The sequence below is a fragment of the Bactrocera dorsalis genome, chromosome 1, assembly GCF_023373825.1.
Source record: "Bactrocera dorsalis isolate Fly_Bdor chromosome 1, ASM2337382v1, whole genome shotgun sequence".
Classification (NCBI taxonomy): Eukaryota; Metazoa; Arthropoda; class Insecta; order Diptera; family Tephritidae; genus Bactrocera; species Bactrocera dorsalis.
The window spans coordinates 87,086,144-87,216,697 of NC_064303.1; the positions used below are offsets into that span (position 1 = coordinate 87,086,144).

The window sequence follows — 130,554 nt, forward strand, 5'->3', positions numbered from 1 at the left end:
AAAAATTCGACGAACTTGAAGTAAGGAGAAGTAAAGAAAGAAGAAGATAAAGCTCTTATCTACTAGTGATAAATTTGTGTCAGTGTGGAATATTATTTTATTTAAAAAATCAACACAGACCGCTCCAAATTATTTGTCTGCCATCCGTTTCAATTCCATTTCGTTATTTTGACTATTTTGACATTGAACTTCTTCCAATTCGTACATATGTACATATGTAGTACGTGCTTGATCGACAAACACACGTACCAAAAGTGATTTACAGCTATAAGCCTTATTGCTTAACTGATAAATTCTATATTTTTAATGACGTAATGTGAGAGTGCTCATTTCAAACATTGTCAACCGTCAACCAAACAAATTGATGAACCGTTTGTCAAAAGCAATAAAATGCACACGATCAGAAATTGGAATGATTAGTTTCAAACTACACACATGCTTGTGTATAAAAACAATTTAAATACATTTGTATGTATGTATGAATGTACAAAATAGAGTACACTCCTGCATGAAATAGAACATACGTAGTGTCATGTTATCTGAAGTGGCTAATAAGCACCATCCCCTCCTCCATGCAATTATTTTCGTGAAATGGTAATCTCCGGCGATTTTATTATAAACTTGCTGACATTCACCGCTACTAGTTTAGTAGAACGCTGGACGTGCGGTGGCTAAGTTAGCTGGGAACGTAGTTGGATTGAAAATATTAATAAATTTTGAGCAAATAACAAACAAATCGGTGAGTACGAAAGTGTTAAAGCAAGAGCATACAGTGTGACAGTGTGACGGTGCTTCCCCTTTAGTTTGCTGAATTAATTTTACATAAAATTGGAGAAAAAAACATAATAACACTAATTAGAAGCGATTTCACAATTATTGTTCGGAAATAATTAATTTAAACTTCTGAACCATGTTGCTACGGGATATAATAGTTTTTTTCACCTAAATTGTATCACCTAAAAGAATTGAGTTATATATCGGGTTATATACATAAATATAAAAGATCAAAATGACGAGACGAGTTAAAATTCAAATTCGAGTGAATGTCTGTCTGTCTTTCCGTCCTTCTATCAATTTGTTGAGTCTGTAACTTGAGTAAAAATTGAGACATCTTGATGAAACTTGGTATGCGCGTTCTGTGGCAAAAGAGGACGAGTTCGTAGCTGGACGTAATCAGACCACAGCCACGCCCACACAGGGCATTAATCAAAAACCTATAAAACGATCTAACTAAGCACTAAAACTGTTATTTGGCACTGGGGATCGAGTAGCATCGGCACCTGTGGACTAAAAATGCAGAAAAATTGAGCGTGTGCACGTCCTCTAATAGGTTTAAAGTACATACCTCCTAAACCACTAAAGCTACAATAATTAAGTTTGTTTGGGACAAATCCTTCAAAAACCCTTACCGACAATGCGAAAATGGAAATCGGATTGCCACCTCGTCCCCTCCTCAAATAGCAGTTTTGTTAAAGGCGCGATCAATCAATAACAAAGTACTTCAGAGCCATAGAATTTTAAACCCAATATGGTACTAAAGAGATTTATAGGAGTCGGTATCAAATTTAGACGGTGGGCGTGTCCCCATCCAGATTTAGTTAAAATCACCTACCTCCGAGCCCACTCGAACGATTTCAACCAAATTCCTTAGGTAAAACTGGATTTTGATCAAAAAGTTTGTGTGACAGCTATAGGCTATAGTGGTCCGACATCAGCGGTTTCGACAAATTAGCAGCTTTCTGATGATCCCTGCTCCTTTCAAAACGATCTCAAAAGCTGAGAGACTAGTTCGCGCCCGACGGTACAACGGATATGGCTAAATCCACTCATACTCGTCTCGTTGTCCATTTATAGTATATATTATATATTTTTAGGACCTCCGACATTTCCTTTTAGCTGTTACAAACTTCGTGGCAAACTTAATATACTCTCTTCAGGGTAAAGAAATACCGACAAATAAATACAGTTTTCACTACCTATCGTTCTTTTTAATGTTTTTATGGCCGGTTTGATACCAACGTGTATGGTATTTGGGAATATGGAGTCATATCTCGAAGTTCTGCTAAATAAACTTCTGCCTCCGAACCACTCATTAATAAAAACTCGTGCACTCGACATTTAAAATGAAAACAAAACTTCATTTTTTGTACTTTTAAGACATTCGGATGTAAACAGCAAACTGATTTACTGTCGTGTATTAACTGAACAGAGAGCAGAGTGCAAAAAGTTCGATAAGAAAGTGTGCTCTTGGAGCAGTGAAAACTTTCGAGTGATCAAGTGCTCGCGCGTACTCGCAGTTTCACACGCGCACACGGCGAGTTATGAGCTAAAGCTGTTAGTTTTCAAATTGCAACGAACGTCAACAGAGAGCAATGTTTGCCTCGCAGCAGAGCCGCTTACTGGGCGCTAAAATTATGCGCTGTATCTCGCACGGCGCGAGAACAGCATTCGCGAAAGAGCAAAGAGCCATTTGTAAGTGATTGATGTGTGGACTTATTTGCAAGCCGGTTTTAGAAGCTAGTGTTTGAAAGTTTTGTGAACTGGTTTTAGTTCACTACTAGAAGCAGGAACACAAAGAACTTTTGTGTTTTGCTAGCGCTAAGAATTCTTGGAAAACAACTTTTCTTTTTTCCTTTTTTAATCAACATTGACTTTTATAAACGCAAAATGCTGACACGACAATTTTCTATTTTTCAACTTTTACTGCTCGTCGTCGCCATCTCCTCAACAACCACGGCTGACAACTCAATTGCTAAAAACGCAGGCAAAATGTCCGGCGAAGATGAAAAATTCCGTATTCTTGTCACTCATCCCCAAGTGCCACAAGAGGCTATCGAATTGTTGCAGCGCGACTGTGAGGTAACCGTCGTCCAGAGCTTACCACCGAATCGTTCGGAAATTTTGGAGAAAGCCAAGGGTGTTCACGCCTTCCTTTGGGGCGGTCATGAGAAGCTCAACGCAGAGGCATTGGATGCCGCCGGTCCACAATTGAAAGCGATCTCCACCATGTCTGCTGGCATTGACTATGTGGATGTACCTGAGCTTAAGCGACGCAATATACCGCTGGGCCACACCCCAACTGTGCTCAATGATGCTGTTGCTGATATAGCGGTTGGTCTGTTGTTGGCAGCAGCGCGTCGTTTCCACGAAGGACGTCAGAAGATCGAAACGTAAGTTTGAACTTAATAGAAACGTGTTTACCTAATTTTATGATTAATCTTATTACAGCAACAATTGGGAGACCTACACTCTAAACTGGATGTTGGGTCAGGATTTGCGCGATTCCGTAGTGGGTTTCTACGGCTTCGGTGGTATCGCTCAGACCATCGCCAAGCGTCTGTCCGGTTTTGACATTGATAGTATCCTATACACCACCCGTCGTCGCGTAGCTGAGGAAATCGAAAAGGAGTACAATGCCAAGAAAGTAGACTTCGACACTATGCTTGCTCAGAGTGATTTCGTTATCATTGCTGCACCCTTGACTAAGGAGACCGCTGGTGTTTTCAATGCCACCGCTTTTGGTAAAATGAAGAAAACCGCCGTGTTGGTGAATATTGGACGCGGAGGTAGGTCTAGATGTACTGCTTAGGCATTCGTGTGCTAATTCAATTAAATATTTTTAGGTGTTGTAAATCAGCCAGATTTGTATGAAGCCTTGAAAACTAATCAAATATTCTCTGCCGGTTTGGATGTGATGACACCAGAGCCACTGCCACCAAATGATCCCCTACTGACTCTGCCAAATGTTGGTGAGTAAAGGCATTCAATTAATGTAAAGAGCTTATAAATTTCCGGAAATGTCTATGTGTCTTGAATTCGTCAGTTCTAATACAAATTCAAGTGTTCAAACCTAAAAACGTTGATAAGATGCCTTTACCTGTAATTTTTTGTTTTAACAGATAACAGTGTTTTGGGAAAGACAAACTGCCTTAATTTTACTCTGCCACAATCTTATCAATTGCTTTCGCTTTTAGGTGCTCATTTCGGTATCTTCTCATTTAGCCTCATAGTTCTCGTTTTGATGTGTTAAATTTTTGATGATTTTGATCGACCAAGGTCAAAATGTCAACAAACACGCTCATAACATTCCTTTCCTCTAATTTCGTTTTAATTTCTTAATGACGCAGGCGTGTGCTTTGGTGGTAGATTGTTATCGAGTTTTTGTTTGAAATGATAATTTTGCATTATAATACATATTTATGTTTGTGTGTGAACCCATTTTTTTACTAACAGTTTGGCTCTCAATTTGATTTATTAACTTTCATTTTTTCTTTCAGTGCTCGTCCCGCATTTGGGTTCCGCCACCCGCCGCACCCGCACTGATATGGGCACGATAGCAGCGCATAATGTTTTGCGCGGACTCGCAGGGGAACCAATGTTCTCGCCTGCATACTAATTTCTTAACAGATCGCTTGGTAGGACAAAACACTCAAACATAATTATAAATTTATACAAATCAACTAACTGCAATAAAAGTAAACACAAGAAGAAGACTTATTAATTATATGATAAGATTAGAAAAATCATAATGGGTATATAACTATATTCGTGCGTTTTTCCAAGAGCTGACGTAAATTGATCATTATTCCATTGTTCCAATACTCCGGACATGCATTGGAAAGCTACTTCGCCTTAAAATTTGCTGGCTCGAAACCGGTTTTACGCCCATAGTCTCTTGAGCACAGGTGCTCAGCATGATCCATAGAACATTTCCTCATACGCTATTTTTTTGTTCTTTGGTCTCTCATAAATTTATCCGTTATAATGTATATATTATATATAAATGATTACCATGATAAGCAGAGTCAATTTAGCCATGTACGTCTATCCGTCCGTCTGTATATACGCAAAGTAGTCCCTCAAATTTTTAAGATGTCGATCTGAAACTCTTTTTCTCCCAGGAAAGCTGCTTATTTCTTGGATTCAAGTCCTTGTAATATACAATTTTATACTTGACAAGATACCCTTCCGGACTTTTGACACCCATCATAGCTATACAATGTTCGAGAAAATTGTTGAGATCGGACTACGAGTATTATAGTATATAGCAGCTAATCAACCGGAGCTACCGGAATCAAATTCCTGTAAGGCAGATTTTCTATTTATGAAGGGTATTATAGCTTCGGGGCAACCCAAGTTAACGTTTTTGCTTGTTTTTTATTGAAATATGTATGCCGATCTTTCTAGCTCAAAAATTGCTTCGCGGTGAGTTGATCTTCAATACTTATTATTTTGAAAAGGACCACAACTGAGAGTCGTCATATACTGTTGGCACTTGACGTTTGTAGGATTTAAAAATGGTGATTGATTTAGAATAAAAGGAACTGGAAGCATTATTTGATGAAGATTGTTGCCGAACACAGGAAGAGCTCGCAAATTCCTTCGAAGTTACTCAAACAGATGTTTCAGAACATTTAAAACCAGCCGGATATTTATGGTATTTTTAGTCAAAGAAATTGGGTGCCATATGACTTAAAAGCAACCATAATTGTTTGTCGGAAATCAGTAAGGATTTGAGGTTAAGACCAAGATCCGGACTAATTTCATTCGTATTCAGAGAAACTATTCACCTAATTTCATTAAAATAACACAGATAATATTCTTTTGGAAGATTTTAACCGTTATGTATGGAGTAAGCGTGGTTATCATTTGATTTAACCCATTTTTGCAGTTAGGAAAGAAATGTTCGAAAAGCTTCATTCCAACGAGTTTTGTTGGAAACAGCTTCAGTGGTCTTTGGTATCTAAGGAAAATTATGAAAAGCACTTTCTGACCCATCCTAATGTACAAACATACATATATAGTATATGTAATATTTGCCACATAATGTTAATACTCAATAGATAGCTAACAACCAGCAGTCATAAATATTTGTCACCTTTCTGTGGCCACCACTGTACCAAAAGTCTGTGCGTAACAGTATGTATGTATGCAGTTGCTTAGACAATATTAGAATATAACAACATAAAAGCTTATTGCCCTTGAGTGGGTTTAGTGTCGTCCGAACTATTTCCTACGGTGGACATATAAAAGTTGCAAAAACAATTATTCATAAAAATGGCCAGTCCAACGCGAAGTCTCCACAAAGTACTCGTCTCCCATCCGCATGTACCCAAAGTAGCCTTGGAGCTGCTCCAACAACGCGGATGTGAAACAATAGTGTGTGAGAGTGTTCCGCCGTCGCGTGCCGAAATAATAGGCAAATTGCCCGGAGTGGATGCTATTTTCTGGGCGCACTACCAACCGCTCAATGGCGAGATACTCGACGCCGCGGGCAAGCAATTGAAAGCGGTTTCCACCATGTCGTCGGGCATTGATTACGTCGATATTGCGGAATTCAAGCGTCGTCAAATGCCATTGGGGCACACTCCAGGCATAGTGAAGAACTCAGTGGCAGATTTGACCGTAGGATTGATGATATCTGCCGGCAGGCATTTCCAAGCCGGACGACAGGAGATTGAGAAGTGAGTACACACATATTTGAGGAGTTGTGGTTTTGATGAATATTTTTGTTACGAAAACTACGCACTTCGCCAGCTGCTTTAACAGCACTGTTAACATTTAACAGCGAGCGTAGCTTTCAAAGCTTATCAAACTAATGCTGGCATTGCCAACCCTAATTTTTTCATAAAAGAACCGTTACACGAGTAAAACTTTTTCTCATTCCTCTCTTTAAAGTTCTCTTTGGCGTACGGAGCGCATCAACCGGCTGATGGGTCAGGAGGTGCGCGGCTCTGTGGTGGGCTTTTTCGGCTTTGGCGGTATAGGTCAGGCTATTGCGAAGCGTTTGCAGGGTTGGGAGGCAGCCAAAATCATATACCACACACGTTCGACGCACGAAAATCCCTATGGCGCCATTCATGTGCCTTTCGAGCAGCTACTGCGCGAAAGTGATTTTCTTGTGGTCACTTGCCCATTGACGGCGGAGACGCGCGGAAAATTCAATGCTGACGCTTTTAAGCAAATGAAGTCGAATTGTGTTTTCGTGAATGTAGGCAGAGGAGGTGAGTAAGAGAAGGCATATTAAACTAATATTTGGAACAGTATTTATTATCTATAATTATTACATGCGGCCTTTAGGCATCGTTGTTCAATCAGCTCTCGTTGACGCTTTGAAAAATGGTGAAATTGCTGCTGCAGGCTTAGACGTAATGACACCAGAACCACTTCCTGCAGATGATCCTCTTATGAAGCTGCCAAATTGTGGTAAGATCATTAAACAAAGTCGCTATAAATTAAAATAATTGAAGGATTCAAATAAGTAATCTAGCGACATCCCAAATGCTTTCTAAAAGTCAGATACAGTCTCTACAGTTGGACTAAAGTGTTTTATAGCTTAATCGTTTATTTAAATATTTTTTATCTGCTTACCTCTTTACAGTCGTCATTCCACATTTGGGCACCCAGACAATGCAGACGACTTCTGAAATGGCACTGACAGCTGCGAATAACATACTAAATGCATTTGAGGGTAAACCGATGGTTTGTCCCGCCTACTAAATGCACTTAAATATTATTATGTACATATGTCTGTGTGTATATACTTGTTCGCATTTATTGTTGTTTCATATTTTAAATAAAAATTGAAGAAACTTATGTTAACAAGTAAGGAAATGCTTAGTTCGGGTGTAATCGCGCATTCTTTACTATTGAAACTTGCAAGGATCAAAGCCGGAGGGACATCCTTAATGAAGAAATTACGTGTTATGCTTTAGGGTCCTCGAAGTATAAAAAATGGAAAAAGCCATAACTGATATTTGGAGCCTATTAACTTAAAAGTTAATTAACAATATGATAAAACAAAAATTACTTATAACTAGGTGTTAATACTTGTATGTGTTTTATTGAAAAAAAAATAAATACTTTACGGCAAGCGAAATTTTCACGAACAGTTCGTAAAGTTCGATTTTTTTTAAAGTTGATTTAAAAACAATTTTTAAATTAAAATTACCTCAAATTGTCATTAAAAAAAATTCAAGCTAAAATTAAAATTCAGGCACCTAATCCACCTGACGTGATTTTGCTCAAATATATGTATGTATATGTACTTAGTATGCAAAGGAATACGTCAATTGTCATTGGGACACAGGCATTTTTGTTGATTTAGAAATCTGCCGGTAGAAGTGACAACCAAGATTTGCAGAAGTGGTAAAATTTATTCGCACTTATGCGTAGTTATCAGTATAGGTATTCATGTATATGTGTATGTATGTATGTAATCGTATTTTATCTTAAATGTGTCTGCCCTCTCCACAACGCACAATTAAATTGGTAGATTTGCTACTGTGACTTTAGTATTACGCTAGACGCGGTGGCACTTAGTTGGGTAAGAACACGGTTTTTACATAAAAAATAAATAAAAGTGAGTTTTCAGCAAAGTCTAGGGAATTGTTTAAGTTTGAGGTTGTTACGTTTTTACACACTATACTTCAGCTAATTGAGTTATGTTTAGATCACGATTGAAATATCGATATACTTGTATAAAAATAAATTCATCTATATGATTTCACAATACTCGTATCAGTATCGCGCTTGGTAATACATGTGATCTAAGAACGCTGAGTACAAAACATACGCTCGTTTTTTCTCTTTTTATTTTGCGAACAGAAAATACTCTCTGTTGGCGTTTGTCAATATTTAGCACTGCAATAAATACAGAATTAGTAGTAAAGCTTTTTGGTCGGTTATGCTAGGATTCTGAGGGTCGTTTTTGCAATATCTGGATAGCAGTCATCTGTGAGTTAAGTTTTGGTTAAGTTGTCTAGAACTCGTTCTTCATAAATACAGTGCGTTCAAAAAATAGCATCTTTGCTTTGGGCGATCAATTCACACAAAACCGTTTTCATTTCTTTTTTTATTGTAATTTTTTTTTCTGAAAATGAACAAATGTTTAATTGCTATCACTGGCGCATACAATTCAGTCAGTATTTCGATCTTCTTTAATCGTATCGTGTCAAGTCGTGTCGTCATACAATAAAGGTTTTTAAGCAGCCTTTCTAACTAAACAGCCTAAAGGTCTCAAATCGAATTTAAAAGACTGCATAGTATTTAAAGTTGTACATTTGTGAAGAGCTGGTCTGGTCTATAATGGGGAAACTGGAAACATATATTACAAGAAAGAAAGAGGAAGGAATCCCTTGGCATCTAAAAGTGAGCCCAAAGCTGTTGTTCTGCTTTTTGAGAAGAAATCATTATTCAGTGTAAGGTAAACTAAACTAATTTTGCTTAAAAAGATATTAGATATATCCCTTAATGCCATAAGAGACAGACTTCAAAGATCTGAAATCAAAGACTGCAGTACTGTAATCAAACCTTTACTTTCAAACACCAACCGTTGTTTATTTTTATACTCATGCGAGCAGTTGCTACAGAATATTGCAGTTTTGTTCACCTAGCGGTTGTACATATGTACGTAGCACCTAAAACAAAACGAGATAGATATAGGTTTATATATGTATATATAATTGATCAGGAACACGAGAAAATTTGAAATCCGGTTAGTCCGTCCGCCTGTCCGGGCAAGCTGCAACTTGTGTAAAAATTGAGATATCTTGATGAAACTTGGTGTACAGATTCCTTATTAAAAAAAATTTCAAGTTCGTAGATAGGCGTAATCGGTCCACTGCCACGCCTACAAAACGCGAAAAACCGAAAACATATAAAGTGCTACAACTAAGTACCAAATTCAGGTAGAAAGTAATTTGTAATGTAATTTGGTTCAGAGGATCCCAGTAGCAAGGGGCACCTGTGCGCAAAATTTTTGAAAAAGTGGGCGTGGGCCCGCCCTCTAATAAGTTTAATGTACATATTTCCTTAACCACTTAAGCTACAAAGACCAAATTTGCTGAGTACAAATCTTAAAAAACTTCTACCGACAGGGTGAAAATGAATGAAATCGGATGATATAACGGTACTGTTAAAAACTGATAAAAGCGCTATAAATCAATTTAATCAAAAAAGAAAGATGGTATGGAAATCATGTGGCATCTAAAAGTGGGGCCAAAGCTGTTGTTTTGTTTTTTGAGAAGAAACCACGGTTCAGTCTAAGAGAAATTAAACAAATTTTGCTTAAAAAAGGATTAGATAAATCTCTAAATAAGGCACAGACTTCAGAGATCTGCAATCAAACACAGCAGTTGCACCCGAACATAGCCCTTCTAACATATACATTTTGCCTTAATATATTCCCACAATTCCTTTTCACCCAAGACTAACCGAATCACAAACAGACCAAAAATCCGCTAACGACTACCAGAAATACGAGTTTGAAATGCCAGGACAAAGTGAGAAACTCAAAATTTTAGTCACTCACCCAGAAATTACAAAGGTTGTTATTAACTTATTATCGCGAGACTATGAAGTAATCATTTGCCAAAGTCTGCCGCCAACACGTTCGGAGATTCTGGAGAAGTGCAAAGGTGTACACGCTGTATTATGGGCCTCAAACCTTAAGCTCGATAAAGAAATAATTGATGCCATAGGTCCACAGCTGAAAGCGATCTCCACTAAATCAGCGGGCATAGACTTTGTAGACGTGGAAGAGTTTAGGCGACGCAAGATACCGCTGGGTCACGTACCTCATGTTCAAAACGATGCAGTAGCAAATATGGCAGTTGGCTTATTGTTGGCAGCAGCGCGTCGTTTCCATGAAGGACGTCTGAAGATCGAGAGGTAAGTTTGAACATAACATATTTACTTGTTTATCTAATTGTATACTTATTCTTATTACAGCAACAATTGGGAGACCTACACTCTAAACTGGTTGCTGGGTCAGGATTTGCGCGACTCGGTAGTGGGTTTCTATGGATTCGGTGGTATCGCACAGGCGATCGCCACGCGTCTGTCCGGTTTTGACATCGATAGTGTCCTATACACCACACGTAGCCGTGTTTCTGAAGAAATCGAAAAGAAGTATAATGCCAAGAAAGTAGACTTCGACACTATGCTTGCTCAGAGTGATTTCGTTATCATTGCTTCACCCTTAACGAAGGAGACCGCTGGTGTTTTCAATGCCACTGCTTTTGCCAAAATGAAGAAGACTGCCGTACTGGTGAATATTGCACGTGGAGGTAAGACGTGGTGTGGTGCTTAGACGTTCGTGTGCTGATTTAATGAAATATTTTTAGGTGTTGTAAATCAGCAAGATTTGTATGAGGCCTTGAAAGCAAAGCAGATATTCGCTGCCGGCCTGGATGTGATGACACCAGAACCCCTGCCATCGAATGATCCCCTCTTGAGTCTGCCAAATGTTGGTGAGTTCTTTAGACCTCGTATCAGACAGTTTTATATCAGTTTTATATCTACTTATTTAATCATTAACGTTCTTTAGTAATTCTTTCTAAGAAGCATTAGTCTCTTTCTAACTTAATTGTGACGAAATATGCTACCTAAATGTGAAACATGTTCTATGCTCTTGACATCAATCAGTTAAATGTGTTCCTCGCTTCTCTTCTTTCAGTGGTTATGCCTCATACAGGTTCGGCTATCAAGCGGACACGGGACGATATGTCAATTCTTGCGGCCCAAAATATTTTGCACGGACTTGCTGGTGAGCCCATGCCGGCACCCGCTTATTAAATATTGAAGTATTAAACTAAACTTGACATTTTAATAAAGACAAATTTGTATCACATAGTTGTACATGTTGTTCTAAGATGTTTTAGCTCAAAGGATTACTTTTGTCCGTACTTCATTTCACGTTAGAGGCAGATAATAGTAAGGTTAGTAGTATGTAGCGACGGTGTTGAATTTTATACAATTCTTGCTCTCCGAACTGAGATAGCTACGCAGAAACAATATTATCAATATATATGTCGATAGCCATGCAGCAATTAAAGTAATAATAACGCATCACATCACGTAAGAAAATATCCTCGGCGGTAGTGAGACAGTAGATAGAGTATACGGATTTCGGCGAAACAAAATAGCAAAAGTGCCATGCCACCGATATACAAAATTTCCATCAGCACTGAGAGATAGATATGTGCAATAGTCCTGTCGAAAAGAACACTTGCTTTATACTCACACAGTCTCGAAAGGATTGGAGGACAGTTGCTGGCCTAATGACAGGCCACAACCTATTGGCACCACATGCGAGCCGGATGGGCAGAAGTCACGACGATATCGACAAAAAATACAGAGACACAAATGTTTCAGAAGTTTTTGTTTTGATAAGCATTTATGTTTCGCCAGCTATGTACTTCGCCAGCTGATTTAATAGCACTTGAAACGTTTAACAGCGAGCAAAGCTTTCAAAGTTTGTCAAACTAATGCTGGCATTGCCAACCTTAGTTAATTTTTTATAAAAGAACTGTTAAATGTGTAAAGCGTTATCACACGTCTCTCTTTAAAGTTCTCTTTGGTGTATGGAGCGCAGCAAGTGGTTGACGGGTCACAGGTGCGCGGCTCTGTGGTGGGCTTCTTCGGCCTTTGGTGGTATAAGTTAAGCTAATGCAAAGCGTTTGCAGAGTTGGGAGGAGTCGTGTACCACATACGTTGCGAACGTAGGTTTGTTTATAAATTATCGCGAATTTTGAATTTCTCAAGAAATTTAAAAACTGCATCGAAGAAGGAGGTCAACAAGATCACAAAAAATTGCGGTTTTAATTACTTAGAGGATTGGAAAAACTGCTGTTAGTGATTACTTTGAATACCACAAATCAGATATTAATTTTATTTATTAATTATTATGTTTGGCTCCTCCTTCGATGAAGTTTTTACCTGCTCAGTCATAACGTAGCGACGTCTTTGAAACTGAAATTGGAAGCGAAACATCCAAGGGATCTTAGGAAAATGAGTTGGACCTATGGACTATGCTTTTATTTGAATTTGAACAATCTGCACCAACTAAAGTGGGATAAGCCTCCTCAACAAAAAATAAAAATGTGCGTAATGTGTGAAAGATAAAAGCCCATCGACAACAAGCTGATTGGACCTTATCAGTGTGGCTTTAGACGTGGAAAATCAACAACTGACTAGATATTCACCACGCGGAAAAGACGCGTAAAAAGAGGATAGACACCCACCACCTCTTCGTCGATGTCAAAGCTGCTTTTGACAACATGAAAAGGAGCTGTCTTTATACCGCTATTATAAATTTAGTTTAGATCTCAAGAAGTAAAGTCCTCTCTCGACGAACAAAGACAATTTCTACAAGTCACTCATCATCTCTGTCTTGCTTTATGGTACAGAAGCATGGACGATGACAACATATAATGAGCAGGCGTTGCGAGTTTTCGAGATTGACAACGGCGAATATCGCAGTCGGTGGAGCGATGAGCTGTACAAAATACACGACGCCATTGACATAGTTCAGCGAATTAGGAGACAGTGGCTACACTTGCTAGGTAGAAAAGAAAAATTTTATAACACTTTACTACAGAACATTTTTTCGAAAATATCATTAAGTTTTCGAATCTAGCGAAATGATTTTTTAAGGTAGTCTTTCTAAACATAAACCAAGAAAATTACTGATTTTTGAATTTCTTTTTTGCAGTGCAAATACCATGAAAACCCTAAACTCAAAGTTAAATGAATGGCATATAAAGTGTTAGAATTATATGAATAAGATTGACAGGCCTCTTCACCACAAGTGCATGCACCTAAGTTGTCACTACTTATGATATAACACACTCAAAGTAGAAATAGTATTGTTCTTTCATAACTGTGTGATTGGAACAAAAATGAAATATCTTTTTGTCCAAAAAATGTATAGGGTTTCCACTACAAAGTAGACCGTTAGGGACAGCAAACGACGCCATATTTTTCCCGCTTATTCAACATTTGCCTTCAGTAAACTTTGCCATTATATCATGGAAAGATATACAATTCAACAACGAGTCGAAATAATAGAAATTTCCCACCGAAATTCTGAGTCAGTGGCCTCAAATTTAAGAGCTAGACAGGCAGTACATAATTATTCCAATAAATAAGAATTCTATACATACAATAAAAGAAAAATAAACACGGAAGCAGATTAAGAATCGTTTTATAATTGGTAGTATTGGAGTATCTTTGGGATACCTCAGTTTTGAAGTTTAATCTCCTAGTTTTCCACTACTACTTTATATTTTCGTGATAGCAAAGGCAAAATTATGTTTTTGTTTGTCTAACGATTATTTGCAGTATAACAACCACGAGATTAGAATACATTATGTCAAATAAAAGAAGGGCGAGAAGAAGTGAACAATTTGCCGCGTTCAGGACGGCCTCCGACCTCTTCAACTGAAGAAAACGTCGATAAAATACAAGAAATGGTGCTCAAAAATCGTCATTATAGTTTGCGAGGGATAGCCCAAATAATGGACATGTCTCATGAGACCGTTTTTGGCGTTTTGAAGCATTTGAGAGAGAAGGTTCGTCGCATGAGACCAGATTTGCGGCGGAACAACAGTTGGATTTTGCACCACGATAATGCACCAGCGCACAAAGCGATCATTGTGAACGAAAAAAATTTAACAAATATCATCGAACAACTAGTGTACTCTCCAGATTTGGCCCCGTGTGAGTTTTTCCTATTTCCAAAACTCAAATAACGATTTCGTGGAACCTCTCAAAACGAGCATTGAAGACATCAAAACTAATTCGCAACGAGAATTGAAGGTCATCCCGGAATATAGCTTCAAAAAGTGTTTCGCTGATTGGATTGTTCGCTAGAAGAAGTGTATTGCCTCAGAAGGGGCCTATTTTGAAGGAGATATAATAAATTTAGATGATGGATAAGTTGTTTGCGTTTTAGTTCAAATTTCCGGGTACTTCTTTGACACAATTTATACTCGTATAAGTGCTCCAATAGATTTCCGTCAACAACACATAAAAGCACTGGGTGACAACTGTCATATCTTCGAACAGTTGTGGAAAACGTTTATATAAACACTCCAACGGTCATTTCTAGTTTTAGAACTGATAACCAAATCACCTGTGCCAGACTAATAAAGTTTTTTGCCGAGTAAATGTATATAAGGAGACAAACACATTATTGCTGATTGCGCGATCAACCGGTAGAAGTGATAACCAATCTGTAGATGCTTCCGGGCAGACGAGCTAAAATTTATTCGCACTTATGCGTACTAGTTATCAGCATAGGTACTTACCATATGTACGAGTATATATTTAATAATTTTTTTTATCCTAAATGTGCCTGGCCTTTCCTTATCGCACAATTAAATTAGTGGATTTGCTACTGTGACTTTAGTATTACACTGGATGCGGTGTTACTCGGTTGGGTTGGGAACGTTTTTTACTTAAAAAAAAAATTAATGTGAGTTTTCACCAAAGCCTAGGGAAGTGTTTTGGTTTGAAATTACAACGTTTTTACATAATATATTTATATATTTCCGCTAATTGAGTTATATGCTAAAACAGGGATGAAGTAAAGAGAACTAAAAATGATATCAAGTTTAAGATTTCATAACATCAGAAGCGTGCTTTGTAACTCATGTGATCTAATAGAACTTATAGTACAAAACATACTTCACCTTTTATTTTCCTAACAGATAACTCTCTCCCTTGGTGGTCGGTTGGGTTACCCTCTAAGGTATCTGAGATATAAAAATAATAATAGCATAAAGTGAAGCGCGAACTTCATAAATCTTTTAACATTACTTTTTTTCTTCATACATTCCTACAGTTCCTTATTACCGAACACTACCCGAATCACAAACGACTACTAGAAGTATGCGTTGGCAATGTCAGAACAAAGTGAAAAGCTCAAAATTTTAGTCACACATCCAGCAACTCCACAAGCTGCTATTGACTTATTGTCGCATGACTATGAGGTAATCTTTTGCCAAAGTGTGCCGCCGATACGTTCGGAGATTCTGGAGAAGTGCAAAGGTGTAGATGCTGTATTATGGGCCTCGCATCTTCCCCTCGATAAAGGAATACTTGATGCCATAGGTCCACAACTGAAAGTGGTTTCCACTAGATTTGGGGGCACCGATTTTGTAGACGTGGAAGAGTTTAAGCGACGCAAGATACCCTTGGGTTATACACCTTGCGTTCAAAACGATGCAGTGGCAAATATGGCAGTTGGTTTGTTGTTGGCAGCAGCGCGTCGTTTCCACGAAGGACGTCTGAAGATCGAGACGTAAGTTTGAACATAGCATAAACGTTTTTATCTAATTGTATACTTATTCTTAATACAGCAACAATTGGGAGACCTACACTCAAAACTGGATGTTGGGTCAGGATTTTCGCAACTCGGTGGTGGGTTTCTATGGATTTGGTGGTATCGCTCAGACGATCGCCAAGCGTCTATCCGGTTTTGACATTGATAGTGTCCTATACACCACCCGTAGTCGTGTTTCTGAGGAAATCGAAAAGGAGTACAATGCCAAGAAAGTAGACTTCGACACTATGCTTGCTCAGAGTGATTTCATTATCATTGCTGCTCCATTGACTAAGGAGACCGCTGGTGTTTTCAATGCCACTGCTTTTGGCAAAATGAAGAAGACTGCCGTGTTGGTGAATATTGCACGTGGAGGTAGGATGTGATATGGTGGTTAGACGTTCGTGTGCTGATTTAATGAAATATTTTTAGGTGTTGTAAATCAGCAAGATTTGTATGAAGCTTTGAAAACAAATCAGATATTCGCTGCCGGCCTGGATGTGATGACCCCAGAACCACTGCCTCCGAATGATCCTCTCCTGAGTCTGCCAAATATTGGTGAGTTCTCTAGACTTCGTATAAAAAAATTGCATATCTATTTATTAATTATTAAAGTAGTTCAAGAATACCTTTTATTGAACCATTACTTATTTTCCAAAATATTTTTGAGAATCATAATCGCTTTTGAAATATTCTATCTAAATGCGAAACATGTTTTACCATATTAACATCAATCAATTCAATGTTTTCCTCGCTTTTCTTCCTTTAGTGCTTATGCCTCATTTAGGTTCGGCTACCAAACGTACCCGAGAGGACCTCGCAGTTCTTGCCGCCAAAAATATTTTGCACGGACTTACTGGTAAACCAATGCCGGCACCGGCATATTAAATATCCGCGCAACTTACATATATAATTACTAAATTAGAATTGAGAATTTAATTGTGCCAAATCTGTATCACATAGTTGAATATGTTGTTGGAATGATAACACAATAAAAAAAATTCTTTCTGCCTAATTTGTTTCGGACTATTTCTATACTTATGAAATGTATTCATATATGAACCAGTCCGAAATAGTTCATCTTAGCCAGAAGGTGGTTTTGTTAGTGGTATCAAGCAGTACGATCAGTATTATGGGGTCAAGAGCAGAGTTGAATTTTTCGCAATGCTTTGCCTTTTAATGTTTCGGGAGAATTTCTTGGGACAGAAGTCTAATGCATCGTAGATCCAGAGTAACACCTACAGTGGTACAGAGTAGGAGATGATTGCCAGAATCAAGCTAGTTCACTTCTACTGAGTGTCAGATCATAAAGTCATCGAGGGCAATGAGGACTATTTTGCCAAGTGTGGTGTACTTCCGTCACTCTGGACAGAAGCTTGGCAAGGAAAATGCAAAACTGAAAACGTCGTGTATATAGCGATAAATCGGAAATATACAAAGTTCCTACTGGACAGAAGATGCTGTACGATTATGATTGGTATACTATGGTCACAGTCTGGTAGCGGCACATGCCTGCAGGATAAAGAGTCTGCCAAATGTTGGTGAGTTCTTTAGACCTCATTTCAAGAAATTTCATATCTAGTAGTTCAGGAATACGTTTTGTGAGGCATTCTTCCTTTCTAACTTATTTTATGTGTCTATCCACATACATATGTATGTATGTATATGTATGTGAAATATGTTCTACGCTTTTAACACCAATCAATTAAGTGTGTTTCTCGCTTCTCTCCTTTCAGTGGTTATGCCTCATTTGGGTTCGGCTATCAAGCGCATACGGGACGGCATGCCAATTCTTGCGGCCCAAAATATTTTGCACGGACTTGCTGGTGAGCCCATGCCGGCGCCCGCTTACTAAATATCTAGGCAACTTGTGGAAGTATTAAATTAAGCTTGACATTTTAATATAGCCAAATCTGTGTCATATAGCTGTTGTGTTGTTGTAATGAGATAGAATAAAAACATACTTCCTGACTGTAATGTTATGGGTTGAAAATAGTAAGGTCAGTAGTTCTGCTATAAGTAGTGATGGCGTTGAGTTGTTATATATATAAACGTCGATATAAAAAAGACAATTAAAATAATAATACCGCAACACATCAAGCCAGAGAATGTCCTTAGTGGTAGGGAGGCAGCAGGTGCAGGAACTACCGAAAGCCGGTTATAAATATATGAGTATACTGGCATCCCGGCTACAATGGAATTTCGCGAAATAAAATCGCTGATGATATTGCAAAAAGTGCCATGCCACCGATATACAATGAAATTTCCATAAGGACTGACAGATAAATATGCGCAATAGCCTTGTAAAAGAGCCCACTTGCTTTCTACTCATACAGTCTCGAAAGGATTGACAGAATAGATGCAGAAAGTGCAGGGAGAAATGAGTATATAAATATTCGAGAAGTTGTTGTTTTGATAAGCATTTATGTTTCGCTAGCTATGTACACCGCCAGCTGATTTAACAGCTGATAACATCTAACAGCGAGCAAAGCTTTCGAAGTTTATCAAACTAATGCTGACATTGCCAACCTAAATTGTTTTTTTATAAAAAAACCGGTTGCAAACCGTTTTCACATGCCTCTCTTTAAAGTTCTCATTGGCGCACGTGGCTCAGCAAGTGGCAAGAGGTATAGGTCAGGCTATTGCGAAGCGTTTGCAGGGTTGGGAGGAATTGTATACCACATATGTTACGAACGTAGGTTTGTTCAAAAAGTATCGCGAATTTTGAATTTCTCAAGAAAGGTAAAAACTGCATCGAAGGAGGAGCTAAACGAGATCACAAAAAATTGCGGTTTTAAGTGCTTAGAGGATTGGAAAAACTGCTGCTAGTGATTACTTTGAATAGGACAAAATAGATATTTATTCAATGGCTTTTACCTGCTCAGTCATAACGTGGCGTCGTTTCATAGGCTTCTTCAGTTTTGGGAACAACAAAAAGTCACAAAGTGCCACTATGGGAAATATGGCTGCGACACCACTAATGTGTTGTTTTTGGCCAAATATTCGCGCACAAACAATGATGCGTGAGCAAGGGTGTTATCAAGGGACAAAAGCCAGTTTTGGGTTGTCCACAAATCCGGGCGTTTCTGGCAAATTTCTTCATTCGGGAAAAAATTCAGGAAGCGCGACGCTCTTGCAATCTAAGAAGCTGTTAGTGAAACTTTCACATTCGACCTAACTTGACGCGCTTTTTTCGATCTTGGGTCATTCGGCAGCTTTTACTGGGATGATTGCGCTTTGGTCTCTACGTCATAACCATAACCTCTTAATTTGTCGCCAGCTATAACACTCTGGGCAAAATATGGGTGGTCACAGACTGAGTCCAAAATCTTCGCTGTGCTGTTTCTGGTCGAAAATGAGCTCTTTTGGCCCCAAACTATTATTCATAATGGTGATTCGACGATTGTTCAATATTATTTTTTCACTTCATTAATGTTTTCGACTTTTCTTGATGTAAAGTCTACTCTGGGTAGCTTAAGAACATCCGTTTGAAGGCGAGCTAAAGTGAGACGGCGAAACATCCCCTCTGCAGGGTTGGGCGCTGGGTTTGGGACCCGCCACGTAAAAAATCATACCAATGAAAAGGAACAACAAGCTTCGGATAAGTGACCCCCCTTTTGACGACTACCATGGCAAACGAAATAAGAACTACGAATTGAGGTCATGCACCTGGAATGTCCGGTCCATTAATTGGAAGGTGCCGCTGCCCAGCTGGTTGATGTCCTCGTGAAAATAAAGGCTGAAATCACCGCCGTCCAAGAAATGCGATGGACGGGACAAGGCCAAAAATTAGTAGGTCCTTCTGGCATTTACTACGGTGGCCATATAAAGAAGCGCTAGTTTGATGTGGAATTCGTGATGGGAAAGAGATTCCATCGTCGAGTACTATCATTCACTCCGGTGAATGAACGTCTAACCACAATCCGCATCAAAGAGAGATTCTTCAACATAACGCTGATTTGCGCCCACGCCCCCACGGAAGAGAAGGACGATGTGACCAAAGATGCCTTTTATCAGTGCTTGGAGCGCACTTATGAGAGCTGCCCCCACCGCGATGTCAAAATCGTGTTTGGCAACTTTAACGCCAAGGTGGGCAAAGACGTGTTTGGCACTACTGTCGGTAAATTCAGCCTCCACGACGACACATCCCCAAATGGGTTGAGGCTGATCGACTTCGCCGGGGCTAGATTCCAGCACAAGAAAATTCATCAAGCAACCTGGCTGTCTCTGGATCGAACAGCCACCAACCAGATTGATCATGTTGTGATAGACGGAAGACACGCCTCCAGTGTTCTAGACGTGCGTACGCTCCGAGGTCCTAACATCGACTTGACCACTATCTTGTTGCAGCCAAGATTTGCACCCGCCTCTGTGCAGCAAAAATGCACGTCAACAAACACAAGGGAGGTTCGACGTCGAGAAGCTGCAATCGCAACAGACAGCCGAACGATTTTCTACTTTCTGAGAGCACTCGTCGGTAACTCGATATAAGGGAACTGTGGGACGGCATTTCAAACTCCTTACGTACAGCTGTAACCGAAACCATTGGTTTTCGGAAACTGCAAGAGAACAGCTGGTACGACGAGGAGTCCCGTGTCGCAGCGGAGAGGAAACAGGCTGCCTACCTCGCAACGTTACGATGGACCACAACACTTGCGGGATGGGATAGATACCCAGATAGAAAGAGGCCGAAATGCGTGAGTACGAAGAGCTTGAAAAGCTGGCCGACAGGGGTAATGCTCGAAAATTCTACGAAAAAATGCGGAACACTTTTAGCCTGCTGAAAAGGTTTCAACGACCAGGAAAAGGCGAATCCGATTCCCCAATCGATGACCAAGGTGATTTGCACCGAAGTTCGAATAGCAATTACCCGCCTGAAGAACAACAAAGCGGAGGGGGCCGATGAGTTGCCAGCTGAGCTATTCAAACACGGCGGCGAAGGACTGATAAGAGCATGCATCAGCTTCTTTGTAAAATATGGTTGGACGAAAGCATGCCCAACGATTGGAATTTAAATCTGCTATGCCCAATCCATAAAAAGGGAGACCCCACAATCTGCGCCAACTACCGTGGGAAAAGCCTCCTCAACATCGCGTATAAGGTTGTATCAAGCATAATATGAGAAAGATTAAAGCCCACCGTCAATAAACTGATTGGACCTTATCAGTGTGGCTTAGACCTAGAAAATCAACAACTGATCAGATATTCACTAAGCGCTAAATTTTTGAAAAGATTCGTAAAAGGAGGATAGACACCCACCACCTCTTCGTGGATATCAAAGCTGCTTTTGACAGCATACCGCTTTGTGTAAATTTAGTTTGAACCTCAAGAAGTAAAGTCATCTCTCGACGAACAAAGACAATTTCTACAAGTCACTCATCTTCTCTGTCTTGCTTTATGGTGCAGAGACATGGCAACGGCGAATACCTCAGTCGGAAGCTGAGCTGTACAAAATATACGACGCCATTAACATAGTTCAGCGAATTAAGAGACAGCTGCTAAGCTAGCTAGGTAGAAAAAGAAAAATTTTATAACATTTTACTACAGAACATCTTTTCGAAAATGTCATTCAGTTTTCGAATCTAGTGAAATGATTTTTTGAAGGTAGTCTTTCTAAACATAAACCAAGAAAATTACTGATTTTTGAAATTCTTTTTTGCAATGCAAATTCCATGAAGAACCTAAACTCAAAGTTAAATGAATGGCATATAAAGTGTTAGAATTATATGAATAAGATTGACAGGCCTCTTTACCACAAGTAAGTGCACCTAAGTTGTCACTACGAGTACTTATGATATAACACACTCAAAGTAGAAACATTGTATATTGATAGCTGTATGATTAGAAAAAAATTAAATATTTTTTTGTCCAAAAAATGTGAAAAAGTATAAGTTTTTTTTTATCGTAAATCATATGAATACTTATAAAAAATTAAGTTCAAATCAATATTAACTTCTTAGAGTTGAATAAATTCAATAAGTTGTAGCAAAAAAATTTCATTTCACTTAGTTACATAGTAATAGTGGGTTTTTCAATAGGGACGCTACAAGAGCAGACCGATAGGAACAGCAAACGACGCCATATTTTTCCGCTCTTTTGACATTTCTCTTCAGTAAGGTTTGTCATTTTATCATGGAAAGATATACGATCTAACAACGAGTCGAAATTATTAAAATTTCCTATCAAAATTCGGAGTAAGTGGCCTCAGCTCTAAGGACTAAGCAGGCAATTGGACAATTACTACAATAAGTAAGAATTGTAGCCATAAAAATGTATTTTTTTTGTCTAATGGTACTTTGTATTATAATGACTATCGAGATTCCAAGACGAGCTTATATGCGTGCTCCAATAGGTTCTATGAGCTAAGTGTTTTAGCCTTTAATGCCGTTGTATCATATATGAAGTGTGTTCTACATACATGTATGGTATAGCCACTAAAACACTCCTTCTTTCCAACAGGGCAATGCTTCTATTACATCAGTTTATACTCTCACTGATATCAGAGTTGCCTAAGACTTTGTTGACGACATTAATCTAATTGGCTCTCTTATCTCACTAATGTTCAAAAGTTAAGGTTAACTGATAAACCTAAAAAAATAACGAAAAACGTTAACAAAACACAAAAGTATTGGCTGAGAACTATGATATCTTTGAATAGTTGAGGGCAACGTTTACATAAACACTCCAAGGGTGATTTCTATTTTTAAAACTGATAAGCAAATCACTAGTGCCAGATGTTAGCCAACTAATAAAATTTTTTTGCCGAGTACAAATGTAAATGTATAGAGATATGGCACTTGTTATTGCGACAAACTCATTATTGGTGATTGAGCGACCAACCGGTAGAAGTGATAACCAATCTGTAGATGCTTCCAATTTGCAGAAGGGTAAAATTTATTCGCACTTATGCGTAGTTATCAGTGATAGGTACTTATGCAAATATCTAATCGTTATTTTATCTCAAATGTACTCGGCCTCTCCACAGCGCACAATTAAATTAACGGATTTGCTACTGTGACTTTAGTATTACGCTGGACGCGGTGTCACCCGGTTGGGTTGGGAACGTTTTTTACTTAAAAAAAATTAAATGTAAGTTTTCAGCAAAGTCTAGGGAAGTGTTTTGGTTTGAGGTTATTACGTTTTTACATAATATACTTTCGCTAATTGAGTTATGTTTAGATCACGATTGAAGTATCGAGAACTAAAAATGCTATCAAGTTTAAGATTTCATAACGCCAGTATCGTGCTTTGTAATTCATGTGATCTAATAGAACGTAGAGTACAAAACATACTCCACCTTTTATTTTGCTAACAGATAATTCAATGCCTTGGTGGTTTTTGGTCGGTTGGGTTAGCCTCTAAGATATCTGATATATTATATACAAATCTTTTAACATTATCCTTCTCCCTCATACATTCCTACAGTTCCTCATTACTTAACACTACCCGAATCACAAACGACTACAAGCAGTACGCGTTGGAAATGCCAGAACAAAGTGAAAAGCTCAAAATTTTAGTCACACATCCAGCAACTCCACAGGCTGCTATTGACTTATTGTCGCGTGACTATGAGGTAATCTTTTGCCAAAGTGTGCCGCCGATACGTTCGGAGATACTGGAGAAGTGCAACGGTATGCATGCTGTATTATGGGCCACGCATCTTCCCCTAGATAAAGGAATACTTGATGCCATAGGTCCACAACTGAAAGTGGTCTCCACCAGATCTGGTGGCACTGATTTTGTAGACGTGGAAGAGTTTAAGCGACGCAAGATACTGCTCGGTCATACACCTTCCGTTCAAAACGATGCTGTAGCAAATATGGCGGTTGGTTTGTTATTGGCAGCAGCGCGTCGTTTCCATGAAGGACGTCTGAAGATCGAGACGTAAGTTTGAACTTCATATGAGCGTGTTTACCTAATTTTATAATTATTCTTATTACAGCAACAATTGGGAGACCTACACTCTAAACTGGTTGCTGGGTCAGGATTTGCGCGACTCGGTAGTGGGTTTCTATGGATTTGGTGGTATCGCCCAGACGATTGCTAAGCGGCTGTCCGGTTTTGACATTGATAGTGTCCTATACACCACCCGTAGTCGTGTTTCTGAAGAAATCGAAAAGCAGTACAATGCCAAAAAAGTAGATTTCGACACCATGCTTGCTCAGAGTGATTTCGTTATCATTGCTTCACCATTGACGAAGGAGACCGCTGGTGTTTTCAATGCCACTGCTTTTGGTAAAATGAAGAAAACTGCCGTGTTGGTAAATATTGCACGTGGAGGTAGGATGTGATGAGGTGCTTGAGCGTTCGTGTGCTGATTTAATGAAATATTTTTAGGTGTTGTAAATCAGCAAGATTTATATGAGGCCCTAAAAACAAAACAGATATTCGCCGCCGGCCTGGATGTGATGACACCAGAACCATTGCCTCCGAATGATCCTCTCCTGAGTCTGCCAAATGTTGGTGAGTTTTCTAGACTTCGTATCAAACAGTTTTATATCTGTTGTTCATATTATTTGTGCCTTTCATATTTATATTTGAAATATTCTATCCAAATGCGAAACATATTCTAAGCTCTTAACGTCAATTAATTAAAAATTTTTGTCGCTTTTCTTCCTTTAGTGCTTATGCCTCATATAGGTTCGGCTACCAAGCGTACCCGGGACGACATCGCAGTTCTTGCCGCCAAAAATATTTTGCACGGACTTACTGGCAAACCAATGCCGGCACCCGTATATTAAATATCCATGCAACTTATACTTGTATAATTAGTAAATTAGACTTGAGAGTTTGTAGGAGTTATATCTGTAGCACATAGTTTTATATGTTGTTGGAATGAGACCAGAATAAAAAAAAATTCTTTCTAACCTAATTTGTTTTGGACTATTTCTCCACTTATATATTTGAACCAGTTCTAAGTGGTTTTAGCCTCGAGGGCTCTTTTGTTCGTATCTTGTTTTATCTTAGTCCGAAGATAGTTTTGTTAGAGGTACTAAGCAGTACGATCAGAAGTATGGGGTCGTGAGCAGTATTGAATTTTTCACAATTCTTCGTCTACCAACTGAGAATTTAGTAGAATTTTTTGGGACAGCAGACTAATGGTTCAGTAAATCCAGAACATCTACGTGGACAGCAAACTACCGTCATGGACGTATTCTCCTTACATATATCGGTCAGCAGTATGTTGGAAAGCAGTTCAGCGTAGGCGACGGTTGTCTGAACTAAGCGAGTTCACTTCTACTGGGTGTCAGGTTACAAAGTCATCGAAGGCAATGAGGTATTGGACAAGATTGCCAATATAATGCACGACTGTCACACGAAAACGTTATCAATATTAGAAACTCCATATATTGGCGTTGCTCTGGACAGAAGCGTAGCAAGAAAATTCAAAATGTGATGGAACGATTTACCTAGGTACAAAACTGAAACATCGTGTCTAAAACGGTAATTTGGAAATATGTATACAAAGTTCCTACTGGCACTGGACAGAAGGGGCTGTAATAACATCATTGGAATACTCACTGCTTACAGTCTGGTAGAGGCAAGCCGCTGCAGAATAAAGTAAATCGAGAAGGCAGTCGGCAAGACTAAAGCAAAGGAATTAGTGAAGCATTTCTTGTCCCTCGTTGGCAAGACAACGCTGTAAGCATTTGCGGATTCACAATATGCGACATGAGGAAAAGACATCGTAAGTGAGGTCACAGAATTTTTGAAGTTTGCGTCAAACGCAGGCATATAATAGGATGACTACTCCTCTTGGGTTAGAGGATGGAGTCATGTGTAGAAGTTCACGCAAGTGAGGAAAGTTCTCTGTTTGCCATTCACTTGGAAGTGGCCAGAAACGATTCTTTTATATATGGTTCAAGCGGCTCACGACTTCCGGTATTAGACAAAGTATCCTCTGGTTGCAAGGTAAAGTGAGAAGGCGAGCCATCACGTTACAATTTTTCGAGAGAAAGGTTCTGCGGAAGATTTTTGGTCTTTTGCGCATTGGCCACGGTGAAGACCTCATTCGAGGGAGCGATGAGCTGTGTGAGATATAGTTCAGCGAATTGTGAGACAGGCTACGCTGACTAGGTCATGTCGTCCGAATGGACGAAAACAGTCCAGCTCTGAAAGTATTCAACGCTGTACCCGCCGGAGCAAACAGAGGAATGGAAAACCCTTGCCTTAAGAAGAGTCTAAAAGCTATTGAAGTAACCAGTAACATCGCACTTCACAGAAGTAATTTATTAATACTAAAACTTTATTCACTTGTGTCATTCTCCTTCAATTGGAATGGTAAAAATACTGCGTCCCATTCATCACGTTGCAAAGCTTTTAAATACCGGCGTCGCTGCTCGAGCACCTTATCCAACAATTCCGGTTCGTTCTTCTGCGCCACCTCCAGAGCCCGATGCCAATTGTGCATGCGTAAGCAGAGCGCAACAGCTTCAGAGAATTTCTTGTTATGCAATAAAATAGTCTCCGCTTCGATCAGACGTCCGAGCATCAGCGAGTTCTCCGCCATTTGTTCCGGGCTTGCAGACGGTAGCTCCTAAAAGGCAATGTCGGTAATTTTGAGCCTCAGCAATCAAAATCATTTAACTGTACCTTTATATACTGCAGATAGCTGACTTTGTCGATTTGTAGTGCGGCCGAGTATGCCTCCTCGCTGATCTGCAGTTGATTCTTGCGCGTTGCGATGGCCGCCAGTGTCGCCCAGAGGTTGCCATTCTGTACCAGGCGGCAAATCTTTAATGCCTGTTGCCACTGTCCCTCCATCAGCGTGCGATGCAAAATTTCACAATAAATATTCACATTAATGGGCAGCAATGCGCCGGCGCAACGGAATGTTACGATGGCGTCCTCGAAAGACTCCAATGTGATGTTCTTACCAAATTCACTAAAATTGAAAATATTACTTGTCTTCTGCCGCTTAGTAACTAATCGCACTCACGTGGCATCTATGGTGACCGTTGTTAACGCGATCAACGTCGGATCGGCGGCACCCTCGCCCGGACAATACCAAATGCTGTAGCAGGTATCATGTACGCCTACCAAAATATTCGACTCGCTACCCCACATAACGGTCGTCACTTGTGTGCCGATTTTGTAAATTTCGCCGCTGTTATTTATGCGTCCATTTAAGCCGCGTTCGGAGTTGCCATTCACACCAGCCACAGCGCCTAAACCATTGCCGCCTCCTACGCCTCCGCTACCAGCTCCGCCACTGCTATTCAAATTTCGTGTCTCTGTGATGTACAATTCGCGATTATTATCGATTAGCACGACATATTGGTCATCAAGTGTGCCGGCGTGACAGGCGGAGATCTCGGAAATTTGAGTTTTAGCGCGTATCGAATGTGGTTCATATTGCCGGGAAGCGCCCGGCACAAGATCGAAGATGTGAATCACTTCATGCGAAAACGAAAGATTAGTAACTGGAGGATTTGCTAAATATATTTATAATACTCACCAGTATTATCAGAGTTATCGCGTATGGCTAAGACATCCAAACCGAGAGATATCACGCGCCATGTAAGTAGTGGTACTTGTGCTTGTAAACCGGGGTAACGTGGATTCAAGTGCAAGCGTCCTGTGTAAGTGTACACCCAAATCGATGTGGCGTCCAAGACCATGAAAAATCTGAAGGCAAGAAAGGTTTAATATTAATAATCGAGTTCGTGATACTCCAAAGTAGTTGAATCAACAAAAAAATTTAGAGTGCCGGAGAACCAAAGTGACAGAGTACCAGAGTGCCAAAAAAAAAGGATTGTTCTACAAATATACTCAGAGGAAGCAAGCGTACTCACTTCTTGCCTACTTCAATCACACGTACGTCTGTCCTGCCATCAATAATTATCGGCGTATTGATATATTTCTCATTATAAATATGTAATTGATTAGATGTGGCTACAATCAAGTGACCATAACCCAATCCAAAATTAATGACTCGTTCAGGAAAGTCTAAAACATCGCTGCTACTATTCGTGATATCTTGTAGAATAATGGTTTTGCGACCCGTGGTTGTCGCCTTCAGATTGCGTGAGATCAATTGGCGTTCAACGATATAGCCAACCACGAGATTGCCCGTCGAAGTGCCACAAGCCACTTGTGTGCCATCCGATGACCAAGACATCGCGTAGAAGGAACCGACAGCGGGCTCGCTGAAACGACTGCTGCTGTAAGACCACTGGTGAGTAGAAGAGATACCGAGAAAGTCCAATGAAATGAGATTACGAGAATGTAGGTTCTTATAAATATGAAGACGTGGTAGATCGGGATGGTTTCATCAATAGGCGGCCAGATTGTGAAGTGAAATGTATTGAGATACCACTCCAAAACAGCCGAATTTAACACGCCGATCGAATGGTACTACTTACCCCAGCGCTGGAGCACAGTTTTAGCATGTTAAAGGATCCCACCAGAAGCACATCCTTTTCAGAGTTGAAGCAAACTGAAGTTATAGCATATTCCTCTGTGGAGCTTGTGAACAAATTAGCACCTTGTGCATCCCAAATCTTGAAGCGAAAGTCTTCGCCTCCTGAAGCGATTATATTCGAATGCGTGGACCAGCTGAGGGATAAAACGAGGCCATCATGAGCACGCCACTATAAACATATTACTATGAGCACTTCTAAACAAATTTATCACAAGATTTTGATATATTCTTTACTAATCCCACCTACCCTTGTTAACTTGCTATTCGCTGCCAGCGGTTTGATGGACATATAGCAGCCCTGACTGAAAACGATCGAAGTAGAATTGGGCGCCCAACGTGCACAGCTAATAGCTTCATCGCTCTGTATTACAGTGGAGCGCAGCATGCCGGAGCGCGACCATATCTTGATAACGCCATCCTCGCCGGCTATATATTTGCATAAAGAACGAAGAATCGTTACAAAACGCTGAGGACTCAAGTGAAAAAGCGTACCTGTGAGTAACCCTGCGCCATCCGGACTCCAACGTCCAGTGCTAATCGCTGCGCTATGCGCCGAAATATTCCGCTCGACGCGCGCGCTTTTATTCAGTATGATAAAGCGGCCATCATTGCTGCAGATGAGTAGGGTATCGCTGCCTTTGCCACCACCGCTGCTGCGTCCGCCCAAGAGCAGCCAATGCAAATCAGTGGGTATGAAGTCATCAGGCAGTTTGGCGACCTCCACTGAATCGCGCGTGACGGCGCTCCATTTGTAGATCTGGTGATCATCACTGTTTCAAAGCAAGAAGACAAGCAGGAGAAAAATTATTCGTGCTAGAACTTGCTTTCAATTACTACCTAATCGCCTCTAACTATTTAGGAAATGTTTTACATTCAACTACTATAACCAATTTATAGCAATACCATGCCCTCCCTACCTTACAAAGTAGATTTCTTCATTGCTGCTCCAGTCCACACTGCTCAACGGTATAATATTCGGTTTTTCACTATTTTCCTTCTCTTTGTGTCCACTTGTGATTCTTTGCGTTGCCGAATTCCGTAATCGAAAATCCACATTATTACTAACAGAAGTTCGCTTGCAAATTTCAGTTTTTAAGCGCATTTTGGAAAATGTACAGTGAACTTCATAAAAACTTTTCACACACTAATTTTTTTCGAGCAGTTTGTTTGTTTGGTCAGTGACGTTGCCATAGTGACTCTATTACAACTTTAAGGGAAGCAACCCCTGTTAGGTAGTGCGAGTACCTGCCACCTGTTGCCTCTTTCAACTATGGTAAATGTTGTACAGCGATTTGTTAGTACAGTGTGTATATGTTTATGGTAAATATTTGTGAATTATAAATTTAAGGAAGTGATGACAATTTTAATAAGACCATATAGAGTTTAAATTATTGTTTAAGCTGTCCGCTGATCAGAGATCAAGTTTGAGGCAAGCCTTTGCAACTCAGCTCTATGATTGGAAAATAAAATTCGTTCGTCATGAAGAAGACTAACTGAGATCAAGAAAATATTTTAGTTAGTATAAAAATTGTTTAGCAAAGTTTCGTAGAAATCGGTGTAAAATTCAATGCGCGTTGCATTGAGTCCTTCAAGTTGAAATCCTGTCTGCCAAGAGCTAAAAATTATTTCGATATATTTTTGTTGAACCATGAACATGTCTGCTTCCCATATAACTGGCGATTCAAGTAGAGCTACTTTTTTCACAGATCATGCTTGAGTCGTGTAAAGCTGTCATATTATTAGTGTTCACTATTGTTTGTCATTGCATCATGGATAGACTTACGCCTGAAGAACGTTTACAAATCGTTCAAATTTTCTACGAAAATTCACATTCTGTAAAGAATGTGTTTCGCGTGCTTCGCCCAACTTATGGTCAACATAATCGGCCTACTGAACGTACTATTCGGAACACCATCACCCATCTTGAGACACAGCATTCATTATTGGATAATATTCGACCGAAAAAGCCACGTCCAATACGAAAAAAAGAAAACATAGCAGCTGCAGCAGAGAGTATACACGAGAGTCGATTCGGACTGTGGTTCGGAATATGGACCGATGATACATTTTTTCAAAAATGATGCCGGTGATAACGTAAACGCCAATGATGCCTGAAAATGAAGCTCGTGATCTCGACGAGATTTAATTTCAACAAGACGGTGCCAATTCCCACACATCGCATCAATCAATAGATTTATTGAGAAAACAATTTGGTGATTCCATTGGCCACCAAGATCGCGGGATGTCACACCGCTAGACTTTTCCCTTTGGGTATATGTAAAATTCTTAAGTCTATGCAGACAATCTCGCTTCGATTCAGGTCTTGGAGCAAAACATCACGCGTGTCATTCGCCAGTTACCAGTCGAAATGCTCGAACGAGTCATTGGAAATTGGATTCAACGGATGAACCATAGATAATCTTCAAAAAATAAATGCCTAAGAATGTTTTTTTGAATGTTAATAAACTTTATCCATTAAATTTAAAGTTTCTGAGTTTTTTCTTTGAAAAACTAGTGAATGTTGAACTGGATCACCCTTTATTTTTGTTGAACACCGACCATTTATGCTTCGCATATATTAAAATTTTTAGACCAATCTGATAATAATTTCACAGTATAAATCGGAGCACCTTTTTGCAAATATGGTGCCTACAAAGTAAGGACTTTTCAATAATAACACTGCAAAAGTTTTTTGTTTTATTAAAAAAAACTTTTGTTTTGCGGGGAAAAATATGGCGCCACTTGCTGTCCCTATCGGTCTATTTTTGTAGCGTTCCTTTTGAAAAACCCGTTAAATATGTTATCATATATCTAAAAATGGTCGAAATAGGATCTTTATTGTTCAAAACTCAGGATACCGAATGTGTGCATAAACGCATACTGATTTGGTAGTTACAAGGTGCATTCCAAAGTAAACAGGACTTAGAAAAAAACAGAGCAAAGGTTTTTTTGGGCAAAATCAATTTATTCTATTCAAAGTAGTTTCTCCTGCTTCAATACAGCATTTTGCACGGTCCAAAAGCTTGTCGAACGAGTGTTTTAGCTCGTTGGCTGGTATGGCCGCCAGTATGCCGATGGAAGCCTTTTGAGTGGCCTCTACGTCTGCATAACGATTTCCTTTCATGGGCAAATGCATTTTTCCGAAAAGGAAGAAGTCGCATAGTGCCATATCAGGGAAATACGGGGAGTGGTCAAAGGTTAAAATATGATTTTTAGTCAAATAATCGTCCTTCGAATATAGGATTCTGAGCAATTTTTGGTCGTCAGTCAATTTGTGCGGAATATACCGTGCACACACATTTCGTAAGCCCAAATATCAAAATGCGCCAAATCGATGTTTTGGAGATGTTCAATTCCATTTCCATGAATCGGTTGATTTTTGATGAATTCACGCACAGTTTCGATGGAATTTCCGGTGATCACGGATTTTGATTGGCCTACATGTTGATCGTCATTTATGTCCTCACGACGACTTTGAAAACGTTGAAACCACTGGTGCACTCTGCTACGGGATAGGCAATCATCGCCATAAACTTGTTTCATCAATTGAAACGTTTCGGTAAAAGTTTTACCAATTTTAAAATAAAATGTAATGTTGGTTCTTTGTTCAAAGCTCATTTTCGCACCGATAACACAAATATGCTGACACTTAAAACGCAATAACTTCACTTCCAATCGATGCAATGTCATAAAATTCTCACTGGACAATGGATAGCAAATTCTAACGCACCAGTCGACATATAGATGGCACCACCAGGGGGCGCTAGATTCAACAAGTCCTGTTTACTTTGGAACACACCTTATAGGTAAATAATATTGCTTGGATTGCAAACCTCAGGTTGACGTTTTACATCTTAAAGTATTTCCCTTGCTTTGATTCCTGAAAGTTGCAAGAGTATAAAATGTTTGGTTGCACCCGAACTTAGCCGTTCCTTACTCGTTTTTTTTTTTTTTTTTTATTTATAATAATAAATAAATAAACATATAAGTTGATTTCTCTTTGTCATTTTTCCGCTAGAGACATTATTTCATCAGTGTAAAACTTTCATCAGTGTAAATCGAAATTGCGAAATTTCCGAAACGGAAGCGAGCAAACCATTGCTGTGCTACTCGTCTCCGTAAACTTCACAAACTGATGGCTGCGTGGGATTCTCTTTTTATACAAAATTTCAAAATATTGCGAATCTTCATTATTTTCACTCATTTTTGAACAGCTGTAACTTTTTTTCAACTTCCCCGAACTTAATTTTGTGCTTGATTGATAGCACTGGAGATATGTGACTGCAACGACATCTATTGACAAAACACGAAAAGCCTTTTTCGACTACTATACATATAAAGATAATTAATTAACGATGTCTCAGTTAAGAAATTCAGCGAGGGTATTTTCTTGTAACAGTATGTCGTGATTTCGAAAATGATTAAAATCGGATCAATACTTCACTTAGTCCTTATATACCTAATTTAAGAATTGTCTAACGTCGGTCTATATGTGAGGTATCTTAGTGCAATTTAGAGAACATTTTTCCTGATAATAGTATCTCGTGATGCCAAAAATTGATAAAATCAGATCAATACTATCCGCAGTCCCTATATACCTAATATGAAAATAATAAACTTTCGATTGCCTTTGTATAGGTATAACATACAAGTAGATGATTGTAGATAGAAAAAATTAATGCCAAAATGAGATTGGGCTACGAAAAATAAAAATTTTCGTTGGTCTAGAAGACTTTATGCCGTACGTGGTATTATCAGTCAATGTACGAGTAAAGACTTTGTTTACAATTACTATGAAAGAATAACAATTTGTTTCGGTAATGACTTTACATGTCATAATCTTGTCTTTATCGTTCTTAGCTGTCATAAATTATACTTCGTATAAGAAAAATAATTAAACTAAACTAACTACCAAAAAGGATATTGCTGGGCAATGACAAAGGTAGTAGTATCAATAATCACTGTCATTTCAATTACAACCGTCTTAATTTTACATACAAAGAAATAAATTGTCCATTTGTCTAAATGAATACCGGCATAATTATATAATAAGTGTATGAGTATTTTCCTGCAAGTAAGACAGTGTACTGATTTCCATGCTATAAGAATTCAGTGAAAGTGCCAACGTGCCAAGTCCTTTGGAGATTTTATATCAAGATAGGCAATGTCCCATTTTGATTAGTGTCATTTAATCAATTTGGAAAATAGGTCAACGTTTTATGTAACAAGTACCAATTATATAAACCTAATTACTGCAATTTCAGTACTTATACAGTACTGCAGTCTTTTAGAAGTAGTATGAAAGAAGAAATAAAAAAGTTATAGTTTGCTGCTATGACCAAGAATTTGAATTTATTATAAATACTTATAAGGCTGTATGTCAACAATAATGAGCCGAACACCCTTTCGCAAGGCGTCAATGGTCTCCGGAATTTACAAGAGACTTCACATAACCCTGCATAAAATAGTCAAGTGTGTTAAATCAGGGATGATTTCTAAGAAAGCAACCCGGCAAAAACTGCTCAGAGAGGAGTTCATTATGCTCCTTAACTGGAATCATGCGGTTCTCATTGTGCGGTGGGGCACATCCAGATGGGCGATCGCATTTTTTACAGATTTTCTTGATAGCGAGTTTTGAGGAGGACAGGAAGTTCACTGTCTAGCGTGAGCCCTACACTTGTTACTCTGTACACAGCCTGGAGACAAGTTCCTTCTATCGATAGGAGAGCAGCCATCAAAATCTCATATTTCTTAAGGAGTAAACCAGTTTAGTCTTACTAGAATGGGAAGACCACAATCAGTCGCCCAGTTGGTTACAATGTTGAGGGGATCTTGAGTTAGTTCATACAGGGTATCTAGAAATATCCTCCAACCATAAAGGCTACGTGATAGGCAGAGGCAATTATTTGGCAGCCAGTTTTCTCAAGGTTTTCTAGTACATCATTGACTACCTTTTATAGAAAACATGAGAAGTGACACCGTGGGGGACTCCATAACAGGATACGTTATTCAAAAGACTTTGTTAATAATGGCCACTTGGCAATTTTTGGTCGGCTAAAAATCCGAATCCAGAGAAAGATATAAGATTGATCGTTAGATTGGATGTAAGGTTGGTATAGGCCAAAAAGTATGATTCTAAATACTTTTGGCTTAATATAAGTATGGCTATCAAAGAGGAAAATAAGCATAACATCATCCACACGAGAATGAACCCAACGACTGGAGGTAACATTTGTGATTTCTATAACGATTGGAAAATGAGTGAGAACATTAACAAGCCATAATTTATTTGTTCTCGATTGGAAAATTATATTAAGGCGCTGAGTAAGTACTTTTTGTTGATCTACATAGTTAGCTGCACTATAACAGCTTTCTAAGAGCGAAGTATTATCTGCATACAGTTGTACATACTCGTATATGGAAGTTCACTTATAATGGGCGTTGTCTTCGAACAATGTGCCCAAGCATATGTGTCTCCTAAAACATACGAAATTTGTAGTTTGGTACAATACATGTATATAATTATTTGCATAGTATATACTTGTATGCTTTGAATATTTCAGGTGCATTAGAATAATGGTTATGGAAATGACTACACAAGTCTGGACAGACATGCTTTCGCTTCCTAATATGCTTTCCATGTATGACCTAAAAACCATTAAAGGTGCAGTGCTTTTCCTTACCTTCCGCCAGTGGTAATATGTATTGAATGTATGAGGGTTGGGGTGGTCATTAAATACATGGCTAATTTGATGTGTTCGATTGTAAACGATTTAGTTGGGCTTACCAAGCCTCTAATACTTCCAAGTAGTGTTTTCTTTTCTTATCGTTTGCTGAGTCAATGAACTTTAATCGCCTCTGTTTAATTTGCTTTATTATTGACAAAATTAATAGTATGTAGGCAAATATTTATATTTACAGGGTGTTTCAAAGGCGTCAATGCATGTTGAAGCATACGCTTGCAAAGCAAATACTTACAATTTTCCAATTGCCTTCGGTCATTCGCCATCGAAGACTTGATATCGATCGACCAGTATATATAAGAGCTATGTCGTATACTAAAAGAACTGGAGTGTTTTCATCCATTCGGACGACATGATCTAGCCAGCGTAGCCGTTGTCTATTAATTCGCTGAACTATGTCAATGTCGTCGTATATCTCGTACGCTAATTGTTCCATCGACTGCGGTATTTACCGTAGCCAATGCGCAAAGGACCATAAATCTTCCGCAGACCCTTTCTCTTGGAAACTCAACGCCGACGAGATGTTGTCATCGTCTATGCCTCTGCACGATAAAGCAGGACGGAGATGATGAGTGACTTGTAGAAACTCTCTTCGTTCGTCGAAAGAGGACTTTACTTCTTAATTGCCTACTCAGTTCGAAATATCATATTTTGGCAAGTGTTATTCTGCGTTGGATGTCGATGCTGACGTTGTTGTTGCTGGTTCCAAGATAGACGAAATTTTCTACGACTCCAAAGTTAGGACCGTCAACAGTGAGGTGGGTGCCTAGCCACGAGTGCGACGATTGTTTGTTTTATGACAGGAGACATTTCATTTTGACCTCGTTCACTACTTGTCTGGAGAAAACAGAACTAATGGCGCGGTTGCTGAGGCCAATGATATCATAATTATAGGCTCGCGCCTGTAGCTGTAAACTCTTATGGAAGATTGTACCTTCACTATTCAGATCTGCAGCTTGAATTATTTCCTCCAGGAGTACAGTCGCCTTGTCTGAAACTTCGTTTGTTATTGAACGCGTCGGAGAGTTTTTTTCCGATTCTTTGTGTAGCTTTTTGTATTGTTCAACGCCAGTTTACACATCCTTCTTAATTTTCAGGGAATACCGAATTCAGACATAGTTGCATAATGAATTCGAATGGCAGGTCTTTTTCGTGCTATCAAAAGCAGCTAAGAAATCGACGAAGAGGTGGTATGTAAAGATCGCTTTTTCACGGGTAAGTTGTTGATTTTCCAGACTTCAAGCCACACTGAAAAGGTCCAATCAGTTTTTTGACGGTGGCGATGCTAAGAGGGTTTATCACACGGTAGTTGACGCACAATATGTGGTCTCCCTTTAAGCACACTTAAATTCCAATCGTCGGACATGTTTTCCCGGTATTCTACAAAGAAGTTGATGCAATCGGCCGGCAATCCATCGGCCCTGGCAACTTGTTGGTTTTCAAGGGGTAATTGCTCTTCTGCGAAAGTGAAATCATAAAAAAATGAATATTATAGGCATTGCATGTCTCAGCAACCCTGTATGTGGCGTTGAAATAAACTCCTTTTTGTTGATGTATCTGTAATGTAAATGCATAGCCATTTTTTATTAGCTCCTCAAAGATGGATGACACGTTCTTGTATTACCATTTGACAAATTCAGCACTTCGCATGTCAAAGTTGGTGGTAATTAAGGTGCACGGAAGGTGCAATTTAGCGTGTCCCACCTACTCACACCCTTCAGGAAATCTAATAATAACACAAAAAGTGCAGGAGAATTTGATTTTGTGTTGACCAAAGTGAAAGTGATTTGATTAATAGCAGTAAATAATGGCTTTCTGGGATTAAGTAAGAGAATTGAATTGCACTTAACTAGTGTTAAGGTAAAGAAACGCTAAGAAAGCAAAACGGTCAGCAGCCAGAAATAAAACTGTTTTGGGAATAAGAAACTCTTTTGGGAATTAAAAAATGCGTTGAAGTTTTAAAAGATATTTGATATTTGTGTCCAAAGGGGAATCCAAAGGAAAAATTTTAATGTACGAAGAAAAGTAAGTCTTTAACTACATCCTTCCCGATAATGAGTTTCCACAAGGTTTTCTGTTAGAATGAGTTCTAGAAATGTTATGCTGTCGGCAAGCTTCCTCCTATCGTTGACGGCGTTTCCAAGAAAGTAAAACCAGTTCTTACTATTTATAATGGCTCAATTTCAGCCGGCTGTAAAGTTGGGGGACCCTTGAGTTTGCTCATGCATGGTATCTAGAAAATTCCCTTTAACCATAAGTTGTATGTTATGCCTAACTCATTCGGCAGCCAGTTGTTCATGATTTTCTAGACCCTTCTGATCGAGAAAACCAGGAAAGTGGCAAGTGAACTCCTGCAATTTGTGTCGTTTAAATAAAAAATTTATTATTGAAGGCAGTCTTCAGACTTTTCAAAACCTGGTTTTGTAGTGCGATTAAGTTTTTCTTAAAAATCTTGGATACTTTAATGACTAGTCTCCTGAATCTGGGTATACAACATAATCATGTGAAGCCAGATTCGGCCAAGACTTTAGATACCAAAACAATCGGTTTCAAATTCATGGAAATTTTATACATACATACATACATATGTATGTATATAAAATTGAATCGCAAAATGTGTTGGTAAGCGCATAACTCAACAACGCCTGGACCAATTTGGCCAATTCTTTTTTTCTAAATGTTTGCTGAGGTTTAAAGGTGGTTTTTACGCCAAGAAAAATTCGAATAATTGCCGGAAACTCCCTAAAAACAGTCCTTTTCTTTTTCCCATACAAACAAATGTTTGTTTGTATGCTTTTCGAGAGGAAAAGTCAAATTTGTCGTTTGTTTCAAAATTTTTTGAAAATTATTCAGTGAAAATGTTATGTGTGTTGCACACAAAGTGATCAATTACAAATTGAAATTTGCTACGATGCCACAAGGAGGTCGCGTTAATATCGGTCGGCGATGTGACAGCAAGATATTTCAAGCAACAGCTTCGATGGACTTTATCTTGACGAGTGGCAAAAGAGAGGTTTGCCGCACGCACACACTGTTCTTTGGATGGTGGATGGTTGTTAATAATTTCTGCGGAAATTTCTGATGCAGAGAAAGATCCAGTATTATAGGAAGTGATGAAAACCAATATTGTTTATGGACCTTGCGGACACCATAATCCCACTTCGGTTTGTATGTCTGATAATAAATGCATGATATACCATCCAAGTGCTTTTCTTTCGGAAACACAAACTAGAAATGATGGAAATTCACTCTATTGGCGTTGCTCACCAGACGACAATGGCAGAACTTTCAGCATTCAATTTAGAAGAGTGAATATCGAAGTTGACAACACATGGATCGTACTATATTCACCATTATGGTCTAATTAACATTCAAAACTCAAGTCAATGTTTGATACTGTAGTTTGGTGAAATAGATAAAATACGTTTGTAAGTGCGTCACCAAAGGAAGCAACATGGCGGTTATTGGTCTTGAACGATACGGTCGATACGTGAACTACAATAAAACGCTTTATAGGATATTTACTTTTGCAATTCCTGGACGTTTTCCGATTGTTGTGCGTCTCGCAGTTAATTGGGAGAATGGAAAAAGAGTCTATTTCAACCCAGAGAATACAGTACAGCAGGTGGAAACACCACCAGCATTCGGAAATACTTTGATATTATACATGGAATACACCGTCGAAGAAATAGTTACGCAGAAAGCAAGGCCAACCAGTAGATGGATAACTAATGCATTAGGACGAATTCACACAATTAACCCTAAAAACGACGATTGCTTCTACTTTCGGTAGCTATTGATTAATGCACGCGGCTCAACTTCACTTGAGTCATTGCGTACTGTGAATGGTGCGGTGTATGCAAGTTTTGGAAAAGCAGCCAGCAATTACAATTGCTGGAACATGATAATCAATGAAATCAAACGATAGACGATTCGATAGCTACTTCGCATGCCACTTCGCATACTTTTCGCGAAGATAATTTCAAAATATCAGCCTTCAAATTCACGCCAATTATGGAATACGAACAAAAATTACATCGCCGAAGACATTTTACATCGTATTCGCTAAAAAATGGAATTGGGTCAATTCCGATTTATACTTCCGGTGGTTTGATATCAATTCCCGAAAAATTAACTCATCACGAATGTTCGGACATTGGCCAAATTATTTGCTGTCAGAAATACCGATGTTGTTGACTGGAAACTGGAAGATTCAAAGTCGAATTCCGGGAGACTTGCGTTCATACAAATCGATCAATCGTCTTGTCAATGAAAACGACGCCGCGTATTATCTAGTGGAATTTCTAAATTCTTTGGAGAGGCTTGGTGTGCCACCGCATCATTTGCGTCTCAAAGTTGGATCTGTCGTTATTATGTGTCGCAATCTTCATGCGCCGAAACCCGTAATCCGACTGATTGTGGCGCACCTATCGAATACAAGGGTGGCAGAATGCTTGATTCTACGAATTCCTTTAAGCTCGAACGATTTGCCATTTCAGTTCAAATATATATACATTCAAATGTGCATTTGAGATGACAATCAACAGGACACAGGGATAATCGCATAGTATGTGGCATAAATTTGGAAATGTTACGTTTTTCACACGGCCAGATATACGTGGCGTGCTCACGAGTTGGAAAACCATCTATTTTGCACATTTACGCACCGGAACAGAAATCAAAAAATGTGGTTTATCAAGCGTTACATTGAAAAAAAATTAAATGATAAATTCAACTTTCTTTTCATTTCAAAACACAGCTAGTTTAATATAAATTTTATTCTTTATACACGGTATTCTATTCCAAATGAAGAATTTTCTACAGTTTCCTTGAAAATAATGATTTTTATTAAGATACTACGATTATTGTGTCACAGATGAACAGGTATGAGATATTTTGTGCGATATTGGGTATGTAGTGGGATTATTCTGTATGAACAATATGTGAAGCATCCAATCAAAAGGCATTACCCGTAGAATTTCGTACGGGAGTATTTTGATAGTATTTTGGGCGAAGCTTAGTGCTTTTGGGTTATCAATTTTTCACTGTATATCCAAAAATTTCTGTGTGGTTTAGACATGATATGTTTTACGTCCTGATTAATTAATAAGGCTATGCCAAAGAAATTATATTTTTAAAGTTTTCCGGTTAAAACCAATGCCTTGTTGTACACTATGCCCGCTTCGTTGTGAAACTTCTGCCAATATGTGATCAAACAAACACGAATTAGTGTAAGTAAATGCTCCAGATTTTGCTGTATATACAAAATGTGAGTATGTCAGGTCGAAATTCGCTAAAATACTTTGACCTTTGCTATCTACAAAAGATACATACATATAATAATATCCTTGTACAACAGCTGCACTATTGACGAAATTGGTTGGGGTCAACTCGAGTTGGAGATTGAGATTGGGCTATACTCGCATATACGAGTGTGAAGAAAAAAACTTTCAAAATCGTGTGATGACATTGGTATATTTGTATATTACATACATTTAAATAAATGAAGTTGAAGGGTAAAATGAAAGCTCATATGCAGTAATCGCACTCGATTTTACTTCGACCTGCCATAAATTCTGTTACAAAGTTTACAATGCATGCTGCAATGACAAATTTGCTTTTATTATACTCTCGCAACAAAGTTGCTAAGGAGAGTATTATAGTTTTGTTCACATAGCGGTTGTTTGTAAGTCCTAAAACTAAAAGAGTCAGATATGGGGTTATATGTACCAAGGTGATCAGGGTGACGAGTAGAGTTGAAATCCGGATGTCTGTCTGTCCGTCTGTCCGTCCGTCCGTGCAAGCTGTAACTTTAATAAAAATTGAGATATCGTGATGAAACTTGGTACACGTATTTCTCGGCTCCATAAGAAGGTTAAGTTCGAAGATGGGCAAAATCGGCCCACTGCCACGCCCACAAAATTGCGGAAACCGAAAACCTATAAAGTGTCATAACTAAGCCATAAATAAAGATATTAAAGTGAAATTTGGCACAAAGGAGCGCATTAGGGAGGGGCATATTTGGACGTAATTTTTTTGGAAAAGCGGAAGTGGCCCCGCCCCCTACTAAGTTTTTTGTACATATCTCGGAAACTACTATAGCTATGTCAACCAAATTTTATAGAGTAGAGAGTTTCCTTCAGACATTTCCATATACAGTTTAAAAATGGAAGAAATCGGATAATAACCACGTCCACCTCCCATACAAAGGTTATGTTGAAAATCACTAAAAGTGCGTTAACCGACTAACAAAAAATGTCAGAAACACTAAATTTTATGGTGGAAATGGCAGAAAGAAGCTACACCCAGGCTTTTTTTAAATGTAAAATGGGCGTGGCGTCGCCCACTTATGGACCAAAAACCATATCTCAGGAACTACTCGACCGATTTCAATGAAATTCGGTATATAATATTTTCTTAACACCCTGATAACATGTACGAAATATGGGCGAAATCGGTTCACAACCACTCCTTCTTCCAATATAACGCTATTTTGAATTCCATCTAATGTGTTCTCTGTATAATGTATACATTAGGAACCAATGATGATAGCGGAATAAAACTTTACACAAATACGGTATTTGAGCTGAGGTATCCCTTGTGGAAAAATTGTCGTGATCGGACTATAACTTTTCAAGGTCCCTGATATCGAACACGAAGAACTCAGTGCCTAACCTAACCTAACCTAATTTTTCACCGAAATTATCGGTAAATCTTTAAGAATTTAATTCTAATTAATTTTACAGCAAAATAAAACAAATATGTAAATGACGGATAATGAAATCTCGATTATCGCTTTATCATGCGAGAGTATAAAATGTTCGATGACACCCGAACTTAGCCCTTCCTTACTTGTTTTTTATTATAATTTGTATGCCATGTCTTTTTATATATATTGTAGGGTTAGGAGTGGTCAGAATTTTCAAAAAAAAAACAAAAACGATTTTGTTTGTATTATTATTTAATTTTTATAACGGCCTGAACATGTAACAGAATTTATGGCAGGACTAACTAGGTGGCGTTACAGTAAAATAATAACAACGGTGGCATTTACTATTTTATACCAATTTAATTATAATTTGACAATCTATATGGTGAAACAGTATACTTTTTGGTGCAAAATAAAAAAAAAAGGTCAAAAATAAGGGCCTCCAATACGTTAATCAGTTTTATACTATTTAAAACATATTCTAAAGAGAATGCTTTCATCATAATAGAAATGCAAATTCTTTATAAAGGTCTCTCAAACAGTCAAAGACACGTTTTGAACACGTAAGCCCACAAGTATATTTATTGATATGGAAGATATAAGTTATAGGTATTAGATTTGCTTTATTTTCATCACCATTGTTAAGTATACCAATATTAGAGAAGCGATGTGATACAGTTGTTCAATCTGGCTGAGAAATAATCAATAGAATATTTAAATGCGCCTACGTATGTATTAAATTTCATTTGGATATGGAATATAGGAATGTCAAGAAATATGGTAAACATCGGTCCAGTACATCCTAAGATATGGCTTTTTACCGAAACGTGGGTGATGCCACGCTCATAGTCTATTTTTGGGCCCACAAAAAACCGTTATGTGAACAAAACTACTACTCGGCAGCAACATGTTGCAAGAGTATAAAAATCGACGCATTTTGAAAATGTTACTAAAATGAGCAAGTAAGACTTTCGGAACTCGGAGTTGCATACAAAAATACATGTATGAGTATGGCACACTCGTATGTAGAAGTGAATATATTACCTGCATGCGTGTGCAAGCCGATATGTCCCTGAATATTACAAACAATGATGTCGGAAAATGTCTGCTGACAATGACAATGACGAGGCAGCTGGGTCTCTATCAAATGTTTATACTTGTTTTTATGAAAATTTTATGTATGTATGTATGTAGAAAAATATTTACAAGCAGTCTATTCGTACAAGTTCCCCCGCCATCATCAATCACAAGACCAATAGCTCCACTAAGAGCTGAGGATGTTTGTAGGAAGAGTGCATCATTCAAGAACAATAACCATGAATTATTAATGTAGAATTCTGTTATAAAATATGACGATATAAAGAGTTTTGTAATGGCCTACACTAGTTTACAGTCATTTCGCGACTGTAATGTTAGAGGCTGCTTCTTGCTAATTTTGGGTTGCTACAACCGAAAATGATAGTCAAATTTTCTTAATACGTAGGATTGTTTGTGTTGCTGTCAAGGGGAGTAGGGGTCAAACCACCACCATATACCAAAATGACTAAGACGCCTGTACGTGGTGGAAAATTTTTGAACTCATGTACAATCTTCTGAAATAGCTTAAAAGATGAATGGAGAGGTAGATGACGGTTCGCTTGGATCCAGCTCCGATCATTAGATTTCGGCTCTCACTGCATTAGCTATACTTGATCCGTCTGTAAAGATGTTGAAAGTTCCGCTGTCGTGTCGCGTTCTCCTATGCCATCCTCCCACTATAGTTTAGGCGAATTGAAAATTGTATAATTTTCATGAAAGGTAACCACTGGACCGAAGTTTCAAAAGGGACGTGAATAAATTACACTGCAGTTGGCAAATTGGTTCGTGATCTAATATTTGAGTCGCGCAAGTTTCTATATTTTGAGAAAACATTGGATCCACATGTTTTACTCACGAGTCCAATCAACGGTCATCTGAGCGGACTGAGCATAATAAATTGCGCTAAAGTAAATGCTGACATCACTGCCGTCCAAGAAATGCGATGAACGCGACAAGGACTGAGGCGTTTTAAGACCGGAGCAGACTCTTGTAGAACCCCCAGAAGTGATCTAATGGCTGATGCCCAGAGCTTACTAAAATTGTGAAGGAAACTCCAGCCTTTTGAATGGCAGTGAAATACCAGGAGATGGTGAACCCGATTCCCCATTCGATGACGATGGAGCAGACATTCCATTGCTGGACAATGAAGAAGTTTGAATAGCAATTACACGATGGATTGCCAGCCGAGCTTTTCAAATACGAAGAACTGATAAGGAGCATACACCAGCTTCTTTGTAGAATATGGTCAGACGAAAGCATGCCCAACGATGGGAATTTAAGTGTGCTCTGCACAATCCACAAAAAGGGAGACCGCAAAATTCTGGCCAATTACAGTGGGCTAAGTCTACTAAACATCGCATATAAGGCTCTATCGAACGAGATTAAAGCCCACTGTAACTGAAATTATCCCGTGAAAAGAAGATCGACATACATCACCTATTCGTCGATTTCGCGACTAGGCTCCCACGTCCCTGTTGACAGTCATAATTTCGAAGTCGTAGATTATTTCGTCTATCTTGGAACCAGTATTAACATCATCAACAATGTCAGACTCGAAATCCAACGCAGAAAAACTCTTGCCAACAGGTGCAACCCCGGACTGAGTGAGCAATTGTGAAGTAAAGTCCTCTCTCGACGAATAACCAAACTCTATAAGTCACTCATTGTTCCTGTCCTGTATATGGTGCAGAGGCGTGGACGATGACAACATCTGACAAGTTCTGCGGAAGATTTATGGTTTTTTACGCATTGGCCACATCGAAGACCGCATTCGATGGACCGATGAGATGTATGAAATATACGACGACATTGACATAGTCCGCCGAATCAAGAGACAGCGGCTACGCTGGCTAGGTCATGTCGTCCGAATAGACGAAAACACTTCTGGAAGTTTTCGACGCAGTACCCGCCGGGGGAAACAAAGAAAGTCTTTACTTTCACTCCGTTGTAAAGACTAGGTGGAGATGGACCTGGTTTCGCTGGCATATCCAATTGGCGCCACATAGCAAAAAGGAGAAATGACTGGTGCGTTGTTGTTAACTCGGCTATAACCGCGTAAACGTCTATAACAATAAAGAATAAGAAGTAGTAAGGCTTAGGTAGTTTGCTTTTTAACTTATATAAGAGGAATCAAGAAAAACTGCGGAACTGTATTTACAATTTTCCATGACTCTATATCTAATTTTTGGCATTGCTCAATTGTGCCCTGACGCTTTCTGAAGCCAAACTGGTGATCCGAGATGAGTTTTTTTCTTCCAGCAGAGACGAAAGTTTTCGCAAAACTTTTCTTTCAAAATAATTATTACAAGAAAAATTCAAAATAAGTTCCATCGGAAGATATGAACTGATCAGATGCTGAGGTTTACTAGGCTTCGAAATCAAAATGATCGCAGCATATTTCCATTACGAAGGAAAATTGCTGATTACGTTTCCTGAGAGCGTTTTAAAGGGCAGCGGCTTAATTATCTCATAAACTGGTGATTTTTTATTTACCCTTAGACAAGCAACGTCTAAAAATTAATAACTTCTGCATTGCTAGAACCGTCACTAAACTTATTAGGAGTAAAGGTGTTTTGAAGATGCGTGACAATCTCATTGACTTTTACTGCATTAGTTCGGACACAAAGCTCATTGTTGATTATTAATAGACATCGGAATATCTGCTTTTTCTTTTGTCTAGTTTCATTTCAAAGAGTATTCTCAGGATCTCCTAATTTGGCAGCAACCAGATACGCCTCTAGAGACTTGTTGCGCAACTTCCAGAGAACCACGTTCAGCTCCGTTATACTCGTAGCACGGATCAGCAGTGTTTTGCGTGCGGATTTCTGTATCATGAAGAAAATGTTAAGTGAAAAGAAACTTGGCAACAATAAAAAATTATGAAAGAGAGTTTGTTTTGAATTAAAACTCTAGTCGTACTGCAAAAATAGTAGAGAAAAGTTCGAAGGTCGTCATAACCGATATGAAATTTATATTAAATAAATTTCTCGTGCTTTTTAGAATCTTAAACTTATGACAAAAAACTTATTTAAAAGTGCTAGAGTGCAATTACATGACAATACATCACGAGATTAGCGCCCACACCAAAAGGGTTCTGAGCATAATTTAAACAACTTCCTCGGGTAATGCAGTCATCACTCGAAATGTGTTGCGTAATTTTTGCAAAGCGGTAAAAAATTAATTATTTTAGAGCAATTTCGCACGCATCATCACGCACGCGAATATTTTGTGGTGATGAAAGTTTCGCCACGATTTCCCCCTCCTTGAAATGAGCAGCTTACAGAGCAATGACAGCACGTACCAAAAAAAGATTACATGCTGTCGAGTTTGGCGCAGAAGAATGCATTGAGCTTGACCCATGCGTGCCGCTAATCTCATTATACTCTCGCAACAAAGTTGCTAAAGAGAGTATTATAGTTTTGTTCACATAACGGTTGTTTGTAAGTCCTAAAACTAAAAGAGTCAGATATAGGGTTATATATACCAAAGTGATCAGGGTGACGAGTAGAGTTGAAATCCGGATGTCTGTCTGTCCGTCCGTCCGTCTGTCCGTCCGTCTGTCCGTCTGTCCGTCCGTCTGTCCGTCCGTCTGTCCGTCCGTCTGTGCAAGCTGTAACTTGAGTAAAAATTGAGATATCATGATGAAACTTGGTACACGTATTTCTTGGCTCCATAAGAAGGTCAAGTTCGAAGAAGGGCAAAATCGGTCCACTGCCACGCCCACAAAATGGCGGAAACCGAAAACCTATAAAGTGTCATAACTAAGCCATAAATGAAGATATTAAAGTGAAATTTGACACAAAGGATCGCATTAGGGAGGAGCATATTTGGAAGTAATTTTTTTGGAAAAGTGGGCGTGGCCCCGCCCCCTACTAAGTTTTTTGTACATATCTCGGAAACTACTGTAGCTATGTCAACCAAACTCTATAGAGCCGTTTCCTTCAGGCATTTTCATATACAGTTCAAAAATGGAAGAAATCGGATAATAACCACGCCCACCTCCCATACAAAGGTTATGTTGAAAATCACTAAAAGTGCGTTAACCGACTAACAAAAAACGTCAGAAACACAAAATTTTACAAAAAGAATGGCAGAAGGAAGCTGCACCCAGGCTTTTTTTAAAAATTACAAATGGGCGTGGCGTCGCCCACTTATGGACCAAAAACCATAACTCAGGAACTACTCGACCGATTTCAATGAAATTCGGTATATAATATTTTTTTAACACCCTAATGACATATACTAAATATGGGCGAAATCGGTTCTCAACCACGCCTTCTTCCAATATAACGCTATTTTGAATTCCATCTGATGCCTTCTCTGTATAATATATACATTAGAAACCAATGATCATAGCGGAATAAAACTTTACTCAAATACGGTATGTGAGCTGAGGTATCCCTTGTGGAAAAATTGTTGTAATCGGACTATAACTTTTCAAGGTCCCTGATATCGAACACGAAGAACTCAGTGCCTAACCTAACCTAACCTAATTTTTCACCGAAAATATCGGTAAATATCTCAGAATTTAATTCTAATTAATTTTACAGCAAAATAAAAAAATATGTAAATGACGGATAATGAAATCTCGATTATCACTTTATCGTGCGAGAGTATAAAATGTTCGGTGACACCCGAACTTATCCCTTCCTTACTTGTTTTTGACTTTAATTTCTAGCACAACAGCCAGCAACAACCGCAAGCGATCGAGTCACAACCCTTAACAAGGCAACACACTTGTTCCTGGAGCTACTGCGCTTTCAGGTGCTACTTGCCGCTGCGGTTAGTTATCCAGTACTTAGGGGCTACAGTTTGTATGTGTGCCGGCAACCACTTCCCATTCGACTGTCGGTATGAAAAGTTCTCAGCACACACACGCACACATATACACAGTGCAATAGATTTCAGTTCGATTGCAACGAGCAATGGCGAACACACACACATACGTTTATACTCGACGAGTTTTGCAGTCGCTTTAGGCGACGACGTCCGCCGTAGCACGACGACTTGCGACAGCCAACAACGCATTCAGCCAGCAGTCGAGCAACAGTCAGTCAGCAACATTGTCGTCGTCCGGTAGTGTTTAGTGGCCACCTGCGAGAAGCGCGCGACTTCGAAAATTCTATAGCAAAAATACTCAAGTAATAAATTCTCGTGGAAATCGGCTGAAAATCACAGCAAATACAAATATCGAAATATTCCCGCTCACAAATAATTCATGTGCACAATTCAAGTGTTATAGATATTCATGCACTTCGTGCAGTGTCAAAAATAACACAAGACAAGTGAGCTCTATATTAGTAAACGAGTGCTAATTGTTGAAAAATCGCATTGTGCAAATTTGTAATATTTTAAAATTTCCAAAAAAAAAAACGAGAGTTTTCATCCTCGTGTGTGGGTATCAATATATATACATATATTTTTTAGTTAGCAGCGCTAAGTGTAACCAGTTAAAAGTACTTGCTTTTCACTTTTAATTAAAATTAAAAAAAATAATATATTTTAAAAATTTACAAAAACAAAGGTTTACTAAATAAACAGAAGCAGAACAGCAAGCATGTCCACTTCAGCATATTTCCTGTCGATAGTGTTGGCGTTGGCTTTAGGCAGCACTGCAGGTGAGTAAGGGCTGGTTCTATGGATCTTATTTCAGCGCCCTTAAATAAATCAAAGTCGTTTGTGTTAGCCAAGCCTGCTTACCCTTAGTGAGGTTCGTCTAGCTGCAATCGTAGGAGTTCTTACTAGCATTCCTTCGATTAGACTCACCATTTTGTTGGATGATAGTTGCTAAAGTTGTATGGACCCGCAGAATAGGACTAACAGATCGAGAAGACTGCAGGAAATATCTAGAGCAAGTCACCAGGTAAACAATACAGCATCTCTTGTGAACTTGTCCTGAACTTGGCAAGACTGCGCTGTAAACACCTGAGGTCCTTAAGTTATAATACACTAGAGAAGGTATTGATAGTGAGACCACAAAGTCTGTTATAATTCGCGTCAAGTCTAGACATCCTAAACGATGACTACTCCTCGTGTCTCTAGTAAGCGAACTCCATTTGGTATCACAAAGGATAAAGACTGGTATATGCGTGGCTCATTGACCTACCAGATTAACCTAGCCAAAGCTAACCAGTAAGGAGGAGTGTGTTGTTGGAAGCGGCATTTTCTCCTCAATTGCCTAGCCTCTGCAAGACAGAGAATGAGATATCTCTGCAGTCTTGCCTCTGTTGAACCATAAGTCATAGCCAAAATTGTCTTTAAACGTCTCAAAGGGCTTCGTCAATTCATGAGGGATTTTATTTTCAATTTTATAATAGAACAATAGACCGGCGTGCGAAGCTGTCCACTTAAGATCCTGTTAAGAACGACTTCATAATCTAACTGAACCCAACCTAACCAAATTTCTTCGAAAGGTCTCTCTCTCTCTCTTGACATACAAGTAATTCAAAGTGAAATGCGTTTTTATCGTCCAGAAAGCTGTGTTTAATGGCCATAACAAAAACAAAAAAATGGAACGAAGGGTTCTTTCAACTAATATATGTATTTACTACAAATATATTTGTTGTTTCAACTCGTCACTGCCTGAATTTTACATCTTTTTACGCACTACATTTCAGTGTCTTGCATTTGAGCGCACACAACTTCTCAAACAACAATAATATACATATGTGCCGATTTTATTTGTGCTTTTGCTTTGTGACTCGCTTCCTTCCCATTCTCCTGCCTTGCAACACCCCCTACAATTGGGTACGTATGCTACTAATCAGTGCATTTCACTTCTTCAATTACTTGCCACCCGCACTAAGCGTTGCTTGACCTCTTCTCCCGTTCACCCTCATAACCAGCATATACAAGCGGTATATAGAAGGGTTGCATTTCGTTTTGCATTTTATTTGTCGGTTTTATACCCATGGTAACATTGTGCGCGCAATGGTATTATAGTTTAGTTCATACAACTCTGACTTGTGTTGGTCAAGTTGTTACGAAAAATATTATTCATTGTCCGGTTAGTGTTTACTGGGAATATTTGTATCCTAAATGTTTTCCTGGGTAAGCTAAAAACTCGATTTTAGAATTTCCTAGAGTAGGTTAGTGTTTCAAAATAGGTCTCAAACAGAACTATATATACCCAGCAACGTCTTCTGTTGCATTCTCAAATTTCTATCAAATATTTCGGTAGTGTGTCGGTTACTATTTTGCGTTTGCGGCCGGATCTAACCCACCCTTATTGGACCTTTCAGCTTGGTGCCCGCCGCTTTTGCACATAAAAGTCCGTTAATTGCGTTTGTACGAGTTGCGCCGCGTTATGTTTCAAATAAATTCTTAACTCTATGGCCCCTCTATGACCGGCTTTCCTTTCGCTGTTGCATTCGTACGAGTTCAGTGAACTATTTCCGCTTCCATTGTACGGTATCAGTTGGCACTGTGTCAAAAGAGCAACTAAATGTTTGCATGTTTCCATCTTGAAACTTTAGAAACAACTTTTATAATTTAAAAGTCAGAGAGCTTCCTTCTGTAAGTTATTAAGTGACTAACTAGTTCTTAAATGTTAAGCTGAAAAGAGTAGGCAAGTCAATAAGACATTTTTTAGTGTGTTATTTTCTCACATCACAAAATAATTTGTTAGTGCTGATGACAGAGTGACGTCTATGAGGTCAACAGTTTTTGAGAAAAAAGCCTATCTGAAGCTCTCGTTTTTGAGGAAGACTTTTATTTGAGACATTGAGAAAGAATATCTAAATAAAATTTCATCTAAAATCAGTGAGTTTGCAGAGCTTAAGCTTACCTTGATCCTGGTCACAGATGTCATATCTTCATTTGAAGCGATCAAGTGAAAGGTATTTCTCTGTACTATACTTAGTGAGCTCAGTAATTGTTGGTCAACTACTTGTAGCAATGTAGTTGCAAGATCTTTCTGACCGAGGGTAAACAGTAGGAAAGGTCTAGTGCAATCTTCGCTCTCAGCTAAGTCTACCTTTCCATTGCTGTAGAAGTTCAACTGGACATTGTCCGATCGGGATTCGTGCAGTATCAGCTGTTTGAAAGAATATGAGATGGAATAATCTCAACATTATCTCCTTTAATATCCCCCCTTTGCCAGATCAAGGATAAAGCCTCTAGGATCCGATACATTTAGGCATCTAGGTAAAATTTAGCACCTAAGCAGATTTCTGATAGGTTCAGGGCATTTTGTCGATTGCTGCTCTTTCCAACCACATGAGTCTCTAATCTGACTTCACAAAGGACTCTACATAAAAGTTTAAGTTTCAGCCATGTAACTTAACAATAAGAATTACAGTTACAAATGTCTTTTTGAAAATGAAAACTGGCACTGCCACTTCGCTGTTTGGTGGCAATTCCAAGTGTAGCCAGGTCCTTCTCCACCTGCTCTTTTCAATGGAGTGGAGGTGTTCCCCTGGCGGGTACTGCGTCGAATACTCTCAGAGCTGGAGTGTTTTTATTCATTCGGTCAACAAATTTGCTGAACTATGTCAATGCTTCCATACTATACTATATATCTCGTACAGCTCATCGTTCTATCGACTGCGGTATTCGCCGTTGCCGATCCGCGAAGGACCATAAATCTTTCGCAGAACCTTTCTCTCGAAAACTCGTAACGCAGACTCATCACATGTTGTCATCGTCTGTGCCTCTGTACCATAAAGCAAGACGGGGATGGTGAGGGACCTGTATAGTTTGGTCTCTGTTCGTCGAGAGAGGACTTTACTTTTCAATTGCCTACTCAGTCCGAAGTAGCACCTGTTGGCAAGAGTAATCCTGCGTTGGATGACGTGACTGACATTGATGTTGGTATTAATAATAGTTCCAAGATAGACGAAATTATTTACGAGTTCGAAATTATGACTGTCAGTTTGACGATGACTGAAGATATTTCGCCTTGCCCTCGTTCACTACCAGACCTATTTGCTTCGCTTATTCGGCACTACGTGGCAAACTTAATATACCCTTTAGAGTATCAATATATGTAAATTATATTTATTTTAAAATCCTTACTAATTGAAACTGACTAACCTGAATAACTAAATTATCCCACTCACCACCACATATTTGACCTGATTTCATTGCCGGATAAAAATAAAAGCAATGAGCATGAAAATCTATGCCTGCCAAGGCCTCCATAGCGCATGGCATTGTGGAGCGAATGCGGTGACCAACATAAATGAATCACTCGAGAAATCGCCAAACGGCAGGCAAGCTTCATATAATAGTCTTTCAATGTTTCCTAGGATTACATTAAATTGTGTAAAACGTTCTAGGCAGCTATTACGCCAACCGACACCACATTTACCAACAGGCATTGCAAATAGTGTCTAACCATGTGTCATACTACTCATGGATAGTTCGAGAGTGCCGTTGCGTGCTGCGCAGAACTTGGGTATGAGGCGGAAAGTCATGTGGCAACAATAAAAAACGTATGTAAGCCAACATTTACTTACAAGAACAACAGTGGCAAGAATGCAAAGATTTGGGCCTTGACGAGCCAACACAAACGACAGGCCTTAAGTGAAACACACAAATGGAAAATTGAAAACGCAAACAAGAAGTTAACGTCTTCTTCACACAATAGCGGCTAAAACGCGATGTTAGGCGCAAATCACGTACGAATACTGGTATTGACCTCATTCGGCTGATTTGCCCTTAAGCATAAATGAAGTTAAATTTTGAACTAAATGGAGAGTTTGAACATTTTTTGTCATCTGTTTAATGAATTAAGTATATGGTTACGTACACATGCTCAGAAATATAATTCAGCGAGCTTTTTAGGGATATTTATTTTTAGCGGTTGATCCAAATATATGTACTTTTTAGAAAAGTCCGAAGAAGATCCAAAGTTTTCAAGCAAAATTTTGTTCAGAGATGAAGCACATTTCTGGCTCATGGGTATGTAAACAATCAAAATGGTCACATTTGGGACGAAGAGCAACCTAAAGAGACTCAGGAACTTTTTTCTGTAGGGATATGTAAAGTCGAAAGTCTATGCGGACAATCCCGCTTCGATTCAGGCCTTGGAACAAAACATCAGGCATGTCATTCGCCAGTTACCAGTGTAAATGGTCAAACAAGTCATCGAAAATTGAACTCAATGGATGGATCATCTAAAACCTAGCCGCAGACGACATTTTAAAGAGATAATCTTCAAAAAATAAATGCCAAAGAATATTTTTTCCAATGATCATAAGCATTTCCCAAACAATGTCAAGTTTCTGTGTTTTTTTTTACTAGGCGTATAGCATCTGTGTAATAACCCACCTCGCTACGTTTCTTGATAGACCACTCTCTTATGTTCTTGCTTAACCGCGCCATTCATCTACCATGACAACGTTGCTCCCAACGAGTATCCCATCGTTCCAAGTTATGGTTCCCTTTTTTCTCTTTTGTGGTGGTTACATTTATTGCTTGTTCCCTCAGCGTCCACATTTTCTCTTTTCAAATGCTAGGAAGTCAATGGGTATGCTACCGCTACAATTTAGCTTGAAACCGTGCGGTTTGCATATACTACCTTCAGAGCTGTCCACTGCGCTTTTTATAGGACTTTATGTTGATTATTTTTCCTTAAGAAGTCTGCTTTGCACGATGGAGTCATGTGTAGACGTTCACGCAAGAAACGATTTTTTTATATATGGCTGAAGCAGCTCACGATTACCGGCCTTGACCGAGTGTACTCTGGGTAGCCTAAGAACATCCGTTTGAAGGCGAGATAAGGTGAGAAGTTGAACCGTCCCTCCCCAGGGTTGTGCGCTGGGTTTGGAACCCGGATTATTGAGATTTCTGGATTATCGCAAGCATATGAAAGGGAACTTGCATTACTAAAACATTTTCCATAGCCAATTCATATAGTAGAAATATGAACACATTGATGCAAAGAATTTGAGCCAAAACCCAAATTTTATCTTCACTTTTTGCCTGCTAATTAGTTTATCTATTATTATGTAATATTTGCCGCCTCAGTTTATGTCGTGCGACTGGCGTTTAAATAAAGCATTCGTGCTTGTCACGAAATCTCTATATTTTGCGACTTGACTTTGAAGTGGAAAATTATAGGTCCCAGTAGCATTCTCCAGAGATTACATGCATTTGCGACTGGTAAACTGTTTCAACCAGTCAATGACAAGCAATTAGCACACACTCACACAGCGAGGATAAAAGCATTTCCGTCCATTGTTTTCGAAAAAAAAAATTAAATGAAAAATTTAATTATATGTTACACATTAATTGAAAAATGAAATTGTCACGGCGATCTGTGGAAATGATATAATTTTCGCAGCCAGAAACTTAATTGGAACAAGAAAAAACGTTTACTTCGGCTACATCGAAGCTATCATACCCTACATAGGTTTTTATCTTATAGCATAAAAGGGTATAAGAAGATTTTTATTCAGACTTTGATCGGTCACTTGGTATATCAGCTATAAGCTATATGTAGTACCTTGTTGAGAAAATTTCGTGTCTAATGTTCAAATCGATATCTCAGAAACTCACGTATATACGGCCGGAAAGACAAGAGTACATGGCTGGACCCAGCTCGTCACGCTGATCATTTATATATTGATTTTATAGGACCTCCAACGTTTTCTGAATGTTACTTCGCCGCCAACTTACATACATATGTATACCATATTCAGAGTTTTAATCTTCAACTTAATAATTAAATTGCACACATATATATAATTAGCGCATATTTCGTGGCCCGAATGTCATTACTCTGATATGTATGTAACTGGCCGCTGCGTGCCTCATTCGAATGAGCACCGAATAACATGCGAAAAATCTGGATTTAAAAGTTGAAATATCGTGCGAATCTTTATGGTGCAGATGAGTGGGTGGACGTGATCACATACATATTCATATGTATATTTGTCGTTTGTGCATACATACCTACTTATTGCATGCGGAAGATTGCCTTAATTTGCATGAGAATGCTAAAATTGATGTGTGGCAAGATGGGCGAACCTAGAGTTGCGAAGATAAGGAGATCATGTAAGGAGGGGCTAAGTGCGCGTGTAACCGAATATTGTATACTTTCGCAATTTGGAAACAAACATAGTCCGGAAATATGGTTTTCCATGCTTCGTAACATTTCTGGAACGCTTCGACTGGGATGTCCGCGAGTACCCTCGTCACGGCCGCCTGGATGTCCGCAATCGACTCAAAATGGGTTCCTTTGACCACCGATTTTGTTTTAGGAAACAAAAAAATACATACAGGGTGACATGTCGGGCGAATAGGGCGTCTGTTGCAACACGGCGATTACTTTAGAGGCCAAATACTGGGACACGTTGAGGGCGGTGTAGCACGGCGCGTTGTCGTGATGAAGGATCCAGTTACGAGCGATGTCTGGGCGCACCCTTTTGACTCGTTTTCGCAATCTTTCGAGTACTTGGAAATAGTAGACTTGATTCACAGTTTTCCTCGGTGGAACGAATTCTTTGTGGTCGATTTCACGGCTATCTAAAAAGACAATAATCATCGTTTTCACCTTCGACTTGCTCATGCGAGCTTTTTTCGTATTACTGGAGCTAGGGAATGATCTGGACTGATATCATTAACTTCTGACAAAATAACTCATGCATTGACCGATATATTTTGTATAGAATCTGCTAAAATAGCAAACGAATCTTAATAACGGGTTTTTCAATAGAGGCGCTACAAAAGTAGACCGAGAGGAACAGCAAACGACGCCATACTTTTCCCTGTTTTTTGGATATTTCTCTTCAGTAAAGTTTGCCATTTCATCATGGAAAGATATACGTTTCAACAATGAGTCGAAATTATTAAAATTTACTTTTGAAATTTGGAGTCAGTGGCCCTAATTTTAAGAGCGCTACATATAATTCATGGTCCTCATAATCGTCCTGTCAGATCAATAACTGAGGGTACGAGTATAGTGGAAAAATTTTAATCCACTGGCACATTACAAAATGTTCCCGTGCCAGTGAGGCAAAGAAGTGCCCGCAGTATCGAGAATATTGCTGCAGCTGGCGCATCAATTGACGAAGACCCAACTCAGTCTCTCACACATCGTTTTCAAGCGTTAAGCGCCAAGATCTTTGCCTACATTCTTACAAGATCAAATTGATGCAAGTACTGAAGCCGACTGACCACCAGAATCATCGTATGTTCGTGAATTGGTCTGAGCAACAACTTGAAAATAATCAGGATTTTCATCAAAAAATCATCTTCAGCGATGAAGCTCATTTCTGGCTGAATGGCCAGGCAGCAATTCACACGTACTCAATTAGTCACCATTGTATTCCAAAAAAAATTACGGTTTGAGGAGGTTTATGGGCCGTTGGCGTCATTGGACCGCACTTCTTCCGTGATAATCAAGACCGGAACGTTACTGTGAATGGGAATCACTACCGCTCAATGATAACCGAATATTTTTGGCCCGAATTGAATGATATGGACTTGGACAATATGTGCTTCCAACAGGACGGCGCCACAAGCCGCACAACAAATGTCACAACTGATTTATTGAACATTAAGTTTAGTGAACGTGTTGTCTCATGAAATGGCCCAGTCAATTGACCGCCTCGATCGTGCGATTTGACGCTGTTAGACTATTTCCTGCGAGACTACATCAAGTCGATGGTCTATGCCAATAAGCCAGCGGCGATTAATGAACTTCGTACGAATATCGAACGTAAAGTTGCAGCAGTATCGACCGATTTATGCTTGAAAATCGAAAAAATTGGTTTCAGGGGTCTGGATTCTGCAATCGAGTTCATACATAATGACATCGAATGTTTTTTCACAAGAATAAAGAATTTCATAATAAGAGCGCTACAATTTTATTGAAAACTCTGTTACATGTTATGTTAGTTAAGGGTGATTTGGTGATAGATTTCGCGTATTTTCGGCATTAAATTAACGGAGGAGTACACATAGTATATTCAGTGTCTTATGTTCACTTAATGTTCCCAAGATACCTTTGCAGACTGACTGATATACATATACCGGAGCTTTGAAATTCTTTTATTAGGCATATGGAGGCTACGGGTAGTATTAACCGATTTTAACCACACACACATCAATTCCAAATAAAGATAATTTCTCAGTTTCATTAACCCTCTCATGCCCGATGTTGCGTATATGCAACATTGGATTTATGAGCTTCTAACTACCGTTATTTTAAATTTTTTGTTTTTGAACCTTTCGGAGAAATATAGCTGCACGTGTTGAGTGAGCTTACAGCTAATTGTTCGGTGGTCAGCTGCACACGCGTTCAGTTAGTAGCTCTTTTCCCGAGAGCGTAGTTGACAAATTCATTGTGCAAAAAAACGTGGTTTTAAAAAAGTGATAAAACACATTAAAATAATTACTTCATCCTAAAAACGAGTTCAACAACTAAATAAAGAAAGGTAAGTGACTATTTAAAAAAAAACCCCGCATGAAAATATTATTTAGTTTGTCTGTAATAATTTTGTAAATGTCGTGTTGCGTATATGCAACATTGGTCTATTGTGGTAATTTTCGAAAAATAAAACTTTTTTTGTATGCACATTCTAAAATGCGCCCAAAAGGTCTGACTCAAGCTGAGATTGAAAAATTTGCCAACTTTGATTGGGATGATTCGGCTGACGAGGAAAATGAAGAAGAAGAAGATCGAAATATGGAGGAAATTATAGAAGAAACTTTGAAAAATTTGGATAACAGAGCTGAAAATGTGGAAGTTGGTTTGATTGACCAATTTATTAGAAGCGAAAATGATGGAGATTTGAATGAAAATGAAAACGTTGTACAGGAGGTGATGGAAAAAATTGATTTGAAGAGTTTGAAGTGGAGAAGTGCAGAGTTTATGGAAAGCGAGACCACTTGGAAAAGTGAATTATGCAGCAATGAGGTAAAAACCCCCATAGAATATTTTAGTACTTTCTTTACGGATGAACTGTGGCAGAAAATATGCGAGGAAACGAATTTATATGCGATACAAACGAAGGGCATAGAATTGAAATGCACTGTGCCTGAAATGAAAAGGTTTGTTGGCATACTTCTTTATCTTGCAGTTGTGAAAATACCAACTTATAGAATGGCGTGGGCGGCCAATTTCAAACTAGCGGCCGTTGAAAATGCATTACCGAGAAACAGATTCGAAAAAATTAAACAGTTTTTCCATTTGAACGATAATTCTAAACAGCCTCAGAGGGGAACACCTGAATATGACAAGTTGTACAAGGTTCGGCCTCTGTTGGACGCCATAAAAAAAGAATTCAATGAAATTTCGCAGGAAGAATTCCAAAGTATAGATAAGCAAATGATTGCATATAAAGGTAACTTATTATTTGTGAGTACATTTCTGAATAACGCAATAGTACATTCTTTTCTTAGGTCAACATAATTTGAAACAATATCTTCCAATGAAGCCCCACAAGTGTGGTTTCAAAATGTTTACGAGAGCTGGTGTATCTGGAATTATATATGATTTTACTCTGTACATTGGAGAAGGAACGTGCAAGACTTATGGCTTGGGTATTTCATCAGATATCGTGCTATTTTTATCATCCAATTTGCCAGTAAACCAAAATTTCAAACTGTTTTTTGACAATTGGTTTTCGTCAATAAGCTTGATGATTGCTCTGAAAGAAAAAGGCATATTGGCCGTTGGTACAATAAGAAGCAACCGATTGAAAAATTGTGCTCTAATCAGTGAGAAAGACCTTCAAAAACGAGGACGAGGATCAAGCGATTTCAAATATGAAGCAACGCACAACTTGATTGCTTGTCGTTGGTATGATAATAAAAGCGTACAATTAGTTTCAAATTATGCAGGTAAGAACCCCATGAGTGAATGCAACAGATGGTGCCGCAAAGAGAAGAAGTTTATAACTATACCTCGTCCAGGAATAGTTGAATGTTACAACAAACACATGGGAGGGGTTGATCTTGCGGACATGCTGCTTGAATTGTACAAAATCACCCACCGCTCAAATAAATGGTACATGCGGATAGTATACTGGTGCATAAATTCAAGTTTAGTAAACAGTTGGTTGTTGTACCGCAGAGACATCAAACATACAGACGGCGAATTGAAGCATATGCCGCTCATAAATTTCCAATTGGGTGTTGCTTCCGAGCTTTTGAACGCAAGTCAAACTACAGTTGTCGCCAAAAAGAGAGGTCGTCCATCATCACTCCTTTTGACAATGAATTCATCCCCATCATCACCAGCTCCATCATCACCAGCTCCATCATCACCAGCTCCTTCTACGGACTCCGAATCAAACCCCTGTAAAAGAGCTTATGTTGCAGACCCAGCAAATTCAATACGACTTGATGGTTATAATCATTGGCCGGAATGGGGAACAAGAGGAAGATGTAGAGTATGCAGCACTGGGTTTCCAAGCTGTAAATGCAGCAAATGTAATGTGCATTTGTGTTCCAATCCCCAAAAAAATTGTTTCGTGTCCTATCATACATAAATATAAATAAACGGCATTTGAAAAAAAATCAACTTGACTTTAAATATATAACCTCATTGCCCAATGTTGCATATACGCAACATCCTGTAGCTCTTGAACCAGGACAGCTAGGACATTGAAATTTTTGTCAGTTGATATTGCGGTCAGCTCTAGCTTATATGTCTACTCAAAAAAATTTTAGCCACGCCCATTTTAATTCGGGCATGAGAGGGTTAATGCCTATTTCATTAGATTAGTAAGATAACTCACAGATTAAGCAATAAGGTATAAAGTTAACTGGATGTTCGAAAATATTTATGTTAGAAATATGGGGGTTAGAGAAAGTATTGAACTGATTTAACCCATTGTTAGCGGAAGAAAATGTGCTTTGAGTTTCATCAACATACATACCTTACATTGAACGAATATTGCATTAAGTCAACAGTTTAATGTAGAGTGGGCGTGGTTATAACTCGAGTTCAACCATTTTCATACTCTCAAAGAAGATCTCAAAGATATTTGTTCCGACAAAAATTTCATAAATTTCAATTATTACAAACTGAAAGGCAGACAGTCGGAATGATGGGGTCGGACTGACAATCACTCGAATTCCAACTCGTCTAGTCATTCTGATCATTTATATAATAGTTTAACTCTATATCTATCTCAATTAGTTTCAGGCCAAACAAACAACTAACTAAGCGAAACAAAACTATTATACCCTGTAGCAACATGTTGCGAGGGTATAAAAATAGGAAAATCCAAAGTAATACTCACATACTTATATGTAGGTATATACATATATGTGTGTGTAAATGTACCTATCCAATCAGCGCATTTACTACCCGAATTAGTTCACTTCTAACCCACGCAATTGACAGTTTAAAAGAAATTTTCGAATTTGCCAATAATTATTTTTACAAAAGGCCGCTATTTTGCTTTGTAATTAACATTTTTGCGCATATTCCTTTTTTACTAAAAACGTTTTACGACAATTTAGAAATTACCATAATTTCTTTAGTTCGTACACATGTACACACACATATACACACAAACATATACATAAGTATACGTATGCCACTTAAATACTTATCGTGGCGAGCCACAGTTTTTCTTTTAGTGCGGGAAATTTTGCACTTGCTTGCAAGGTTTGCCGCAAATCGTTCGTTGTCTTTCGTTATTTCTCATAAATGCAAAGCGTACGTATGTATGTATGCATCAAGGTACATATGTGTGCAGTTATAACTTATGCAGTTGCACATGTTGCGCACATTTTTCACAAAACTGAGTTGCTTTTGCAATTTAGTTATTTGTATACATAAGGCCCCCTAAATTGTACGTTATGTAGTATGTACTTTATACTATAACCATTTATCCATATATACATATGTAAGTACGAATGAGATAATAGCGGAGTTCACTGGACTTTCGCCCACCATTGTAATATATTATTTAACATATAATAATCAATAGTGATTACTGTCGAAAGCAGGGCATTGCCGGAGTTTAAAATATATATTTCAGTAAAAAGCTAATCGGTTCTCAGAAGGGATGATTGGTCAAATGGAATTAGCTGTCATGTTAGTACATTCATAACGCTTGTGGAACATTTCATCATTGAAAATAATGTATGATTCCTTTAAGAAAAATTGCAACCGATTCTGATAATTTTGATATCTTTATATATATAAATCTTCTGACCGTGTGTTTGCATTTGAACTGCTCCTAAACGGATGGACCGATTTTGATGAAATTTTGTGTGTATGTTCAAGGAGATTCGAGAATGGTTTAGATTTACAATTTGGTCCACTGGAAAACGTTTTTTTAAATTATTTTTTCATTTTTAATCAATTGTTAATTTTGGAATGTTTGACCGATAGATGGCGCTACCATCGCAGTATCCAATATTCAAACCTTAAATTGGCGTAAACGTGCATTAAACAAAACGATGCCAAAGTAAAAGGCGCCATCTGTGGATCAAGTTTTTATATTGAGGACAGACTTCGTTCTTAAGTAATAAATTCGGTGATTCAATACATCCATGGGTAGCTATAACATTTTTTTCATACCTGCTAACTAATGGAGGGGGTATCTTGACAGGCAATTTAAAATTGCAAAAGGTCTGGCGTAAAAAAATAGCGGCATAAGTGAAGTGTTGATAAACAATTTGAGATATACAGAAATCGTTTCGAAGCATTGCACAGAGCAATGCAATATTTAAACGGGAACGATGAATACATATATGCGTACAGTTTCAAACTGGTCCTTCCTGAAAAATAATAAAATTGCTAAATATTAGGAATGTTAGAATAGAACAGCAATCAAATACACAATGCAATGAATTAAAACTGGCTCATTTATCATCCGATGAATAATATACCACGGGCATCCCAAAAGACTGATGCCATAACCTTGCCAGCCGATTTTTTTGTCTTTCCACGCTTGAAAACCGTTTCTTAATATGCAGTCCATCAAGCTGACAATCGATTGGACTCGATTGATTTCACTGATGCACAGCCCAAATTCAATAGTATTTTTACCCCAAAAACCAATTCTTTCTTAACGCACGAAATATTTTTTGATTCATTTTTGTTGCTTCATCAAAAATGCGATTATTCCTTAAATATTACTTATAATCTAACTAATTGAAATCATATAGATGGTATTAGTAGTACTACCTATGTAACAGCCACAGTAAAATGTAGGCGGGTCCTCTAGTATTGTATATAAATCAATAGACTATACACAACTACAAGTTGATCGAAGTGATTTTACAGACTTCAATACCTTCTCATTTTTATTTTCTGGCGTAGACTGCCTTAAGTACTTTTTTCACCCGTAGTAAGTGTTCTGAGCGAACTCTGTCCATTAAGTGCACACGCGGTGCGATAAAATATTTGGTCGGACGCTCATAGCCAAAGGCGAGGTGATCTTGTCACTTTCCCCTCCGGCCATACTGTGATTGAAAGATCTTGGTGGATGCATCTTCGTTGAAGTGACTGCGATTGATATTAACTTATTTGTGGTAAGCTCAAATCGATTCCTCGATCTATGAGGATTTGTTAATCTACATACTTTAAGAAGTCTATCGATTTATGTCAACCCTACGAGCTAACTTATCGTAACCTAGTAAATAGCACCTATAAGAAATAAATAAGTTAATTCAGTTCGTATCATGGGCTACAAACGCAAGTATAAAAACTCTTAACTACCAATTTCCGTATCCCAATTACTGAACCTTGACTGTAGCCGTAACAATTTCAGTCTTAACTTTCTCATAGAAAGCGCTTTTCGCGTTGACTCTTTGTAATTTATAAACTTCTAATGTAAAGAGTGTTTCCTTTCTACATGTAGTTTTCAAGAAAAGATTAAACATATCTAATAAATTCCAGCCCCCAGAGACCCCATTTTTAACCAATTTTTGCCGGCGTCGCACGAATAAGTCATTAATCATGGCTCTATAGCATTCTCCCTTGAGTTTGTCTTTATGGTAGACTTCATTCTTGAAAAAAATTATACCAATGATTCTCACTCCTAGAGTACGCAAAACAGACGTTATGAAGATGTTATGCTGAACAAAGTTCTTGTGGAAATCAAGATCGTTTTGTGCCCATCCACCGAATATGCGACGCCTTTCACTACAGTTACTGTACAAATTGAATTTTCTCATTCCAGAAACCAAAATACCAGGTGATTCAATAAGTTTTGTCGTTTGATAAGAAAAACAATTTTATGATTCAAAAAACACTTTATTATTCTGTATAATCTCCCTGAACATTACAATACTTGCTCCAACGATCTTCTAATCTGTGGATCCCATCCCTGAAGTGAGAATGCGGAAGGTCTGAAAAATATGCTTCAACAGCCATTATGGATTTTAGCCATTGTTAAACTGCTCTTGTGACACAGTGCATTGTCCTGATAAAAAAGGATTTTTTCTTCTGCAAACTGGGTCTTTTTTCACGAATTTTTCCTTCAACTGGTTGCAATAATCTTTAGAATTCATTTTTTACCAGTTTGCAAGTAATCCATAAACAGATTTCTCTCGCATCGCTGATGCCAGAATCTTCTTGGTCGATTTCCGGACACGAACTCGTTTCGAAACCGAACAACCAGGTTCACACCACCCTTTAGCCTCTCGTTTTGATTCAGGATCATATATATGATAGACTCAAGTCTCATCCATAGTGACGAATCGATGCACAAAATCCACTTTGTCCTTTTGAAAACGATCCAAATGTTGCTGAGAAAGTCGCATTCGAATGTGTTTTTGTTCCATTGTTAGCGAATGCCCAACATTTTACTTAAACTCACACTATCTAATGAGATGTGTAGAGCCTCTACCAAATCTCTATCAGTCAATCGACTATGTTCGAAAAACATATCCTGTATTTTGGCTATGATTTCTGGTGTTGATGCGCTTTTTGGACGTCCTTCACGTGGATTGTCTTCAAGGCTTGTACGACCACCTTTAAATTCAGCAACCCATCTTTCTACTGTTCTAATTGTAGGGGAACAATCTTTATACTTTTTTAACATTCGATCGTGAATTACTTTTGGTGCAACACCTTCCAACAATAAGAATGTTTTCAATGCACGATATTTAATTTTTCCATTGTAAAAAATACTGTGACACAGCGACACTAAATGGCTTGGAAACAAAGAATGAATTGACAGATTGAAATGAAACTTCACATACGTTCTTATAAAGAGTGTACCAACAAAACAAAAAAAATTGTGGACTAGTAGCAACGCCCTCTCTAATCGAACGACAAACCTTATTGAACAATCTGGTACTTCTAGAAAATCTTGCCTAAAATGTTTGGGCACAGCTCCTTTTGTTATGCGCGATTGCGAATGGACTCATTTGAATCCTCTTCGATACTCTACTCCAACGCAACAATGGCGTCTTCGATGCGCACTCTACGACGTCTCTGAGAGTACGCATTATCCACTAGAGTAAACGTGGTGCGAAAGCAATCCATGGTTGCGCGAATTACCGTAGCGCGCGAACCGAAAATTCGCACGATTTATAAAAGTTGTCCCGGAGTAGGTCTATTCATTATAAAATGGCACACCAACCTTAGTATAAGTTCAGTAACAGCTGCCAAAAAGATCAGTCCAAAAAAATATTAAAAGCCACACTCATCAAAAAACACTTGATTTATTTTATTTGAAGTACACACAAACAATTCATTACACAGTACACTAAATTACAATACATTATCAACTAATAAAATATATGCAAAATTTGTTTACCGCTCTCACTACTTTAATTTTTGATTAAGAAAGACTAGCTTCTGCTCTTAAGTTTCTTCTCTCTTGCTAACGTCTACCTCGACGACTGCGTAACGTTTCAATCGGGCGAAAGTTGTGCGCGCCATTTGACAAGTAACAGTAACGGCATGCTTAGAGTTTAGCCAAACTAATCGTGGTGGGCTGTGGCGTTTCGAATAAATCCTTTTGGGGTCCAAAGCGCCCTTAGCAAAATCGTTTCTTCGATAAGTACATTCAATCCATACCCAATTCCGTGCCTTCAGCTCCATTTCCCTGGCCGCGAGGAAGTGTATCCACATGCTGATAAGATATATGCACCAAGTCAATGTATAACACAGGTGGTTATCAGTCAGTACACAGCACGCGCCGCGGCCGAACAAAGTGTCTCACTAATTGATCTGAGACTGAAAGAGTCTACTTGCAAGCCACCTGTTCCTCTGTAAACAAAACTCGATGTATTTATATATAATATATCTCTATGTGTGTATGAAGTTATAGGTATGAGTTTGTGGTGTTGTTGTCACTGTTTCGGCTACGAAAACAAGCACAGCAACCTGTCTAGCCAGCTCTAGTGTGTTAAAGCCGCTGCTCGCTTTGAGCCAGTATGTAAATGCGAGCGTTGAGTTAGGTTCAGCTAGCAAGTCTGCCTATTTTATAAACAAAATAGAAATATCGAAATCTGCGGTTCACAGATCTCTCTTATTTTTACCGTATTTTTTGTTGCTTTACAGCGTGGACAGTTTTATTGAAGCTCAACTCTTTAGCACTGACATTTTTATAAGCGCTGTAATAGTTGTCTTACAGACCTGTCAAATATTTCAACTGGCAGGCAAAACTGTCAAATTAGTTACTAGCTTAGCAGTATCAAAACATATTGACAGTTATCTGGTTTATGAACTCTGAATTTTAGAAAATAAACGATAAGATAGTTTAGACTAGTTTAGACTATGAGCATATAGTGTTTGTATAGGGGCTTCATATAGTCTCATAAAGTTGTAGGTAATTGTAAATGCGTGAACTGATTTGTGTATGTAATTCAACAAGAATTTTTTAAGTAAATGCAAATATTTCTGATTCTATGATTTTACGATGCCTTATGACAAGTTGTGAGTCATCTAATAGATATTAAGATACTACCTTTCAAATAAATACCGTTATGTCAACTAAAATTTCTCGATAAGAGCGGAAATATCTGAAAATCATTATATTGATACAAGTTGGTTGGAATTGACTACCAAAATCGCCTATTTACGTCGTTGAATCAATATATTCGCAAGAAATACTCGAAGGGCCTGAAGCTCAGGTCATCAGCTAATAATTTTCTGAAATTAAAAATTGAACCATCCAGTTATGCAGTAGTTCAATATCGGCGGTTCCGATCTGATTTAAATAGCTAAAAAATGAGAGGCTAGTTCGTGTATATACAGACGGACGAACGAATCAGCTCTTCATGCAGATCATTTATAGATCCGACGAATTTCGTAAGACAACTGCTTCAAAGGGTATGTGCGTCTTGCACGAAGCTTCTGTTTAATACATATGAATATGCCCACACATTTTCAATAGGGTTTGCATAGAGCGACTGCGACGTCCAGTCCAATGTAACGATGCCAGATTGAGTTTTCCACTGAGTACAGAGCTTGCTGTGATGTTTAGGATCGTTGTCCTCCTGCAGAATCCAATCTTAATTTTTTCTGATGAACCATCATTTGGCAGATAGCAGTAAAGCCTTTTTTTAGATTTTTATAATTTTTTCGGCATTTAGGTTGTCAGTAAAGAGGTATAAAGTGCCGAATCCCTGCTTTGAGAAGCAGCCCCAAAGATGCACCTTTATTCCAAGTTTTACGGTCCGCTGAATAAGCCTATGGTGGAAGTTGACCGAGCTCACGTGAGGACAGAACGTGCCCATATAGAACATTCATCAGCAAAAATTAGATTTTCAAAATCTCTATCAATATTCTCATGCGTCCAAGCGAGTCGCTTCGTCACAAGTTTTTCAGTAAACATAAGCTTATTCATTGTGTTGCGCCATTTCAGATCATGAGTATGCAAAGGGTTCGAATAGTTTCGTAGGATATATCTAAACCTTTGTCCTTGCCGCAGTGGATTCCGCGAAAACAGATTCACTATTCTTCTTTCATCTTTTTTGTTCACTTTTCCTGTCGAACCACGTTCTGGTAAATCATCGACATTTTTAGCCACTTTATATCGCTGTATCCACTTCTGTACAAATGCCTTCGACTTTCTCATATATTTAGCAGCCGCTAATTGCGATATTTTGGGACCATTCGGGTGGATGCAAAGGAACACAGCTTCGTAGCGCGACGCGTACTTAGCACTCATGGCGTTTAACGTGAATCTCTTCCAAAAGATCAACGACAACTGAACCTTTGTTGACAATGCATCAAGGACAAAGCTTCCCTCTATCGGGTCGCGAAGGATTTAGAGCGAAATATTTCATTAACTGTCGGTAAAGTCGACCGCGCTCTTACTTGACAGACTGTAACTGACTAGTTGGATGTGCAATTAATACTTGTTACAAAGTAGTTATAATTTATCTGGAGAAAACCCGGAAATTGTAAATAAAACGCAAAATATTTAATAGTAATCCTCACTAGATTTAATAAACTAATATCAACGATTTTTCCAGTCCTCGAAACACTTTTCATGAGCCCTTTTTGGGATAGCCCTTTGTGAACCACGAATATCGGAAAAAACAATCAATGTGATATTGATTTTTGAGCGATTTTGGTGTATTTTTTTTGTCTTGAATCGTTTCTCTTCATTACGATGATTGTTGATTTGTCGTCAATTACAATTACAATGCTCTCCATGAATATCGGATCGCAATTCGCATGAGCAAGCATGTCCATAAAGACCTGTTTACGAAACTCCTTTAAAACAAATAAGGAAGGGCTAAGTTCGGGTGTCACCGAACATTTTATACTCTCGCATGATAAAGTGATAATCGAGATTTCATTATCCGTCATTTACATATTTTTTTATTTTGGTGTAAAATTAATTAGAATTAAATTCTGAGAGATTTACCGATATTTTCGGGGAAAAATTAGGTTAGGTTAGGTTAGGCACTGAGTTTTTCGTGTTCGATATGAGGGACCTTGAAAAGTTATAGTCCGATCACGACAATTTTTCCACAAGGCATACCTCAGCTCAAATACCGTATTTGTGTAAAGTTTTATTCCGCTATCATCATTGGTTCCTAATGTATGTATTATACAGAGAAGGCATCAGATGGAATTCAAAATAGCGTTATATTGGAAGAAGGCGTGGTTGTGAACCGATTTCGCCCATATTTCGTACAGGTCATCAGGGTGTTAAGGAAATATTATATACCGAATTTCATTGAAATCGGTCTAGTAGTTCCTGAGATATGGTTTTTGGTCCATAAGTGGGTGACGCCACTCCCATTTTCAATTTTTAAAAAAAGCCTGGGTGCAGCTCCCTCCTGCTATTTCTGACGTTTATTGTTAGTCGGTTAACGCACTTTTAGTGATTTTCAACATAACCTTTGAATGGGAGGTGGGCGTGGTTATTATCCGATTTCTTCCATTTTTGAACTGTATATGGAAATGCCTGAAAGAAATGACTCTATAGAGTTTGGTTGACATAGCTATAGAAGTTTCCGAGATATATACAAAAAACTTAGTATTGTTTTCACGCCCACTTTTCCAAAAAAAATTACGTCCAAATATGCCCCTCCCTAATGCGATCCTTTGTGCCAAATTTCACTTTAATATCTTCATTTATGGCTTAGTTATTACACTTTATAGGATTTCGGTTTCGCCATTTTGTGGGCGTGGCAGTGGGCCGATTTTGCCCATCTTCGAACTTAACCTTCTTATGGAGCCAAAAAATACGTGTACCAAGTTTTATCATGATATCTTAATTTTTACTCAAGTTACAGCTTGCACGGCGGACGGGCGGACAGACAGACATCCGGATTTCAACTCTACTCGTCACCCTGATCACTTTGGTATTTATAACTCTATATCTGACTCTTTTAGTTTTAGGACTTACAAACAACCGTTATGTGAACAAAACTATAATACTCTCCTTAGCAACTTTGTTGCGAGGATATAAAAAAATTCAGCTTTATTGGGACTAGTAGAGCAAGAACGCGTTTCATAGCCAAAATATCCACCAAAATCATTCAAATGCACTCACGAGAGGTGTCGAGCTCTCTTATCATCACTTGACCGACGATTTTCAAACACCATATCCTTCACTTTTGTAATATTTCCATCTGTTGAAGGTCAAAACTCATCCAGAACGAGGCATGTCTTCAACGATCTCTCCACAGTCTTTGAGGGCATTGTACCACCCGTAAGCTTGTGTTTTTGTTCAAAGTGAATCACTGTAAGTCTTTTCCAACATTCGCAACGATTCCGCACACGAAAAATTTGAGAAAAATTCTTTGTTCGATATTTTTATCCATTATAAAAATCGCAGCGCACTATATCACCACTAGCTATGAAGTATGCGGCGTAATCTCAGTGGCCAATCTGTAATTCCCGTAGCGCTCATTAATTTAAATTTAAGCGAACGACTAAATCATTTTCTTGCGCTTTATGACGTTTATGGCAAGCTGAAATATCCCGTTACTACTCGTATGAGTATGCAGTCTCAAAAATATGTAAGTTTATATAGATATATACCCACGTATGTATTTTTGTACTGTACAGTATATGAATTAGTACTAGGCAAACAGTTGAGTGGCCACCCGATACCCTCTGGTGATAAAATTGTGTGTTGTGTAAACTCGACGCCTGTTGCAAGCAAGTGCAAATGCAGTTCATTTAAGAGCACCTCTACATATACATGAACCTTTTCCATGTGCAATTCTCAAAGATTTGAGAAGTGTGAATAAATGTAGAAAATGTATATTATAAGGATAACGGCAAGTGCACGGTTGCATGTGTATGTAAAAATGTTACTTGCATTCTCTTGTTCGGCGGCATACTGCACTAAAATTGTGTGAGAAAAATATGAAAGAGTATAATTAAAGTTCTAATAATAACGGTCAGTTACAGTCACATTAGGAATAAAGATTATATTTTTAGATACCTATTATTAAAGATAACTTTTATCGCAAACAAATGATGGTTGATTCACGGACTACTATACGCAGTCCTTTCTGAAGCCATAAAAATGGAACTGCTTTGTCCGATCTTCAAAGTCGTCAAAACGCCAATACATATTTGTGAACTCCCAAGTGTTCATGCTTTTCTCACGCAAACACGGTATAATCAAGAAGAAAATGTTGAGATATTTCCACCTCATCTTCTTCCATACAGCTTCTAGAACCCCAACCACTAGGGAGAGGCTAGCCTTAATGAGTACAGAGAGCTAACTGGATTTTATACGATAGATCTTGGTATAAAAGGAGTTCGCGACAGCGCATGAACCGATGGTAGCACCGCGTTGGTCAAGCTCCGTTGAAGTCTATCTATCCATTAGTAGCACACTAGGATGAATCTATCATAAAGAGACTGGATGCCATTGATAACGAAGTCAGGCATTTTAAAATCCGCCTTGAACGCACGGTCAGTGAACTCAAGGTTAGTATTGCGGGTCTGCTATCAGAGTGGAGAGCACATCTCTAAAGAGGACTACTCTCCAGAGCAATATAATTATTACTACATTTATAGCAGCAACCTCGGCTTGAAAAACACTATATTAGTAAGGTAGTCTGAAACCAAAGTTAATAGAAAGTTTCAGACGATATACCCTTAGAGCCTTACCCCCAGCTTTGACCCATCCATAAATAAATTCGTTGGCATTCATTTCCAACGGTTTCCAGCTACCCACAACCCTCTCGAAGGTACATAAGTGGACAGAGAAAAAGGCGCCAGCAAAACTTTTGACCTACATTATGAGGGAATGTACTATATAAGTATACAAATATTTCTTTCTTCATCCTAAACAGCAAAGCTATCAAACTCTTTTGCGATAGCATAAAATACCATAGGTGCCGAATCCTATAAACCTCATTTTGGTTATGTGACATTTCTTGAACCCTACACCTCCAACATGCCACTCTGATTTTCACATGCATTTCCCGTTTGTTTTTACTACTTTTTTATGTCTAAAATCTCCAACTACTTCGTTAATTTAATTTCCTTTTTAACTTCGCTTTAATTAGAACTCTTTTATGGTCCTCTAAATCGCACGAATAAAGGAAGTTTCACTTTCGTTCTAATTACTTCAACGCGTGCTTGGCTTCGCGTTCATTCTTAACCTGCTTCAGTGAAATGAAAAATAACTGTCGCCACTTTGTCCCACCGACAATTAAAATAATTAGTGGCGAAGTAATGAGCCACATTTAAGAGTTGAATACGCCCTTTTAAAATTAAATTTATGCCAGTTTCGCTAGACACTCGCTGACCAGCTTCGCATTCCAATTAATTACTCACTTTGTTTCGTAACCGGTAAGAGACTGTAATAATAATGTGGGTTTACATACTTGCTTTTTATACTTTTTTTCAATGGTGTCCTTAAATAAAATCTTCATTTTAATTACGGCTTTTAAATAGCTGATCAATCTGTGGAGTGTATTCTCACACTCTTTCAACTCTAAAATCATATCATTTAATTAGGGCTTCACTGATAGAATAAGACACTTTATTGTGTGCAATCATTCATTCCGTTCCGAAATAGAAATTTATAAGGAAGATATTTTCAATCCAAGATTTTGATGCATACCTTCCATAACCTGCCTTACCACAAAGTAAAACGGTTTAGCAATTACCCATCGGAAGTACAACAAAGCAGCGGAGGCCGATGTATTGTCAGCCGAGCTATGGCGGCGAAGAACTGCTAAAAAGCATGCATCAGCTTCCTTGTGGAATATGTTCGGACGAAAGCATGCCCCACGATTGGAATTTAAATGTGCTCTACCCAATCTACAAAAAGAGAGACTCCACAATCTGCGTCAACTACCGTCGGATAAGGCTCCTCAACATCGCATACAAGCTTCTATCAAGCGTATTGTGTGAAAGATTAAATCCCACCGTCAACAAACTGATTGGACCTTAACAGTGTGGCTTCAAGGCTGGAAATTAACAACAGACCAGATATTCACCTTGCACCAAATCATGGAAAAGAATCGTAAAAGGAGATCGACACACCCCTCTCTTCGTTGGTTTCAAAGCTGCTTTTGACAACACGAAAAAGAGTCTTTAAGCCGCTATGTCTAAATTTGGTATCCCTGCAAATCTAATACGACCATGTAAACGGACGTTAAGCAATACCAATACTCCGTTAAGATCGGGAAGGACCTCTCCGAACCGTTCGATACCAAGCGAGTTTTCAGACAAGGCGAGAAAATAATTTGAGCTGCAGATGTGGAGGTATAAACTTCTACAAGAGTGTATGCGTATGCCGCTGATTTTGATATCATTGGCTTAAACAACCGGGCCGTTAGTTCTGTTTTCCCAGACTGAATAAGGAAATGGGTCTGGTAGTGAACGAGGGAAAGACCAAATATCTCCTATCATCAAACAAATAGAGTTCGCACTCGCGACTTAGCTCCCATGTCATTGTTGACAGTCAAAACTTCGAAGTCGTAGATAATTTCGTTTATCTTGAATAACTGTTGCCAGCAATTGCGTCTTCGGGCTGAGTAGGCAATTGAGAAGTAAAGTACTCTCACGACGAACAAAGACCGAACTCTATTAAACTCATTCATCATCCCCGTCCCGTATGGTATACGTATAGAGGCATGCAGAGATCAAATATGAAATATTTGCTGGCTGTTTTGAGGTTTTGTTTTGATTTTTTTCACTATTTTCCTTTTATTTGTAAGCTGAAAATCGGTCAGAATCTAATAAAAAAAATCAAATGAAGTTGTCCATTGGTTAGATTTCAACAAATATTCTTGATTTTCCGGTTTCAATGATTTCGAAATTAGCGCCATCTCTTAGCCATGGAATGTATTTTGTCGAGGGACTTCGTCTTCATAAATTATTTTATTTTTGATACGATTTCAATGATATCAACGAAACGGATTCATTGTTTTCACGTTTTTTTTAACGGATGTGAAGTTATGATCCAAATCACGTTTTCAACTTGCTTTAAGGGCATAGGCCGCAGTGAATTTCTAAAAGCTGGGTAATACTCAATAATTATCAATTTAATGTAAATATGCATTACATAGACGAATGCGTTTTTTGTAAATAAATTTTGCGCATTTGCATAATGTTGAGATACTCGCAGTCAATTCTTCATAAATATGCATTAATTGATGAGCAATATCTTATCGTATCAGAATTTTACGCACGACATAGCTTTTGTATGTGAGTGAGCTTTCATAACAAATGCAGTTCCGGGTATTGGGTGGCATAAATTAATAAAATTCAAAGCGCTGTTTTAATGAGCCGATAATTAAATGTGATGCATTTTACCCACCCTTTTTATGTAAAATTGTTTTAGAGCAGACAACAGACAGCTTGATGAGATTGATGATTTGAATTGAATTGTAATACAGATTAGATATATTTACTTTGAAAACTGTGAAAAGGTGATTCTGAACCTCAGTTCACTACATATCGTTGGGGAGATTGCACCAAAGAGGTCTATGAAGATGACACACCTAGAGAGAATTGACTTAAAAAAGGAACTCAAAGTCTCATTGGGCAGAAAAAGTAAATAGAAGGGCTCCAGTCTAGAGGAGTTATCTTCGTAGAAGCAGAATGCAGTGGTATAGTGACGGCTCGAAATCGATAGATGGAATTCGGGCCTGCCAGTTTCTGTGAGCAGGTTTCCAAGCATTTTTCAAGCTGAAGTCTATGCCATTAATTCCAGTAGAAAACGCCACTGGCAATAAGTGCCTGGTCCTCGACAAGCGAAGCTGTTTCTGAAATAGTTCGATAAAATAGAGTTAAAGATTCTGGATATTCCCTTCAAAACAAATTAAAGCAGCTTGTTCCACGTTTCTTTATAGAAGCATATACGAGGGCTGTCCGATAAATAACCGACCTCAACGTGAAGCTAGCATCTGAAAAAAAAAGTTTCTACATCAAATTGTGCATATTATAATAGCTACTCGCCAAAATTTCAGAAATTTATCTTGCGCAACTATCTGTTGACAGTCGTTTTTGTGAGTCTATTTCGGTGATTTCCCCAAAATGGAAAAAATTGAATATCGAACTGTAATTAAATTTTTATTTTTGAAAGGCAATACGCCTTCACAAATCAGAGATGAGTTGGACTCTGTGTATGGTGACTCTGCACCATCGTTTACCACCATAAAATTTTGGGCAGCTGAATTTAAACGTGGTCGCAGGAGCTTGGAAGATGATGAACGTCCTGGGCGTCCAAAAACTGTAACCACTAACGATAACATCGCTAAAGTTCATCAATTGGTACTAGACGACCGCCGGATTAAAGTTAGCTGAGATTATGAAGATGTCAAAAGAAACTGTTTGTCACATATTAAACCAAGATTTGGGCATGAGAAAGCTGTCCGCGCGTTGGGTGCCGCGTTTGCTTACGCTAGACCACAAACGTACGCGCATGAACATTTCCAGCGCTCTGTTGGCTCAGTTTAGAGGCAATAAGACCGAGTTTTGGCGCCGATTGATAACTGTAGACGAAACTTGGATTCATCATTATACGCCCGAAACAAAAAACCAATCTAAACAGTGGATTGAAAAGGGGGAACCAGCCCCAAAAAAACCTAAAGCTGTGTATTCGGCTGGGAAAGTGATGGCGAGTGTTTCTTGGGACAGCCATGGAATTATTTTTATCGACTATCTTGAAAAAGGAAAAACTATAACAGGAGCATACTACGCATCATTATTGGACAAGCTAAAGGAAGAAATTTCGAAAAATCGGCCACATTTGCAAAAAAAGAAAGTCTTGTTCCACCAAGACAACGCACCATCTCACACCTCAACAGTCGCCATGGCGAAAATCCACGAATTGCGGTTCGAACTGCTTGACCATCCACCTTATTCACCGGATCTAGCACCAAGCGACTTTTTTTTGTTTCCTCAACTTAAAACTGCGCTCGGCGGCCAAAGATTTTCGTCAAATGAGGAGGCAATCTCTTTCGTGAACTCGTATTTTGCAGACAAAGACGCCAAGTACTATTTGGAAGGGTTGCAGAGATGGGAGCATCGCTGGGAGAAGTGTGTGGAGTTACAAGGAGACTATGTAGAAAAATAAAAAAAAAAATTTTGAAAAAATCGCGGGCATCATGGTTAGGTCGGTTATTTATCGGACAGCCCTCGTACATATATATGAATATATAAGGTCTATCCATTCCTCGTCTATTATTTTGGTCGTCTTGCCGTGGCGAATAGGCTTAAGTAATAATGGGAGGGATATGGCTGAATAAGCCTTCGGTTTTACGTTTATCTCCTATTATAGAATGTGTGAGGATATCCACACTAACGCCACCCTAAGCCAAGGTGCCGAGTTACCCGTGCTTATGGCTATATGGTCAGCGGACTGTAATCCAGGAGCTGATCTGGAACGGTTCTCTCCCTTACCTTATCTCCGCATACTGGTTTTACGGACGAGTGACCAACTCTTTCCAGCTGACTCGTGAGATAAATCCTTAACCTCAACAAAACAACAAAACCAAATAACACAGTGACGACTAACGCTTCGACTACCGGGACATCGATAAACATAACGCATTATCGGACCCCTCTAATGGAATCCCATGAAGACAACATGCTCATCTCTGGACAGGAGACAATAAAGGGTACTATCGGATGTAGCAGCCAAAGTACGTCAGTAGTGACAACAGAAAAAACAGAGTGTACCAGCCAAAATACCCAAAACGCTAGTACACTACACAAACAAATTTATACATCAATTGAAGAAATGCCGATTACAGAGGGCAGTCTTTGTACTCGGAAAGATAGGTGGTACCTCAGATGACGTAGAAGAGTTTAGTGTCAAACAGAGCTAGTAGAGGAACACAAAAGTTTCCTAAAAAGGAAGCAATCGGAACCTACCGGGAAACCCGCCAAATAACGCTGCTCCCAAAGGGCGCCGAGCTAAGCAGCACAGCAAGACACTTTACTGAAGTGGGCAGGCTACAGGTGTTTATTATAGACGAAACTCTTTGCCAAACACATTCAGGAGAGGTGGGTGGAGAATGACGTCAAGATGTCGACTCTTTTGGGCTACAAAGTCATCGAATGTGCGCGCCAAGACTCCTTGGATTTTCTGATGGGTAGCGCTACTAAAATTAGCGACGCCAATTAGTGCCAGTATCGCCAAATTCCCCATATAAAGTCAATCTCAGATCTATCTATAATAGTATACTTGTATACTCAAGAACCGGTTCAGTTAGAAATTTATGGAATATTATAATTAATATTTAAAAATTAATAGAAGTCTTCAAAACTTGTTTTTTCACTCTTAAAGTCGTCCTTTCATATGTTCGATTCAAAGTATGACTTGGTACTGATTTTTAATATTTTCAATTTCAGTCAACGCTTTGCTAAAATGTTGGCGCTGCTCAACAGATGTATCCAATGGTGGTTTCTGCGATGATCCATTTGATCCGGAATTCATTTCCGACCAACAACGTTACTGGAGTTACGTGAATTGCTCCTACTCGTCCGGTTTCAAGGCGGTCAACGCACGACCCGTGTGTAAGAAACTTGTACAAGAAGGTGAGTAAGCGAATTCGGTTGGAAAATAAAGCAAACAGTATAATATGTCTACTAAAATAGAATACAGAAGAAAAATTAGTAAGCGCCTTCAAATAAAAATATTAAATGCAAACAAATACGAAGGTTTCGAAACATTAACAATTATTTGTGTACCTTACTTTGTGAATATCCTTTGTTGTACATTAATTATAGCTTATAAAAAATCAAAATAAACTCTCACTTCGTAATAATACTTGTAATTGCAAATATTGTTTACAAACGATTACAAAGGCCGAACCAACCGCACATACTGCGCACGCGTACGTGACACGCATTAGAAATGTCGGCGTCTTCTGTAGTTTTCCCATAAATTATATTTGGATATCGATTAAGTATTGAGGTTCGATATATGTGAGGAAAGCGCTTGTTGGACAGCCAAATTTATAGGCGTATGTCCATATCAAATGTGAACTCGTAGAAATCAACCGCATTCTTCGAAATTGTAAACAAACCAAAATTGTTTTTCACTCTCTGTTTAAAGTTAGTTGTCTTATATACATATGTAAGTATGTATAGGGCCCATTACTTTGTTAGAATTTTAAGTTCTTATAACCGAAATAATCATAAAGTCATAAATTTGAGATTTCCAGCAATCAGTTTGTATGGCAGCTATATAGAATATATTCGATCTGAATAATTTTTTCGGAGATTCTATCGTTGCCTTAGTCAATATTCTATAACTGCTGTGGTGAACATATCCTGTTAAGTAGTTATAAAATATTTTCATACAAGAATTTGAGTCCAATCATTCAGTTTGTATGGCAGCAGGGAAAAGCATGGAAGTAAATAGGGCAATGCCTTGTCCCAACAACTGCGGATAGGCTAGCCTTACTGAGAGCAAAGAGATCACTAGATCTCTTGCGATCGATCTGGGGCCTAAGGGATTTTACGACAGCGCATGTACCGATGGTGACCCAGCGCTGGCCAAGCTCGCGCGAAGCCCAGCTATCTAGTAATAGAACACAAGAGGATACGGAAGCACCGTCCCGCTATCATTCCTTTGATAGCGGTTCTACGGTACTTTTCCTCGCTAGCTCATCAGCTTTACAATTTTCTGTGATTCCGCTGTGGCCTGGTATCCATACCGGTCTTATCACAAAGAGACGCGATGCTATTGATCACACTGTAAATAAGTTGAAGGCAGTATCACCGTCCTACTATCTGAGTGGATGGTCCTTTTTCTGGATGAGGCTGCACTCCTAACAGATCTACTGCTACCTTAAAGGCTGCAGCCCTGGCTTCGAAAATAATGAGGAAGTCTTAAGCTGGAGTTGATAGAGAGCTCCTGACAGTAAACTTCTCCACCAACCTTTCCCCAAGCTCTGACCTTCCGTAAAGAAGCTCACTGCCGCTCTCCTTGAACAGCTTCTTCTTACCCACAGCTCCCTCCCTCGAATAAGAGAAACTGCCAGAGTTCGGTTTGCCGACTCCGTGATCCGGTATGAAGTCATGGGGGCGTGTTTTCCAAGCCGAGGATACGTAAGGATTTCGTTCAGAGTGTTTTTAGAAACCCAGATTTTCTGAGTCCTTTCGCAGGTATACAGCTTCCGACGATACCGAGAGGCACTATGTACAAGGTGACATTAAGTGCCATAGTTAGAGGGGACTTTAGTGCACCAGACACGCTGATAAGCGTCGCCCGTTGAACGCTTTCGATGCTTTTTTGCAAGTGGAGTCTTTTCTAGATACTCCATAGAACATAAAGGGTTTGACTATGGTGTCGCAGATCCAAGGGGTCACTTTCGATGAGAGATCCCACCTTTTTCCAATGGCTCCGTTGCCTTTTTTTCGTTTTCGATATTCGGCATCCATGAAAGATGATGATGAGTCCTACATATTTCACTGTATCCTCAATTCAACAATTCAGTTTGAGTCTAAAGTCTGTCGAAACAAAATTCCTAACTGTCGCACATATTAAAGTCTGTTCAAAATGTGTTTACTTATTTAGTATCTAGTAACAATTTGTTTAAGTGATTTGTTCGAATTGCAGTCTTAACCGCTAAATTAGTGGCAATTAACCCCTATTTGGTCGATCGGTCACAGTGACTAAGCAAATAAACTTGCGGAAAATAGAGCTCCGAACATACGAAAGAAACATGACATACTGTTACAAGTGTAGCCGCATTTATATCGGAACCTTATTTAGACAACTACAAATTGATTTGGCATAGAAACAGCGGTGGTCCGAAATGTCAAAATCCAATGTGACGTTCTATTTTTACAAAATTTTTACAAAATCCGCTAATTTCGTACAACAAACAGCACGCCGGTTGGCGAAACGTCCAAAAAATTAAAATTTATTGTGCTAGTAAAAGAGCGAATAAGAGACACTCAAGCGAACACAACATGTGGGTGAGGTGCGATTAGTGACACTGACAGTGATACCAGTGTTGCATTTCAATTTCTCAAAACTACACGAGTTGAGTGTCCATTTATCGTCTCACTGTCAAAAATGCACTCACACCTCACGCCTACCAGCGCCATGCCGTTCGCCCGCAACCGAAGCTCAGGCGGGTTTGCTCTTCGACACATGGGTCACAATTCGCGTGGCGTTGCTGCGCTCGCTGTATGTGGCGCTAATTTGTTGCAATTTATTACACAATTTTTGCAACAACGCTGTCGGCGGTGCCGTGTTGCCACAAATTCGCTTTATCATCGGCGAATCGCAAAAGTCGTGACGCCGTCGCGTTCGCAGTCGCCGCCAACGGGTTGCTTGTTGATTTGTGGAAATGTTGTAAAATGGCAAAAATGTATGAGTATGTATTAGTGCGAAAATGTGTGCATGTGTGTCAAAATTCGCATGCCGTTACTGTCAACGTGTAATGCATTTTATTATTCGCGCTTTTCATACTCGAGTGCGGCTTTGCTATGCGTAGATTGACAGTTTTCAAAAAAAAATCCACCATCGGGCGTGAATAGAGGCAAGTTCCTTGTTGTCTGTTTTCAAAGGAAGAGGCTCGATAGCTCCAAAAGTTTAATCCACAAACTAAAATTCTTATTAGAAAAAAAATTGTCCAAAATTTAAATCCCTAAACTGGGGAAAGGAATTCGAACAAAAGAACCATGGACACTCCGATTTCGGACCGACCAGTGCAGGAAGGACTTCGATGCGAACTGGTCAATGGAAAAGTCTCTGGCCTACAATAGCATTACATTTTTTGTTTTGAAATCCCTTCAAGGGTGATCCACTTTTTACATCGACCTTCAAACTTTTCGATACCATTTTTGTAGTACGCTTTGCTTTTTGCTTTTAAATAGGCCTCAGTTTCGGCGATCAGCTCTTCATTCGACGAAAATTTCCTTCCAGCTTGCATTCTTTTGAGATCTGAGAACAGGAAATAGTCACTGGGGGCCCAGACATGAAGAATGCTGTGGATGCGGAAGCAATTCGCAGTTTAATTACTGGATTTTTGTCATCGTTTGCACTGACTTGTAACACGGTGAGTTGTCTTGCTTAACCTGCAGTTTCTTTTTCCTCAAGTGCGGCCGTTTTCTGACGATTTCATCCTTCAAACGATCCAATAGCGCTATATAATAGTCGTTGTTGATGGTCCTTTATTTTCAAGATAGTCAATAAAAATTATTCCATGCGGATCCAAAAATACAGACGCCGTAACCTACCCAGCGAACTATTGCGTTTATCTAAGCCTTGGGGGCGTGTTCGTCTTGTGCAGTCCACTCGGATGACTGTCGACTGGACTTCGGAGTTAAATATTGGAACCATGTTTCAGCCATTGCCACATATCGACACAAAAATTCGGGTTTATTACGTTTAAACATCTCTTTCCCATACACAAATATTCGTTAATCATACGATGTATGCGTTCAGTATCTTCAGAGTGCCTGATATTTCATTTAATTTAAATTTACGCTAATCCAAAATTATTTGGTGTTAAATTTTCATCGGTAAAAATATTTTTAGGGCGTCCTAGGCGTTCAAGGTCTTCGGTGCTCATTACACCAAGTTTAAACTTAGCATACCAATCCATGATGACTGATTTTTCTGGTTCTGTGCCCGGAAACTCGTCATCTAGCCAAGCTTTTACTCCAACTGTATTTTTTCCACTCAAAAGTGGAACGTATCTCTGTTTTCCTTTAAATTATAGTTTAGAATCTTGAATATACGATTTTAATCCCAATTAATCACCAGAATCATAAAACTGGTATTGATTATAATTCAATAAGCAAACATTACAAATTTCAAAAGTTACTAAGTTACTTCTCCTTCCTCTTTACTAGCGCAGTCACCGCTTCAGCGATTATAGCAGAGTTAACCACAGCGCACCAGTCAGTTCTTCTTTTCGCTATTTGTCGCACTTTTGCGAGGACCAGACATTTCAAGCGTACATGCTCTTAAATCATAGTCCTTATTACGATTGCTGCGGTAGTCATCAAAAGTGGTGTATTTCATCCGAGGCTGTCTGGTGAACAGCCGTTGCAATTAGTGTTCAGCAAACCCTTAAACCGAATACGTCGGATTCGCTCCACTGAAGTTTTCTCCCTTTTAGCCGCGACCCCAGGATCCACACGTTTTTGCTACCGCAGCTTATAAAAGGGTTACTCACGTTTCCAGGGTGCGCTGAGAGGACGCAAAAGTAAGAATTGGATTTCGCCCTACGACTGTAACTGCTTTAGCAGAAGCATGACTATACCCCATTACTAGGGTTGTTAAATATAGTACCTATTCCAATTTCCGATGGATTTCCATTTCTTTGTGCTTGAAACATTGAAAAATCGTCTCAATTGCACAAGAGCAACGTCAATTGTACCGTCATAATATTCGGTGCCGTTCGAGTTCGACCACACCTTACTTGTTATCATTTTAAGTGTTTCTTGCTTTAGTTTTGAGCGCAATTTTTACGGTTGCTTTGTTATTGCGTTTGTTTCTACTTTATCGCGCATGCAACAAATTGTTGCTTGTATCTTCATTGCATTTTTTCCCTGCACGAGTGCATTCGTACATATCATTGTGTTATTGTACATATGTGCACATACCATAATGTTTGCCAGCAGGTAATTGCGTCAGTCGCGCATTTTTATGACGTTGCTCAATATTGCCTTTTTGCTATCCGTTTCCAACGACACTTCGCAGTTATTCCAGTAAAGCACTTTAAAGTAAATTTGCATGTCTCAATTGCTCAATTGCGTAAAGGAATAACTGTAGTCAAAGCTCTGGGTTTAAGTACAGCAGATTTTCCATTTAAAAATGAATCTTGCACACTACTTTTTGGCGAAGCTCGTGTGATTTGGCGAACTACTTATGAATTGAGATTCGTTGTTTTTCATTTTTGCGCTGACCTTCGATATGTAGATAGATAGATAAATAAATGAGAATTGCATCGCTACCTTAGGTTTATTGTGCCCTTTCCTAAGTCACAACGACTCACTTAGCCCCTGCATATCATGATAAATTGTAATATATTGCTAGTTGCTCTGAGGCGATGTGATCTCTATTTGGAAACATGGATCCTAGGGTCTTTCTCCTGCGTCTATAGACTGGTGTGCACTCGATAACCAGGTGTTGTTAGGTTGCAGGATCCACGTAACAGAATTAGAAATTTGCAAAAGAGTTTAGGGCCACGTTATATATAGTATATAAGTGCTTCTTGAGCTTTTGCACACACAGACGCAGGCGAGATGTTGCAGCTTCGATAGTTGAAGTCCTGCCGAAGTTTGCGTTGCTTTCGAGGCCCAAGTCACCGCTCCATATGTGATAATCGGACGCACGATCATGATGTACAACCACTTGACAGTCCTTGGCATGCAGCCCCGTGGTTTACCAGTTAGTCGATTGCACACTATAAGTCATCTGGCCTTTTAACTATTTGTAACTATTTCTCGAATCAAGTCCATCCACTTCTAATATGAAAAAAGCAACGTCAATATTTAAAGATCCCAAATTCTTGATGCCTTGTCAAAATACGTCCTTTTAGACTTCTTCGACATCGTTCTTTATCTGCTAAGCAAGGGCCAACAATTTTAGAAAAATACGTTTGGTAAAGAGAAAGAATAAATATAAAAATCAATAAGAAAGAATATCTTATTGTTAGGTGTGCTATGTCGTCCTTAAATATCGTATCCTATGGCGGCGCGGAGAACAAAGTCTCAAAATAGGACTTTTCCATTTATTTCAATCTTGTGCCAGCCTTTTGATTTGCCTCTAACTTTTTTGGACCATAGATATTATGTTGTTCAAAGTCCTTCTCCAGATTAGAGTGGTTCGCTTCTTCGTCGGCTGCCTTTGTGGATTCAAGTCGATAGCGTTGCGATTGATTGTGTCTGGATCCTGTCGCAGAACATGACCATCTCAGTATTCAATGTAAAGCCCTTTCCCACAATTGCAGTTTCAATTTCCTGACTTCACTCTTCTATCTACTAGAAACACTTCACCTTGGAAACACGGTCCGAAAGAGAAATATCGACAGTGCAGTCTAAGTAACGATCTTCGAATTCATTACCCACATGTCTCTTCAACAGACTTGTCTAGCGTGGTGCAACTCGTTAATCTACGAAAAGCCAATTGATTAATTATATACTGAAGATTTTCACGAAGTTTGTAACACATAGAATGAAACGCCTGAGGCTCTTTAAAGCTCTAAAAAGCGTGACAAGCTCTTTCGATTCAGTCTTCTTCTTCTTTACTGGCGTAGACACCGCTTACGCGATTATAGCCGAGTCCACAACAGCGCGCCAGTCGTTTCTTCTCTTCGCTCCGTGGCGCCAATTGGATATTCCAAGCGAGACCCGGTCCTTCTCCACTTGGTCCTTCCACCGGAGTGGAGGTCTTCCTCTTCCTCTGCTTCCCGCGGCGGGTACTGCGTCGAATACTTTCAGAGCTGGAGTGTTTTCATCCATCCGTACAACATGACCTAGCCAGCGTAGCCGCTGTCTTTTAATTCGCTGAACTATGTCAATGTCGTCGTATATCTCGTACAGCTCATCGTTCCATCGAATGCGATATTCGCCGTGGCCAACGCGCAAAGGACCATAAATCTTTCGCAGGACTTTTCTCTCGAAAACTCGCAACGTTGACTCATCGGTTGTTGTCATCGTCCAAGCCTCTGCACCATATAGCAGGACGGGAATTATGAGCGACTTATAGAGTTTGGCTTTTGTTCGTCGAGAGAGGACTTTACTTTTCAATTGCCTACTAAGTCCGAAGTAGCACCTGTTGGCAAGAGCAATCCTGCGTTGGATTTCTAGGCTGACATTGTTGGTGGTGTTAACGCTGGTTCCTAAATAGACGAAATTATCTACAACTTCAAAGTTATGACTGTCAACAGTGACGTGGGAGCCAAGTCGCGAGTGCGACGACTGTTTGTTTGATGACAGGAGATATTTCGTCTTGCCCTCGTTCACTGCCAGACCCATTTGCGTTGCTTCCTTGTTCAGTCTGGAGAAAGCAGAACTAACGGCGCGGGTGTTGAGACCGATGATATCAATATCATCGGCATACGCCAGCAGCTGTACACTCTTATAAAAGATTGTACCTGCTCGATTCAGTTCTGCAGCTCGAATAATTTTCTCCAGCAGCAGATTGAAAAAGTCGCACGATAGGGAGTCGCCTTGTCTGAAACCTCGTTTGGTATCGAACGGCTCGGAGAGGTCCTTCCCGATCCTGACGGAGCTTTTAGTGTTGGTCAGCGTCAGTTTACACAGCCGTATTAGTTTTGCGGGGATACCAAATTCAGACATCGCGGCATAAAGGCAGCTCCTTTTCGTGCTGTCGAAAGCAGCTTTGAAATCGACGAATAGGTGGTGAGTGTCGATTCTCCTTTCACGGGTCTTTTCCAAGATTTGGCGCATGGTGAATATCTGGTCGGTTGTTGATTTACCAGGTCTGAAGCCATACTGATAAGGTCCAATCAGTTTGTTGACGGTGGGCTTTATTCAGTCATTTCCAGCAAATAATCGCTCAGTTTTTAAGATATCGTTCTTAAATTTTGCACACGTCCTTTTCTCTCCAAGAGGCTACTCATTTGTCGAAACCGCCGATATCTGAGCACTATAGCATATAGCGGCCATACAAACTGGCCGATCCAACTCTATTCCTTCCACAAAAAATTTTTTAGTTGATGAGGTATCTTCACAAAATTTGGCCTAAACTATTATCTAAAACAACTTTATAATTTCCCAAGAAAATGTTTAGATCGGACATCTATAGCTTATAACTGTCATATAAATTAAACGGCCAAAACTAAGTCTTTGTGTCTTTGTATAGGACAAAATTTGTTATAGAATATTGTCTAAGCCAAGGACATAATCTCTGCATACCCATTGCCCAGATCGAACCAGTATAATCAAGATAATTCCTTTTTGTGCCCTTTTAGCTATAAAAAATGTATTTTGAAATGGTATTATAGCTTCGGTGCAGCAGAAGTTAACGTTAAGAATGGCAAGTACCGGGTTAGTTTTTTTCAAATGTATACGAGTATACGAATATATACCTATAGAACTATTAGTGAAACTACTTCAAATTAAAATTTTCAATTTCACCAACGTAAGTTAAGCAGTTAATAAATATAACTGCTTCTAGTGGACCCTAAATCTGCATCGAATTTCGTCCATACTTGTATATAGTGGTATATTAAATAAAAAAAAGACTATATTTACAAACGCATATATTTGTGTAACCTGTCTAGTTCCATGACAGTTGCACATTCGCGCTAAATAGGTTCAAGGACTTCCAGCAGACAAGTTTGACCAACAACATACCTTACAGAGACTCAGTGACCAGCAAGCGACCACTGTCTCACATATTGCTCCAACGCCCTGCCCCCTCTCCCCCACACGCTGCAAACTAATTTTCTAAATATGCTCAGCACTCGCGGTTCACTGCATCCAACTATTTGCCTACTTGTCTACATTATCTGTTTCCGAAACTTATTTAAAAGCAATAAAGTCGGCAACAACAACAAACACTGTTGTACTGAAAACACATACAAAAACGCGCCAAACGTCAGACTTCACAAACTGAAACTAATAAAAAAGCGAAAACGCATTTTCACAGTTTGTCGTTCGCACAATTCGCGTTTTTTTTCATGAAAAAAAGCAAAAAGAAGAACAAGAAAACACTTAAACTTCGGTTGTGCCAGAGCTATAATACCCTTCTCAGTTGCTTTTCTTATAACATATAAGTATAAAATATAAACAGATTTATTTTATTGATTTTTATGACAGCTATAATATATGCTATAGATTATATACTATATATAGATCCGATTTGAATAATTTAATTGGAGATTATACCGTTGCCTAGGATAATTATTCGTGCTAAAATTGGTGAAGATAAAAAAGTTTTTCATAATAGGAATGGATTTTGTACGATTAGCTTGTACGACAGCTATATGATATAGTGATTCGATCTGAACAATTTCTTAAGATATTATGCCATTGCTTTGAATAATAAACCATGCCGAATTTCGTGAAGATATCTTACCAAATAAATAAGTTTTTCTTTCAAAAACTTATTTTCGATTCTTTAGTTTATATGACAGCTATAAGCTATACTGATCCGATGTCGGCCGTTTTGACATATATGCCGCTTTTTGGGGATAAAAAGGCGTGTGAAATATTTCAGTTCGATTTTCCGAAAACCAATAACTTATATAGGGGTTGTTCAATAGTGCACTACATAAGTAGACCGATAGGACAGTATACGACGCCATACTTTTTCCCGCTCTTTTGACAATTCTCTTCAGTAAGGTTTGCCATTTCATCATGGAAATTATATACGTTTCAACAACGAGTCGAAAATATTAAAATTCGGTGGCCTCGACTTTACGACATTTAAGATTATATTTTATAGGGTCTCCGACGTTTCCTTCTGGCTGTTCAAGGTATAATAATTAGAATTGCATGAGAATTGCATGTTTCCATTGCATTTTGCGCACTTTTTGCTTGGATTTTTTAAGTCTCGTATTGCTTTTGTGATGTGGAATTCTCAGTGATTGTCTCGAATTGTAAACTCATTGGAAAAAATAAAAGAAAAAACCAAACTTAAGTAGCAAAAATGTAAAAACTTGCATACGTCAAATAAAAATTCACGCACGTACACACATATAGTATACATACTATACCATACACTATACTATACATACATATGCATAATAGTTGTTTATGTGCGGATTATACGCCAACAACCCAACTTCAACGCAGCAAACAATCAACAGCAAAACAACTTGAGCGTAAGTTCATTTAGCTGCAGCCATTTTCGATTTGTTTCGGGTTTTATGCGTCCATTTGTTTACTTTATCGGACATGTTTGCACTGCCAATCAAAAGTTACTAGATACGCCCAGGATATCTTGACACTTGTATTTGAATATATTATACAGAAAAGGCATATCCGATAATAATGCTGTACGAACTTGTCGTATGTGTCGCTAACCGATGGGTGCAGCGATAAAGCCTAATGACCAGGCTGGGCACCCTGCTAACTGACAAGCTGATTGAAACTTCAAGGGGTGTTTGATAAGATATTGCCGTATTTTAACAATAGTTCTAACTGAAATTCACTGTATTTGAAGTGGAGTAACATTGGAAAAACATATAAAAACATATATTTTTTAAGTACAAATTTCGGTGATAGTAACATTTAAATGTGGTATACATGAAACGCAAAATATTTAATTATTCATCAATATTTATTTTTTCGCCTTCAAATTAATCCCCACCAGATTTTTGCAGTCCTCGAAATACTTTTCAAAAGCACTTTTTCGGATGTTCTTCAGCACCGTCTGTGAGTTTTGTTGCATCTATTCGATCGACTGAAGACCGCAATTTCAGTTAAGAGAACAGGAAAAAATCACACAGAACCAAATCTGGAAAATACAGTGGTTGATCGTTGTATTTATGGCGTTTTTGGCTTTAAATTTGATAACAATCGTGCCTCTATACAGCATTATCATAATATAAAATCCAAGAATTGTTCTTCAGCAATTCCGGCTGTTTTCAACGGATGTTCTCTCAAAAACTTCTCAACACTGGCAAATGAACTCCTTATTCACCGTCTGTCCGTCCGGAACAAATTCATGATGCGCCAAACCACGAATATCGAAAAAACCAATGAGCATCGCCATGATTTTTGAGCAGCTGTAGTTTTTTGGCTTCGGTCCCTTTTTTCAATCCATTCCGATAATTCATAAATTCATGTCCATCGGCAGTTATAATGCTCTTCTTGAATGTAGAATCGGAATTCTCACGATCAAGCATCTCCAACGAGACCTGTTTACGGCACTCTTTTTGAAGAAAATTCAGCTTTATCGGGACTAGTGAAACTAGAATACCTTTCATACCCAAAATATCCACCAAAATCATTCGAATGGACTCGCGAGAGATGTCGAGCTCTTCGACTGCATTCGGTAGAGAGCATTTCTAGCTAACGAATGAGCGGCTGGTCAGTTGTCTCCGAGCACCTGGAGAGTCAGGACAAACATTTTCAAGCAACGTGCTTCTATGAGTGGTGCAAGCCGAAAATGCAACGTGCGTTAGAGCAGAGGTACGCGATTAAATTCTGTGTGAAACTCGGTAAATCTGAGAGGGAGTAGTTTGATATGAACAAGCAGCCTTGCCCAGATGTAGCTTCAGAAGTGGTGTGTTTCGGTGGCACCAGGCCTTTTTAGAGCGCCGGGAAGAGATCGCCAAAGTATAAGCTAATGTAAAGTGAAAACGATGCTCATTGTCTTTTTTGACATCAAAGGCATCGTCCACCATGAATTTGCTCCTCCTGGACAAGACGTCCGTGACGCCTTCAATGCTTGGAAATCGCGCTGGCAGCGCTGCATCGACGCAGAAGAAACCTATTTTGAAAGTTTTTAAGGAATTGTAACGATTGGTTCAATAAATTTTTTTAAATCGACTCAGTTTATTACTTTCCGTACAAACCTCATATACAATATATGAAAAATCATAAATATATCACATGAATGAATCATCTAAATGAAGAAAATAGCAAAATCAACATAACTGTAGAAAACGGCTGCCAAAACTGCTCAGCAGAAAAGTAATTAAGTCGTTAAATAATGAGTGCAATAATTGCAAAAAATTGAATTACTGTGACATTTGTACGCCACACTACCAAATTACCGTTGGAGCAAAACAGCGCTGAGTTATTATTGATATATTTTTTACTTGAACACATAAATTAACTGTTTTGTTTTTGTTGCTACTTCGCCATATAACTGCCAATCGTTAGCTTGTAATTATGATTTTTGGTCAGAAATGTCAATTCTTATTAAAACTCGATGACAATTGAGATCTAAAATTCTTCCTTAAGATACGCAATTCGACAGAAAAACTTACAGTTAGACCGATCGTGCAAAGATAATTGTTTTTTATTGTTCTCGCTGCAACTTAAAACGGCAAGTTTTGTAATTCAATTTTTTATCTTTATTTTAATTTTGTTGTTTTTTTTTACTTTTTCTCACATCTCTTGCGTTTAAAGTAACAATAAGTTGTTCAAAGTAAACAAACGCCTCGTGATCGTTTGGCCTGTTGTTTTTGTTGGTCGTCGTTATGGAGTGGTTTTAAGAGCTTCGCCCATTTTGGTAACGGCAAGTTGCTTATTAAGGCAGTTGGCAATATTTTTCAACAATTGCGTTTTCTCTGAAAAATAGTCAGTAATGTTGGAGCGTAGCAGCTGCTATGTAAGACGTCGATTTGAAGTTCGTCACGAGTGCTGGCGCGGCAGAGGTTTTCTTAAATGGGGCTTGCTGAAAATTGGTGGTTGGATTGCTATAATGGTTAGGAAGTGGCAGAGCGTTTGATAGTGTAGTTGTTGGCTTTTGTACATAGTGATTCTCAGTTTACGCTACATGACCGTAAATGATCGGAATCTATGTAGTTGTGGAGTTAGAAATATATTTGAATGGAAAATATGTTTTTTTAGACATGCGGTTTTCACGAATATAAAAAGCATATAAGGCGTCAATCGTTTGGGGTTATTTGCGAAGAGAAACGGCTTTACATAATCCCACAAAAAAATAGTTCAGGGGTGTTAAATCCCTGTCACTAGATAGTGCGCTCACCAAAAGTTTCCGTCACTAAAATTATTTCTTTGTTGGCTGAATGACATGCAGTCCTGTTAGAACCAAGTTTGTTCCTATCAACATCCCCCAATTCAGGCATTAAATATGGCTCTATAGCCTTCCCCATTGACTGTAACTTTATGTCCGGTTTAAGTTTGAAAAAATAGAAACCAATGATTGCCTCTTTCTAGAGAGCCCACCAAACAATGGCTTTTTGTGGAGGAAGCAGCGTCTGTATGTCTTGTGGATCATCACTCATAATGCGACAATTTTTTTTATTGACGTACCTATTTAACTAAAAGTGAGCTTCACCTCTCAACAACATTTTCTTGTCGAAGGTGCGACGTGCTTGATGGTCATTCGGTTATACGAGTACTTCTTGCATGAGTTAGATTCTATACGCCCACAAACCACATAGCGTCTGCCACAATAGCGTCTGCGATGAGCACTGTACATTTGTCTCAGAGGATGTTTCTTATCCACTAGAACCACCGCATTTGGGGTACCTATATATGGTCGCCCGCTGGGCGATTATTGTCGACCGAATACGATTTCCAAAACATCCGGTTCTATGAGTTTTAGTTTGTCACGTCTGGAACAACGCCTTGCAGCAGGGTTACTCAGTGTCCTCCTGACTCGTGCAGGCATTGAGTTCAACCCTACTTCACCAAGGTTCTCAACCTTTCACTGAACACTCTTCAAATACCCGAAGTGTAGAAAATCGAAACAGTGGTCTCAATACTGACACCTGGGAAACCCGCCAACAGAACGTAGCCTTAGATCCGATAACTTTTTTCTTCTCGAACTTCCTGATTCTAGCAAACTAGCAGCATGACTTTCGAAAGTGCACAGCACCACAATAAGATCATTAGTTCATGGAAGATCCACGTGCAGTCAACCACACAGCACAACTTGATGACATCGAAAAATGTACGCCACCTCCAGGGTTGAACTACCTGAGCGCTGGGAAATCATCCGTATTGTTGCCTGGTAAAAATTCTAAATTGAAAAAAATTAAAAGAGGGTGGGGTTCTCTCCCCCCCTCTGTTTAACTTCTTCATCTCGAAACTCCCTCAACCACCAGAGGGAATTTCGATGCAATGTGTTCAAAAGTAAAGATTTTCGATCTTTCTTACTTTCTCGCTGCACGAAACCTACCACTAAATCCACAGCAGCCATATTCCTTAAATGTACGAAGGAGTACAGACTTGACATTAATATTGCAGTCTATAGCTTTAAAATTCCAACTGCCATTCTAACCCTATGTTAGATCAATGCACTCCGGACTAAAACAGGTAGCCAGCCTCTTGATGTCTCTCATCGAACATAAAAATAGTGAGGACCGCATGCTTCCAGTTAAAGAGCATACTGAACTCCTCTCCAAACAGTGTCTGGGTTGCTTTCGTAGAATTCAACCCTGAGGTTACCAGCTTGAAGCGAAACCGCCTCACAACAGCATCAAGGGGTCCTTCTTCAACTACGTCGACGAAATTAGACAATACGCCGACCAACTTACCTCAGACATGCACTGACCGCCAGTCACAGTGGACCCATAAACACCTTCACTGGCTCACTCTCATTGATATATGGTGTACTTGGAGTCAAACCATCACGTAGACGACGAGGTCGATTTGTCACGAGAATCGAGAGTGACCCTTCAGCAGCTTCTTTTTGATTAAATAACCGTTACAACAACAACAATAACAATCGAATATTGGACAAACCGAGTCATTATTGTCAGAAAGACCAACTCCGAAAAAATATTACCTCATTAAAAAACAAACAAATCTACAGAGCTAAAATGTATATAGCAAACTAAATAATTTTAAAGTTTAAACAAACTAGAAAGAACTATAAATACTGCATTAAAAATATTTTTAATCTTTATATATATAAATCTTCTGACCGTGTGTTTGCATTTGAACTGCTCCTAAACGGATGGACCGATTTTGATGAAATATTGTGTGTATGTTCAAGGAGATTCAAGAATGGTTTAGATTTACAATTTGGTCCACTGGAAAATGTTTTTTAAATTATTTTTTTCATTTTTAATCAATTCTTAATTTTGGAATGTTTGACCGATAGATGGCGCTACCATCGCAGTATCCAATATTCAAACCTTAAAATCTATGGGTAGCTAACTATTGGAGGGGGTATCTTGACAGTCAATTTAAAATTGCAAAAGGTCTGGCATAAAAAAATAGCGGCATAACTGAAGTGTTGATAAAAAATTTGAGATATACAATATTTAAACGGGAACGATGAATACATATGTATATGTGTACAATTTCTAATTGATCCTTCCTGAAAAATAATAAAATTGCTAAATATTGGGAATGGTAGAATAGAACTGCAATCAAATACACAATGCAATGAATTAAAACTGGCTCATTTATCATTCGATGAATAATATACCACGGGCATCCCAAAAGACTGATGCCATAACCCAGCCGATTTTTTTGTCTTTCCACGCTTGAGAACCGTTTGTTAATATGCAGTCCACCAGGCTGATAATCGATTGGACTCGATTGATTTCACTGATGCACAGCCCAAATTCAAAAGTATTTTTACCCCAAAAACCAATTCTTTCTTAACGCACGAAATGCTTTTTGATTCATTTTTGTTGCTTCATCAAAAATGCGATTATTCCTTAACTAATACTTAGAATCTAACTAATAGAAATCATATAGATGGTATTAGTAGTACTACCTATGTATCAGCCACAGTAAAACGTAGGCGGGTCCTCTAGTATTTTTATATAATTATATATGTATATGACAAGACATTTCATCTCTATAATTTTATTTATTACAGTCTACGGCAAACGTGTTATCTCGCGCTCTTGCTTTTACGAAGACTACGAAGACTCCTCCGATCGCTGCGGTCATGAAACTAGCTCATCATACATCAAAACGACTTTCTGTCAAACATGCAGCACCGATGGTTGCAATGGCGCTGCCGCCTTCTCGCCTTACGTCGCGTTAGTCCTACTACCCATCGGCACACTGCTAATCAAACTGATCAAATGAAGTTCGTCGAAGTGGGCGCGCAGTTGAGGTTATGGCGGGAATCATTTGGAGTCCACCTTTGCAATGCTTTGTAATCTTAAGACAAAACCAGCTCTTTAAATAGTTTTATGTTTTAAACACATAAGTCACTTTTAAACATACTATAAGTTAGCGAATTAATTTTGCAATGAATGTAAAAAAACAACAACAACTTATTTATAATTCGTTGGAGTTGTCGGTTCTATAACTGTAAATTGTTTGACAAATATCTAAATAGTTAAATTTTTACACTTCAAAACGAAAATATTTAGAGAAAATTTTTGTGAAACATTTAGAGAAAATTTGTTTGAAAACATTAAAAAAAAATTATTAACAACTCAAAACTATATCTAATGAAATTCGCACAAAACACAAATATTTTAAAAAGTAAGAAAATTCAATTTCAGCACCGCCAAGCAAAAAATACAGAGTTTTACACTAATAAGCTCTTAATAATCAGGAAATTATGGCATAACGGTTTCTAGTACACTAAATATGCAGTGAGACTTGAGCTCTAGAAATCATCAAGTGAAGTTGCATTACGAAGCCTTTATAACCCTAAAAATAAATAAAATCGTTTATACAAACATACAAAAATGTATTACCGTTATTCACATAATTGTGTACAAAATAGCCAACAATGATTTTGAACGTCTAAATACTGTTTAATCTAGTGTTTAAATTATCATAAAGTAAAGTAAATAAAATAGCAATAACTCGGTCATACAATTTATATTTACTATATGGTACAATTTTATGGATTTAAGAACATCAGAAGCCCCAATAAACTGAGTGATTATGAAATGGTGGATTTTTAATATTTTTTTAAATATTTTTTAGCATTCTAATTTACTCCTTTACAGCGCTGCAAACAATGCATGAAAAAATTATGAATTTAATAAATTTTTTTTAAATTATAGAATATTAAATAAAAATAATTTTTAATTTTTAATTTGATGTCACAAAACCAAACGCCTGATTTTGGGATTAAAAATAAATTTTTAATTTTTTTTTGAAAATTTTACCTTTTAAAAAATTTTATTTTTTGAAAATTTTACTTTTTAAAAATTTTAAATAATAATAAAAGCTAAAAAAATCGAACTTTTAATTACAATATTTTTTTATCATTTACAAAATATTTGTCTTTTAGTTTATGCTACGCGATAGAACAATGTCCGGCATTTTCAGTACCAATAAACAGTGTGGAATGGACACACTAACATGAGCATGAGCGAAGTCCAAGGGCTCCTGCTCCCCATGGTACCAGAATTAAGTCTCCGGTCGGACCTTGGACTGGTAACCAAGGATTGGATCCCATACACACATTACACACACACACCATTTACACAATAAACTAACCCTAATTCCCAGTTCATACGCAATGAAACAGCAGGCGGCTAAAGCCGAATCAAGAACAGCGGCCAAATCGTTCTTCCTTATCGCCATCCCATTCGGACAACATGACCTAGTCAGAGCAGCCGCTGCCTGTTGATTCGCTGAGCTATATCAATGCCGTCCTATATCTCCTACAGCTCATTGTTCCATCGAATGCGGTATTTGCCGTTGTCAATGCCCAAAGGACCAAAAATCTTTCGCATAATCTTAATGTCGAACATATCTCTTCAGATGTTGTCATCGTGCATGCCCCTGCTCCATGTAGCATGACTGGCAAAATAAGGAGTTGCAGAGTTTGGTCTTTGTTCGTCGAAAGAGGACTTTACTTTTCAGTTGCCTAGTCAGCTCGAAGTAGCACCTGTTGGCCAGAGTTATTCTGCATTGGATTTCGAGGCTGACGTTATTATCTACGACTTTAAATTTCTGACTGTCAACAGTGACGTGCGAGCCAAGTCACAATGACTGTTTGTTTGATGATATGAGATATTTCGTATCGCCCTTATTCACAACCAGACCCATATGCTTCGCTTTCATATCCAGTATTCAATATTATCGGCATGGGTCAGCAACCGTACACTCTTAAAGAAGATTGTACCTCCTGTTATTAGTCACACTATAGAGAGTCTCCTTGCCTGAAAACTCGCTTGGTATTGAACGGCTCGAAAAATTTAGATGACCATATTAGACATGCGGGGATGCCAAATTCAGACACAATGACATAAATGCAACTCGGCTTTAAAATCGACGAAAAGGTAGTGAGTGTCAATTTTCTTTTCACGGGCAATACTTCATTCACATTTGCACTACTTGGAAAACGAAGAGCTATCCTGAATTGAATATTAGAGAACTAACAAAACATTTCAACTGTCAATACTCCTTTATGTGATTATTAAATTTCATACTAAAGTTTGTAACAACCAGAAGGAAACTGCGAATATCCTATAAAGTATATAGTATATAAATTATAAGCGAAACTAACTTAGTCGATCTCTTATTATTGTTCACGAGAAGGTCACATACTCCGAAAAAACTTACAGATTGGCTTCGAGAGTATGTGAAATCGTTAAAAATGACGCAAAAGCTTTAATATTTCTTAAAAGTGATGTTTATTTAAGAAAGTGTTGTGTGGAATGATTTTCTAGCAATATATTGCTGCATTTCCGTATCTAGTCCTAATGCCTCATGATTACTGCCGTATGATAAGTTTCACTTCTTCGAATACACAGCTTTATATACATATTTGTCAATAACTACTCTGATTTTGGTTTCATATTTCTGTTATTCAGCAGTGCAAGTGCGGTTTGACTGCTCTCAGAAATCAGCGGAAATGCAATTATGTTTAATTGCTCCTTTTTTATTCTTTCCAACGTTCCTTTGTCATGATTTAATTTTTTGTGTGGTAACTGCGCTCTAATCTTCCTCGTTGATTGCGGCAGTGTGTTTTTCGAATGCTGCGTTCACCGCCTACACTTAGATCTGGGACTCTGCGCCGGCACGTCTGGCCTTTGACCGCTGCCTTAGTTTGTTCGTACACACTCGTAATTGACAATGACCGTGTCTGTGAGTCGGGATAAAAAGAATTAACTGGCATGCAAAAAATTGCATTCACAGTTTTAAATTTCATACACGCACACATATGCCAACTGATGTCACGTTACTTGGTGACTGAGCTGACTACCTCAAGGGTTACTCACTGATATTGAGCGCTACAAAGAGCTGAAACATATGCCTGGCTTAGGTAGATAAGTTGGGTGCCTTGAAGCTTCGTAACGTCCATTGTGAGGCTACTGGGACTAAAATCTACTCTCTTTATTATGTCCTCTTTGAATCCCCCTGAGAACGCTTGACCAAGTTCATCAATAGAAACTTGTACATATGTATATGCAAATTCTGACTCAACGTCAAGAATCTCGACCCTGCACTCACATGTTCATTCATTCACAGGTTTTCTATAGAGTCTCCCTCTTCTTCCTCTTGAAAACTTCTACAATAGTCGTTATATGGTATTTCCACCCTGCTGGAATGTCTGCCAATTAGACAATGGCTCGTTGACACACCTACTAGAGTTTTTATGTAATTTCTTTTGAATTTTAATAGTCGGCATGTGCGGCCCCTTTCCTTCTTTATCAGAGTCTAATCGTAGAGATGTGTCTGCTCCAGCCAATTCATCTGCTCGCAGGTACCAGGAATATCACTATGTCTTGAAACTCATTGCCGGTTTATCGAGAAATCAGATACATAGATAAAATGTGAGGTTTTGCACTGCGACTTATGGCCTGTTGTGTCCTCAAATGTCGGATCCTCTAAGATATCAAGGCATTATTTTACTAAGTTTGAGGAAACCCTTGTAAGCTTCAGTGACCGCTTGGCTATCCGTTTATATAAATATATTCCTTGTTCTGATCACATTCTTTGCAACAACATAGAAGTTATCTTTAATTGCTGTTATATCTACTTGTAAGACACTGCAGTAGTTTTGACCCATCCGTATAAATACCCCAATCTTCTCTAGTAAGGCAGGAAATATTGTAGACCAGATTTATTTCGGGCTTACTAATCGGAAATTTTACATAGAAAGGCATTCAGATTTCTTCATACATTGATTACACTACCTAAGTCAAAAAGAAGAAAAGGAACCTTGGAGTACGAACGGAACGACATGTGTTAACTCTCTTTTCAAACTGTTTGAAATTGATACAATTCCTTATCAAGCTTCATATTCTATTTCAAAATGACTTTGTGTATGAGTTGATTTCCTCTCCTTCAGTTAATTGAATCCTATATACTCGTCTATACCATATGTATCTATTTAACATCTATATTTAAGTATTTAACAAAGTCGAACAAGTCCTAAGAGACCTAATATATACATATATGTATATATAAATGATCAGCATAACGAGCTGTGTCGATTTTGCTATGTTCGTCTGACTGTCTGTCTGTATTTACACGTGAACTAATCTATTAGTTTTTGCGATATCGACCTGAAATTTTACAAAAATCCTTCTCTTCCCCAAAACCTGCTCTCATTTTCAACAGATCAATCGGAACTATATGCTTTTATAGATTTTCGTCGAAAAAGAAACAGGGCTATTAAGAAAACAACAAAAAATTAATATTTTTCAAAAGTTATATTTTTTCATTCAAAGTAGTTTCCTTGTGCTTCGATACAGCGTTTAGCCCGGTCAATTAACATTTCAAATTAGTGTTTAAGGTCATTTTTCGAAATGCTCTTGAGAACATCGGTCGTCGCCTTTTGGATAACTGAAGTGTCCTGAAACCAGTGTCCTTTCATGGGCAAATAGGTAAAAATCTCAGAATGCCAGATCAGTTGAGTAGGGTGAGTGATTAATGGTTAATATGGAGTTTTTTGTCATAAAATCAGTGACAAGCGTCGACCGATCACACGGCGCATTATCGTGCAACAGGCGGCAGGACCCTGCCTCACGGTATTGTGGTCGAGCACGACGCATGCGTGACAAGAGACGTTTCATAACTCCAAGGTTAAACACAGCATTAATCGTTTGGCCAGATGGGAAGAACTCTCGTTGTACAATACCCTTGGAATCGTAAAAACAAATCAGCATTGTCTTTATTTTTGACTTCTGAAGACGACTTTTTTTCGGTGATGGCACGTCTGGATGCTTCCATTCTTCACTTTGACGTTTGGTTTCGGGATCATATTGAAAGCACCACGTTTCATCACCAGTCACAATCGAATATTTGTAGTTTATGTTCTTTCTCGACTCCTTAATCAAATCCTTACAATGTTGGAATCGTAGCAATTTTTGCTCTTCAGTCAATTTGTGTGGAACAAACTTGGAGCACACCTTCCGTAGACCAAAATTATCTATCAAAATGCGATGAATGGAGTCTTCGATGATATTTAACTCCATTTCCACGTAACGCAAAGAAGATTTCGGCTCATTCTTAATAAATTCCTGCAGTTTTTCAATATTGTTTTGGGTAATCACTAATCTTGACCGGCTCGACTTCTGATCGTCATAGAGGTCCTCACGACCTTCTGGGAATCGCTTAAACCACTCATGCACATTACTACGGGATAGACAATGATCCCCATAGACTTTTTTCATCATTTGAAATGTTTCAGTAAACATTTTCCCAACGAAGTTCTTTTAAGGAATCTTTTGTAAATATTTGTGATGGGTATAATAGTTTCGGTGCAACCGAAGTTAAAATTTTTTTGTTTTTGCACAAAGTTAATTAACTGCAAACATTTTTATATTTCAAATAGTTAATTAACCGCTGACACTTTTGGAAACCGCTGTGGGAATTGAAAATACCGCTTGGTGTGGGCAAATGTGGATTTGCCGTTAGTGTGTTTATTATAATAAATTCTCAGTTGGTTGCTTGAACGCGCAAGAGCGTTGCACTTAAGCCATCATTAGGTGCATTGTGCCTCCCAAGTGGCAACCAGTTAATACCTATTCAGCAATATAATGAATTTGAAATATCTGACTTTTTCCACCAAAACTTCCCAACATCTTGTAGGTGGGAAGACTGTGAGCCCTAGAAGATATCCTGCTTCCACTGACTGAAACTTCGGCCTTCTGGCGTATCATCATTCACCACACATTATGCAGATTGACCGAGTTTCTGAAAATGGGATCACAGAGTTACATGACCCTTGATGATCATTATAATTGTTCCTAGTTTTCTGTTCTAGAGTCCATTTTTCACACAGCCCTTGAAGGAGCTGAATAGTTTAAGGAAGTTTAAGGGAACTGCATTCTCGGCTAAAGGCTTTATTTATTTCATTCTATGATCCTATAGTAAGTTAACAAAAAAAAAGGTGATAAAAATTGATAATTTCTCTTAAAAAGTTCGGGGAATTATCAATACATATTTCTAGTTAAGATAAAATATGTATTTATTCATGAAATAAGCCATTTAGATATGAAAAATTTAGATGCCTTTAATTTTGTCTTCAGATTACACTGAATTTAAATCGTTTCTAAGAATTATAGTCGAGTAAAAAACCAACAATCCACGCACAAAGTTGTCGCCTATGGCAGTCTGAGTGGCAATTGGCACGAAGTTTTTGTTTCAATCCGTACTCACTGCTCCTTTTTTTCCAAAACAAAGATTTATTTCGCATTCTGGGTAAACATTGTAAACAATATGAGGCAAATATGTATGTGCTGCCATGTTTATAACTCAAGTTAACTGTTGTTATTTTTTATCTACCATTCGCATGGCAACTAATTGCAGGCAAAAACAAATAATGCAATCGAAACGCATTGCGCATGCGCGCCGTCTACATCCAACCATTTAACTGTCACGCACTTTTGCTCACATACTTACACATACTTAAATACATATATTTACCGATTTTTGTTTACACATAATTTAAGTACTATATCTATCATTCTTGTTAGCGCTCCTCTCTTTTGGTCCCGCCAATGCGTTCGGTCGCCCGCGTCCGATTTCACTGCCGTTTAATGCATAAGATTAATGTCAAGATTTGCATACAGACACATAGATTTTGCCAAATCGAGTTTGCTGCTTTTTTTTGAGTTTTTAAAATTTATTGTAAAATGCAATGGTTTTTGTTGCTTTTAATATGAATTGGTTAATAAATACGCAGCGATTACTGGCGTAAAAGTAATAGCACTAAATTTGGTTATCGAGTTGCGCGGATAGTGTTAATTTTATTAAGAAGATTAAAAATAAAAAAAATCCTTTACTACAGCTGCACCGAAGCTCTAATACCCTTCAGAGGTGCATTTCTAATAGCAAAAAAGGGTATAAAAAGGAATTTATCTTGTCTTTGATTGGTCAGTTTGTGTGCAAGAGCTTTCAGTAAAGGCCATAACTGCAAAATCTGGAGTTCTGAACTCTTCGGTCTTTGCTAAAGGGTGATCCATTTCGAGGTTCCCAAATTTTTTATAGAAAAAACAGAGAAAATTTAAATTTCATAGGGAAGGTTTATTATCATTCGAAAGAACATTCTTTGGCATTATTTTTTTGCTTAATTTTTCAGATTGTCCATCCGTTGAGTCCGATTTTAGATGACTTGTTCGATCATTTCGACTGGTCTTCGTCCCAAATGCGGCATTTTTGCTTCTTGCCACACCCATTGAGCCAGAAATGGGCCTCATCGCTGAAAAAAATTTGGCTCGAAACGTCGGATCTTCTTGGAACTTTTCCAAAGCCCATAAAACAATTCGATGTCGCTTGGGAAAGTTGAGCGGCTTCTTGCACAAGATGTATTTTGTACACTTTCAATTTAAGATCTCGACATAAAATGCGCCAGTCGTTTCATACATCAGTCCGAGTTGCTGCGAACGGCGTCGAATCGACTCTTCACGGTCCTCGTGTACACTCTCAGCTACCGAACGTGAATTTTCGTAGTAAAGTTGCAGATTGTTCAGGCGATGAAACAATACCGAAAACAGTACTGAAAAAATAATATGATAGCTTAACGCGTGATCTGTCAAAAATAGGCTATTGAAAAAGCACCTCTACTTAGATCATCCGTTATAAAGCAATTGGACCTCAAAATCAAAGAATACGTAACGGAACAGGACCTCTATATTTATGATTAAAAGCTGAAACCATATCCAAATTAGTAGTGCCGTTTTTAAGACAAACGCGAAGAAGTTTCATTCTATTATAACCTCTACGAGGAGTTTTGATTTTTTGGTTAGGGATGGTTGGAATAGGTATTCCTGAGGAATGTGGTGAAAAACTGTTATGTTATGTAGATAGTGTGGAACCACTCATAAGATTTGGTCAAAAATTTGGAAACGAAATGTCCTTAAATTGAAACGAGCACATGGTGAGCACCTTATGTTAGCCATTGAATCAACCGATAGATCAAAACGTTTTGAGCTTGAGAAACTGCGTTGCAGAAATTGCTTTCTGTGTAAAATTATTCTTACTGGAACGGATAGTAGATAATAATCTTAAAAACATATTAATATTTTAGATGCCGATTGTCATTTTGTTTGAATAGAACTCTTTCGTATGATTTTGATGAAATATTGTTTGCTCGATTCGATGAAGAAGATTATATAGCAATAGTAGAACTGATTAGGTGCGCCAGCGAAAACACCCTTGAATCAACATTGACACTGACAGTTTTCTTCGATGTAAGAATTTGGTTAACAGCGATCAGTTAGTTATTAGTTTAAAAAGATATCTTCGATTTTCACCAATTATGTTGTTGTTGTGTGTACAACATAAGTCTCGTTATATTGGACGACCACTGTATACAGATATTAACCTATACGGAGGTAAATTAAATTTGTTTCATTAACAGAGGTGAAAAAATGTTCATGGTGAAATCACTTAAGTTATTGAACAGACTCTGCTTTAAATCGTTAACAGTTTCATATATTTTAACAGAACAGAGAATGTTAACAGAGAACTGTTATGTAAAATTAGCGGAAATCCGTTGCTAACACTCGTTCACATGCAATGGCTGTCAAACTGTTAACATTTTGTGGCATAACGGAAACTTTTTAACACAGCGTCTCTCAAATATAACTGTTATTAACAGTTGCTATCAAATAGTAACTTTTAAACCAACCACTGCCCATAGGACTAATGAAGTACTTCGTCTACTATGTTAGCGTTCGTATGGCGCCGTTAGGACTGCCACCTTCTTCAGCACCATGGATGTCATCAGCACCGTCACCACGGCGCCGTGGGAGGCTTACAGAAGCAAGTGCCTCACTGCTAGTGCTAGTAACAAATACAACAGGGGAATTACGGTCGACAGCCAACAGCCAACAGTCGAACTAACAAGCAAGTGACGAAAACTGTTTACAGTGCTTAGCGCTAAGGAAATACATATATGTATGTATATATGTATGTAGATGGGAAACAGCAGCAGCCGCAGCTGCAGCAGAGACGTACGATATCACTTGTGGAAATTCGCAAATTACCATGTGTTGTTTTTGTAAATATTAGAGCGGTTTGGCGGCGCTCGCCTTCTAGCCATTTGTGAGTTTGGTAGCTTCTTTCGTCGGCACAAGCAGCTGCTCGCTTCAGTCGGAGTCCACTAGAGAAAGTGTTAACATCGCGTTCTGCTTGCTGCTCACGTGCGAACAATTACTTGAGAAGCATTCCACATTGTTTTTCTAATTTAATGGTTATTGGCGTCGCATTGTCGCGAGTAGTTATTCAAGTATTTAAGAAGATAATAAGTGGCGTAAAACCTACACGTCAGCTGTGAAGTGAAATAGAAAAAAAATTTATATTTATTGCTAGAAAGCAAAAGGAGAGATTTAAAGCAAACAAAACAAGACAAAAGTCTGGAATTGCTCAAGGTCAAAGCGGTGCTTAGAAATCAAACGGAATTACCTATCAGTCGTGCCTGATACCTAGCTGGAAGTAAGCGTGTGCTACAAAGAAAAAATGCAAAAGGACCTGAAAATCATATTAGGAGGGATTTGCCTGATTTTGGCGGTGCATTGCAGTAAAGGTTCGTATTTAAATGAGATAAAATGATCATTTTAGTAGAAAAAGTGTGGAACTCTAGAAATATTTATGCTTCTATACAATTAAATCTGGAATCACGAAGGACCTGCTTGGGTATCTTGTGTGGACTTCTTTAAGGTTCGTTGGCTTAAGAGTCTGGAGAGCCGAATGAAACTCTCTTTTATATTGGAAAGTTATATTTTTTTTTCTAGAAATATAAGAGAAACGACGGATTTAAGCATTTAAAGGAAAATTTTGCATGGCATAGATTCTGACATAGCCCATATAGGTCAATAACGACCCCTTTTAAATGATTGGTGAAGACAAGTGCAAAAAAGTCATATTCAATTTTTATTTCCGCTAATTTTTGAAAAAACAGTTCGAAAAATAGAATAGAATGGACCCTGAAAACGGTGTGTTAAGTTTGTCACAAAGTTTGTAACAACCAAACGGGGACCCTATAAAATATATAATATATATAAATAATTATCGTGACGAGCTGATTCGATTTTCTTAAGTCCTTGTCTGTCTGCATACGCGAACTGGCTTCTCAGTTCTTGAAATATCGTTCTGAAATGTTTGAAAAAGTAGGCGTGGTTCCGCCGATTAATAGCTTTAATACACATACTTATCTCCAAGCCATTCAAGTTAAATCAACCAAGGTCGGTCATGACAACTATTTTAGGTATAAAAATCGGATATCCTATTTTTTCCGCTTTCCAGTATACAAATCAAGAAGTACAAATATAATATCGAGATAAAACTATACACAAAGAGTGTCTCAAAGGTATGTCATTTCTATTGTCAAAATCGAACCGTAAATGTTCCAGCTCCAGCTACCGAATATGGTGACACCAGTGACATTCCCACGAGAGTCGGGTGTACGTAACCGGAACGGATCCAGATTTTTTATTCGGCCAAGGACTGTCAACCCACAACAGTGCCTATGGCTGACTTTTTGCCAAAATTTCGGTCATTGTTATAGAAAGAGACAAAGAAAATATTAATAAAAAATATTTCTGACCATATTTTGTTGGGATCGGCGTAGTACTATTTACGACATGCGAGCTTCCACTAAATTTGCAGATATGTGCTTTCACAGAATATGCCATTCGTGTCAAGTCATGCCATTGTCCTTACCATTTACTAATGCCTTGCCATATATGATTGCCATTGTACTTTAACTTGAAATGTTTTCAACGTAACTTCACACTTTACATACACATACAAACATAGATACATACACACTAATGTTTATGTTTATGCAACGCAATGTTCATTAATGGCCATTTGTAGCGATTAAGTTACACGTATCCATCATCCACATACATACCTACATATGCACATGTCTACTCACAAAGACTAATTAGACTCTAAGGATAATGAAATAAATAAGCAAAATATTGTTCTAAAGGGGTTACCATATCACAATGGAAGATAGATGTGTCTCTGATATACTCTTTAAAGGTGCAGCAGGGTTGATTCCCGCAAACACAAGAAGTTTATGCGAATTTTTTGTGTCGACACAGTTAGAATCTTTTTATTAAAGCTAATGGAACATTAAAGTATCACTTTCGAAGCAATTATTATAACGCGTCTAAAAAAAAGGGTTGCGGCACCCCTCGGTGCTGTATCAAGTTAAATCAAAAGTTAAGTTAAAGTTTTCCCAGGTCACACCGAGAGGGTTTTTCGAAGTTCTCACATTTATTTATTTTTTTTTTGTTTTCATTTTATCAATGCTCACAACCAAATTTGCAGCCTGGACAACTACCGGCAGAGTGCATTCCAGTTTCAACTCAATTTCTATTCGATTAAAAATTAATGTAATATTTTTTATGGTAAATTGATCTAAATTAGCGGTTTAATCGAACAAAGACCGGTTAATTGATCTAATAACTTGTGAGCGAAAAGGTTAATTTAGATCGTTCATTTCATATGGCAGCTACAGTCTATAGAGGTGCGATATGGGCAGTTCCAACAAATAAGCAGCTCCTTCAGTAGAAAAGAACGTGTGCAAATTTTCAGATCGATTTCTCAGAAATTGAGGGACTAATACGCGGAGGAGACACGAACATGGCTAAATAAACCCGAGTCATCATGTTCATGATAAATTAATTATTTCAACGATTTTTATTTCCAACTTTCACTGTCTTTAATTTTTATTTTATTTTATTTTATTTTTTTTTTTTTTTTAATTTAATCTTGTTTTTTTTATTTAATTTTTTTTTTTTAATTTATTTTTAAATAAATGTTAATTTCGTAAACTGTCAAAGCCTGTATTGTACGGTAAATTGAGAACGATTTAACATATTTTTAATTATGATCTAAACTATTTTATATAGTGTGTTGACCGAATTTTCGAAGCACTTTTGCCACTCTTATTAAGGTATCTCCAAAACAGGCGTTCTGAACGCATCAACCGCCTATTCAGGTGTCGCAAACCGTTGATCTTTTACTTTGGAAATTTTTCTCAAACAGGAATAAGAAAAAGTCATTCGGTGCCAAGTCTGGACTACACGCAGAATGACTCAACAAATCGATGTTTTGAGTGCTCAAAGATACAGTTGTTTCATTCGATGTGTGAAAGCTCGCATTGTCATGTTTGTCTCAATATCACAATATGCTACAAGACGATCTTGAAGTATCAGCTGCGTATCAGCTTCTATAGTTCAAGGAGCAACATTCATCTTGGAGTAATCTAGGAGCTTGATTGATTTCAACACATGTACCATCGAAAAATACTGGCCCATAATGGAGCTTCATCACCAAAAATAAATTAAGTTCATCGATGCACTCTTGCTGAGCTAATTCACGTCGAAAGTTGTAAAAAATAATAGCGCTAAAATGCTCCCGATTTAATTTAATTTTTTGGTTGAGATGAATATTTCAAGTTACTGTAAACAACACAAGTAGCGCTCGTATGTCACAAAGTTCTGAGTATGCTTAACATAAAAAATGTCAAACTTTAAGACAAAGTTGTGCCAGATAGAAACGCTGAGGTTCCTAGATCTAGAAATATGAAGACAGTATAAATATATTATTTACCGTATGTCTATTCTATCCAGCTCATAACCTATAATGTCGATTTAGAAAAGCAAAATTTTCATCAAACTATTTTTTATCAAATATGATCTCTCTGCTGACCTATTAATGATCTCTATACTAGGCTTAGAAACACATTGTTGAATTAGTGAAGCATTCTTCGATATCATTATGACCCATAGAGATTACAGATTTCTCTGAAAAAATTAACAGCCTCAACTTCTTCAATATTTTCATACTTTTTCATGCGAAAATGAATTTTAGAACATTTTCATTAAGTATTTGTTGTTTTTTGGACTGAGTCAGTAATTTATGCATAATAAATATTGCAAGCAGGCGATAAAGTCCGAAGGGAGTGAACATGGAAACGATCAATTCGGGCGATTTCTTTATGGCATGTACGCACGGAAAGCCATTTATTCAAGGTGTCGATGCCAAGGCAATCCTCGTGTACTCTGTGGGTATAAACATACCGAGCTATTCGTACTTATGTATGTGTGAATGTGCGATCACTTTACAGCCACTTGTGGCTTTTAATGCAATTTTAATACTTTTACGAAATATATTTAAATAGAAACGCCGCGGATCAGTGATTCACTGCTGGATAAACGGCGATTTATATTTTTAATTTCCCTCCTTATATGAGCTATCTGGCTAGGCATACACAAGCTACGCGAATGTAAATAAATGTGTATCAAAAGTCGCTGTTTTTGTTTTTGTAATTCGTTAGTATGTATTTATATATACATACCTACGTCTATATATATGTATATATGTATTTATATACACCGCTTAAACATTATAAAATTAAATGTTTTTAGCTTAATGAATCCAAATTCATTTTGCCCTTTTGGTTCTGAAACTTTATCTGTAGATCCACATTAGAAATCAAAACATCGAAACGTATTAAAACAAGGCAAACTAAAAAGTGGGCAGCTTTCATCTTTCTTCCCTTTTCCAAATGACCTCGTGCACCTCACCTGGATGCCCGGCCACAAGGTATAGCCGGGTATTGGCAACAATTACATGGCATGAGGCTTGCCAAGTTGCTAATTGGAGGTGACTCCCATGTAGGTGTTCTGCAATATAACCTCAGCAGGTTTAAATATGCAATCAACCTCCCTAGGAATAAACTCAGACTATTGGTCGCATTTTACACTGGCCACTGCAAGCTGAAGAAGCACTTTCACAACATGGCTTCCTGCGTAAATTGCCGATTCTGCGACAGGGAAAATGAAACACCTGAACAGCTGCTAAATGACTGCACAGCTGTCTGCAGACGCAGGTTAAAGGACTTGGGATCCATGATTCCAAATAAGGATTACATCGCTTCGCTACCACCCACAGTATATTGGACTTTATCAATATGCTGCGGCTAGGTGAGTCTTTGTGATTTAGGAGAGGGAAGAGGGTCCTCGTTTATTGATCAACCACTCAATTACCAAAATAATGGTTTGGTTCACACGCTGCGTCCAATATTAGGTCGACTTAAACACCTAACAGAGTCGGTAATTCGAGCAGTCATGGATCGGTTTCGCACCACGTTTACTCTAGTGGACAATGCGCATCCTCAAAGACGTCGTACAGTTCGCACAGAGGGCGCTTTTGCTGTTGTGGATCAAAGTATCGTAGAAGACTCAAATGAGTCACTCCCCTATCGCGCAATGAAGATTTTGCGGAAGAATCTCGGTTTCAGGCTAGTTTTCGAGCCTTAACACAGGCAAGAATTGAATCCGATCGATCATTAAGCAAATGGCAGATCGGTGAATGGGGCTAAAACGAGATCAGCCACCGATCTTGATTTTCACAAGAAAATTTTGTTCACTTTCGGTTCAATGGGTTCGTTAATATACAAAATTGTCGCATTTGTAGTGATGATAGTTCACAGGCCATTTTCCAGATGCCGTAACATGCTCAGAAAGGCACTGTTTGGTATGATCCATGGGCAGTGCGAGTCGCTGGATCATATTTTTGTCCAATAAGGGAAAGGGAATTTTTGATATGCACATTATTTGGTGTCCCTGTGGCCTCCGAGGACTATTTTTTGTGCGGTTATGTGAACTCGATTGTTTACGTAGATTCGCCAGAGACTATTTATGCCTGGAAGGAGAATATTCGAAGCGCCCGATTGCTTCAAAAAGTGGTCGTAAATTGGGGTAAAGTTCATTCGAGCCAGCCGCGGCGGTAACTTAACCGAAAATGGTAAACCCTCATCTTTATAATAAGACTTCGCCACTACAATAAATCATATGCTTTATATTCCTTCTTGAAGTTCGCATATTTAGAAAACACTTTTTATGTTAGAAAAGGATGTAAAGCAAACCTTTCGTTCTGACATACCCTTTAGTTCCTTGGCTCTATTTTAAAATTGTTCTGCAAAGGAAGGAGGAAAGTTGTTTGTGAAAGTCGTTGCTCTGCCTTTCCGCTTGCTCTAAAGGGTTCCACTAGTAATATCAATATATTGATAATTGATGTTTTGGAGAATAAACCTCTCAAAGCAATTCCAAGTAAAACATGCAGCCTCTGATCCAATGAACGGCATAAAATATATTTTAATGTTTTACTAAAAAAAAATATTTTTCTGAAAGATTTCATGTGAAGCAAAGTGCGATAAACAAGCGCGTAGTAAAGCAGCGGTTCATCAGCACATGTCCGAAAAGCTGGAAGAGAGGTGTGGTAGGAAAGAGAATATAGTTTCTTATTAATTTTGGCATAGCTGTGCAGCGGCGGTGATTTGAGGCTAAAGGCCGCTTGTAATTTTTCATTTCTTTAGGTGTTTTTATTTATGAAGATTTTCTAATTGTATTTCTGGTTGTTCTCGTGTTTTCTTTGTCTGTCGACGGTCGCGCCGCTTTGCTTTGCCACAATTTATAGCTTTGTTAAATAATTTCGAAAACAATCACTGAACTTGCCGATGCATAAGTGTCAGCAAGGTGTTTAGAGAATACTTATGACCTTGAATAAACAGATACAGTTACCCAGTGCAATTTACGTTGGAAGTCTTGCCGGTACATACAAATGCATAAATATATATTTATATATAATTGATTGCTTACGTTTTAAGTGAGCGCCCTGCTATTTGCTTGTTTAGAGATGAGCTGAAAGTAAATGCAAATATTAGCTCACAAGCTTACCGCAAGCCCAAAAATTTCAAATATTTTTGTGTTCTCAACACACATACATATTTATAATGGATTCTGTATAGAAATGAAAACATATGCCCCGCTAATAATCGCTTTTAAATGAGGAGTGTTTTCAATATTTCGCGCCCGAAAACACTCTAGATGAGAGGCATGGCTAAATCGAATCAGCTGATAACTTATTTACAGTAAAGAAAAAAAAGCTTGAACAGGTAGTGGTCTAACTTTGGAGCGACTTATCGCCTAAACTATTGAAAATTTATAAAAAGGACAGAAAATTTGGCATTTATTTTTTGAACATTATCTTTTTCAAATGTTGGCAGCGATTACGTTTCAGACGGTCCATCCGATGAGTCTAATTTTTGATGACTCGTGCCAACATTTCGACTGGTAACTGGTGAACGACACGCGGGAAATTTATTTCTTCAAGGCTTGAATCTAGGGCATAGACTTTAGATATCCTCACTGGGAAAAGGCTAATGATTTCACACAATCTTGGTGGCCAACCGAAGTTTTTTTTCAATGAATCCGTTGATTGATGCGATGTGTGGCAAGTGGCGTCATCTTATTGAAACCAAATGTCGGCCTTGCTTTGCAAAAATTACCCTGGTCGAGGCAATTCCCAGGGTGACTGAAATACTTTTGCGGAGTACTATTTTCTGCGTTGGCGGCTCAGTAGGCAGATTATGTTGAGCGAAGCGCTCATGATCTGTCAATGAAAACATCTCATGAGTCGGCCCTAGGAGTGTTCGAAAGAAAAGTTTTGTGGAAGATGTATAGTCTGGCGCATTGGCAGCGAGGAGTACGGCAGACGATGGAACGATAAATGATGAGATGTACGAGATACACTGCGACATTGACATAGTTCAGCGAACAAAGAGACAGCGGCTGCGCTGGTTAAGTTATGTTGTACGGATGGAAGAGAACACACCAGCTTTGTAGGTTTTCGAATCAGTACCCGCCGTCAGAGGAAAAGGAAGATCTCCACCCTTTTGGAGAGAAGAAAAATGAAGAATCTCTGGTCCGCCTTTGTAATGTTTGCAATTTGATATCTCTAATATCTAATACGATTTGGCTTTCGAATTGCGTAAATCAACTGTCAAAATTTACATACCAATATTACACACACACACTCACTTTTATCACATTTATTTATGTTCATGTTTTTCGTGGCATATTTTTCGCTTTATTTTGAAATAAAGAAATCGAAGGAAGTTATAAAAACCTCAGCTCCCATGTGTAATAAGTGCGTATATTTGTTTGGGTGTGTGTTTAGTGCTAATTTACCTCCAATAAAAACATTCGCAACAAATTGGTAATTAGTATAATGTAAATATTTACACCAAAGCATATTTCCACAATTTACACGCATTTATTATTAGCGCGAAATTACTTAATAGAATTGTTGATCAAGCAAAATATTGTTAGTGTTAGCATGAAAGGGAAAGGTAAGCAAACAAATGCTAAAATGTTTATCAAATCGACGCGTTATGCTCGATCTCACGGTGTTGGTGTATATTGGTTCGTGCCCTGTTGGAAAAATCCGTTATAGTAAATATGTACTATGGGGTATGTAGTATTATAAATCATAGCACTCCTATAACATTAACACTTAAGTGATGAGTCTTCCCTACGGCGATCACCGTTGTTCACCGAGTGAACAAAAATTAGCAAGGTTCGTGGAAAAATATAGACATCTTTCAAATTGACTTGAAAAGTTCTAATACAGATTCAAAATTTTAAAGACATGATCAAAGAACTTAAGAAACGTAACTGTCAGATTTACAATTGAACGTCTAAGTGGACACAGTACAAAATGTTCCCGGGCCGGAGAAATGTTCCAGAAGTGGAAGACCCAAATCAGTCTCTCACACAGTGTTCTCTAGCGTTGGGCATCTCTGTGTGGCGAATTTCGTGAAAAGATTTTGGCCTACATGACCTTTTGGTTTAGAACTGAATCCGCTTGACCACCAGAATCGCCGTTTCATTCGATGACCATTTCGTGATTTGAGCTGAGCAACAACTTGAAAATTATCTGGATTTTCATAAAAAAATCATCTTCAGCGATTAGGCTCGTTTCTGGCTGAATGGATTCATCAATAAGTGATTGGTCAGGCAGCAATCCACACGTACTCCATGAGTCACTATTGCATACCGAAAAAATTACGGTTTGGTGCGGGGATTTCCTTAGTAACATAATCTTAAGAAAATTCTATTCTTCAGATTCATAAATTCATAGCAGAAATATTATAAACACCTTAACAAATTTCTGCTGGAGATTTTATTATAATGGTTGTGCGGAAATTTCCATAGTTTTTCTTTTATCAAAAGAACTTTTAAATTTATAACGCAATAAATATTTTTCCGCTAGATATTTACGGTCAATTAGCAAATAATAAATAATACTGAAAGTGAAAACTAAATGAATGAAAATAAATTTCAATCGTTCATTCGTTCATTTAGGTACATTTTACTTTTAAGAAATTAAGAGACGGTATGTAGCGGTTGTTCCTTTAGACGCGTGGAAATCAATGAGGCAAATGTTTTTTTCGGAGATAATTTGATTTATACTCAGTTTGGTTTTCTATTTCAAAATAAGCAGACTTACTACGGAATAATGTTTGCACGTCGTGCAAATTTATTACCAAAATTATGGGTCGCTTCACGCAGCACATCGCGAGCTGGATACAATATTAGGTCGACATAATCGCCCATCAGAGTACATAGTTCGAGCAATCATGGAACGGTTTCACGTCAAGTTTACTCTAGAAAAAATGCGCCCTCTCAGAGATGCCAGAGAGTGCGCGCCGAAGACGAGGAGCAGAAGCTCTAAAAAGACCCGAAGGAGTCCATACGCCGTCGCGCGCAGCTATTAGAGCTGAGCTCATCCTTTTTAAGGAATACTTTGAGGAAGGATTTCGGTTTGGGGGTTTACAAAATCCAACTCGTGTAACAACTGAAGACGACGGAGCATCCAGTGCGTCGCACATTCAACGAATGAGGACAGAACAAAATGGCTGCCGATTCCGGGTTTCGCAGGAAAAAATTTGTCTAGTGATGAAGCTATCTTTAGTTGTTGAAACGCCGTTAAATTATCAAAAGGTCACTATTTGGTGTGATCCTTGGGTAGGGCATCATTGTCCAAAAAAGAAGTCGGTCATAATATTAAAGTCAAGGGGGAATGCTATATAAACGTGATTATTGATATTTTCATGCCTGACTTTGAGACTTTTGATGTAAACAACCTCTGTTTCGAAAAAGGCGACGCCATATACTATACCGCCAGCGAAGCAATCAATTTATTGAAGAAAAATCTCACGTTGCAGACGTGGCCTCTAAGATTTAATACTACTAGACTCTTTTGTGGCCTTATGTGAAGTCAGTAGACGTCTGAGCAGATAAGTCCGAGGTATACAAGCTGACTTACTGCCCCAGTTATTGCATAAAGGGGTAGAAAATTGCGCCTCGGAAGACGGTTATTTTTTAAAAATCATGGCAAACCCTTGTCTTTATAATAAAGCAAGGTTTTTGGCCTTAAATTACATGCGTTTTGAAAGCCACATGTCTAGAAGAGCACTCTTTATTAATAGAATATTGGAACCACTGATGATTAAAACATTAATAAAAGTTTACTTCATTTGAAGCAATTCAATTCGAGGACGTATTGAACTGATTTACTGAGCTTTGCCCACCTACAGTGATTTGATGAAATTTAACTTGCTCATTGCAAGAAATCTCTGAATGCCGTAATGCTTTGTTAATGCCTTTCTATGCTATTTTCTTCAATAACTTGTCATTGCAAAAGATTATGATTCTTTTAACTGGGAAAGAAGTAAAATTTAGCAGCAGTCTATTGTTTCCCAACAAATGTCAGCTGACAATGAAACAAGTTGAAATTAACTCAAAGTCGCGAATTCACCATAACGACAAAGCTAAAAATATTATTGCAATCTATGATGCCACACAACTTATGTTGTTTGCTAATTTGATATTTGCCAATATTGATAATTTTCATGTATAAAGAGTGCACTCAGCTTTATACAATAACTACTTGAGACTTCAACGCTCGAATGGACAGCATAAAAATGAATTATGGTCATACGCGGCGTATGAGTAACCTGACATGCAAACGTCGCGGCACACCCCCAACAACATCCTAAACGGTGCGTGTAAGTATTAATTACTTACTAAGGTGGCAGCAGACTCCATCAGCCGCTGCTTAATGACAATGAAAGGCTGCAATATGTCGGCGTGTGAGGGAGGATCGGTGAGGTCTACAACTCGCTGTTGTTTCAGTTTTCTTTGCACTTTTAGGTGCAGCCTTGACAGCAGACATACGCGGGAGTTGCTTTGTTTTGTTTTGCTTTCACAAACTAGGTTATTATTCGCCATGGCAACGCCAAACAAGCGTGTGGTCATTGTGCGTGTTGTGTGAGGATCCTCTTACCTGTCCTTATATGGATATGAATATATAGATACATATATCTATTCATAACGTAGCCAATAGACAAAAGTTCAACATGCAACAGTGAAAGAAGTTCATAGTAAAGAGCTAACACATCTAGCTTACATTTAAGTACATAGTCGGTATACATATTTACACATATACTTATACATACTTCTATACATAGAAACTGAAGTCATATTTGTGCTACTAGGTTATATGTATGTATATAATGTGCGTACATATGTACCTGGGTATGTAGCACTGTTTATTTGCCAATTTCTGTTAGCCCATTTTCAATGGCGCAATTTCAGTAATTCGTGCGGAAATGGGCGAGAACTTCACTTTTTAATGCTCGTTGCTCTTCGGAGGGCCAAACAAATTGACTATTGACAATTTGAATGAGAGTTGAAGACGTTTAAGTCGTGCGCCTCCTCTTTACCTTAATGGAACTAAATAACTAACAATAACAATGGGGACAGTTTTTAAAGATCTCTTTAATCAGTAAATTCTACTTGTTGCCACGGCATGTGTTGAGTTATTCAGGAAATTGTAATTTGATGTAGTTTTTCATAATACTCTTATAAAGAATAACTGATTCATAAGAATAAATAAGGAATATTAAATCAATTAAATTGAAATATAATCATGATGAAAACTTGCAATAGCTTTCTCGCTATAGAAGATGATCAGATTGCTTGACTTAGAAAACGCCATATGTATAGATTAAATTTATAAATATATATCGAAACAAAACTGAACACAAATATAGGAATAGGGAAGTTCTCACCTGAAAGTGGCGGAAATCATATCGTTAGTTTTACAGCCTCTAGTTAGGTTCGGTGAGGTATATGGCTGATTTTGTTTTTTCGTGTAGCTATGAAAAATCTCACTTCAACAGCTTGTCTGTTCGTTGTGAAAGCCAGAACTCCTAGGTATGAATCAAAAATACCGGCGCATATGAACAAATCTTCATGAGTATGTCACAAACTTATTAAGACCGCTAATATTAATTCCTGCCTATTTGCCGCGTTCGTAGAAAGTATGGCAACGAAGGCACTTCAAACTTAGCCTGTTGAAAGCAGGGCAGTGGAGGAGAAAGTGTCTATATGTTTCCACCTCATTTTTCTCCTTGCAACTTTGACAAGTTATGTCTTCCAATCCGTTCATGGCGTTACTGGAACAGTATCAAGTTAGGACACCTATCATTGCTACTAGGGTTGTCGAAAAAATATCGATACATCGATATATCGATATAATTTTTTCAATATAACAATATTTTTGAGCGATATTTATTGTTTCGATATATCGAGGTATCGATATAATATTATATGTATTGAAAAGGTATAAAAACGATATTTTTATGATCAAAAACTTCTAACGGGTGATTTTTTTGAGGTTAGGATTCTCATGCATTAGTATTTGACAGATCACGTGGGATTTCAGACATGGTGTCAAAGAGAAAGATGCTCAGTATGCTTTGACATTTCATCATGAATAGACTTACTAACGAGCAACGCTTGCAAATCATTGAATTTTATTACCAAAATCAGTGTTCGGTTCGAAATGTGTTTCGCGCTTTACGTCCGACAAATTTTGTTCAGCGATGAGGCTCATTTCTGGTTGAATGGCTACGTAAATAAGCAAAATTGCCGCATTTGGGGTGAAGAGCAACCAGAAGCCGTTCAAGAACTGCCCATGCATCCCGAAAAATGCACTGTTTGGTGTGGTTTGTACGCTGGTGGAATCATTGGACCGTATTTTTTCAAAGATGCTGTTGGACGCAACGTTACGGTGAATGGCGATCGCTATCGTTCGATGCTAACAAACTTTTTGTTGCCAAAAATGGAAGAACTGAACTTGGTTGACATGTGGTTTCAACAAGATGGCGCTACATGCCACACAGCTCGCGATTCTATGGCCATTTTGAGGGAAAACTTCGGACAACAATTCATCTCAAGAAATGGACCCGTAAGTTGGCCACCAAGATCATGCGATTTAACGCCTTTAGACTATTTTTTGTGGGGCTACGTCAAGTCTAAAGTCTACAGAAATAAGCCAGCAACTATTCCAGCTTTGGAAGACAACATTTCCGAAGAAATTCGGGCTATTCCGGCCGAAATGCTCGAAAAAGTTGCCCAAAATTGGACTTTCCGAATGGACCACCTAAGACGCAGCCGCGGTCAACATTTAAATGAAATTATCTTCAAAAAGTAAATGTCATGAACCAATCTAACGTTTCAAATAAAGAACCGATGAGATTTTGCAAATTTTATGCGTTTTTTTTTTAAAAAAGTTATCAAGCTCTTAAAAAATCACCCTTTAAATCCTTTTTTATACTAACTGTTTAATCCAAACAAATACTCCCATAAATTACGTAAAGTAATAGAAGCGTAATGCAGAGGAATATCAACCGCCCCAGCTTCACTCAACAGGCGAAAGAGGAGAAAAAGAAAACATCTTTTCCCGCTTTTTTTACAAAAGGATTGTAGGCGCTCTTCAGAGTTAGGTGTCATACGAGATCTGATAATATTGCTTACCCCATTTAAGCCAGCTACTGAAAAAATTAGCGGCGATCAGTACGCGACTTCAAGTTTGGTGATTCCCATTGCAAACTTACTTCAGAGAGGTCTCGAACAAGTAAAGCCTTTCACCGAATTTGCTATTGCTGTTCAGAAGAGTTTACTAAATTTAGTTATTGCAAAACTAAAACCACTAGAACGACATTTACATCTGGCCAAAGCAACAATTTTAGACCCACGCTATAAGCGTATTCATTTTAGTTCAGCGCTAGCTGTTTCCACTGCAATAACCGAACTGTCAAAAGAAATACGTTTAGAACATAGGCGTAGAGGACAACTTTCGCCTGAACTCAGACCCACTCGCACTACCATAATTCCAAATTCCGAAAAATCTTCGCCGTCCTTGTGGTCCGGACATGAAAAAATTATGATAGATATTGCTGCAGCTTCAGCAAACTCTTTACTTTCAACTTCAACCAGTGATGGTATGCCTAGCGAACTAAAGCAATATCTAAATCTGCCTATAATACCCAGAAAAGAGAATTCAACAAAATTCTGGTTTGATTGTCGTCATTTTACCCCAGTCCTTTCCAACATAGCTCTAAAGTATTTGATATCGCCTGCGTCTTCGGTTTCCTCGGAGAGAGTGGCATCTGTTGTGAATCTCGCAGTACCCAATAACAGAGCCGAGCACCTAAATCAAAGTGTTTTTCTTATGTCTGTATCAGATAAATATTGGTTTGATTAATAATAATTAAATAATTAAATAATTTGTTTTAATAGTTGTTCTTGATTTATTAAAAATTATGTCTATGGGTTAGTATTTATCTAGTAAGATGATTAAAGTAGATTAGGCCAAATATTTTTTTTGTTTTTCATATCATACCGATATATCGATATTTTTAAATAAAATATTGATATATTAAAAAATTACCGATACAATATATATCGATACTTTATTCCATTTCCGACATCCCTAATTGCGACGATGTGAGTCTTGCTAAGAGCTAGTAGTTCACTGCACGTTTTATGTTTCACTCTGGATCAGAAGGGTTTCGCAACCTCACAAGTGCTGGTTGCTGGCCAGCGCTTGCTAACCTCCCGTGAGTGCCATAGATCCAGCGCCCGGTTGCACGAAGAAAGGATGACAACAGCGTTCCCACTCTGATGGAATTTGAGTGGGCACCCATACTTGCAATCTAATCAGCTTTACAGGAGCCTTCAGTTACTAACTATAGAGGTCATCATGTTTTAGTTTGATATTCCACCAAATATACCCTATTATTGAGGAATCTCAATAAAATGTGATAATAATAAGTTCTTCTTCTTTTAATAAATAATTATAAAATATTTCTCTTAGTTAAGGGATTATAAAAAAGTTTGCATAATATATCGAATGATTATCCAAAAACTCGAAGTTGACTCCCAAACTCAAAAAGCGAGTTTTGGAAACGCTGTATTGAGTGTAAGGGTACTCGCAGAAGCCGAGACGAGAGTAAATGCTTCTGTTGTGAAAATGGGAAAACGTACTCGGCTCAGCGTTAAACGTCCTTACATGACCTCCCTAAATATAATTTCTAAGCAATGAGCGAAGGAATGTGATTTCTGATAATAATTTGATTGTTTAAGTCCTTCTGTAATTAAATTTGTTTCAAAAAAAAATTATTTCCTTTGGGAAGCCGCCATTTTGTTAAAATGAAAATTGTGACTATTCATTCGATCATTACCTTTTCTCATCTATAGCGATAACAAACGTTTACGAGTATAGTTGTTGGATTTGTCTCGCAAACACGGTGCTATCAGGAAGGAAGTAGCGGTAGTAGCTGTGGTATATTTCCTTGTCAACTCGTCAGCTTTCCAATTACTGTGACTACGCTGCGGCCTGGCACCAATACTAGTCATATCACAAAGCGATTACATGTACTTGATAACAAGGTGAAGCATTATTTAACCAGCCCTGAACGCACGGTTAGATCTAGGCTAGTATCGCCGCCCTGCTATCAGACTGAACAGTCACTTCCCTGAAGGAGGCTACACTCTGGAACAGTAAATCTACCATTGCCTTAATGGCAGTAACCTCAGCTTGAAAAACACTGCAATAGGGTGGAAATCTGAAATTTAATTCATGACAATATACCTCTCCACCAACCTTTCCTACAAACTATAACCCATCCGTAAGAAAGTTTAATGCAAATCTCCTTCTTTAGCTTTTACACTCCTACAGGCGGCTGGTCAGTTGTCTCCGAGCACCTAGAGAATCAGGACAACCATTTTCGCGCGACTTCTTCCTTTGAGTGGGGCAAACCGAAAACGCAACGTTCGTTGGAGTAGATGTACGCGATTAAATTTTGTGTGAAACTCGGTAAATCTGAGACAGAGACGTTTTATATGACCAAACATACTTACCCAGATGTTGCTTTAGCAAGAAGTGGTGTGTTTCGGTGGCGCCAGGCCTTTTTGGAGGACCGGAAAGAGGTCGCTGATGAAGACCGGAATAATAAGCAAATCCAAAGCGAAAACGATATTCATTGTCTTTTTTGACATCAAAGGTATCGTCCACCATGAATTTGTTCCTCCTGGACAAACCGCCCAAGTTTTACGTGGAGGTCCTCAAGAGACTGAAACGAAGGGTCAATCTAAATTTTTTCAAAAAGAGTTGCCGATTATTTAAGAGTATTAGTCTGTGTATGTGATGTGAACTTATTTATTTATTTACTAAAATGTTCCTTCAAAACAATTTAAGAACATAAAAAGAGTTTGAGACTTGCAAATGGATATAGCCCCTTAATTCGATTAGGTTCCAACAACATAAACTAAAAACATTCGCTCCACCTCCGTGGTTCATTTAAAGTTCGTGAATGCCGAGCACGTTGTTTTGTCAGCAACAAACGTTCGAGGGTAGTTGGCCAGCAGCGCTGCTCATAGCTAACCCACAGCTAGAAGTATGTGTGTGGCGTCGACTAATATCGATGGAGCCAGGACAACAGCAACCACAGCGACCATCAGGCAATGATAACAACAAGAATAATCAACATGGAAAGCGCTAAAAATTAGAACACGCGCCACAGCGGCGCCACTTGTTTGGCTGCCGTTGTGTGGTGCCCACTGAAACTGTGTTACTCGGCTAGCAATGCAAAATTGGCGCCAAGCGTTGACATTTCCTGCGGAAGGAGTGCGTGTGGCACAGAAACGCAAGAAGACAAACTAAATGAATTGAGAATAATTGCGGAAAGCATTGTATTTTAAAGCGCAATTCAAGCTGACACTGAAGTCACTGTCATGAAGACTTTATTATCGAGCTTTATGCACTGGTCGCTTAATAAATCACTTGTGGATAATGTTGATGATTTATCCTTTGCACCTACGCAAATCAAACAACAAGTTGCTGTTTGCACTTCACTGACATTTAATGCAATTTAAAATCGCACAAAGAATTGCCAACGAAGACGTCAATTAATTTTGATTTCTTGCACACACACACACTGACATACATGTGTGTTTTCGAAAGCGAAATCAAATCACAGAGCTGGCGTCCAACTGACTGCGACTTCATGCTGGAATGTGCCACTAACTAGCGCATAACAGTTATAAAAATTCCCACACTTCCTTTCTCTGTATTATTATGAGCGTTCTTTTGTGGATCTCATTACCCACCAACATACATACGCACGTGCGTGCTTATTGTACATACATACATAGTAGTAGTCTAGGCTGTGCTGATGTCACCACTGTGCATATAAAGCATGAGCATATATTACTACACCCATACACATGCATCTACAGCTATTGACTTACAGTTACATATCTCCTTTCACTCTTTTCAGCCATTACAATTTATTTTCATAAGCACAAATATGTGTGTGGTGTGGGTATGTCGATGAGAGTTCTTGCTTTCTTAAGATTCTAACACTAAAATAAAAATCCTTTCATATACGTATGTGCATATGTATGTATAGTATGTATGTATAGTAAAATCGATATTTTAAATCACAGTGGAGGTTGAGTTGAAGTTCAGTTTGTGAAGGCTGGTTAGCTGGAATCCAACAGCTCCCAACCAAATAAATACAAATTGAAACTACTTCTATGACTCTGAAGTAATACACGCATCATTTAATTCCTTTATCATATGACAGGTTAGTAAAATTAGGTAGAGTGAATGCCTGATGACGTATATAGCTTTAAACTGGCTATTGTGAAACCGCCGGTACTACAATCCTGTCACTCAATTATGTCTTCTCGGAAGCACCATGTGCTTCTGATGAAGTTCATTAATACAAAATGTTTCATCTGCGCAGCCTCCGAAACATCGTCAAGGAACGCTCGTCTGATAGTTGAAATTCTCTTCCTCTACTTACGTTCACATAGAAGATGTTCTATAGTCTCTTCTAGATATTTCTACCTCTTGCAGCTTTTACAAAAGTCATTCCATTACGATATCCCCAGTCTGCTGGCATGTCTAACAATTAGACAGTGGTCTGTTGGCACACCTAATAAAGTTCTTATGTCATTCTTTTTGAATTTTAATAGACACCAAGTGTGGCACATATATATTCCATTCATCCCCCATTTGCCTGCATTCTCAGGCCAGCCCATCTGCTTCACAGTTACCAGGAACACCACTGTATCTTGAAACATATTACAGTCTTATCTTGAAATCAGATGTTATCATAGATCCACTAAGGGATCAAATTATTATTTCAGGTTCTTTGATGAAACCCTAAGAGAATAACGTTCAAAATCTCAAAAGGATTGTGTAGTTGTCTTAAAGTTATGAGAAGGGCCGGCTTTGGAAACCTAACCTGTGTGGAAAATGCTTTACTGTTTTAAAGTTTGCTGAAACACGATCATAAATAGAGAAAGAAATACTCATAACATGGTCAATGCTCCGAAAACCCACTCTTGAGAATTATGCATATTCAACTTACTTCTTAAGATTCTGTATTAAACCTTAGAACTGAAATTTAGATAAGTCCTTCTACTTCAACTTTTCAGCGGATCCTAAGCAGTTGGAGTGCTGGCACTGCAGCTCCGAAACAATTGGCGCAGAGGATTTCTGTACAGAGAGCTTCGATGAGGATGGTATACCCGATGAGGAGATGAGAAGGGAACACAATATCAATGTCTTACGCAACTGCAGCAGCACCACAAATTCGGAGCATGAACAAGCCGTCTGCCGTAAGACAGTTGAAGAGAGTAAGTAAAACTCACAAAATATTTGACTGTAATAACGGTACCTTATACATTTGTCACACTTTATTTTCTCTTTGCAGTCAATGGTAAAGTGGTCACAAAACGTTTCTGCTATTACACCAACAAATCCGATTCGTTGGATCGCTGCATGGAAGAGCCAACCGAGAAGAATGTGGTGCGGATCTTCTGTCAGGATTGTCAAAAAGATCGCTGTAACGGCGCTGGCAAAGAATTTATCACTTGGCTGAGTCAACTGCTGCCACTGTTCTTGGCCAACTCCATGCGCTTTTAAGTTCTAGAACGCTCGTGTGGCAGGAAGCGATTGTTTGGGTTTTAACTTTTTGGGTTTTGTTAGCGTAGTGAAAATTAGTTTCTTAAATTTAGATAATTTTTTTAAGAAATACACTTACTTTGTAAGTTTCGCCTGATACTCATGTCTCCGCTTAAGTTCTAGTATAAGATAGATTGTTTTCATGATCTTTAAACTTTGTGCCATTGAATAGCCATAAGTATTTATTTAGTAAAACTGAAACAAGTATTATTTGAGGATATCTTGAAAGACATTTAAGGGGTTAGGTGTGGTCGGAGATATAAAGTAATTGAGATTTAAAATTTTTTTTCAGTAAATTATTTTATTTTATAAAATTAAAAATGGCGGATCATTAAATAAGTTTTCGATTTGACAAGTGATTTGTTGATTCAGTTCCAACCGAAGCTCCGGTGATGGAGATTACCATAACTAACACTGGAATATTCATTTAAAATCAATCGAAATAAGAAGTATAGTTTATTTTAAAGACAATCAGGCAGTTGCAGTTTTTTAATTAGCAAAATGGCGACGTCAGGAAAAATATTTTCAGGTTTTCGGTATAAAACCAACAGTTATTTGTTTATAAAAGATCGAAATTTTATAATTTCATGCAATCAGAAATTAGGTTTTCATGCTGTCAAAAAGCGGTAAAAATTTCATTGAAATCTACAGAGAGGTTGTCGAGTTTCTACGGTCAGTATGGCCAGTTCATAAAATATAGTTTTGGGAAAAACGCGTTTTTCACAGAATCTGTAATTTAATTCATTGCAGTATGCCAGAGCACACTAAAACTCTTTGTTAATTATCAAATATTTGGAAATATTTTAAGAAAATACAAAAATGTTTTTTGGTTCTAACTAGGCCTAACCCCTTAAATATATAGGTATTAAACACACATTAAAACATTACTTAACTGAACTAAGATTGACTTAACTTAAACTAACTTAACTTGACTTAACTTAACTTAGCACAAATAGTTTATTTCACGTAATTTACTACAATTCTCTAAGGCTCTTAGTCATAAAGTTGTGAAAAATATCGTAAAAGTGAAATGAAAGCTTTATCACCACTTGAAACTTTCATAGTTCCAAGCACAACAGTGTCACCATAGCACAGTGACGACTTGTTATATTTTCTTTTGAATTATGCTTGGAAATAAATTCGTATTTTTTTAGAACGCAGTATCGAATTTCGAATTTAAAACAAACCAAAACAATAATGAGAATCGTAATGACATCACACTCACACTGAAAAAAAAATTATAATAAATGTTCAAGAAGTAATTGAATCTTGAATATTTTACACACATAAGTAGCCCAGTTGTATGTTGTTGTTAGACGTATTCATAAACAATATATTAGTCAAACAAGGAAAACTCTAAATTCAAAAAGTGTTCAAAACTTTACTGCAAACACACATATACTGCAAACAAGTACCGTACAATATCAAAATTCTCCAATACACTCCAACTAAAAAACCAGAATTGCAGAATTAAATTGTCTGATATCTGAGATCTGAGAAATAAAGTTCATTAAATAAAATGTGTGCTTTTATTACAATAAATCGGTAGTTTTGTGGTTGATTTTAAGAATATTTTTTTTTTTAAGTTATGAATATAATATATTGCTATATTGTATATAGGCATTCCTGGTAGTGAACGAGAGCAGGACGAAATATCTCCTGTCAACAAACAAACAGTCGTCACACTCGCGACTAGGCACCCACGTCACTGTTGACAGTCATAACTTCGAAGTCGTAGATAATTTCGTCTATCTTGGTACCAGTATTAGATAACAGCAACAACAAAGTCAGGCTCGAAATTTGAATCTTCGGACTAAGTAGGCAATTGAGAAGTAAAGTCTTCTCTCGAGGAACAAAGACAATTTCTACAAGTCACTCATCATCCCCGTCCTGCTATATGATGCAGAGGCATGGACGATGACAACATCTGATGAGTCGACGTTACGAGTTTTCGAGAGAAAGGTTCTGCGGCAGATTTATGGTCATTTGCGCGTTGGCCACGGCGAATACCGCATTCGTTTGAACGATGAGCAGTATAAGATGTACGGCGACATTGACATAGTTCAGCGAATTAAAAGACTACGGCTACGCAGGCTAGTCCATATCGTCCGAATGGACGAAAACACTCCAGCTCTGAAAGTATTCGACGCTCTACCCGCCGGGGGAAGCAGAGGAAGAGGAAGACCTCCACTTCGTTGGAAAGTCCAGGTGGAGAAGGACTGGGCTTCGCTTGAAATCTCCAATTGGCGCCACTTGTGAAAAGAAGAAACGACTGACGAGCTGTTGTTAACTCGGCTTTAACTGCGTAAGCGGTGACTACGCCAGTAAAGAAAATACAAGTATATTGGCAAATACAGACTATCACTTGAAAGCGAAAAGTAGAGGACGTGTGCAATATTTTAAACGACTAAGTTCAAGCCGATCATTTGTATATATGGTATTTTATGTCATGACAAACTTAATACTTTAGAGAATTTACAGTGACTACGAATAGGGATGAGCTGATTTTGGCAGTTCTTGGTGACCCTTTCGTTCACGGATTTGGTTGAATTTTGTCAATGTATTCAGTAACGTTCGGCATTTCATCAAGTCACGTTTAACTTTCAACACTTCGAAATTGTTCAGATTATTAATCAAATTCACGTTCTTCGGTGGTTACTGTAAGTGTTCTTCGCGCAAAACGCGGCCGTCATAATGCTCTTTATAAGCAATATATGCAATGCACAGTTCAAAAATGCGAAAATGATTATAATAGATAGTGTGCCACCTTCTCGTTATAGAAGAACCAGTTGTGAAGGAAATATCGCTGCCGTTCAGGCCAGTATTGAAGCATAATAAAATCAGCATAAAATCTACACTTTTGGGTCTCACTCCAATGACAACACAGAGATCGGTTTTTGGCTCTGCATCCGTATAATAATGTGCTGGCACAAGAACTGCAGATGATAAACCAATTGAAGCTCCTTATTCTTCTCTTCTCAGATGAGGTCCATTTTTTTCTTAATGGCTTCGACAACAAACGAAATTGCCGCTATCAGTAGCGAGCGTTATAACACGATTTTGACCAATCTTTGCTTTGGAAATTTGATGAAATCGACAAGGAAAATCTTTATTTTCAACAAGACGGTGCGCCGCCTCATTTTTCACGTCTGAACATGGACCATTACGTGCAAACTTCCAAGACTTGTCAATTTCGAGACACGACTCAGTCAAATGGACAACGCCAATAGATTAATATCTGTGGGAGTACGTTAAATCAAAGCTTTACGCAATCATCGAATACTCGTAGAAGATTCAACAAAATTCCATACTGCCGAATTGCGGCCGAAATGATGCACGGGGTTATCGAAAATTGTTGTAAACGATGGAGATATGCAAACAGAGCCGCAGTGGCACTTTGTGGACATCAATTCATAAATGGCATAAAATTACGTATTCACCATTATTAAAAATGTCTGCATAAAATAGCAACAACACTAAAAAAAACTTCCTGTGTCCTTCTATTGTAAACATTAACAATTCTTTTTGTGTATCATTATCGAGTTTTGATCGTCGTTTGAAATGTAAAGGAATTTGTGCTCCACTCAGCAGTCATGTCCTTACTATACCCAGCGGTATAATGTCAATGGCCTTTAAAAAATAAAATATTAAAAAAAAAATTTCGGAAACCGCCACGGTGTAATTTCGGCTAACAACACAACGGCAATTGGCCAAACTTACAGTTATGCTAAGTAAATTTGGCAAACATTTGCATGAGTTCAAGGGTAACACGTCCGCTTTTTCTTTAGTAAAGGATAGGCTTTCTGTAACCGAAAACGTAGGTGTGTAAAAAGCAAACAAAGAACACAACAGGAAAAAGTAAGTAACCAAATAGCAGTCAGTCACGCCATGTGCCTAAGGAACATGCAATTTTAAAGGCGTTTTTACACCATAAAATATTCACAAATTTGCATATCAGCCTTTGCATATTGTTTTGTTGTCCTTCAAGGACTACTTATTCTCAAGGTGAACTCAATTTCGGACACGCACAATTGCAAAGTGCTCGTGTTATTTTGATAAACGATGCCGGTCGATAAGGCAGTTCAGCAGGAATTGTATGAACATGCTTACCGCAAAAGTTAGATGCTACTTGGCAGATCGTAGGCTGAATATGTAAGCTGAACAAAAGGTATACATTGTGGCAAAAAAGCTCCCAGAATTTGTAATTAAATTCTCCGGGTAAATGAAACTTCAAGAAATGTATTTTGCTAAGTTGGTAGGACTGTCTTAAATTACTATGCTAAATGTGAGCACGATATGTCAACCAGTTTGTGCACAACAGCCGCTTAAATCGGTACCCCTCAGTAGTGCGTTGCGATTTTCACAATGGAAAAAATATCAACCAAAGAATTTATCTCAAATTTTGTACTCCTAAACAAATTTCGCGTGCGAAATCGTTGCGAATACTGGAAAGGCTTACGGCGATCCAGTTTTATCAAATACACAAGCCTACGAGTGGTGTAGAGCCTTCAAAGACGGTCGAGAAATCGTTGAAGACATGCCTCCTTCTGGACGACCTTCGATATCTTCATTTGCTCGACTCTTCTCAATAAAGTTGAATTTTTTTCCATTAGTACCTTTGGACATGCTTTATAATTAGATTACCGCCAATGAAACATAGGTTTAGGAGTCTGACATACAAGCAAGTGAACAATTATCGCCGAAACTTAAAAACCACGCTAAAGCCGCTTTAAAATCAAGGAGATGCACATGGGTTTTTTCAATATTCGCGGTTTTGTGCATCATGAACTTTTTCCGGAGGAAAAAACGGTCTACAAGGAGTTCTATTTGGCCGTATTTAGGCGCTTGCGTGTGAACCTCTCTCGAAAACGGAATGAATAACCACCAGATTTGGCTCCGTGTGATTTTTTATGGTTCTTCAAACTGAAGTTGCCGCTCTGTGGAACCCGCTTTCAGTCTATCGAAGAGATAAAACGAAATTTGCTGAAGGAGCTGAGGGCCATCCCTAAATGTGCTTATAAAAAGTGTTTCGAGGTCTGGAAAAATCTTTGGGATAAGTGTATGACATCTGGTGGGGAATAGGGAAGTATTTATGCATATACTGAGCTTTTTATTAATAAATATAAAATTAAAGTTTCACAAAATTAAAAGAATTTACTGAAAATCTATTGTACTCATTGTTTTTAATGCTGTATTTTAGTGTAAAAATAATAATATATTTTCTATTTTCTTGGCATTTTTGCGATGTTTTGTTTAAAAATTTGCTTTATTTACTCTAATGTTTTGTTCAGGATTTTTTGTTTTTGCAAAATCACTTCTCTCCAGCGTTTGCTCACTGCACGTGCCATAGTATTACATTCGTCCGAGGTAATTTTACTCCATTCGTCCTTTAGGCTTTACCACAATGTAGCCATACTCAAAGCATCTGCCATCTTTCAACCCGCAAATATTTCTATGAGGTTTAGGTCCGGGGGTTAGAGGAGCCACTCGTAACACTCGATATGGTTCAGTATAAGCCTGTCCATAACGACCCTGAGGCAGTGTTTTGGGTCGTTATCCTGCTGAAAAATCCGAACTATTTGTTCACAGTTTGGTTTCATGTAAATCGTAGATTTATTTATTGTAGTGGTGGTCGTATGGTAGCATAGGGTCTACCAGCATTTCTAAACATGTTAAACCTGGTTTCATCACTCTGTACCACTTAATCCCAAAATTTGAGTCCCTACTATTAAGTGCTGTATTTGTTGGCGTTTTACGGAACAGATTCTCAATAGTATTACATTTCTGAAATATCGGATAACATTATTCACCCTTCCCTTAGAAACCATAAAAAAATTCATTATTTAAATTTTGAAATTAAATGCTTAGAAATCATTTTTCAACATACATTTTTTATGGAATATATTAAAGTATCAAAAAACCCAAACTTTCAAAGAAAACATAGCCACATACAAATAAGGGCAAATATTTATTTTCAATTTTATTTAAATATTTTTGAGAAACTTTGCGGAATGGTAAAATCACTGGTGTTGAACTTTTTAGCAATTTTATAAACCGAAGTTCTGTCTTTTTCGTTTACGTGGTTAGAGGTAGTCAAAATTTTCAAAACAAATCATTCGTTTCGCATTTTCTTAATGTGCTATATCTTAGAAATGCTCTGAAAATTTGAAGAAACTATCAAAGGGTTCTTAAGCTTCCTGAAGTGCTCGTGGTACGTTTTTCTTAAAACTGCATATGTTTTTTTAACTAGTGACCATTGCAACTCGGAAACCGCTCGGTAGATTTCTATGAAATTTTAGGAAAACATAAAAACGGGTAGCATAATATTTTTAACTCGACTTTTATAAACAAATAAAAGAAAATCTGCAATTGCATTCCGAAATGTTTATTTACCGGTTGTTGCGAATTGTGGTAGAATGGTATCTTATTTCTTTCGAAATGAGGCAGAAAATGTCGTTACTCTCAATAGCGATCCTTATAACACGATATTGACCGATTTTTTTGCAGAATTTGATAAAATTGATGCGAACGATCTCTTCTTCCAACAATTCGGTGCGCCGCCTTATGTTTCGCGTCAAAACACGGGCACATTGTGTGTAAAGTTTGGGTTTTGGTTAATTTCGAAAAATGGCCGGTAAGATCGTGCGCCTCTAGATGTTAACTAAAGCTTACGCCAATCAGCTATTCTTGCCACTCTCAAGGAGCTCGAAGACAACATTCAGCGACTATAGCCAAAATTTTAGCGGAAATGCTGCACTAGTCCTTCACTTTTTGAGTTATCCAAAATCTGGCACAAGTTCCTTTCTCACCAAAAAGCTGATAATTTGCCAGAATCGTCTAATGTCTAAAGCAAAAAACCGTCACACAAACGGATCTATCAAAAACAAGTCCTTGAATGAAAAACGTTCTCATTTGGCATGATATCTTCACCGTTTTCAGCCGAAAATAATGTCTGGAGGCTTTAATCTTTTATATGTTAATTAAGTCATTATTTATGTAAAATCTTATACAATGTCTCCTTTAATAGATAGCATATGTATGTATATACGTGCTTATTTTTAGCCATCTCATCAAACGCCCCAATGACTTAGTTATTCTACGCATTCCTTTCTTGTTTTCTTGCCACTGTTCCACCCCAGGACTTTACGTCATATTACACTTGATTATGCAACTGGCTTTTTAAGGTTTCATTAATTTTATGCAAATCTTTTTAATATTGAATTTATTGGGTTCCCCGGCGTCTATAAATTACCATAGTAGACATGCTTCCAGACAGTTCGCTACTGTTTTTAAATTTGCATGGGTTTTGACTTAGTCACGCTAGTCAATGAAGCTGTTGACAGCCGAACCGGCTGCTCGCATACAATGCATACTTTTAGGCTTCATTTGATGTACAGTCGTTGCCAATACTATTAATTTTCAATTACGCGCAGAAACATAGTAGTCTGCCATTTAATTGTCGACGTCATGCCTTACGTGGATAAGACAAATTGAGGTTTTCACATGAATACCATTTATGGTCTATAAATCTTTTAAATGGTACTGATAATTACTTATATAATAAATATCTGTAAGAGTGAATATATTACAAGTTTATTTCAGTTCTGTTTTCTAGAAAATATTTGTTTGTGGATTCAAGAGAGTAATACCCGAATCGTTTAGCTGAAAAACGAAAAGTTAAGAGTTTCCAAAGCAACTTAAGATAGCTAATGTCTGAAAAATTTTTTGAGTTGGGTTCCCAAGTTTTGAAATGAAATGGTTACAAATGAATTACTCGAAGTATAGCCCATCGCTTGTCACAACTTTTTCCCATCTTTCTTGGAAAAAATTCAATACCATTATAGTAAAATTGGTCATCCAAGAATTAAGCCATTTTTCGATGCCTTCTTGTCAGTGAACTATGTGTCATCGAACGGAGCAATAATAAATGGTGAGTTTAATATCTGGCGAATAAAGGTGGTGGGTAGGACTTTCCATTTAAGCATTACCAGGTAGGCTTCAACAAGTTTGGCAACGTGAGGTCAAGTGTTGTCATGCTACAGAATCGTATTTTTGTGCCTCTTTTGGTGTTGAGTTCATGAATAACCCAAGTTCCTAGTTTCATAAACATTCTCAACGCATGCAGTCGCTTTGGAATGGTTTATAGGATGACTCCTATTGGTCAAGTAAGCACTTCATTCACTTGACAGCGATCCCCATTGAAGAACGTCTACAAATCACCACCTTCGAAGGTCTTTGGCCTTCCTTCACAAGGACTGTCTTTAATATCGAAATCGTAGTTCGTAAACCCACTGACGGCAAGTTGTACTACTTGGGGCACCAACTCCGTAAACTTCTTGAAATTTCCGATGTGTTTCAGCCGCCAACTTCTTTGACCAAAAGAAGAAAAACATTCTCGAAAATTTGGCGAAAAACTCACGAAGAATCAATAAAGTATCAAAACTGTCAACATAACCTAGATTTTTGACCTGCTTTGTCATGTTCTTTTCGGTTTCGGCTCACCTTTGCCACGATATTCGGCCGATTGATCGTTTGCTTCCGTGTCGTAAACATATGTAGTTCCAAGACTCATTGCCAGTAATAACAGATTTCGTGACGTGAGATGAAAACCAATCGGCCTATCAGTTTTCTTAGGCCCAAATGATCTTTCAAATTAGTTTTCACTATCCTTTCGATATTCCAACGACGCCAGTGAGATCTCTGACTCTTAATCGTCGATTTTCAAGCACCAATTCCTTTATAAATAATAACGTGTTGATCAGCAGTTGATGTTGATGGCCGTCCGTGGTTCGTCGTCAGCGATACTTGTTCGGGACAAACAATTCTCACTGAAGTCCCTTTCCAACTTTATGAACGTTTCACCACCATAATTTTGATTCCGCATACAAAATGTAATGGAACTTCGTTGTTGAATAATTTCAATCATCACAAAAATTTCCGAATGCACTTTATGTACTTCAGAAAGGGAAGCGTATACTAAACAATAATGATTATTTAATTCCTCAAAAGTGACGATTCTTTAGGCAGTCACACTACGTAGGCCTCTTACTTTATCTGAAGTGGAAATCGAAGAAAAATGTCTGAAGTTACCTAGAAATAATTGGCTTCATTATGTAGTAAAACAGCGAGTTTTTTTTTTTTAACTTAAAAATACTGAAAAGATCTCTATATTAAACGGAGCTCTCGGTTTTCCTACACCCCATCCATCATATGCTTAAAATGCCATTATAATTAGTTCTGTTTAACCAATTACTGTTAGGCTGCAAATAAAAACTTTGTGTGTGGGTGATACATTAAAGTATTAATATGCCCTGAACAGAGGTAGTTTGTAATACACAGAAGGAATCTTCGAAACCCCTATAAAATACCATATATGCATTTTTAAATGATCAGCGAGACAAACTGAGTCAATTTAGCTACGCCCGTTCGTTTGTTCTTTGGTAAGTTCCTCAGTCAGCGAATTCGTTTCTGCGTTTTTGAGATATCAATCTGAAATTTTGCTCTTTTTCCCGAAAT

At 38.2% G+C, this 130,554-nt stretch overlaps 8 protein-coding genes across 17 annotated transcripts; 7 read left to right on the forward strand and 1 right to left on the reverse strand.

Moving 5' to 3' along the window:
- Nucleotides 1-578: 578 nt before the first annotated feature.
- LOC125775786 (glyoxylate reductase/hydroxypyruvate reductase-like) lies at nt 579-4,493 on the forward strand. 2 transcript variants are annotated; one of them, XM_049446564.1, is made up of 5 exons: nt 579-739; nt 2,765-3,170; nt 3,229-3,566; nt 3,624-3,749; nt 4,278-4,493. In XM_049446564.1, the coding sequence occupies exons 2-5, from the start codon at nt 2,770-2,772 to the stop codon at nt 4,394-4,396; spliced, it is 984 nt and encodes a 327-aa protein (XP_049302521.1). In that variant the 5' UTR covers nt 579-739; nt 2,765-2,769; the 3' UTR covers nt 4,397-4,493. The 2 variants fall into 2 exon arrangements, with proteins under 2 accessions (XP_049302521.1, XP_049302520.1); XM_049446563.1 differs by lacking the exon at nt 579-739 and adding an exon at nt 2,226-2,472.
- Nucleotides 4,494-5,978: 1,485 nt separating this feature from the next.
- LOC125775788 (glyoxylate reductase/hydroxypyruvate reductase) lies at nt 5,979-7,596 on the forward strand. The gene is made up of 4 exons (XM_049446578.1): nt 5,979-6,464; nt 6,679-7,004; nt 7,081-7,206; nt 7,382-7,596. Exons 1-4 carry the CDS (start codon nt 6,058-6,060, stop codon nt 7,498-7,500), a joined length of 978 nt encoding a protein of 325 aa, XP_049302535.1. The 5' UTR covers nt 5,979-6,057; the 3' UTR covers nt 7,501-7,596.
- Nucleotides 7,597-8,088: 492 nt separating this feature from the next.
- Nucleotides 8,089-18,085, forward strand: LOC115066684 (glyoxylate reductase/hydroxypyruvate reductase). Of its 4 annotated transcripts, none has more exons than XM_049446577.1 (5): nt 8,089-8,326; nt 10,210-10,671; nt 10,732-11,069; nt 11,127-11,252; nt 17,845-18,085. In XM_049446577.1, the coding sequence occupies exons 2-5, from the start codon at nt 10,271-10,273 to the stop codon at nt 17,961-17,963; spliced, it is 984 nt and encodes a 327-aa protein (XP_049302534.1). In that variant the 5' UTR covers nt 8,089-8,326; nt 10,210-10,270; the 3' UTR covers nt 17,964-18,085. The 4 variants fall into 4 exon arrangements, with proteins under 4 accessions (XP_049302534.1, XP_049302531.1, XP_049302532.1 ...); XM_049446574.1 differs by lacking the exon at nt 17,845-18,085 and adding an exon at nt 11,459-11,634 and having other exon boundaries at nt 8,257-8,326; XM_049446575.1 differs by lacking the exon at nt 17,845-18,085 and adding an exon at nt 11,459-11,634 and having other exon boundaries at nt 8,308-8,362.
- On the forward strand, nt 13,727-17,123 carry LOC105233275 (glyoxylate reductase/hydroxypyruvate reductase). Of its 6 annotated transcripts, none has more exons than XM_049446572.1 (6): nt 13,943-15,097; nt 15,495-15,535; nt 15,629-16,087; nt 16,146-16,483; nt 16,541-16,666; nt 16,878-17,123. In XM_049446572.1, exons 3-6 carry the CDS (start codon nt 15,687-15,689, stop codon nt 16,994-16,996), a joined length of 984 nt encoding a protein of 327 aa, XP_049302529.1. In that variant the 5' UTR covers nt 13,943-15,097; nt 15,495-15,535; nt 15,629-15,686; the 3' UTR covers nt 16,997-17,123. The 6 variants fall into 6 exon arrangements, with proteins under 6 accessions (XP_049302525.1, XP_049302529.1, XP_049302528.1 ...); XM_049446571.1 differs by having other exon boundaries at nt 13,943-15,084; XM_049446569.1 differs by lacking the exon at nt 13,943-15,097 and adding an exon at nt 15,145-15,259.
- A 5,230-nt stretch (nt 18,086-23,315) lies between the features above and the next one.
- On the forward strand, nt 23,316-24,980 carry LOC125778078 (glyoxylate reductase/hydroxypyruvate reductase-like). Its single transcript, XM_049454367.1, has 5 exons — nt 23,316-23,351; nt 23,424-23,992; nt 24,051-24,388; nt 24,446-24,571; nt 24,731-24,980. Exons 1-5 carry the CDS (start codon nt 23,316-23,318, stop codon nt 24,847-24,849), a joined length of 1,188 nt encoding a protein of 395 aa, XP_049310324.1. The 3' UTR covers nt 24,850-24,980.
- Nucleotides 24,981-26,305: 1,325 nt separating this feature from the next.
- Nucleotides 26,306-29,687, reverse strand: LOC105233280 (intraflagellar transport protein 80 homolog). The gene is made up of 9 exons (XM_049446480.1): nt 29,450-29,687; nt 29,025-29,302; nt 28,780-28,958; nt 28,474-28,701; nt 27,904-28,283; nt 27,567-27,736; nt 27,048-27,504; nt 26,702-26,993; nt 26,306-26,645 (listed from the first exon to the last, which is right to left on the reverse strand). The coding sequence occupies exons 1-9, from the start codon at nt 29,632-29,634 to the stop codon at nt 26,355-26,357; spliced, it is 2,460 nt and encodes an 819-aa protein (XP_049302437.1). The 5' UTR covers nt 29,635-29,687; the 3' UTR covers nt 26,306-26,354.
- An 18,844-nt stretch (nt 29,688-48,531) lies between these two features.
- Nucleotides 48,532-93,261, forward strand: LOC105233276 (uncharacterized). Its single transcript, XM_011215314.4, has 3 exons — nt 48,532-48,679; nt 76,228-76,413; nt 92,294-93,261. Exons 1-3 carry the CDS (start codon nt 48,619-48,621, stop codon nt 92,506-92,508), a joined length of 462 nt encoding a protein of 153 aa, XP_011213616.1. The 5' UTR covers nt 48,532-48,618; the 3' UTR covers nt 92,509-93,261.
- An 8,643-nt stretch (nt 93,262-101,904) lies between these two features.
- Nucleotides 101,905-121,326, forward strand: LOC105233523 (uncharacterized). Its single transcript, XM_049446590.1, has 3 exons — nt 101,905-102,373; nt 120,510-120,710; nt 120,788-121,326. The coding sequence occupies exons 1-3, from the start codon at nt 102,307-102,309 to the stop codon at nt 120,997-120,999; spliced, it is 480 nt and encodes a 159-aa protein (XP_049302547.1). The 5' UTR covers nt 101,905-102,306; the 3' UTR covers nt 121,000-121,326.
- Nucleotides 121,327-130,554: the final 9,228 nt, after the last annotated feature.

Coding starts and splice junctions, on each gene's coding strand:
- LOC125775788 (XM_049446578.1), top strand. CDS start 6,058: ATGGCCAGTCCAACGCGAAGTCTCCACAAAGTACTCGTCTCCCATCCG. Junction 7,005..7,080: donor CGTGAATGTAGGCAGAGGAG/GTGAGTAAGAGA, acceptor TGCGGCCTTTAG/GCATCGTTGTTCAATCAGCT. Junction 7,207..7,381: donor TATGAAGCTGCCAAATTGTG/GTAAGATCATTA, acceptor ACCTCTTTACAG/TCGTCATTCCACATTTGGGC.
- LOC105233275 (XM_049446568.1), top strand. CDS start 15,687: ATGTCAGAACAAAGTGAAAAGCTCAAAATTTTAGTCACACATCCAGCA. Junction 16,484..16,540: donor GGTGAATATTGCACGTGGAG/GTAGGATGTGAT, acceptor AAATATTTTTAG/GTGTTGTAAATCAGCAAGAT. Junction 16,667..16,877: donor CCTGAGTCTGCCAAATATTG/GTGAGTTCTCTA, acceptor TTCTTCCTTTAG/TGCTTATGCCTCATTTAGGT.
- LOC105233280 (XM_049446480.1), bottom strand. CDS start 29,634: ATGCGCTTAAAAACTGAAATTTGCAAGCGAACTTCTGTTAGTAATAAT. Junction 28,702..28,779: donor CGAATAGCAAGTTAACAAGG/GTAGGTGGGATT, acceptor ATATGTTTATAG/TGGCGTGCTCATGATGGCCT. Junction 26,994..27,047: donor ACGGTCACCATAGATGCCAC/GTGAGTGCGATT, acceptor TTTCAATTTTAG/TGAATTTGGTAAGAACATCA.
- LOC105233276 (XM_011215314.4), top strand. CDS start 48,619: ATGTCCACTTCAGCATATTTCCTGTCGATAGTGTTGGCGTTGGCTTTA. Junction 48,680..76,227: donor GGCTTTAGGCAGCACTGCAG/GTGAGTAAGGGC, acceptor TTTCAATTTCAG/TCAACGCTTTGCTAAAATGT. Junction 76,414..92,293: donor TAAGAAACTTGTACAAGAAG/GTGAGTAAGCGA, acceptor TATTTATTACAG/TCTACGGCAAACGTGTTATC.
- LOC105233523 (XM_049446590.1), top strand. CDS start 102,307: ATGCAAAAGGACCTGAAAATCATATTAGGAGGGATTTGCCTGATTTTG. Junction 102,374..120,509: donor GGCGGTGCATTGCAGTAAAG/GTTCGTATTTAA, acceptor TCAACTTTTCAG/CGGATCCTAAGCAGTTGGAG. Junction 120,711..120,787: donor CCGTAAGACAGTTGAAGAGA/GTAAGTAAAACT, acceptor TTCTCTTTGCAG/TCAATGGTAAAGTGGTCACA.
- LOC125778078 (XM_049454367.1), top strand. CDS start 23,316: ATGCTATCAAGTTTAAGATTTCATAACGCCAGTATC. Junction 23,993..24,050: donor GGACGTCTGAAGATCGAGAC/GTAAGTTTGAAC, acceptor TTCTTATTACAG/CAACAATTGGGAGACCTACA. Junction 24,572..24,730: donor CCTGAGTCTGCCAAATGTTG/GTGAGTTTTCTA, acceptor TTCTTCCTTTAG/TGCTTATGCCTCATATAGGT.
- LOC115066684 (XM_049446577.1), top strand. CDS start 10,271: ATGCCAGGACAAAGTGAGAAACTCAAAATTTTAGTCACTCACCCAGAA. Junction 10,672..10,731: donor GGACGTCTGAAGATCGAGAG/GTAAGTTTGAAC, acceptor TTCTTATTACAG/CAACAATTGGGAGACCTACA. Junction 11,070..11,126: donor GGTGAATATTGCACGTGGAG/GTAAGACGTGGT, acceptor AAATATTTTTAG/GTGTTGTAAATCAGCAAGAT.
- LOC125775786 (XM_049446563.1), top strand. CDS start 2,373: ATGTTTGCCTCGCAGCAGAGCCGCTTACTGGGCGCTAAAATTATGCGC. Junction 2,473..2,764: donor GAAAGAGCAAAGAGCCATTT/GTAAGTGATTGA, acceptor CTAAAAACGCAG/GCAAAATGTCCGGCGAAGAT. Junction 3,750..4,277: donor ACTGACTCTGCCAAATGTTG/GTGAGTAAAGGC, acceptor TTTTTCTTTCAG/TGCTCGTCCCGCATTTGGGT.